Consider the following 123,034-nt stretch of genomic DNA (forward strand, 5'->3'; position numbering starts at 1 on the left):
ATGTCAAAAGGATTATAAAAGTACCGTCCGTCGTTCATAAATAGCGAGAGCTTTCATTTCGCGGACAGAATACACATTAAACAGGTACACATTTGGGAATTTTCACAAAATTGCAAATGGCGGCCAGTAATATCCACTGTTGCTACGGTCAAACTACGGCCTATTTAAAGTCAATCTACACTTTTAACACTTTAAAATACAATAACGGACTGCTTGAATACCTTGAATATGCAGCCTTGTAAACATCTTGACAATAGCAGAACTCGGAAGGATGTCGTAGTCAACGAAATGCAGAGCGATAGGTAGCAAGAGCAATGGCGATTCTGTTAAGAACAGAGGGGACCGTTGGCAACGACAACGGTAACTACATGGAAACGAAGTCAGAACGAGGCGTCATCGAATGTTTCCGGCAATGCCAAGCAGGCGGCTATAGTCGGATCTCATGGTGTCAAACACCTGGCGATTTTTAGGGTTTTAGCCGATGCCTACGGGTTCAAACGTCGGATATGCCATAGTTCACTACCACGCCTTATCTGGTAGATCTTAAAAGCACACTGTCAGTTCTCCAAAGACCTGTTAAGATGAGCACCAGTGGGGAAAGTTGAGGATTCGTTTTCAGTCAGAAAGATACAAGTCTTCCCATTCCCCTTTTTGTTATTTCACATGAGAGTATATCAGAAAGGGAAACTGAAGTCTATGCACGTGTAGTGCCGCATATAGTGGGCAGATATACGTTAAAGTCATTTTCACCCAGTTGAAAATTGATAGACGTTAGGGACCATTTGTTTCCATAGAACTGTGGAAGAAAGACCTTACTCTCTCTAAACAAAGACGGAAACGATTGCAAATAAGGAAGCACATCCTCTTTTGTCGGTCGTTGCCATGGTTTCCGTCGGTGATAAAAAGAAGTGCATGTTGTGTTTGTTTGAACCCCGAATTGAAAGTGGCAAACTGATGAACGTAAATAGTTGCTGGCAAAATCCCTACATCTGACGAGGACACCGTTTGTTGGTTTGTAGCTCGTGGTGTACATTTACAGGCTGTTGGTAGGTGCACTAATTGCTGCGGAAAGATAAGCTGTGCAATTCGACTGATAAACGCTCGCTAATAGTCCGACAAGAGTGGCCTCCCTTCGTTCATCAGCCAGGACCAAGCTGGATAAGAGAGACCAGTCCAGCCATTCCTTTAAATACACTTACAGCTCATCGACCTGCTAAATGACCACTCGACGAAGAGCACAACCGCTCTTCCAGTCTTAGAATATGTGCACATATATAAAGACGATGTGGGGTGGTAGGGTAGCCTTGTGCTGAAAGCGGAAGGGGCGGGTTCCATTCCCCAAATGGGTGAAGCCCATTTCTGGTGTCCCCCGCCGTATACAACTAAAACAATGCTAAAAGTGGCGTAAAATCCCACTCACTCACTATAGACGAGGTGACGGTTAAACAACCACAAAGAGTGAAGGGAGACCACTCTCGATCATTCACCAGTGCACGTCATTTAAAGTAAGTGAAGTCATCGTAAAATATTTAAAGTTCCGACATCCAGTTTGTAGTTACAGCTGCACAAGACTATTGACGTCGTCATTTCCATCACAGAGAGCTTGTTAAAAACTCGATTAGAAGACAGCAACACAACGGGACAGCGCAAACGATCCCTCAATATTTTCATTAGTTTACTCTTACAGAATCTTCAAGTTCTGTCACAATAAAACAGACTTGGTTCAATTGCCTCTCCTGTTGTGTTACTGTCACCTAGTTGTTAGTAGGTCCAAAGAAGGAAGAAAAACAGACTCGTGTGTATACCATTCATCAATATTTATTACATATCCAAAAATAGAATGGTATGTGCTTAAAGAAAATATTCGAATTGGGGCCAAAAGGGAAGAGTTGTCCTCTCATTAGGAGAGAAATAACATAGAAATGTCAGCCAAAGGGTATGCCAAAATATAACTTGATCGAAAGGGTGTGTCCAAAGGAAAGCCCAAAATGGTAGCCAAAAACAGACCAAAGAGGTACAAATGGGATAATAGGGTATTGTACGGATACCCAAACAAGTCGTCCAACCTGAAAACATTTACAGCCAACCAAATACGTATGCAAACCACATCAACATCACATATACAGAAAACAAATACACCATATTCTCCCTCATTCTCTCTCTCACCCTCTCTCTCTCTCTCTCTCTCTCTCTCTCTCCCCAATCAGATGTAACTTTACAAAGTGGGTCACACACCTACATATACACATATACAGTAGTGCCACACACGCACTCACGCACTCACGCACTCACGCACTCACGCGCACACTAGATGAGGAATCTACGAGAATACTCTCCTGAAGAAGGCAGCCACTCTCCTCAGCGCCTTCCTCACGGGATGAATATCCTCCACGAAGCTGTCGTCGTCCTCGTCCTCATAGACCCAGTAGTCACTGTCGTCGTCACTTGGGACAGGATAGTAGTCGACATAGGTGATGGTGACTGGGGCAGGGAGCGTTTCTCCGTGGTCAGGGCGGGCCCAGAACGGGGTGAAAACACTCAGAGGGTCGGGAGAGGGACTCGGGGATGAAGCCAGGGGACGCTACATTGGTGAGTGGGGAGGGTGGGATTAAGGAGTGTCATTGGGCGAGGTTTACAGGAAGTTTTTATGTGAAGAATACCCCCAGATTACCCATTTTATGAGACAGTACCCCAAGACAAACAGACTATGCTGACAGATTGTTAGAAAGAAATGTTAAGGACTAAATGGGAGAGGGGTACCCGGGGATTGATTTTTAGCACACCATAACAGAGAAAATACAAAGAAATGTCTCTACTATGCACAAGACGATTGTGGAAGCATAGAGAAAAGAAGAAAACTATTCCGTCCAAGTTGAAGAAGATGTAGATAAAATGCATACACAGTCGGATTCCTCATCCAGCGACGGCCATAGACTAGCAGCAGGAGTGACATGATACCGGATCATGTCTTCCCGTGCTGAAAATAACCAAAAACAACAAGTTAAAATGCACATTACACTACATGAAGAGTAATTTAGAGACCGTCGAAGATATAGTAGACAAGCGGATTGCCGATAAAATAGACCATGAAGCTAATGGAGTCCCGTTTGGGACAAGTATCGGCCACGAGAATGTGTTACAAGAATAATAATGGGCATTTAATCACTGCTTTGGTATACAATCCATCTACTAGAATAGCCACAAAAGGCCGACTATTTTCATGAAAAGCTGACAAAACAATATGCCCAAACTATGCCTTATAAACAGTCACAATATGTCAAAAGGATTATAAAAGTACCGTCCGTCGTTCATAAATAGCGAGAGCTTTCATTTCGCGGACAGAATACACATTAAACAGGTACACATTTGGGAATTTTCACAAAATTGCAAATGGCGGCCAGTCATCCCCACTGTTGCTACGGTCAAACTACGGCCAATTTAAAGTCAATCTACACTTTTAACACTTTAAAATACAATAACGGACTGCTTGAATACCTTGAATATGCAGCCTTGTAAACATCTTGACAATAGCAGAACTCGGAAGGATGTCGTAGTCAACGAAATGCAGAGCGATAGGTAGCAAGAGCAATGGCGATTCTGTTAAGAACAGAGGGGACCGTTGGCAACGACAACGGTAACTACATGGAAACGAAGTCAGAACGAGGCGTCATCGAATGTTTCTGGCAATGCCAAGCAGGTGGCTATAGTCGGATCTCATGGTGTCAAACACCTGGCGATTTTTAGGGTTTTAGCCGATGCCTACGGGTTCAAACGTCGGATATGCCATAGTTCACTACCACGCCTTATCTGGTAGATCTTAAAAGCACACTGTCAGTTCTCCAAAGCCCTGTTAAGATGAGTACCAGTGAGTAAAGTTGAGGATTCGTTTTCAGTCAGAAAGATACAAGTCTTCCCATTCCCCTTTTTGTTATTTCACATAAGAGTATATCAGAAAGGGAAACTGTAGTCTATGCACGTGTAGTGCCGCATATAGTGGGCAGATATACGTTCAAGTCATTTTCACCCAGTTGAAAATTGATAGACGTTAGGGACCATTTGTTTCCATAGAACTGTGGAAGAAAGACCTTACTCTCTCTAAACAAAGACGGAAACGATTGCAAATAAGGAAGCACATCCTCTTTTGTCAGTCGTTGCCATGGTTGCCGTCGGTGATAAAAAGAAGTGCATGTTGTGTTTGTTTGAACCCCGAATTGAAAGTGGCAAACGGATGAACGTAAATAGTTGCTGGCAAAGTCCCTACATCTGACGTGGACACCGTTTGTTGGTGTGTAGCTCGTGGTGTACATTTACAGGCTGTTGGTAGGTGCACTAATTGCTGCGGAAAGATAACCTATGCAATTCAACTGATAAACGCTCGCTAATAGTCCGACAAGAGTGGCCTCCCTTCGTTCATCAGCCAGGACCAAGCTGGATAAGAGAGACCAGTCCAGCCATTCCTTTAAATACACTTACAGCTCATCGACCTGCTTAATGACCACTCGACGAAGAGCACAACCGCTCTTCCAGTCTTAGAATATGTGCACATATATAAAGACGATGTGGGGTGGTAGGGTAGCCTTGTGCTGAAAGCGGAAGGGGCGGGTTCCATTCCCCAAATGGGTGAAGCCCATTTCTGGTGTCCCCCGCCGTATACAGCTGAAACAATGCTAAAAGCGGCGTAAAATCCCACTCACTCACTATAGACGAGGTGACGGTTAAACAACCACAAAGAGTGAAGGGAGACCACTCTCGATCACTCACCAGTGCACGTCATTTAAAGTAAGTGAAGTCATCGTAAAATATTTAAAGTTCCGACATCCAGTTTGTAGTTACAGCTGCACAAGACTATTGACGTCGTCATTTCCATCACAGAGAGCTTGTTAAGAACTCGATTAGAAGACAGCAACACAACGGGACAGCGCAAACGATCCCTCAATATTTTCATTAGTTTACTCTTACAGAATCTTCAAGTTCTGTCACAATAAAACAGACTTGGTTCAATTGCCTCTCCTGTTGTGTTACTGTCACCTAGTTGTTAGTAGGTCCAAAGAAGGAAGAAAAACAGACTCGTGTGTATACCATTCATCAATATTTATTACATATCCAAAAATAGAATGGTATGTGCTTAAAGAAAATATTCGAATTGGGGCCAAAAGGGAAGAGTTGTCCTCTCATTAGGAGAGAAATAACATAGAAATGTCAGCCAAAGGGTATGCCAAATATAACTTGATCGAAAGGGTGTGTCCAAAGGAAAGACCAAAAATGTAGCCAAAAACAGACCAAAGAGGTACAAATAGGATAATAGGGTATTGTACGGATACCCAAACAAGTCGTCCAAACTGAAAACATTTACAGCCAACCAACTACGTATGCAAACCACATCAACATCACATATACAGAAAACAAATACACCATGTTCTCCCTCATTCTCTCTCTCACCCTCTCTCTCTCTCTCTCTCTCTCTCTCTCTCCCCAATCAGATGTAACTTTACAAAGTGGGTCACACACCTACATATACACATATACAGTAGTGCCACACACGCACTCACGCACTCACGCACTCACGCGCACACTAGATGAGGAATCTACGAGAATACTCTCCTGAAGAAGGCAGCCACTCTCCTCAGCGCCTTCCTCACGGGATGAATATCCTCCACGAAGCTGTCGTCGTCCTCGTCCTCATAGACCCAGTAGTCACTGTCGTCGTCACTTGGGACAGGATAGTAGTCGACATAGGTGATGGTGACTGGGGCAGGGAGCGTTTCTCCGTGGTCAGGGCGGGCCCAGAACGGGGTGAAAACACTCAGAGGGTCGGGAGAGGGACTCGGGGATGAAGCCAGGGGACGCTACATTGGTGAGTGGGGAGGGTGGGATTAAGGAGTGTCATTGGGCGAGGTTTACAGGAAGTTTTTATGTGAAGAATACCCCCAGATTACCCATTTTATGAGACAGTACCCCAAGACAAACAGACTATGCTGACAGATTGTTAGAAAGAAATGTTAAGGACTAAATGGGAGAGGGGTACCCGGGGATTGATTTTTAGCACACCATAACAGAGAAAATACAAAGAAATGTCTCTACTATGCACAAGACGATTGTGGAAGCATAGAGAAAAGAAGAAAACTATTCCGTCCAAGTTGAAGAAGATGTAGATAAAATGCATACACAGTCGGATTCCTCATCCAGCGACGGCCATAGACTAGCAGCAGGAGTGACATGATACCGGATCATGTCTTCCCGTGCTGAAAATAACCAAAAACAACAAGTTAAAATGCACATTACACTACATGAAGAGTAATTTAGAGACCGTCGAAGATATAGTAGACAAGCGGATTGCCGATAAAATAGACCATGAAGCTAATGGAGTCCCGTTTGGGACAAGTATCGCCCACGAGAATGTGTTACAAGAATAATAATGGGCATTTAATCACTGCTTTGGTATACAATCCATCTACTAGAATAGCCACAAAAGGCCGACTATTTTCATGAAAAGCTGACAAAACAATATGCCCAAACTATGCCTTATAAACAGTCACAATATGTCAAAAGGATTATAAAAGTACCGTCCGTCGTTCATAAATAGCGAGAGCTTTCATTTCGCGGACAGAATACACATTAAACAGGTACACATTTGGGAATTTTCACAAAATTGCAAATGGCGGCCAGTCATCCCCACTGTTGCTACGGTCAAACTACGGCCAATTTAAAGTCAATCTACACTTTTAACACTTTAAAATACAATAACGGACTGCTTGAATACCTTGAATATGCAGCCTTGTAAACATCTTGACAATAGCAGAACTCGGAAGGATGTCGTAGTCAACGAAATGCAGAGCGATAGGTAGCAAGAGCAATGGCGATTCTGTTAAGAACAGAGGGGACCGTTGGCAACGACAACGTTAACTACATGGAAACGAAGTCAGAACGAGGCGTCATCGAATGTTTCCGGCAATGCCAAGCAGGCGGCTATAGTCGGATCTCATGGTGTCAAACACCTGGCGATTTTTAGGGTTTTAGCCGATGCCTACGGGTTCAAACGTCGGATATGCCATAGTTCACTACCACGCCTTATCTGGTAGATCTTAAAAGCACACTGTCAGTTCTCCAAAGCCCTGTTAAGATGAGCACCAGTGAGTAAAGTTGAGGATTCGTTTTCAGTCAGAAAGATACAAGTCTTCCCATTCCCCTTTTTGTTATTTCACATAAGAGTATATCAGAGAGGGAAACTAAAGTCTATGCACGTGTAGTGCCGCATATAGTGGGCAGATATACGTTAAAGTCATTTTCACCCAGTTGAAAATTGATAGACGTTAGGGACCATTTGTTTCCATAGAACTGTGGAAGAAAGACCTTACTCTCTCTAAACAAAGACGGAAACGATTGCAAATAAGGAAGCACATCCTCTTTTGTCGGTCGTTGCCATGGTTTCCGTCGGTGATAAAAAGAAGTGCATGTTGTGTTTGTTTGAACCCCGAATTGAAAGTGGCAAACTGATGAACGTAAATAGTTGCTGGCAAAATCCCTACATCTGACGAGGACACCGTTTGTTGGTTTGTAGCTCGTGGTGTACATTTACAGGCTGTTGGTAGGTGCACTAATTGCTGCGGAAAGATAAGCTGTGCAATTCGACTGATAAACGCTCGCTAATAGTCCGACAAGAGTGGCCTCCCTTCGTTCATCAGCCAGGACCAAGCTGGATAAGAGAGACCAGTCCAGCCATTCCTTTAAATACACTTACAGCTCATCGACCTGCTAAATGACCACTCGACGAAGAGCACAACCGCTCTTCCAGTCTTAGAATATGTGCACATATATAAAGACGATGTGGGGTGGTAGGGTAGCCTTGTGCTGAAAGCGGAAGGGGCGGGTTCCATTCCCCAAATGGGTGAAGCCCATTTCTGGTGTCCCCCGCCGTATACAACTAAAACAATGCTAAAAGTGGCGTAAAATCCCACTCACTCACTATAGACGAGGTGACGGTTAAACAACCACAAAGAGTGAAGGGAGACCACTCTCGATCACTCACCAGTGCACGTCATTTAAAGTAAGTGAAGTCATCGTAAAATATTTAGAGTTCCGACATCCAGTTTGTAGTTACAGCTGCACAAGACTATTGACGTCGTCATTTCCATCACAGAGAGCTTGTTAAAAACTCGATTAGAAGACAGCAACACAACGGGACAGCGCAAACGATCCCTCAATATTTTCATTAGTTTACTCTTACAGAATCTTCAAGTTCTGTCACAATAAAACAGACTTGGTTCAATTGCCTCTCCTGTTGTGTTACTGTCACCTAGTTGTTAGTAGGTCCAAAGAAGGAAGAAAAACAGACTCGTGTGTATACCATTCATCAATATTTATTACATATCCAAAAATAGAATGGTATGTGCTTAAAGAAAATATTCGAATTGGGGCCAAAAGGGAAGAGTTGTCCTCTCATTAGGAGAGAAATAACATAGAAATGTCAGCCAAAGGGTATGCCAAAATATAACTTGATCGAAAGGGTGTGTCCAAAGGAAAGCCCAAAATGGTAGCCAAAAACAGACCAAAGAGGTACAAATGGGATAATAGGGTATTGTACGGATACCCAAACAAGTCGTCCAACCTGAAAACATTTACAGCCAACCAAATACGTATGCAAACCACATCAACATCACATATACAGAAAACAAATACACCATATTCTCCCTCATTCTCTCTCTCACCCTCTCTCTCTCTCTCTCTCTCTCTCTCTCTCTCTCTCTCCCCAATCAGATGTAACTTTACAAAGTGGGTCACACACCTACATATACACATATACAGTAGTGCCACACACGCACTCACGCACTCACGCGCACGCTAGATGAGGAATCTACGAGAATACTCTCCTGAAGAAGGCAGCCACTCTCCTCAGCGCCTTCCTCACGGGATGAATATCCTCCACGAAGCTGTCGTCGTCCTCGTCCTCATAGACCCAGTAGTCACTGTCGTCGTCACTTGGGACAGGATAGTAGTCGACATAGGTGATGGTGACTGGGGCAGGGAGCGTTTCTCCGTGGTCAGGGCGGGCCCAGAACGGGGTGAAAACACTCAGAGGGTCGGGAGAGGGACTCGGGGATGAAGCCAGGGGACGCTACATTGGTGAGTGGGGAGGGTGGGATTAAGGAGTGTCATTGGGCGAGGTTTACAGGAAGTTTTTATGTGAAGAATACCAGAAAAAGGTCACAGTCCATAGCCCCAGAGTACCCATTTTATGAGACAGTACCCCAAGACAATCAGACTATGCTGACAGATTGTTAGAAAGAAATGTTAAGGACTAAATGGGAGAGGGGTACCCGGGGATTGATTTTTAGCACACCATAACAGAGAAAATACAAAGAAATGTCTCTACTATGCACAAGACGATTGTGGAAGCATAGAGAAAAGAAGAAAACTATTCCGTCCAAGTTGAAGAAGATGTAGATAAAATGCATACACAGTCGGATTCCTCATCCAGCGACGGCCATAGACTAGCAGCAGGAGTGACATGATACCGGATCATGTCTTCCCGTGCTGAAAATAACCAAAAACAACAAGTTAAAATGCACATTACACTACATGAAGAGTAATTTAGAGACCGTCGAAGATATAGTAGACAAGCGGATTGCCGATAAAATAGACCATGAAGCTAATGGAGTCCCGTTTGGGACAAGTATTGGCCACGAGAATGTGTTACAAGAATAATAATGGGCATTTAATCACTGCTTTGGTATACCATCCATCTATTAGAATAGCCACAAAAGGCCGACTATTTTCATGAAAAGCTGACAAAACAATATGCCCAAACTATGCCTTATAAACAGTCACAATATGTCAAAAGGATTATAAAAGTACCGTCCGTCGTTCATAAATAGCGAGAGCTTTCATTTCGCGGACAGAATACACATTAAACAGGTACACATTTGGGAATTTTCACAAAATTGCAAATGGCGGCCAGTAATATCCACTGTTGCTACGGTCAAACTACGGCCTATTTAAAGTCAATCTACACTTTTAACACTTTAAAATACAATAACGGACTGCTTGAATACCTTGAATATGCAGCCTTGTAAACATCTTGACAATAGCAGAACTCGGAAGGATGTCGTAGTCAACGAAATGCAGAGCGATAGGTAGCAAGAGCAATGGCGATTCTGTTAAGAACAGAGGGGACCGTTGGCAACGACAACGGTAACTACATGGAAACGAAGTCAGAACGAGGCGTCATCGAATGTTTCCGGCAATGCCAAGCAGGCGGCTATAGTCGGATCTCATGGTGTCAAACACCTGGCGATTTTTAGGGTTTTAGCCGATGCCTACGGGTTCAAACGTCGGATATGCCATAGTTCACTACCACGCCTTATCTGGTAGATCTTAAAAGCACACTGTCAGTTCTCCAAAGACCTGTTAAGATGAGCACCAGTGGGGAAAGTTGAGGATTCGTTTTCAGTCAGAAAGATACAAGTCTTCCCATTCCCCTTTTTGTTATTTCACATGAGAGTATATCAGAAAGGGAAACTGAAGTCTATGCACGTGTAGTGCCGCATATAGTGGGCAGATATACGTTAAAGTCATTTTCACCCAGTTGAAAATTGATAGACGTTAGGGACCATTTGTTTCCATAGAACTGTGGAAGAAAGACCTTACTCTCTCTAAACAAAGACGGAAACGATTGCAAATAAGGAAGCACATCCTCTTTTGTCGGTCGTTGCCATGGTTTCCGTCGGTGATAAAAAGAAGTGCATGTTGTGTTTGTTTGAACCCCGAATTGAAAGTGGCAAACTGATGAACGTAAATAGTTGCTGGCAAAATCCCTACATCTGACGAGGACACCGTTTGTTGGTTTGTAGCTCGTGGTGTACATTTACAGGCTGTTGGTAGGTGCACTAATTGCTGCGGAAAGATAAGCTGTGCAATTCGACTGATAAACGCTCGCTAATAGTCCGACAAGAGTGGCCTCCCTTCGTTCATCAGCCAGGACCAAGCTGGATAAGAGAGACCAGTCCAGCCATTCCTTTAAATACACTTACAGCTCATCGACCTGCTAAATGACCACTCGACGAAGAGCACAACCGCTCTTCCAGTCTTAGAATATGTGCACATATATAAAGACGATGTGGGGTGGTAGGGTAGCCTTGTGCTGAAAGCGGAAGGGGCGGGTTCCATTCCCCAAATGGGTGAAGCCCATTTCTGGTGTCCCCCGCCGTATACAACTAAAACAATGCTAAAAGTGGCGTAAAATCCCACTCACTCACTATAGACGAGGTGACGGTTAAACAACCACAAAGAGTGAAGGGAGACCACTCTCGATCATTCACCAGTGCACGTCATTTAAAGTAAGTGAAGTCATCGTAAAATATTTAAAGTTCCGACATCCAGTTTGTAGTTACAGCTGCACAAGACTATTGACGTCGTCATTTCCATCACAGAGAGCTTGTTAAAAACTCGATTAGAAGACAGCAACACAACGGGACAGCGCAAACGATCCCTCAATATTTTCATTAGTTTACTCTTACAGAATCTTCAAGTTCTGTCACAATAAAACAGACTTGGTTCAATTGCCTCTCCTGTTGTGTTACTGTCACCTAGTTGTTAGTAGGTCCAAAGAAGGAAGAAAAACAGACTCGTGTGTATACCATTCATCAATATTTATTACATATCCAAAAATAGAATGGTATGTGCTTAAAGAAAATATTCGAATTGGGGCCAAAAGGGAAGAGTTGTCCTCTCATTAGGAGAGAAATAACATAGAAATGTCAGCCAAAGGGTATGCCAAAATATAACTTGATCGAAAGGGTGTGTCCAAAGGAAAGCCCAAAATGGTAGCCAAAAACAGACCAAAGAGGTACAAATGGGATAATAGGGTATTGTACGGATACCCAAACAAGTCGTCCAACCTGAAAACATTTACAGCCAACCAAATACGTATGCAAACCACATCAACATCACATATACAGAAAACAAATACACCATATTCTCCCTCATTCTCTCTCTCACCCTCTCTCTCTCTCTCTCTCTCTCTCTCTCTCTCCCCAATCAGATGTAACTTTACAAAGTGGGTCACACACCTACATATACACATATACAGTAGTGCCACACACGCACTCACGCACTCACGCACTCACGCACTCACGCGCACGCTAGATGAGGAATCTACGAGAATACTCTCCTGAAGAAGGCAGCCACTCTCCTCAGCGCCTTCCTCACGGGATGAATATCCTCCACGAAGCTGTCGTCGTCCTCGTCCTCATAGACCCAGTAGTCACTGTCGTCGTCACTTGGGACAGGATAGTAGTCGACATAGGTGATGGTGACTGGGGCAGGGAGCGTTTCTCCGTGGTCAGGGCGGGCCCAGAACGGGGTGAAAACACTCAGAGGGTCGGGAGAGGGACTCGGGGATGAAGCCAGGGGACGCTACATTGATGAGTGGGGAGGGTGGGATTAAGGAGTGTCATTGGGCGAGGTTTACAGGAAGTTTTTATGTGAAGAATACGAGAAAAAGGTCACAGTCCATAGCCCCAGAGTACCCATTTTATGAGACAGTACCCCAAGACAATCAGACTATGCTGACAGATTGTTAGAAAGAAATGTTAAGGACTAAATGGGAGAGGGGTACCCGGGGATTGATTTTTAGCACACCATAACAGAGAAAATACAAAGAAATGTCTCTACTATGCACAAGACGATTGTGGAAGCATAGAGAAAAGAAGAAAACTATTCCGTCCAAGTTGAAGAAGATGTAGATAAAATGCATACACAGTCGGATTCCTCATCCAGCGACGGCCATAGACTAGCAGCAGGAGTGACATGATACCGGATCATGTCTTCCCGTGCTGAAAATAACCAAAAACAACAAGTTAAAATGCACATTACACTACATGAAGAGTAATTTAGAGACCGTCGAAGATATAGTAGACAAGCGGATTGCCGATAAAATAGACCATGAAGCTAATGGAGTCCCGTTTGGGACAAGTATTGGCCACGAGAATGTGTTACAAGAATAATAATGGGCATTTAATCACTGCTTTGGTATACCATCCATCTATTAGAATAGCCACAAAAGGCCGACTATTTTCATGAAAAGCTGACAAAACAATATGCCCAAACTATGCCTTATAAACAGTCACAATATGTCAAAAGGATTATAAAAGTACCGTCCGTCGTTCATAAATAGCGAGAGCTTTCATTTCGCGGACAGAATACACATTAAACAGGTACACATTTGGGAATTTTCACAAAATTGCAAATGGCGGCCAGTAATATCCACTGTTGCTACGGTCAAACTACGGCCTATTTAAAGTCAATCTACACTTTTAACACTTTAAAATACAATAACGGACTGCTTGAATACCTTGAATATGCAGCCTTGTAAACATCTTGACAATAGCAGGACTCGGAAGGATGTCGTAGTCAACGAAATGCAGAGCGATAGGTAGCAAGAGCAATGGCGATTCTGTTAAGAACAGAGGGGACCGTTGGCAACGACAACGGTAACTACATGGAAACGAAGTCAGAACGAGGCGTCATCGAATGTTTCCGGCAATGCCAAGCAGGCGGCTATAGTCGGATCTCATGGTGTCAAACACCTGGCGATTTTTAGGGTTTTAGCCGATGCCTACGGGTTCAAACGTCGGATATGCCATAGTTCACTACCACGCCTTATCTGGTAGATCTTAAAAGCACACTGTCAGTTCTCCAAAGACCTGTTAAGATGAGCACCAGTGGGGAAAGTTGAGGATTCGTTTTCAGTCAGAAAGATACAAGTCTTCCCATTCCCCTTTTTGTTATTTCACATGAGAGTATATCAGAAAGGGAAACTGAAGTCTATGCACGTGTAGTGCCGCATATAGTGGGCAGATATACGTTAAAGTCATTTTCACCCAGTTGAAAATTGATAGACGTTAGGGACCATTTGTTTCCATAGAACTGTGGAAGAAAGACCTTACTCTCTCTAAACAAAGACGGAAACGATTGCAAATAAGGAAGCACATCCTCTTTTGTCGGTCGTTGCCATGGTTTCCGTCGGTGATAAAAAGAAGTGCATGTTGTGTTTGTTTGAACCCCGAATTGAAAGTGGCAAACTGATGAACGTAAATAGTTGCTGGCAAAATCCCTACATCTGACGAGGACACCGTTTGTTGGTTTGTAGCTCGTGGTGTACATTTACAGGCTGTTGGTAGGTGCACTAATTGCTGCGGAAAGATAAGCTGTGCAATTCGACTGATAAACGCTCGCTAATAGTCCGACAAGAGTGGCCTCCCTTCGTTCATCAGCCAGGACCAAGCTGGATAAGAGAGACCAGTCCAGCCATTCCTTTAAATACACTTACAGCTCATCGACCTGCTAAATGACCACTCGACGAAGAGCACAACCGCTCTTCCAGTCTTAGAATATGTGCACATATATAAAGACGATGTGGGGTGGTAGGGTAGCCTTGTGCTGAAAGCGGAAGGGGCGGGTTCCATTCCCCAAATGGGTGAAGCCCATTTCTGGTGTCCCCCGCCGTATACAACTAAAACAATGCTAAAAGTGGCGTAAAATCCCACTCACTCACTATAGACGAGGTGACGGTTAAACAACCACAAAGAGTGAAGGGAGACCACTCTTGATCACTCACCAGTGCACGTCATTTAAAGTAAGTGAAGTCATCGTAAAATATTTAAAGTTCCGACATCCAGTTTGTAGTTACAGCTGCACAAGACTATTGACGTCGTCATTTCCATCACAGAGAGCTTGTTAAAAACTCGATTAGAAGACAGCAACACAACGGGACAGCGCAAACGATCCCTCAATATTTTCATTAGTTTACTCTTACAGAATCTTCAAGTTCTGTCACAATAAAACAGACTTGGTTCAATTGCCTCTCCTGTTGTGTTACTGTCACCTAGTTGTTAGTAGGTCCAAAGAAGGAAGAAAAACAGACTCGTGTGTATACCATTCATCAATATTTATTACATATCCAAAAATAGAATGGTATGTGCTTAAAGAAAATATTCGAATTGGGGCCAAAAGGGAAGAGTTGTCCTCTCATTAGGAGAGAAATAACATAGAAATGTCAGCCAAAGGGTATGCCAAAATATAACTTGATCGAAAGGGTGTGTCCAAAGGAAAGCCCAAAATGGTAGCCAAAAACAGACCAAAGAGGTACAAATGGGATAATAGGGTATTGTACGGATACCCAAACAAGTCGTCCAACCTGAAAACATTTACAGCCAACCAAATACGTATGCAAACCACATCAACATCACATATACAGAAAACAAATACACCATATTCTCCCTCATTCTCTCTCTCACCCTCTCTCTCTCTCTCTCTCTCTCTCTCTCTCTCTCCCCAATCAGATGTAACTTTACAAAGTGGGTCACACACCTACATATACACATATACAGTAGTGCCACACACGCACTCACGCACTCACGCACTCACGCGCACGCTAGATGAGGAATCTACGAGAATACTCTCCTGAAGAAGGCAGCCACTCTCCTCAGCGCCTTCCTCACGGGATGAATATCCTCCACGAAGCTGTCGTCGTCCTCGTCCTCATAGACCCAGTAGTCACTGTCGTCGTCACTTGGGACAGGATAGTAGTCGACATAGGTGATGGTGACTGGGGCAGGGAGCGTTTCTCCGTGGTCAGGGCGGGCCCAGAACGGGGTGAAAACACTCAGAGGGTCGGGAGAGGGACTCGGGGATGAAGCCAGGGGACGCTACATTGGTGAGTGGGGAGGGTGGGATTAAGGAGTGTCATTGGGCGAGGTTTACAGGAAGTTTTTATGTGAAGAATACCAGAAAAAGGTCACAGTCCATAGCCCCAGAGTACCCATTTTATGAGACAGTACCCCAAGACAAACAGACTATGCTGACAGATTGTTAGAAAGAAATGTTAAGGACTAAATGGGAGAGGGGTACCCGGGGATTGATTTTTAGCACACCATAACAGAGAAAATACAAAGAAATGTCTCTACTATGCACAAGACGATTGTGGAAGCATAGAGAAAAGAAGAAAACTATTCCGTCCAAGTTGAAGAAGATGTAGATAAAATGCATACACAGTCGGATTCCTCATCCAGCGACGGCCATAGACTAGCAGCAGGAGTGACATGATACCGGATCATGTCTTCCCGTGCTGAAAATAACCAAAAACAACAAGTTAAAATGCACATTACACTACATGAAGAGTAATTTAGAGACCGTCGAAGATATAGTAGACAAGCGGATTGCCGATAAAATAGACCATGAAGCTAATGGAGTCCCGTTTGGGACAAGTATTGGCCACGAGAATGTGTTACAAGAATAATAATGGGCATTTAATCACTGCTTTGGTATACCATCCATCTATTAGAATAGCCACAAAAGGCCGACTATTTTCATGAAAAGCTGACAAAACAATATGCCCAAACTATGCCTTATAAACAGTCACAATATGTCAAAAGGATTATAAAAGTACCGTCCGTCGTTCATAAATAGCGAGAGCTTTCATTTCGCGGACAGAATACACATTAAACAGGTACACATTTGGGAATTTTCACAAAATTGCAAATGGCGGCCAGTGATATCCACTGTTGCTACGGTCAAACTACGGCCTATTTAAAGTCAATCTACACTTTTAACACTTTAAAATACAATAACGGACTGCTTGAATACCTTGAATATGCAGCCTTGTAAACATCTTGACAATAGCAGGACTCGGAAGGATGTCGTAGTCAACGAAATGCAGAGCGATAGGTAGCAAGAGCAATGGCGATTCTGTTAAGAACAGAGGGGACCGTTGGCAACGACAACGGTAACTACATGGAAACGAAGTCAGAACTAGGCGTCATCGAATGTTTCCGGCAATGCCAAGCAGGCGGCTATAGTCGGATCTCATGGTGTCAAACACCTGGCGATTTTTAGGGTTTTAGCCGATGCCTACGGGTTCAAACGTCGGATATGCCATAGTTCACTACCACGCCTTATCTGGTAGATCTTAAAAGCACACTGTCAGTTCTCCAAAGACCTGTTAAGATGAGCACCAGTGGGGAAAGTTGAGGATTCGTTTTCAGTCAGAAAGATACAAGTCTTCCCATTCCCCTTTTTGTTATTTCACATGAGAGTATATCAGAAAGGGAAACTGAAGTCTATGCACGTGTAGTGCCGCATATAGTGGGCAGATATACGTTAAAGTCATTTTCACCCAGTTGAAAATTGATAGACGTTAGGGACCATTTGTTTCCATAGAACTGTGGAAGAAAGACCTTACTCTCTCTAAACAAAGACGGAAACGATTGCAAATAAGGAAGCACATCCTCTTTTGTCGGTCGTTGCCATGGTTGCCGTCGGTGATAAAAAGAAGTGCATGTTGTGTTTGTTTGAACCCCGAATTGAAAGTGGCAAACTGATGAACGTAAATAGTTGCTGGCAAAGTCCCTACATCTGACGTGAGCACCGTTTGCTGGTGTGTAGCTCGTGGTGTACATTTATAGGCTGTTGGTAGGTGCACTAATTGCTGCGGAAAGATAACCTATGCAATTCGACTGTATAAACGCTCGCTCATAGTCCGACAAGAGTGGTCTCCCCTCGTCCATGGACCCAGACCAAGCTGGCAGAGGGAGACCAGTCCAGCCATTCCTTTAAATATACTTACAGCTCATTGACCTGCTTAATGACCACTCGACGAGGAGCACAACCTCTCTTCCAGTCTTAGAATATGTGCACATATATAAAGACGATGTGGGGTGGTAGGGTAGCCTTGTGCTTAAAGCAGAATTGCCGGGTTCCATTCCCCAAATGGGTGAAGCCCATTTCTGGTGTCCCCCGCCGTCCTACAGCTGGAATAATGCTAAAAGCGGCGTAAAATCCGACTCACTCACTAAAACAGAGGTGACGGTTAAACAACCACAAAGAGTGAAGGGAGACTACTCTCGATCACTCACCAGTGCACGTAATTTAAAGTAAGTGAAGTCATCGTAAAATAGCTAGACATCTGACATCACGTTTGTAGTTATAGCTGCAACTTCTAACCCGAATATCCCCTCAGCACCATCATTTGTAATTCGTGCACTTAAATAACAACTTAAGTTGTATAACATTAAAATGGACCTGTTTCTCCTTTTGTGTTACCATCCACAGAAGGAAAGAAATGAAACTCACGTGTGTACCATTCACTAATAAAATTTTCAAATTATAGAATAACATAATAACAGAATGGCATGTTCTCAAAGAGGTTTCTGAATCGAATGGATTATCCCCTGATTACATGAGAAATAAACTATGACACGTCAGCCAAAGCTTATGCCAAAAGATACTTGACTGATGGGATGTGTCCAAATGAAAGTCCATAAATGTAATCAAAACAGACCAGAAAAGGGGAAATGGGATAACAACATTTATCAACAAATGGACGGAGTGAAAGTTGAGCATTTCTGAAAGGTTTTCTTTGCTTGTTTGTTTGTTTGTTTCTTGTTTAAGGCCACTGTCCTTAGGTCAATCCAGTGACCAACAGCATGAGCATCAATCTACACAATTGAGATCCGGTGACATGTGTCAACCAAATCAGTGAGTCTGGACAGCCAATACCATTAGTCACTTCATACGACAAGCATGAATTGCTGAAGATCTGACCTGGGGCTCCTTTTTCAAACCAGCCTCAACTCCCATTCTTTAACCCTGCACTAAGGTTACCTCAGTAAAGGCTGCGTCTTGAAAGGAGTCATAGTCAAGAGCTGATGCAGAAAGTGCACAGGTAACAGACAGAGAACATGACAAAGCACAGGACCATAAAGCTTCATAATTTTTGCTCAGGTCAATAAATATGCACCCAAAGTCAATATGATGTAAAAGGTGGTTTTATTTGCAATGAATGTGCTTGGAATCTTATTTCAAGCATCCATCATATTAAGATTATATATATACAGCAATCTCCATTTCTGAAAAATATCCTCAACAACATAATGACTTCATAATAAAACAGGTTTTCTGAAGTAATTCTCATAACTATGTCCAATCAACAACCACATAACAAAACAATGAAATAAAAAATACTTTTAAAAATCTTGAATTCAAAGCCGACATGATAATCTCTATACAAGGTAAATATGATAAAACATAAATATATTCTGTGGAGGCATTTTTCATAAATATTTACTAAACTATAGTCTTTGGGTCGTAATTAAAGTAAAGCTAAAAATAGCTATCCAAACAAATTACACTGACTAATGACTCACCTGCAAGAGCAGTTGTACGTATGTTATAGTACTGAACAAAAGTATGGAATGAATCCAAAATTTTTATCACAGAAAAATACTCAGATTACAAGCTGGATAACCAGATTAGAAGCTGGGTAACAAAGATGAATTTAATGTGTGATCAGCAGTGTTGAGACATATGATATTTAAATAAATATACCCCTCTCCTAGGTCTGGTTCTCAGGTTCTGTGTCGCTTACACATGGAGCTGTGACAATGTAGCACAGTATTGATAATCATGGTACTGATAAATATATCTACACTTTTTTCGCATCATGATAGGTATTGACCTTAAAATTCTTAATTTTCTGCCATCAAAATGTACTTTTATGAAGAAAGTAGAACTAAAATATCATGATATGCATTGAATCGAATCTGATCATTTCAAGATATTGCAATTTGCATTGTAAAATGTATTTCTGTATCGTCATCCCTCTATTTCTACATAATCAAATTCCACTTGTACAATCATCACAAATACATGTACCACTGAGAAGGCTATAGAAATAATTTATGGAATTAAACATGAAACAGGTGTAACTTATTTAACAGATATGAGTCATATTCAATATTTACGAATGACACAAACATATAAATATAGCAGATCTTAAGTTAAAAACAATATAAAATTATTATCATCAATAACATATGAAAAACTAAATACCACTATCATATACAGAATTTGATCATTAAATGTACTTCCCTCAATAATGACTGTCTGTATAAGAACATCATGTGAGCAGTTCCAATTTTTATTGCTATTAACAAGCACTGTGTTCAACATGGTTTGAGAGTCTTCATATTTATGTCATTATTAAAGTAATAAATTTAAAGAAAAATATAACAGTTCCATATGTACTGAATTTGCAGATATATGTTTTCTTATTGTAAAGTTAAGCAACTGACTGGCCTTCTTGTAAAAGTTATATTGGTAGAAATATCACAGTATCTCATATAAATCACAAACAAATTAAATTAACAAATACTATTAGTTTTATAATACTCAAACTTGACACATGAGACAGATAATAATCATTTCAGTGTCAAAACGACTGTAACATTACCCAAATATGTAGCCTTCTGTTGTGAATAACATTTTGACCCACTTTTCATTGTTGCTGACCAATGGGAAAAAAGGTCATCAAGCTGATTCTTATCAAGATTATTATGAACCCACATAGTGGTCAAACTTGCTTATCATCATTGGCATATTTACTGTGATTAGTACATGTGTATAATAAATATCCTGTTCCAAAAATTCCACTTGACCAAATTCTTGATCAATTGCTTCTTAATCTTGAAATGTGCACTTTAATGTGCCCAAAATATTTCATGCCAGAGTATATTTATTGTGTATGATTACAGGAAGCAGTAATGTGTGGATGAGAGGGGTTTAAGTCATTTTCAGCAACATTTCAGCAATATGACAGCAGGGGACACAAGAAAGCATACAGGAGGAATACAACTGCCTAACAAGCATATAACCATGCACGTTTCAGCAAGTTTTGCTCACAACTGCTCAGTCTCTGAGACACATGTAATTAGTTGTGTATTGTTTAAATGACCACCATACTCAGTCAATTTTCTGAGTTGATTATGCCAAGTATGGTATTTCGACCAAGATGGAGGACTATTAACAATTTCACAAGCTTGCAATAATTCCCCCATGTTAACAACAACATCAGTAACAAGATATATCAGTGTTTATCAGATCATTCATCATGGAAGCACAAGGTAGATAGCTCTTTCTACAAGTATAACAACAATAAATACAATTCAGATGAGCATATATATTTGGACATAACATCATAAATGAGACACAGATCCTCCTGAAACAGACAATTCCTTTTTTCTCCAAGCTTACAGATAAATATAACTTGAAAACTAATATTTATATTTGGTCTGGATTGTATGTGAAAAAATATGGGAATAAATAAATATATATATTTATATAGAATCATATTCTATAATTTGCATAATTTACATATTTGTATGTATTTTGTACATGTATGGCAGTCACTTTAGCCAAAGGCAAAATGTCCCATACTATGGGTATCTGCATCAATAGTTTACCCATTCTTACCAGCTGTATAATTTGTTCCTGTTTAAGGAATAAGATTAACCACTTTTTTACAGATTCCACACAAAAACATTTAATAGTATACCAAAATATGTTACATATTTCATGTGAGCCTTCATCGAAGATATCAACACTGGTTTCTAATATTTCAAGAGAAAAATAAGCAATCAATTTTAAATGGCCCAGTGAAGACTTCCTTAAAAATAAATAACAAATTAAACTGTGGAACACAGATCCTAAAAATTATTTGTACATACCTGTACTGAGCTACAGAGAAGAATGGCCAAAAAAGTGAATACCCTGCACTGACAAATATCATACATCATTTCTTCATTCATAAATTTACACCTATGTACACAAAACCTAAAACAAGACAGATATTAGGTAACGACTGCAGTTTCAGGTTTAAAGGAGACAACAGCACAATTCAATGCCACACTCTCACGGATTGCCTCCCTTGGTTGGGAATCTTGTGATGGATGTGTTTCAACAAGGATAGGCTCAGATCGCTGTGCCATAACAATCTTCCCCATATGCTTACGAGATACTGACTCCTTTTGTTTCAATCCATTTATGTTTGTATTTACTCTGCTTGACGAACTGGAAACTGAGTTTGGTCGACTTTGGGATCTCTTTGATGGAATTGGTTCTTCATTTGTAGGATACCTGCCTTTGACATGATACCATGCTGCTTTGTGATGAACTGCGCGCTTCATATCCCAGGGTATGCTGGGCTTATCCAGCAGGCTGTAGATGGAGCTGTGTGGGCCTGAGATGGAGCGGCAGTTGGAGACGTTGATGGCATGAGGTCCCGGAATGCTGCAGCGAGACCGATGACTCTGGAGGCTGCTGTTGGTGAGGCAGGAGGATGAGGTGCCTGTTGTGTAGATCCCTGATCCATCTCCTCGATTAAAGTTGGCACTGTGTGTCCTATTGGGCATGCTGAGCCGAACATTTCCAGCTTTGCCATACAAAGCAAAAAGCTTCAGAGGAGCACTGACTGGCCGGGAGTCGACTTTAGCTTTCACTGGAACCTTCTTTGGCGATTTCTGAGGCTCGGCAGCCATTTCACTAGCATAGTTGTCAATTTGTGGCTCTGAGATTGTGACTGACGGTCTTTTTGCATCATCCCCATCATCATCCCCTCCCCCTGCAAAACTTAGGTCAACAGTCAGTCTCCTGATTGAAGAGTCTGATGTCAAACTGGAGGCGTTTGTCTCGGACAAAGGCACAGTTTTACCCATATCCAGAGCCTGCTGAAAGCGTCTCTCTATTGAGCCCCTTCTAAGCAGTTTTGGGCGGTCGGAGTCAGTCAGAAGTCTCTCTGAAGCACTCATCACACTAGCAGAACTGCCCATGATGCTGAGGGGACGATTGTGCTTCAGGAGATCTTCTCTGCTGACAGATCTCACAGAGTCACGATCACCATTTCTCAGTCTGTTAATGGTGGTGGAAGGCCGGAACTTCTTCTTCAAAGCTGAAAGATCTTTATCTCTGAAGGAAAGACTGCTGTAAGGGTTGGATGGAGTTCGGGTGTCAGTTGGTTTGGCCGGCCCAAACTCATAGTGCCCTAGTCGAAGCATCACCTCCTGGTTTGTGAGGTACTGCTGAGCTGCCTTTGTGTCGGGGTGGTCTCCTCCTGTGATTAGATACAAATCATCAGATATATTACTCACTGAACTAGGACTGCACAGTATTATCGGTGTATGCTTTCAAAGAGTATGTACTGCAACATTTTTCACGAGTTTGTTCAAAATTGACCCTGTTCGTCCAGTAGAAAATAGGTCATCGTAATGTGACTTATAGCAATACTGATTATCCATACATTTAACTCTTCAAAAAAAAAGAAACTTGACACAGGAACAATTTGAATTTTAGGAAAATATACCGATCCAAGCTGAATCCCAACACGATGGAGAATGGTTGCCAATGACAAAGCTTTCAATAAAAGCAGCACAAACCATGGTCATTCACAGTTTACACTCATGTCTGTGAATAGCTAAAACGCACCCTACATGAAATGCACATGCACCATGAAATTGTGTTTCACCCTGTGCTCAAACTTATCACTGTTGGCTTTAAAAGCCACATCAATGGTACTCCATATGTACTGCTATAAGCCAATATAGATGACAAGAGAATGAAAAGACTGACAGAAGCTCGGCTGTTTCCAAGGATGGGCATCGCAGCATGAAGAGGCAAGGCACTTCAGCTTGTCCAGACAGACCATCTTAAACCTATGGACCCAATACAACAATACTGGAGGTGTTAATGACAGACCCAGGTCAGGTTGATCTAGAGGTACCACCTCCGTCCGGTGACGACATCCTGGTTCAGACCCCTCAGCCACAGCCACATCCTCTATAACAATCTAAATGCCTGGACTGCACTGAATGTCTGACCAGACAGTGCGCAATTGGTTATGGGAAGTCAGAAGTTTTGATAGAAGACCATTTCAACGTCACATGGCTCTCTTCATCAGCATCAATGGCTGATCTTTGGAACACAAGAATCGGCCACATTGCACATGTTTGGCAGGACTTCCTCCAGCAAAACTATGTTTAAGGTGTTAAATTGGCCTACCCAATTTGTCCCCTACTGAAAATACTCTTTATTGACACTTGCACCAGCATAATCCACCACCTCATACATTACAAGAACTGCATGTGGCACTTCAGCAAAAGTATCAAAATAATTACGAGTAAACATTCCTCAAGACTGCAATCGGCATCCCCTTTCTTCTAAATGCCAACCCTGCCAAGCTGTTATCGATGGTCATAGTGATCACACCAGATCACATTTCACTCTGACCAAGTAGCTTGAACAGCCCTCTTTGGCTCCTAACAATAAATAGGAATAAATTTAGCATGGGTCAAAGACCAATTGTGTATTGTCTTCTAATCAGAAAATCCCTACAGCTTAAGGCATGCAGGGCGGTGGGGTAGCCTAGTGGTTAAAGCGTTTGCTTGTCATGCCGAAGACTCGGGTTCGACAGGGTACAATGTGTGAAGTCCATTTTGTGGTGTCCCCTGCCGTGATATTGCTGAAATATTGCTGGAATATTGCTAAAAAGCAGCGTAAAACTCACTCACTCATGCTTAAGGTCTGCAGGATGATCTTCAGGAGAGTTTCTTGGATTCAATGCTACATATTAGGGTGATTTTTTGGGGTGTGTGTGGATTCAAACCAACACTCACAAGTGTACCTGTTGTGCCCAAGTGACAGATCTGCACAAGAAATCTGTGTACTTACATCACTGGGTGTGAACCGTCCAAAAGAAGACTTCATGTAAGTCCCTCCACACACACACACCACCCCTACCCCTACCCCTTACCCCAAATCCAGCTTACCTAATCTTGTTGTGCGAATGTCCAAAGCTTTTCTTAGCAATGTTATGGATTCCATTTTAGCTGAATAACTCGGCTGCTCTCCAATCAGACAACCTGAATAAAGACAATAATGCTCCATACATTCCGACATCATGAGTACAATGGAGAAAAACTATTCAGGACAAAATCATGGGTTTTTCTTATACAACCATGTGACAAAAACATTCTCAACATTTGTATTTTCAAAGATGTCTGTCACATATTTTCATGAAAAAATTGCGATTTGGTGAAATGAACAAAATAATTTATAAAATATTTAAAATAAATACTTTGATATTTTGTTTCTATAATACCAGCTGTCATGTTCCACTAAAAATATACCTCTAAAAAAACAACTTTTACTGAAACAAAAACCTGACCTCCATGCAGTGTGAACTATTTCTGTAGGAATGTGATGAATTGCCCATTAAATCAATGTTTCAGGAAAATTCATTAAAGAAACAGACAACCTTTAAGATTTCTTTATCAAGTATAAAGTTTTAGCATGTATATTTCCTTCTGTCTGCACTTTTCACTGCTTTTGATAATTAGTCGGAAGTTTAACTCAGTGAAAAAAATGCATATAATAGGTTCGAAATATGGTAATATCTGACAAATTCACATATCCAATTCACAACAAATTAATAATTATATAATAAATTCCATAGGAATGTGACAAATTATTCATTAAATCTGTTTCAGGACAATTCTTATCTTATCTTATCTTATTATCTTTATCAATTATTTCCTTCTGTCTGCACTTTTTACTGTGGTTTGATTGTGATGAACTAGTCAGAGGCTTAAGTCAGTGACAACGTAATTTACAACAGATGCCGAATATGGTAGTAACATAAATTCAAATATCCAATTCATAATCTGTTAGTAATTTGATATGGACACATTAGAAGACATGTTTATAAAAGTTGTTTCAAAAACATTCATGTTATGGTTGAATATGTCCCCTGCAACATGCTTGTTGTAATGGGGAACTCAATAAATAGTGTAGACAAGCTTGATCAACTTGGCTCCATTCCTCATTGTGATCTTTGGGCTATGATAGTCATAAGTCTATGTTGAAGTATGGGAGTTAACTGTTGTAGCGCTACGATCACTTGGAGGAATACTGCCCTTGTAGATATGGACTCATCATATCCCAGCTGTTTCATTTCTGGTTCAAACTCAATAAATTACAAGCTTCAGCCTATAACAAACAAACAAACAAACCCAGTTCATAGAGTATCTCTGCTGTGAGGAGATGGTTGGAGGTGAGGCACTGTTCCCGCACCTCTATGGCCCGACTGTACAGGTGCTCTGCTTGTGCCTTGTCACACCTGTTCAGGTAAACAAAGGTGTTACAGGAAAATAATGATCATCTTCCAAATGTATTTGTCAGACAAAACGTTATTGCAATCAGTCAAGGTTCCAACTTCCTAAATTTGAAGTCACCAAAGTGCCTTAAAATATTCAGTTACTAAAAAATGAATGTAATGAAGACTCACTTGAATCTGTTGATTCCAGAAGTAGATATCAATGAGTCAATGCGTGATTTCTCCATAATTTAACCATGTTATGCTTGATAAATGATTTCTCTGTAATGGTCTATACTAAGCATCAGTTTTATATCTTAAAATGCATTCCTGGTTAAGTAAGTGAAGGTAAAAGGTTCAGTTCATAAGCCTGTTTAGTACTGCTCAATGTTTGAAAGGAAATGTATGTGAGAGAATATGGTTTTACTGTGCATAATGCATTATTCCTGCAAAGATACAGTTTGGAACACCACAAATTGGCTCCATGTGGAGAGTAGAACCCAGGTTTTCAGTGTGACAAACAACAGTTTTAACCACTAGGCAACCCTCACCCCCCTGCAACTGAAAACAAATGTAACTGTGTATTGTGCTAAAGTTGGTTGGCTGTCTCAGGACTTACAGTGCATGCCATGTCAAAAGCAGTAGACTTACAGATGTAGGTTAGGCCAGACCAATTTTATTTCTTGTTTTATGGATCCAACTGCAGTATTTTTTCAAGAATAAAAAAAAAAGAAAAAATAATTTTCCCTGATCAAAAAATAAAACCCTAATGTTTTTATTGACTAAGAATGTAAACTCACAAGGAAATACTATTTTTGGCCCATATTCACTCCATAAATTGCCCAAAGTAAAATACTATGAGTATTTAGAAGGAACATTACTTTGACTGGAAATTATATTTGTACTGTTTTTCCCGCCTGCAAATAGGTTTTCAGAGGACAAAAATCCGTAAAACAAAAAATGAAATTGGTCTGGCCTTAAAACAGAATACAAATACATATTGTTTGTTTTCTTAAATGACTTATATTATTAGTAACTGTTGCAGAGCAAAAGAACTCACATACCCTTTGTTATTACTAGTGGAGGAAAGTAGTCTGGCAAGCGCTACCAGCACATCAGCAACCAAGGGATGACGTTTTCCAAACCACTGTTCACGTAGGATGAGACATTGGCGTAGACAAGACTCAGCTCGAAGACAGTCCTGTTGTTTGTGCCTGTCAAGACGGAAACGTCAGAGTCCATACACAATATTGATTAATTCTCAAACATTCACCAACTATAACCAGTAGGTATGGTGTAATGTCAATGAATTTATTGATAAACTGACATCCAATATATTAAACAATATGATCTCTACAGGAGGTAAGTAAGACAGTCTTATCTCACACACAACACTCCAGGAGATATCAATTTACTCATCAATTTAGAATAGGATACTGTCAATATCTTTTAAACACCAAACCAGGTCATATCTTACTTTAAAGGACTGGCCATTTATAGCCTGCCATTTTATAACGCTTGTCATATTTTTGGGTGACTCTCCCTTTATCCTTGTAAACTTGCACATCCTCTTCAATGAGACAAAATGCAAAAGCACCTTATAATTTATATAATTACATTATTTCTTCTTTTTTCTTCTCTTAGAGCCCTACAGATATGCTTTGTTGATCATCCACTGACTTATCCGCTTATATGAATGTTCCTTCGACCCTATAGAGCTATCAGTATTTTTGCACGTGTTTCTCACCTCAGACCTAAACCAACAAGAGAGGGGTGAAAACAAAATACATTAAAATAAGAAAAGACATTTTCACTAATTGTGTCCTTTCTGTGAACTTATTATATAAGTTTTTCAAATTTACATTACATGGTAACATCCTTAAATATATTTATGAAGATTGAATTGCTTTTCTTCTGAAGCAATTTCGTAATATATGTCAATGAAGGAAGATCAAGCTAGCCTAGTTTTTTTTATCAGTGTGTTTATCAGAGTATTTCTTGAATCACATCTGAGCTATAATTATCACAGCAGAAAGAAATCAAATTCAGTTCTTGTCAGAATGCTGAGTACCAAATTTAAAAACACACATTATATACTTTCTTGAACGAATGGTTACAAACGCTTTCAAGCATTACTGGAGTAAGTGCTTCATTTTGGTAAGTATACAACTATCAAATTACCATTTCTTGTCTGTATTTGGTTAAGTCACAGTCAAACATTGGTGTATACTATATTTTGCATGCATTTCAGTAGAAGGCAATGTCAATGAAGAGGAAATATACTTTTCAAAATTAAATTTTATCAAATATCATGCAACAACAAATATTCTACACTTTACCTTAGAAAAATATCAATTTGGGGAAATATTCAGTTCGCTAATTCATATTTGAAAAAAGGCACAATGATATCTCACCTTAGAATTCCCAGATGGAAGAGGACGGTTGCCCTGAGGGTGATATGACCTGGACAGTTCTCAATACTCTCAAGTGATTCCTTCAACAGGTCCTCAGCCTCGCCCAGCTCTCCCTCACTCAGCCTGAGGCTGCCATGGTGCCCCAGCAGACGACCTGTACATAAAAGGACATCAGCTTGTGTTGGCTTGTTGTATAATGCTGCACTCACACCACAAACGATAATAAAACTATATGGTACCGGTTTGTAAAGAATTTGTGACAAGACAAGAACATCCAGTGATCAACATCATAAGCACTGATCTATGCAATCGGTATTCAATAACATGTGTCAACCAAATCAGCGATCCTGACACCCAATCCCGTTAGTCGCCTCTAACAAGCATGGGTTGCTGAAGTTCGTCATAGGTTCATCAGCTTGTGATACCACACCACTTCTCCAGCTCTTCTCAGTTTCATTAAACCACATGGGATGGAATCTGTGTATTTATAAAGGCTAACAAACTTCAGGTCAGATTTTTGTACCAACTCTGTTGATCTTGACATATAGTGACACATCCTCAAGATACAGGTAAACTATGTCTATAAGCAGCAAGCTTAGAACCAATTGAAGGACATTACAAACTGATGAATACAAGGACCTGCATGATGACAACACCAACCAGGTGCGAGTTAAGAAAAAGCTCCATAATCAGATGAAAATATTACCGTTTAACAAACTGACCAAAGTGAAAACATTCATACATCAAACAAGCATTGTGTGTTCAGCAAAGCACTTGCACCACTGAATTGTGAGCCAGTTTACACTCATCAAATGGGTACATATGTATGTGATATAGACTACCAACTGACTCCTTACTCTGGGTTAGAAGTCTAAGGATAACACTTGTGACAACACAGTAATGTCAGAAAACAAAGAAGGGGCAAAACACTTGCCACCAAAAATCAACACCTGCAGAGATCTACACTGTCCACTGGGCCAACCAACAATGGCGCACAATGGCTAAATAACTAGACTGCAATAACAGAACACTGCAAGAATCGATGGAACATTTCAAACCTGAATAATGTGAAACCACTATCATCAGTATAGAGTATTGTACCTTTAGAGGGATGTGTACATTGTGGGATTCGATACCACAGTCTTAGAATGAGGTAACTAACTACCACCACACACATGAACAATCTAACCCACAAAACCATATACAGCTTCAACAAAATGGAAGTCCGACAACTGGTATTCTAGACCATGCACTTTGTGTACCCTGCTGACATGCTTAAAATTCAACATGACTTCCATGGCCAAAGCCCAACTTAATTTGTATGCGCCAATCAGGTGCCTAGCTCTTACATCTGAATTAAAGACTCAGCCCCCTCTCCAACCCCCAAACTCCACCTCAAAAAGTAGCAATAGTTTTAATTTCACATTTTTATTTTAAGGAAATATAATCCCAAATATTACATATTTCGATTTTACCATTGGAATTAATTGTCCATTAAAAACACTGTAAATGCCACACGAATAGGTAACTCACAATATGCAGTTCAACCTCAAGTCATCTTCCTCCAAAGACTATTGATGTTTATACTATACTGTCTATGTGTATGAATCAGTGTACTGGAACAATCTAAATGTAACAAACGTGAGTAATGAACAAGATCGACATACTCAGAGCGTAACTGACACCCATGTTGGAGGTCTTTGAGTCAAACACTTTACTCAATGGCCGACACCGGACAAGTATTTCATGCTCAACAGAATATATTCATATACTTCAGGAAACAATGACATGCTTGACAGAAGGCCATTTGGGATTGTTTTGTATTGAATGTAACACGTTTAGTAACTACTCACAACAATGCTTAGGGTTTGATAGAACTTGCTTTTTTGCTAAACATTTGATCTCTGTTGATAACACCCAAGTGTATGTTCATCGTTTTGGACTCTAACTGCACCAAATTGAACTAGAATTTGGAAGGAAACATGTGAAAGTTATCTATATCAAATGAGTTACCTAATAGAAGATTTAAAGAAACAGAACTAAGATTTTAATTTAAACAAAAGCTACAGTGATTTAATTGTTCTTATAGTGCATTATCTGTTTTGTCAGGAATTAACTAGGATTTAACAGAGGTAGGATAGTTTTAGAAATGATACGTTTCGAGGTCTTTTACTTACACATAATTTCAGAGGCAAAATATGTAATTACAAATCAAATTACAAAACTGTCATAATGTAACAAATACAAGCCATAGAAGAAAACTAAATTGTGCTTTTATTGCTGATAATAGTGATATGGAAGCACACATTTAAATCATTCATCTAACTAATCCCAAATATTACATATTTCGATTTTACCATTGGAATTAATTGTCCAAATCCCAAATATTACTTTTGAATTATTGATATTTATATTTCAAAAGGATTTGCACTCCAACTTTCATGGCTTTTCATTTGTAATTGTGTTTGGATAAATTGAAAAGGATTTAATATCAAACATGTTACAAACTACAGAGGCATTAATATAGGCTGTTGTTATTGCCTATCCTCAAGTACAGATTTTTTATAAAATACAAAATGAAATTATTAAATACTGCAGAAACTATATCTCTGAAAGCAAATGTATCTCATCACTAACATGATATTTTATGAATATTCCCATTACAGACATCAACAGACTACTCACCACAAAGTTAAAACCACAAATTCACCATGAAGGTATCAAAGCCCACAGCAATCCACCTCCTCTGAACCAAACAACTTCACACTGCACAGAACATAGATTTCGTCAGAGCTCTGTGACAAACTTGTCAATGATCCAAAAACTCATTTGTCCTTCAGTCACTGGCAAAGGTGACATGCTTCTCTTGAATGCTGCCAAGTTAATCGCTACAGGTTAAACTTTGTATAACCACATAATCCCATCTGCTGCGTGGCATATCATTACGAATTATAGATAATCTGCTTAATCTTGCACCCCTGACTGTTGGCAGATATTCATGGGTACGAGATTTTAACGTAATGGTGATAGACAGCATATGGAGAGGGTGGCTTATCTCCGGATAGAGTGATCTGTGTCATGACAAAGGGTTTCTAGTGGTGTTAGTATTATTATATTGTTTCATAACAACAGTCAGCAACAAGAATGGCTGTGTGTGGCCTGCATACAGCCCAGGTATAAAATCAGTTGAAGTTAAGCAGCATTGGTCACTGGGATGGATGACTGTGTTTGGCAGCTTGACACCTGAGACCTTCTAGGACTTCTGGACCCGTGAAGGTCCAGGGTAGAATAGGCCTTCAGCAACACATGCTTGCCACAAAAGGAGACTATACTTGTCGTAGGAGGCAACTAACAGGATCGGGTGGTCAGGCTCACTGACTTGGTTGACACATGTCATCAGTTGCCATTTGCACAGATTGATCCTCATGATGTTGATCACTGGATTGTCTGGTCCAGACTCGATTATTTACTGACCACCGCCACATAGCTGGAATATTGTTGAGTGTGACGTAAAACTCACTCACTCACTCACTCTAGGACTTGCTTCACAAAGAAGTATATGTGAAACACATAGTCTCATCTTAGGTAAATAAGTTTGTTCAAAACTGCCTGTTTACCCAGTAGTGAATAGGTACTTGGTGGGAGCAGACTATGAACCTTCCAGCGCATCACAGACAGTTCGATTTAACTAGGGTAATATTCAGACATTAACCAACAAGGTAAAGAGTTATTATGGGAAATATGCTTGAGTTGAAACAATGCTCACAGTGCAGAGCCTTGTCAAGGCACTGAACGTTATTTAAATGAGGGCATGTTTGCTGTAATCAATTGTACAAAGTTGGTAATTTTATTTATTTCCCACAATGTAATTTGTGTGATTATCACAAATAATCACCTGTGAATCCTAGCCTGTATGGGTAATATATTAATGTCTGTGATAATAATTTGTCCTTAATACCACTAAGCATGTTTTGATGGATATAAATGCATTATGCATTATTATTATTATTTATTTTATTAACTAATGAAATTTGTTGCTTTTATTGTAATTCCTACATTCTAATTAGTTGGACCAGCTATGCACCCTACTTTAACCGCTACAGACTGCCGGTAAATCCCAAATACACCCTAAGGTATTCCCTTTCTGCATACCTTGGTGACAATCATACATATTCAGTGTTAGATTTAGGTGAAATTTTGAGTGGGTCCAAATTGATGAAAATAATGTTTCTGGACCCCCTCCAATGTTAAATAGATGGGCAGATGTAAAAGTAGAGGGGGTCCTCACTCAATTTGATGAGTCAAAACACTCCAAAACCCTCTCTTGAGCCAACACTGCATATTCCATATCATCAAAAGCTGCCTTTGATGAGCTGGGCCCAGAGAGAATGGAGAAACATATCCGAAATGCTTTAAGGGCATGAAGGCTCACTCTCTTTTCTTTCACGCATGCAACAAATTTTTGTCTTCGGCTTTCATCTCCACTTCACATTTATCCACTCTCAGGGAACCAGTGTTTGAATTTGGCAGTTAATGACTATGGCTTTCTCCAGATATATCTATTCTGGTTCAGTATGGTCTGTCTTGTTCTTCTCCTTTGTTGTCTGACACATTCTCATGAACTGTTTTTTTGTTCTATTCTCAGCTAATGAACATGCAAATGTTTGAAACAATCTGGATTCATACAGTTTACACATCATTTTCTTTAAAACAGCAGATTATGTTACCTTTCGGTATGCAATTACCGAAACAAATCATTAAAAATGCAAATTCAACCTATCAAGTTAAAAAAAAAAACACAAAGAAAAAAAGCTCACACTCATAATTCATGCACAGTGCTGGTGGAAAAAGTGGTTTCAACAACTATATGCTGCTCACAACACATTCGTAGTGAATAGGTTCACAGAGCTAGTAACAGTATGCCTGAGTGGAGTATGAAGTCGTGAGCAGTATTCTAATCTTGGTTGTGTACACAAACAAGTAAATAAGCTATTCATTACATAAAAAGAGAGAAAAAAAAGTTCACTCACTCACTCACTCACTCACTGTAAAACGAAAAAACATGCTGATATAGATAAGCAGACTCTGTCAATGTCTGGCTTATTGACAACTATATGTCTGCTTGCCTGTCTGCTGATGACAATATGCAATGCACACTAGCAATCATTTGACCACATGCAATTTGACAGAGACAGCTAAGTGTATGACCTTTAATGAACCCTGGTTAGACTGCATTTCCAGCGACTATTGATAGTTTAAAGGGCGATCAAATTGGGAAGTATTTAGGTTGGACTTCGTCCATAGCTTTGCTGCCTATAAGTGGTGGATCAGTTGGTCTGATTGGTAAAGTGGTCAATGATTTTGTTTGTTTGTTGTTAATGCTACCCTCAGAAATATTCTCGCCATAGGGCATCCATCTGTAGATAATCGAATCTGGACCAGACATGAGCTTTGGTCTACACAACTGAAATACAATGACATGAGTCAACCATGTTAGCGATCCAGACCACTCGATCCCACGAGTCGTCTCTTACAACGAGCAAAGGTTGTTGAATACCAGTTCTAACCCAGATTGTCACAGGTGATATGTGCTGTGGATCAACTCAAAGACAACTAATTTACCCTCAACAGCATAGATTGTGGAGGATATCTTCAGTCACTGGTTTGCCTAGTCCAGACACAATGATACACAGGCTGCAGAGACACAGCTGTAATACTGCTGACTGCAGCATAATTCACCATACACTCAGTGTAATGAAGAAACACACCTACCTTTGAGCACCTGTAGAGAAGTGAGGTCAGTGTCCTCATCATTCTTCTCAATAAGGTCGATAACAATCCTGAGTGCTCGTCGGTAAGAACCCTCGCAGTTCCGCATGTCGTCACGTGAGTGATGGATGTTTCCCAGCATCTCATGACACTCCGCCATGACCTTCAGCTCACGGCAGCTCAATGGGTAGTTCTGCATTGGAGAGAAATAAAAGGTCATTCAGAGATTTGTTTACTGTATATTGCTCAAGAAACTATGTAAATTCATATTGCAAAGCTGTGGTAAGAGACAGAAAATGACTGACATTGATGTGTAAAAAGTTCTATATTTATTTGATATATATTTAAGTAAATTTCAAATACATGGAGCACTGATTTCCTTTCCTTCCATTCATTTTCTCTTGTCGTCTTATTTGTACCGTGTCACATCACCATATATACAATAATTGGTTTTAGGTTTAGATCAAGAGGTGTTTATTGGCTCCTTAGGTATTCTGAGCTGAGTTTAAGGTACTGAAACTATTTTCAAAGATCTGAATAGAGGATGACAATAGGCTGCTTGAGATAATATGGGGAAGAATTGTTTTCTTAAAGATATGATGTGTAGACTGTAGGAGAGGCTATTACTGACCCTGATGAAGTACTGCAGGAGGCCTGTGAGGATCTGCTTGGTGGTCTCAGCGTGTCCCAGCTCCAGCAAGAACTGTCCGATGTGCCATGCAAGGGAGGTAACCAGTCCTGCAAAACCAACATTTCTCTTGTGATAAGTGGTAGGAACTAAATCAGCCGCATCTTCAGTCATCGATGATTCTGAAGTTAACCCATCAGTTTTCTTAATGATATCATACCAAGTGTGTAGAGAAACAAACATTACTATGGTTTGGCTTGTGTTGGCCACTTACCTTTATCAGATATGCATATGGTTTCTTCATCTTTTTGTACCTCTGACTGAAAACATATTGCCAGGATTATTAGCAGGCAAAGGATCAACACATACGTAAGATCCTATACCCCGTGTATAATGGGACCCCCCTTCCTGACCCTCTTATTCCAGGTATGAAAAACTCGCATTATATGTGGGTATATACGGTACCTGCAAGCTCAAATAATATTTCTGGTAGAAATGTAAACTCAGTCTTTTCACATTTGGTACCATAAGATTCCTCATGTACTGCCTGATCCAGTAGCATCATATAAGTGTAGGATAAAGCCATGATCACTTCCTGTTAGTCTGAGAATGAGTCCCATGTGCAAAAACAATCATGATATAGCCGGAATGTTGCTAAAAGTGGCATAAAAGTAAACTATCATCAATCTACAACTAACACTTCTCAAACTTTGTTCTAAGACATGATCCTGACCTGTTGGCTGAATCTCTCCTCTGTCTCACTGTACCCCTCCTCTATCACGGACAACTGCTGACATCGGGGGGTCGGGGTGCGAAGGGCGGTGGACCTCCTGGGATCAGGGGTCTCCACACTTCTTGCATCCTCGGAGTCTGAGTCATCGGGTACCTCTGTCATCATCACAGGCTACAAGAGGAAATAATATAGATTTGATAATACGTGGTTCATCCAGAACTTAAGCCAACCCATTTAAGTACATTTTTAGACCAATCCTGATTTCAAAGAGACTTCTGTGGACACTCCTTCTGTATTTTTGATGAGTTGGGAATATAAGGAATTGATACTATTTCTTGATTAATCCTGCACTCAGCAATATTCAAGAAATAAGGCCACAGTTATACTCAAAAGGGAGGGGACCAGACAATCCAGTGACCAACATCATGAGCATCATTCTAAGCAATTTTGATATGATAACATGTCAACCAAGCCAGCAAGCCTGACCACCCAATCCTGTTAATTGCCTCTAAAAACAAGCATGGGTTGCTCAAGACCAGGGCCTCTTTTCACAAAGCACTAAGGTGATTGAAAAGTCACTAAGGTAACTTTAGTGTTATGCTAAAGAATGGGAGTTCATGTTAACCTTAGAAAAGTTGGCTTCATGAAAGGAGTCCTAGATCTACCTGGATCATCATGTCTACAGACGTATGCATTTTGAAAAAGTAAGTGTTAGCCTAGTGTCAAGAGGGCCAGATGTCACTATCACCTGTAAGACCTTGAGACTTGACTCTAGAAGCCCAATCCGCACCAGCAGCTGAGAGTATGTATTGTCCACATCCAGACCAACCCGTGACAGGAACACCCAGTACATCTTCAGGTCATGTCTGTTCCCTGGGAACTTGCCCTTCTCATCCAGCAAATCCAGCAAGTAACTGGAGATCAAACATTTACATGTCACCAAAGAGAAAATCTCAAAAGGCATCATAGAAAAGTGAGTGAGCAATAAAACATCAAAGCAATATTCAAGCCTGAAACTGAAGGTAGAACCAGGAATGAGCTTTTCAGTCAGGCAGTGTTGGCAGAAAGTAAAAAACACATAGCCCAAAGAATCTTGCACGTGCATGCACAGCACGTGTATGACCCAACCAAAAAGATCTCTAAAAAGGTATGGGCTTGAACAGTAAAGATTTTGATATGCAGATGTCATTTCCATCCAGTTCAGAGTATGTTGTCATCACCTTCAAGTCAAATTAGCTGAGAGAGAGTTTATTTGATATGCTTTTCTTTGGGCAAAGCAGGGACCATATACCGATGTATGGTCTCTGGGCAAAGTACGTTTTTCAGTTACTTGTTCCCAGAACACAAATTGCTTAACTCTTTAGGTAGAAAATATCATGTGTGAAATGTAGATTTATTTGGGTGAAACGCAAGCTTTTTGCATTAATGCGAACACAGTCAGGTCACTGAAAACATTGTTAGCACACTGCACACAGTAGTAAAGTACACATACTAGCCACATCTTATGACCAGCAATGGGACCAGACACTGCAATAGTCAAAGCTGTAACCACTGCCCACCCCACCAAGGTGCAAAGTTAACATCCTCTGACTAACATAGGGACCAGACAATCCAGTGATCAATACTGTCAGCAAAAGCCCAATAATCAACAACAGTCCACTCTCAAGGAACCAAGACTCTATCAACCAAATGATAGAGTCGTCCACATAGTCACCTCTTGCTATTCAGCATAATTTGCTAGGGACCAATTCCGACCTGGAATCCAGAGGGGGGTGATAAAGGAATAAGTAACTCTGTTCTTACTCAATGTGTGTGACAAATCCTAATAGTGCTTCATGATCTCCTGCCATCATCAGTTGCCATGGTAGCTCCTGGAGTTTCCTCTGTGAGTGAGGCTGATCGTGGAAGTACTCAGCAAGATGATTGTGTAGTTTCCTCTTCTTCTCCACCCATTCTGTCTCGAGCTCCGACTTCTGACACACATCACTCGATGATGATTTCACAATGCCTAGTTACAACAAAGATGGCATATTCAGATAACTATGTATTTACATACACAACACAAATGTATCCTATTTAAATATTCTTTTAAGTGTCACCTCATTTCCTTAAAAAAAAATATCTGCAATAAAGCCTTCAAATATTAGCATTTCTGGTGTCCCCCAACATGATATTGCTAGAATAGTGCTAAAAGCAGTATAAAACTAAAATGACTCACTTATTCAAATATAGACTGGTTCTAGGCTGTACTTGTATTGCATTCCCTTTATGATCAGCAGTAATATCCCCTCCAAACGAAGTTACAAAAAGTGAACTACCATGGTGGTAACCATCTCCACCTGGCTGGAAGTTTCATACCAATATTCCCAACTTCAATATTTGGCAGAAAAGGATACTTAATCTTATCTCGTTCTTTCTGTGGCATTGTTTTTCAATAACACTGCAATATTCTAAACACTGAAAATAGCAGAGAAGACATTTTTCTGGGTAAGCATGTTTAACTGAGTCAAGGAGTGACTGAATGAGTTTAGTTATATGGAGTTTTTAACAATATTCCTGAAATGGGCATCACACACTGTCAAACAATTTAGGGATATTGAACCTGGTTATTCAGTGTGACGAGTGAACGCTTTATCCCCTTGGCTACCCTTCCACCCCTGAATCCAAAGAAAACAACATTACAACTTACGTAGCACCACATATTCTACAATTTCTTTCAGATGTTGATGTGAGAAGACAATGAGTCCATCTGGTCTGTCGTACACAGATGACCCAAGACAAGACCTGAACTGTAGCCAGTCATAATGTGACACCTCAAGACTGCCCACGTAGCCGATGTTGCGCAGAAGCTGCATGAGCTCAATCTGAGACAAGCCGTTCCGTGACAGTGCCAGGAGACATAGTGCATCACACACCCAGCCAACATATTCTGAAACAGCATCACAGAGATAAACCTACTATATTGTTTAAATCCTTGGTCTTAAAAATACATTTGATACACATCATTTGATACACATTATTTTTATTGGAGGATCATGTTTCTTCAAACACTGCTTTGTGCCATATTCCCCAATATTCAGCCAACATTACAACAGACTACATATAAACAGGTTTGCACCAATCAAACCATGCAAACAGAGATTTAATAATGCAATTGCTTTTCAGGCCAGTCTTTGTTTGTTTTTCCTTTTCATATTGCTTTGAACACATAGCAGCATGAACACTGTGGTCTGAACATATCAGGTCTGGACCAGACAAACCTGTGACTGATATTATAACCATTTTTCCCTTTGAGGTATTCATATTGGATCGTAATAATTTTCTTAGGGTATACAACATTATTTTGTTCTATTGGGTCCTTTTAACTGCATATTCTAGTCATTTTCAAAAATAACTCCGGTCAGTGTTATCACAAACACAAGATGGTAGTCTAGATTACATGTAAATATTTTGTGTAACCCTCTACAAATACCAAAAAGAAACATAACCAGAGCATAGCATAAACTGAGACTATTAGCCATGGTTACTGATTTCTGGTTAGTCCAAGGGAGGCATCTCCGCTGAGTAAATTCCTGCACCTTAAATATCTGGGCCCTCCATGCACTCTTAAAAACAATTAGTTCCTATTGACAAGACTGACATTTCTACATACCAAATTCCTTCTTGTCATCGTCCTCCGTGGAATGTGAATCCAGTTGCCAGCTGTAGTGACTAGTCCACCTCTGCAGACACTTGATCCAGAACTCCCGCACCGAACACACCTCTAGATTGTCCTCAATGAACTCTTCCAGCTTCATGTATACATGAAAACACTGCATCTCGGCAGCAAGAACACTGAGAAATAAGGGGCGACAGGCCAGTTTGATGTCCAGGATCTGCTGCAGACAGGACTTGGAGATGTGGGAGTAGTGCTGCTTCATGCTGTCCTGGAGAAGTTGCATCTTGTGGGAGTCTGACGTGATGGACGGGATGGAGATCAGTTGGACGTCTGACCGTTTGGAAAGATTGCGGAAGGTCAGATCTGATCTAGTGGTGGTGAGGATGATACGACACTTCTGAGGCAGTGTTGAGGGCAACCAGAGGAACTCCTTCACCTGTTACACAGAAAACCATAATCATGTTGTTCTTTGCAGCAAGCATATAGTTGTCATATTGATCATTGTTTCCTTGCATCTTCTCCAGTAAAATATTTCTGTGATTGTTTCTTACACCAATACAATACACAGTTTCCTGGGGGGTAGTTATGAGTACATGTACACCAAACTTCCCCTTTCTCAGACAATCCAAGATGTTACACTAGCCTCAGTGGTTTACACTGTGACAGCCTCGCTACCAACCTCAAGTCTCAAAACTACCCTCAGTGGCTTACAACGTACCACCTCCCAACCCATGCTACATTCTACACTACCTCCTCTGGCTGTGGCTGTGGCTGTGACTGTCACGCTTGCACTACCCACCCAACTCCTACACTACCTCCTGTGGCTGTGGCTGTGGCTGTGACTGTCACGCTTGCACTACCCACCCATGCAACACCCTACACTACCTCCTGTGGCTCTGGCTGTCACACTTGCACTACCAACCCTTGCCACACCCCACACTACCTCATGTGGCTGTCCCACCTACACTAAGAAAACCATTGCCATGCCCTACACTACATCCTGTCTGTCACACCAACATATACCTGCAGGTGAAGCTGTCACACTTTTACTTCACAACCCTTGCCAAACCCAACCCTACCTTCAGTGGTTTACACTGTAAAACAATCGTGCATCAGCACTTCATACATTACCTCCTGTGGGGTGAGACCAAGGGATGTTCCCAGCTCATCTATCCCATCCAACACCAGGACACAAGGACCGAGGGAGGCAGAGGCCAGGAATGCTTCACATGTCTCCAGGAAGCTGGTCGGCTGGTCTTCATTGTCCACGGACTGAGGTGGAGAGCTAGAGTCATCCCATGCATCTGTCAATCAAGATTTACAACATCCAGGTTAGAATTGGTCTTCAGCAAACCATACTTGATACAAGAGGATTGAGTTGCCAGGCTCGCTGACTTGGTTGACACATGTCAGTGTATCCCAGTTGCGTAAATAGCTCAGTTGGTTGATCTCTGGATTGTCTGGTTCAGACTTGTTTCAGAATTTATAGAGAGCTACCATATAGCTGGAAAATTGCTGAGCTAACATAGCCAACATAACAGCACCGCAACTGAACAGCGAACTGTCTCGAACATCATGACTCGAACATTAGACAGACTTACTCTCACACATGAGAGTAGTCTGACAGCGCCCTATTGTTAGCATTGTGCTATATGAACTGGGACGTAAATGTAAGCTTTGACCAAAAAAATTAATGAAACATGCAGTTTTATGGATTACAACTCTTGTTTGTTATGTTGAGCGACATTTCGATGTAGATTCTTACATCATTTTCAAGCCAAATGTGAATATAACCAAATAGTGAGAAGCTTATACATGGTATGTTGTGACAAACAGCGGATATACATTGACAACAGCATGTGATAGAGTAAACAAGTGGTACATAATTGGAGGTGGCCAGTAGGGAACTAAAACAACAATGAGCGCTAGTTTTTTACTCACCAACTTCTAGTAAGCCCATTAAACAAATCTTTGACATCATTCTATTGTCTCAGTGACACATTATTTTTTAGAAATGAACAGGTGGTTGTGTTCTCACCCACTGTCCGATGTGCCCTGTCACAAGCCAATAGTTACAATTTACATTACCATACACAGTTGTTTCAATGATTTATCAAAGCAAGGATGTGTCTATCCTCATAATTATTAACTCCTTAAGAATGATCAGAGTAAGGCATTTTGTTTATCCTCATAATTATCAATTCCTTAAAAATGCTCAGCCTCAGCTCCATCATATTTTAGGAATGGAGAGTCACTGACTCCCTTTCATTTCATGAATGGTTCCACTGTAACATTGTACAAAGTGCTAGGGTGATCATAACTTCGATTACTCCCACCATATCAGTGACTTTCCACAAACATGTCTGCGCTCATTTTCAATATCTCCATGCCTATGACTACTGTATCATGTCCAGCATCCAAGTACCTTGAGAGAGGAAATGTGAGCGTAGTTGCTTGATACAGTGTGTGAGGAAGATGGTGATGTCAGTGCTGTGTGAACTGCAGCCAACAAAATGATGGATGACCTTCATATCAGGGTTCTCTTCGTGAAACACCTTCAGCCATTTTGCTACCAGGGCTGACTTGCCTGACCCTCGCTCCCCCAACAAGATCATTAATGACTTCCTCTTACTGGTCTCCTCCTTCCTGTCATCATGGAAACAAACGTTGCTTGATTATCGTGTACATGTAAATTTGTCTAACAACTATAACATATTGAGACCCAAAAAGGTCTTGGGTAGAATAGGCCTTGAGCAACTCTTGCTTGCCATAAAAGGCTGACTTGGTTGATGCATGTCATCATTTCCCCGTTGCGCAGATCGATGCTCATGCTGTTGATCACTGTATTGTCTGGTTAAGACTCAATTATTTACAGACCACCAGGTACAAAAACATGTAGCCTCTGAAATGAAAACATTTTACAGAAAAGAACATTCATTCATTGACACATTTGCAGAAACAACAATCTAAGAATGAAGATTATATGGATATCAACTTCTTTATATGAGAACACAACGTTTCGGAGTTAATGTTTCCTCCTTCATCAGGTGATTGAGTATGGGGTACAGAGCTATTTTTATATGTACAGGTAAAGCAATAACAAAGTAACAAGTGGAATGACTTAATGAAAGCTGGAAGCCAGTATAAACAAGCGCTGATTGGAAACCGACAGTTATGATAACAATGATAGAAGCCAATGGAAATACATTACAGATGATGGGATATGTTTGCATAACACAGGTAGGGGGTAAGGACGATGTACATGATAGGGGAAAAGGGTGGAAGCCAATGGTGGATGATGTTTACATAGCACATGATTGGGGATAGGGTTGATGTACATGACTGCATGAGGGTTGATGGGCATGTTTACATGGGGGTGGATGATGTACAAACACAAGTAGATAAGGATGTACACGGGTAGATTGGCTATACATGGATTACATAGATTACATAGATACATAGATACATAGGTCGCACACCAACCAGTACATCCACTACAACTCCTGCCACCATCCTCAGATCAAGCAAGCTATCATCGCCACCCTTACCAGACGTGCCAAAGCCCTCTGCCATCCTGATGCCCTAAACAATGAACTGGACCACCTCAGAAAGACATTCACCACACTAAACGGTTACCCTCCCCAGCTCGTCACAGCCACCATCAACAAGACCCTCAAGGACCGAGAACCCCGCCTCAAGCCTTCTCCATCACCCATCAGAGTAACCATACCCTACCTTGGCCCCATCAGTCATCAAATATCACGCCTCATCAAGACCAAAGCCAGCATCGATGTCACCTTCTCCAGTGGCAAGACCATCAAGACCTACCTAAAAGCCAACGGTAAAGGACCCAGCTGTGAACACCCTAACCCGAGAGGATGCATCTACCAGATCCCTTGCAACTGTGGCGACCGATACATTGGAGAAACGCTGAGACCAATCAACACCAGAATGAAGGAACACCAGACCTCTGTCAGCAAACTCGACCAGAAATCGGCCATCTCTGAACACATTCTCAAGAACCCTGGACATTCAATCCGATGGGAGGACACTAGGATACTATCTACCAACAACAACAACTGGCGCCAAAGGAAACTGCAAGAAGCCATCGAGATCCGGAGACAGAAACCAGCAATCAACCGTGACCAAGGATTGTACCTACCAAGTGCCTGGGACTTATTGATAAATTAATCTCAATTATCTGTGTACATTCTATCTATGTAATCTATGTAATCCATGTATAGCCAATCTACCCGTGTACATCCTTATCTACTTGTGTTTGTACATCATCCACCCCCATGTAAACATGCCCATCAACCCTCATGCAGTCATGTACATCAACCCTATCCCCAATCATGTGCTATGTATAGGAGAAAAAACGCCTCCGAAGTTTTGGTAGAGAATGTAAACCTGAGGGGTAGGGAAATCCCGAGGGGCGTAGCCCCGAGGGATTTCCCGACCCCCGAAGGTTTACATTCTCTACCAAAACTGAGGAGAAGTTTTTTCTCTTGCTTATAAACCGTCATTTTAAATATTGCGTTATAAGGAATTAGGACCTCACTATACCGCGAACATTCGGAATGACAGCAATGTCGCAACTCTAATGCACAAGTTAGAAAACGCACGGGATTTTCACGCAGTGCACATGTTTTTTGTGAGTGAGTCAGTTATATACCACGTGGTTACTTGAATCCGCTCATTGCTAACCATGGCAAACCAGAGCGAAGACGAAATGTTTTTAACACAGTCGCAGTTTAAGAAAGATGATGACAATGCTGCTGCTGCTGCTGCTGCTGCTGCTGCTGCTGCTGATGATGATGATGATGATGATGATGATTTTCTGTTCCGTTTCGCGGCACCTTTGACTGAGGAAGATATTGAAAGGAAATTATCTCGATGTGTTCCAAGAACGACAAGGTACAAAAATGATTGGGCGAAAGGAGTATTCAGGCGATGGCAAGAAGAGCGTCGGACGAGGTCAATGGATGCAAACATCGCGCTGTCGTCGTCCGTCTTGACTGAAGACTTGCTGGATATGACTGCTAAAGATATAAATACAGCCCTAAAGTATTTCCTATTCGAGGCGAGGAAAGTGGACGGGACTTGCTACCCAGCTGTTACTGTGTATGGGCTATTCACGGCAATAGCGTCACACTTGAAAGCTAACAAATCTCCTTACAATCTGATGGAAGGCGAAGAGTTCCAGGACAGCAGACAGGCACTGGACGCATGCATGCGTGAGAGGTCCACAGCTGGTCTTGGAGCAGACGTGAGAAAACCTACAGAGGTGATAACTCGAGACGAGGAGAACACTCTGTGGGAGAAGGGGGCTCTTGGAGAAGGCACGCCGCAAAAACTCCTGGACACAGTCCTCTACTTAACTGGTGAGTTGCATTTTGCATTTGATTTCCCTGTCGAAAAGTCGGATATTAGCAATTTTGGCATTTACAATCAAACCTTCACATCGAAAATAAATGTGATTAACTGGAACAAAATGCCCGACTTCACTTTGAGGCAAACCAAACCAAACAAAGTTTGGATGGATATTTTGAATCCCGTGTTAAGACCAAAATAGATAAACATTATATAATTGTGTACGGAATTTTATTTTCCAGGACTTAACTTCGCCTTGAGAGGTGGAAAGGAACATCGGAGTTTAAGACTACACCAACAACCTCAGATTACAGGCCCACATACAGACCAGAACGGCCGCAGGTACCTGCAGTATGTGGAAGACGTCTCTAAGACAAATGCCGGGGGAGTGAAAGACAGGAAACTGCAGAAGAAAAAGGTGCGAGCGTATGAAAATACCAAGAACCCGGAACGATGTTATGTGCGCCTTTTCATGAAGTACAAGTCACTTTGGTATGTATTAGATGTTTTCTGATACATTTCTGATACATGTTATACATTCTTTAGATATACCACTCATTTAATCACATCATGCGGGTGACTTGACCCATACTGCATGTAAATTGTCTTATAATTTTACTCCCTGATGATGATTGCACGCATTGGTTTAGGGGCATATAAATGACAAATGCAAACATTTCATACTTAATTGATTCTATGTCAACACAATTTAACTTTCCAGCCTACCATCTTCAACTCGAGCAAATGCGTTTTACTTCACCCCGATGAAGAAACCTAAGGATGGAAAATGGTACCTAGAGTCGCCCATGGGCCACAACACAATCCAGACAACGGTGAAGAGAATATGTGCTGAAGCCGGAATTGAAGGAAGGAAAACGAACCACTCGCTCAGATGCACTGCTGCTACCCGTCTCTACGAGGCAAACATAAGCGAGCAACAGATTTGTGAACAAACTGGTATGTAACTCAATGAATATCTGCAAAACACGAATGAAACTTGAAGTGACTGGGCCAAATTGCAATTTGGCGATTTTAAATGCTAGAACTTGTGATGTCAACATGTGTTATGGTTAACATGCCAAGATCCGGGTTCGAATCCCAATGATGGCCCCAAGCAAAGCGATTACAATATCATATAAACTGCTTTTCAAACGGTTATGTACAATTTGAAATGACTTATCAAGATGAATTCTTTTATTGTAGGTCACAAAAGCGAGGCAGTGAGGGTTTACAAGAGAACCAGTGATCAACAACAAGCAATGGCGTCAGATGTTCTCTTATGTTCAGCTCCAAAGAAAACTCAGACGTCTGCGACAGTGTCGGTTCCTACTTCAGAGGGAGATTCCGGTACAACACAAACTGTCGCTCACGGAAGTGTTACAATGACGTTCAATTTCAATTAAAACACTGTTGTCAGAGTTTTTGTTTTTCCTTTCCTGTGAATGCAGATTTCGGTGGCTGATCGCTCCAAACCGGTACTTTCGGGACGAGGGTTTACTCCTAGTAAAACCTGGGAATAGGTTTTACTTAAATCTAGTTAAACCTATTCCCAGGTTTTACATTGGGAGTAAAACCTCTTACCGGGTATTGGTGCAAGTAGAAAGGATAATGACCATTAAAGGCAGTGATCAGAATTAGGTTTATAAGTAAACATCATCCACCATTGGCTTCCACCCTTTTCCCCTATCATGTACATCGTCCTTACCCCCTACCTGTGTTATGCAAACAATCCCATCATCTGTAATGTATTACCATTGGCTTCTATCATTGTTATCATAACTGTCGGTTTCCAATCAGCGCTTGTTTATACTGGCTTCCAGCTTTCGTTAAGTCATTCCACTTGTTACTTTGTTATTGCTTTACCTGTACATATAAAAATAGCTCTGTACCCCATACTCAATCACCTGATGAAGGAGTAAGCATTAACTCCGAAACGTTGTGTTCTCATATAAAGAAGTTGATATCCATATAATCTTCATTCTTATGCATTTCACTTCTAAATGCCCTTCAAAGACTTGAAACAACAATCTAGGTTGCAAACTATTATAGACATGCAATATGTGTATCAGGGCGTGTGTGACACAAAAGGCATTGACTCAGTGCTTGCGTAAGGTTACTTTCAGCAATATTCCAGAATTTTTATGGCAGGGGACACCAAAGGTGGGCTTTACAACTTCTACATATGTGGACAATTGAACCCAGATCTACAGCAACAGCCAAACACCTTTACCCACTAGGTAGCCTGCAGCCCTCAAGTTACCACGTATCACACATGAGTCACGGAAACAGCTGAAGAGAAGATGTGAACTGAGAGAAACATCACAGAGTTCACAGTTTATTTAGCTAGCCCTGCATTTGCCAGCATGTGATGTTCTGACGAGCAGCTGACTGAATACAACAGACTCTGGCTTCATGTTAAAATATGCATGATCCACTTCTAGCACCACTGGCAAGGAAGAACACATAAGTAATCTCTGGCTAGGTCTATGTCTGTGGCCAACAGCCTCAGACAATAAACAATCCCAGGTTGCAGTGTGTATGATTGTCTGCCATTCTAAGCAACATTTTTTACCTCGAATAACATGACTTTATAGAACTGGGCATTAGAAATGACATCCATAACAAACTTGGGGCAATGAGGACATGTTAAGCGAATTTTGTTTTAATGCGAGGGAGTTCCTGATTATTTTCTTATCAGTATTGAGGAAATTGGTGTTTCTTTTCCTGTTCTACATTACAAAGACTTTCTCTATCCCACACATTTGTCGTTCAGACTATTACTGGCTGGGAATCTAAGAAGTTGGACTAGTTTTAGCACAACAGAATTGGTGAAAGTGAGTCAACCAGTCAGCTGGGTAAATTGGTCCTTGAAGTGACTGAGGGAGTATGGTTTTACTCTGTTTTCAGCAATTCAGCAATTTCAGCAATATCACAATACTCAGCTTCACACACTGTTCCAACAAGTGGAATTCAATGTGAATCTTTGACATGACAAGAAAAGATTTAAAACACTATGCCCCTAAGCTTTGGCCTTTTGTAAAAATTATCATAGGTTTTAAGGAGCAGGTTTTTACGGACTATCTAAAAAATGAACCCATTAACAGCTGACCCTATCAAACATTCATTTGCTCTACTAATACTCCTGACCTTGACTCCAAACTTAAGCTGTTCAAAATTTAATAATAATTATTCTTGGCAAAGGTACAATATCTGTTCATTACTTGGCACTTAGTCTATCTCACTGTCCCTAAAGTGTATTATTTTCTCTGCTGCCTAGCCCTTTCTTCAATGCTAAAGCCATAAATGAAGCAAGTCTTGATTTCCTCTGGTTTACATTCTCCCATCTCACTGGGGCTCATTTTCCATTGTAGAGGAATTATTTGTTTCAATAACAATTATATATTCAGAGACTAGGCATTTGCCTAAGTGAATGCTGAAAGAACACTGACAGTGTGTCTGACATAACACCCACCTCTTCCTGAGGGCACTGCTGGCAGAATAGGCTCTGTACTTGGAGAAGGTTTCCACCTCTGATTCCATGCTGACCTCATCAAGGGCTGACAGGGCGAACTTGGTCAAATGCTGCATGATGGCATCACTTGTTGATGAGGCAATGAATTTGTGTCGAAGATTCTCAGCAAATGATTCCTGAGACATCCATTCAGTGTACTCCTCTGTATCTGATTAAGATATACAGTTCAACAAAACAAGAATTAGGAGTGATACCCGCAAAATGGGTTTCAACTGTACCATAAAGCATAACATGGCCTTATTCTAATGATTGTAGCAGTGTATAGAGGGTATTATTAGACATAACAGGGTAACAACGGACTGTGATTGACATTTGATATATCTGAGGTAGGTTTCACATCATTTTGCTAAGTATACAAATTATGTTACTGTGTCAGTTTGACATTGAAAAGTAGCATATGAAGCTCATTACAAAACACGTTTAGAAGAAATAAAGGATAATCATCCTCCACAAACTGATGGAATGACAGCAATGTTCACTTACCTATGAAACTCTCAAAATCTTCAAGTGGAGGATACAACATGTCCACCACAGAAGTCCAGTCATTGAACACGAGGCTGCCCAGCTCCTCTGGGGTCTTGAAGTACTGCACTGGCAAACCCTTCTTCACAATCCTCTGCTTCAAGTCAGCGATCTTTAGTCCAGCAAGCTCATTCTCCTCGCGATACATACCAACCGCAGCTTGCTTCTCATTATCACTCAAGTCAGCAAACTTAAAGTCCAAATGTTCCGCCTGCCTGAAGTAGAAACTGCAGTGTTCACTGTCCCCTAGGAACGCTGCCTGGATGATCTCCAGTTCCGTCAGACTGCAGTTCTGATGAGACTCCTCTAGAACCCACTCGTATCCTGCAGACGCTGCCACCATGTAGTTCCGGTCCAGAGGAGGAGAAGATTCGGTGATGCCAGAGAAACATTTTGGAAGTGTTGCCGAACTGTCTGGGCGATATGGGCCATAACATTCTCCTAACAGACAGATAAGGAATGGCATGCATTTGTGGATGTAGTCAAGGAGGAGGCGCAGGAGCTGCCCGTTCTGGATGATACTGTCATCAGGCTTCCAACGAATATCAACAGGACTAAAATAAGCACCTCTTCTTAATGAGAACTCCACAATACGAGGGTAGATTTTCTCAGCTAAGAAGTTGAGTTCTTCCTCGAAGTCAACGGGAGTTGCACAAATGTATGGACAGATGGGTTTCCGGATCTTCAGTTCCTTTCCTGTGTCTGGAACTGTGCTAGGATCCGGACTCTCATCCAAAAAGTCCTCAAACATGGCTGCCAGTCTCCACCCATGCACACTCTCACATCTTGATTTTTCTCACATCTGTAAAAAACAGGAAATTGTAAGTAAGTTTTAACACTGGATGATTGCATTCTCAGTTTGCAGTGAAATGTAGCTGTCATAGGTACTGGTGTGTACATGCAAATGATCCATTTCTGATTCTAAAGTAAAGACTTTCATTTCAAATTACACAATCAACATGACATGGTTGGGCAAATAACTATGTAAATTGTTATAATCCAATATTGATATGATGTTTGATAGGTAAATAGCAAATGGTTATGTAACTAATCAAAACTGGTAAGAATGGACAGCCTTTTCATTACAAGTCCTCATGCTTGAAGGATTTTTACAGATGCCATAAGCACACAGATGTTACATCTTCAGCTCATTACAACTGATTTTTAAGCCAGTTATGAAGCCTGTATTTAATAAAGTCATCACCAGTTCAACATTTGAAGTTCATCTGAAGATAAAAACATTAGAGGTATGTAAAATGTTATGATTTTTATCTAAATCTTGAAACGTAAACAAACAAAATAATATAAAAAAATCTAAAACATTTAACAATATAAGACAGGTATATGGACGGCAACTTCTTTTTTACTGTATAACACAACATAAAAAGGGCAAGAGGTGGCCAAGAAACATTGTGTTGTACAATAAATAAGAAGTTGCCATCCATATATACTAATGTCTTATATATTCACCAACTTCAAAATGGCTCTCAAGAATCTCAACATTTTACAAGTTCAGAAATGTAAACAGTGGCTTGAGGAGTCAGTCTTGTTCATGGTACTGTTCATAGGTCAGACAAAGACGTATGATCGTGAACCTGAGCATACTACCTCAACAAACACTTATTTCAGTCTCCTTCCAGGAACTAAGAACTTGGATGTACACTTGACCTCTTCATAAACCAATCGAGAGGGAGTCATTGTGATGTGTTGTAAGGAAAGTGCAATGTTCGTTAGTACAATCCCAGATAATGCAAGAGAACAACCAGCACAATCCAGTACAATAAAAGCCTCCTTCAAGTGCCTGACAAGTATTTATTGTGTCAACACTAGTGCCATAACACAAGCTCATAAACCACTGTTATCTGTCACAATATATCTGCTGTACAGATGGGTAAACATACCATTAAAAAAAGTAAGGAATATTCTATTTTGTCAATGCATATGAGACAGAATAATATATATCCATAAATAGCAATAACAAGTCATTTCTATATTGCAGCAAGTGACTGCTCATGGCGCTTAATCAGAAACTGATTATTATTACCTAGAAGGTTATAGTCACATGACTTTATCCAACCAGGTACCCATTTTCTGCTGGGTGAACAGAGGTAATTTTAAACAAACCCACTTGCCTAAGGGGAGACCTAATGTATCACATATGCTCAGTCCTAGAGTCAGGAGTTAAGTCGCCATTAACACGATCACCGATCCAAGGATCGTATGTCACCTCAACGTTGCATAACTACAATTGATTTGTGTCCTGTGCACAGGACCACAAACCACCATAGAGAGGAAACATTTCCAAAGGAATGGTATATAGTCACATTTTCCCTTAATTTTTCTTCATCATCTCTTTCCTCCTTGGCTTCATCATTTGCATTCTATGCATCATATATAGTCTGGTTCATAATTATTGAGAATTTTTCTTCTTACTTTGAGCTATCCTAACACCTCAACTGATTCACTGATACTTAAAACTAAGTAATGGTATAAGGGAGGTAGCTCATCTTGGCCTACTGAGTATAGTACAATTAGAGTTACCTCCCCTGAATTTGTAGCAGACGTCATTTTCCTCAGCACTGTCAACAATGTCTGCTGAAGATAAAAGAAGGTTGATTTTTGAGTTGTGTAATCAAGGAATTGATGATGTAAATACATTGGCAGAGAGAACAGGAACTCTTCTTTCTACTGTGTATAGGATTAGGAAGAATTTTAAAGAGGGAAAGGATTTTGGGCACCAGAAAGGAGCAGGGAGACCGAGAAAATTGGAGTTCTCAGATCGTGTCCGGCTGGGAATTTTAGCGTCTAAAAAGCAAAGGGCAAGCATCTCCAACATCAGGTATGAAATGATAGAAAGGGGATCAACAGTTGTATCAAAATCTACAGTTAGAAGAAATTTTATTGATCTTGGATGGGAGAAAAAGACTGGAATTCCTTCTCCTCTCATGAAACAAGAACATAAAGACAGGCGTGTTGAGTGGTGTTTGGCACATGAAAACTTTGACTGGGAAAATGTGATTTTTACTGATGAAAGCTCAATATGGGTATATCGCAATAATGTGAAAATATGGACAAAGTCTGCGTCAGCACCGTTGTATCGACAACCTAAATACAGTCCAAAGTTTCATGTATGGGGAGGGATATCCTTATTAGGAACGACCCCGCTGTGTGTGTTTGAGGGAAATCTGACAAGTCAACGCTACACTAACATATAAGATAATTTTCTCCTTCCAAGTGCACATGTGTTTTATGGAAATGACTGGATTTTGCAGCAAGATAATGATCCTAAACACACCGCAAAACATGCCAAGCAGTGGTTTCAGGAGAAAAATGTGACTGCATTACCATTTCCTGCATATAGTCCTGACTTAAATCCCATTGAGAACATTTGGGGGATGATGAAGGAATGTGTGAATCAAAAGGGGTTGACAAAAAGTGAAGACATGAAAAGAGAAGTGGTCCGATACTGGGACAGCATAACTCACGAGACACTAACCTCTCTGATAGGAAGTATGCCTACCCGCCTTAGATTGTGCCGTGAAGCTCAAGGAGACTTGATAAAATATTAAATTGTTACCTACACAACATGAAAAGGTCAGTTCACTTTCACAATACATTCAATTTTATCTGATTTGTTCTCGTTTAATAATATGAAATGCTTTAGCTATTCTCAATAATTTTGAACTATACTGTATTATAAATACATTATAACCTGTTATTATTTAATGGTATATTTGGCCAATAAACTACAAACTATGAATGAATTGCAGATTAATTAATTACAGCTCTGTACTTACAAACTTAATTCACTTGAGTAGATAATATACAAGCCTAAGTTACTCAAAGGTCCTACTCTACATTACCTGTGGACAACATTTTTTAGAAAATGTGAAAACTTCCTGACCTGAAGTGGAGAAATCAGATCAGATTGCCTATTGTTGGAATATCTGTAATATTTGCTGATAATTTACAAACAGTATAAAAGATACAAAGGACCCTTTAGGTCAGATGTCATCGCCTGGGAGTGTTTCCTGATCAGATGTCATCGCCTGGGAGTGTTTCCTGATCAGATGTCATTACCTGGGAGTGTTTCCTGATCAGATGTCATCGCCTGGGAGTGTTTCCTGATCAGATGAAAAATGGGAACTGAGTGGTCAGACTCTATTACCTGACAAACTGTGTTATCATCATAAGGTGATCAGTACCATTGTGCTAATATCACTGATAACTCATCAATTACACAGGCAATTGCTTGTCATAGCATTAAAATCTTAATAACAAGTAGCCCTTGACCATCCTCTGATTAAAAAAAGATATATAATGGCATAGATTTTGTGTGTGAAGTGTCCAGATTTTGATAGGAAACATTGAATCAAATCATCTTTTCTCCTTAACCTCATATTTTGGAGGCAGGGTAAATTCCAAATCAGAAATTATTTGCTTCTGTAGACTACTAAGGCAAATTTACTTACAAAAGCATCAGTTTTAATCTCAGGGGCTTAATCCTTTAAACTCAAACAGTCATTAGGCACACCTCAGTAAGAAAGGCAGACCTAAAAATGGTAATTTCAGATATCCTAATCCTAATCCTGACTGATTTCTGCTTACAACACTGATCTTGATAAATATGGAGACCTTTGCGATGACAATCCAGTCTAGTGCTGTACTTTAAATATTTATGATAATTTCTTTAAAAATACCCTTGTGGGCAAACCAGGTTCTGGGTGAAAGTCAACTAAGATAGGAGTCATATATTATTGATTGTGTGTTTTGAAGAAAGAAAAAAATCATAAAACTGGCATCAACATTGTCAGGCTAGGACGTAAAATTTTTCAATCTGGTTACCATGGTAACATACTTCATAACATTTAAGAAATGCATTTGTTCAATTTTCCTATTATTTCCACAGACTTTATCTTTAAACAGGAATATGTAGTTATAAATAGTTAAAAGCAAATTGTGTTTACTGTCCTCTATGTATATTGACAAGCGAGTGAGTTTGGTTTTATGCAGCTTTTAGAAATGTTGCAGCAACATCATGGCAAGAACGCCAGAAATGGGCTTTACACGATGTACCCATGTGGGGAATTAAACCAGGGCCTTCTACGTGTTGAGTGACACATTAATCACCTGGGCCTAGATTTTCGAAGCTCTCTTAGCGCTAAGATGGTCGTTAACATACATTAACATTAAGTTATGACTATCTTAGAGCTAAGAGAGCTTAAAAAATCTAGGCCCTGACTACACAGCCATCTTGCCTATTGTTGGAATATCTGTAATATTTGCTAATAATTTAACAGTGAGATATTTTACGCTATTTCTATCAATATTCAAGTAATATCACAGCTGTTGAGACCAGCATTTAAACTTTTATGGACAACTTCATGTTCTTGTAAATTGTCAGTTGTGACATCATGTATGGAAAGTAAACTTAATGACATGGATTTAAGCAAAATAGTGTCTACATGAAAAATGTGACCACAGAGATTCAAGTTTTGGTAGAGTAGGCATTAATTTTTCATATTTCATTTAAGTATCATATTTCCACAACAAACAAACAAATAAATTCAGAAGATATACCTATTAAACAATAAACCAACAACTAAACGTTTTTACAGACCAACAATAATGAACAAACATTTTCTCAAGATATTTTACGAAGTGAACTTCTTTAATCTTTTCAACACAATGTTTTGAGGTCATTCCAGATCCTTTCATCATGTGAACTGACAGTTGATACCTGATGAAGGCATCTGCGATGACCCCAAACATTGTGTGGAAAAGATTAAAGAAGTTTAATTCATAAAATATCTTAGCCATCTGTAACAACTTCTAAATGATGAAAGGCATCAAACACTTTATCTCATTTAACTAATGTTTGAATAAATGTTTTTTCTGCCCATGAAGACGCTGGTAGGAACTGGTCTTTAGTAACCCATGCTTGTTGTAAGAGGTGACAAACAGGATCGGTTGATCAGGTTCGCGGACTTGGTTGACACATGCCATTGTATCTCATTGCTGCTCATATTGATCACTGATGATCACTAGGTTGTCTGGTCCAGAGTGCAGATTATTTACAGACTGTCATTATATAGCTAGAGTATTGTTGAGAGTGACATCAAACAAGAAAACAAACAAACAAACAAAACTAATATTTACTGAGCAATGTTATACCAACACTACACAAATTTTCATTTTTGTTTTATAACAAATTACAGATTGCTCTAGAAGTTGGGAGCACTTTAATGCTTTATACATTGAATGCAGTAATATTGACATTCAGCTACGAGCGATAAGTTTTGTGGAGTAATTCAGCAAGAAGTCACTAATATGCAAGGTGAGTTTATGGATTAAAGCAAGGCAAATGTTATTGCAAAGATGAAATTCAGACCACATTCAGCTGGTCATTTAAAACATGGCTGCATAATTATATGACAACAGATCTGAAACCTGAGACACTGGAGACTGAGTGTTTGATAAGATGAAAAAATTATTTATAATAATCAAGGCAGATTACATTCATCTGAAACATCAATGCCATGTACTCTAAATAATCCCCTGATCAACACCATGAGCATCGATCTACTCTCTTCACACAAGGCTTCTGCATCAAAGATAGGACAGCAGGGAAAATATTGTCAGTCAGTTTTTCAACCTAAACATGGCCTGTAATAAGGAGATAATAGTCTCACCTTTGGACTAGAGAAGTTGTGTCCATGCTTCAGTCTGTGGCAAACATTCTACACTGGATGTTTAAATCAGAATTCATCTATGTCAGTGATTTGATATCCACTTTCACATAAAATTACAAGGAGGAAGCACATTTATTATAATTACTGAAAAAACACACTACATTTTTCTCATAATGAATAAAAGATAAAAGCCTAAAATATCTTGCAGACACTAACAGTCACCCAGTCCTATCGCCCATGGTGACAAGTCAGTCCAAAAGCTGCAATTGCACACATCCCCTAGGTGTAGACTTACATGATTTGTTCCAGGTAGATCGTGTGACCACAATAGCTGCCCATCCAGCAATACAATGCACATGCTTCCTCTACTTTGAACTGCAGCATAACACCCTGATCCCTCACACGGATTTGACTAGGATACTGTCTCTAATAGGGCATAACTGTCATGCAAGTTAAGCTTCTTATTTTCCACTGATCCTTTGTATGATAAAACAGCTTGCATGCTTTTGGAAACAAGAGTCATCAGAAGATGACATATCCCCCCGGCTCCTACATGTTTGAAAGGACAAATCATCTGACAGTTACTCATTGTTTTCCTAGACTAAGTCTGAATTGTTTCCATGGAAACCCTGAAACTTATGTATGGCATATATCTGTATTCAGCAAAGTCACAATTTCAAGTTCTGTTGAAAGATATGAATGGTTTTCACCTTGTGTTCTGGGAAACGAAGCCCATCCCTCCGTTTCCATGGAAACCAAGAAAATGGTAAATCACAAAAACCTGTACATAGCAAAAGGCACCACTTCAGCTTCTGACTGATATATCTACCAAGTTTTGCAGAAAAATATTGAACGGTTTTGGAGTTATGCCCCCGGAAACGAAACACACCTCTCACTTTTGAGACTATGTCCAAGACATTTCCATGGAAACCGAGAAAATAATAAATCACAAAAACCTGTACATAGCAAAAGGCACCACTTCAGGTTCTGACTGATATATCTACCAAGTTTTGCAGAAAAATATTGAACGGTTTTTGAGTTGTGCTCCGGAAACGAAGTCCACCCACTAACACCAAAATGTTCCATGGAAAAACAAACAAAATATAAATGCCAAAAATCTGTAAATAGCAAAAGGCACAACCATAGGCTGAGATTACTATATCTATCAAGTTTGGTCTAAAAATATTGTACGGTTTCTGAGTTATGTTCCAGAAACAAAATGATTACGGACAGATGGACAGTGGACAGGACACACGGATGGACAATGGACGGAGGGACGGACGGACAGACGAGGCGTCGACTATTTCCCAAAAAGGGAGATCGTGTTTACTCAAATGGGAAGAAAAACAAACCAAATTCATTAAAGATGACCTGTTCAGATGTGACCAGCTAAAGTCTCTGGTTCTGAAATTCAAGGTCTGAAATTCGGGTTTCCAAATGGCCAAAAAAGTGAAATTCTTGAAAAATATGTTCATTTAGCAATACAGGTAGTAATCCACATTATAAAGACATCAAGCCATTTCAAGCCATAACAAGTAAATCCTGGGAATCCTGGCTACACGGCACAACTATTTTCATCCACTTTCCTGATAGTTGATGCTCAAGCTATCAACCACTGGATAACATTTGCAGTCCACCAAGACACACACTGAACAAAATGTGCCATAAGACTGCATTCACACATGTATGGTTTCATAATGTCCTTAATATGGAAATTGATTGCCATCAAAATTGTCCCACAACTTGTCAGAGCAAGTTCTGATATAAATATGTACCACTAAAAAATCATTGAAATAAATGCCACACATCTCCTGCACAATTACTGCTCAATCGATCACTCACTGACCCTAATCTTCTCTGACAAAAGAAATCAGATATCAGCGAGTAAACCAGTAAGCCATACAACTGTCTAATCCCAAACAGCATAAAACAATCAGAGAGCCTACTTCAAATGCCATTGTTACAGAAGACAGACACATTATACCATGACGGATGGTATCCAGAAACCATCTACTGCTAGTGTTGGTCACAGTGGAGGGTTCAATAACTGACCAGTTGATCTGACATCAAGGGACACTGCAGCTACCTAAAGCCCTCTGTTTGTACACAGGTCATAGATCTGATTGGGAGACAGTGCAACGGACAGGGGCTGTAAACATGAGTATTATCTATGTTTATCAACCATCAAATCTATGGCCTAAAGGTTGTCAGTGCTATCAAGCTCTCGTTGTCATGACAACCATACTCTTGCTGAGGCTTCTTTGAAGATTTTAATGTTTGTCCAATTTATGATATTTTTTAAAACCTTAATCTTACACCACAAAATTAAATCACATTAATCTTCCTTGAAATGAACCATGTTTATCTACTGTTAGTTGTTGCCTTGCAAAAAAAATAGTTATTTACTTGAATCATATGGTAACATCAAAATTTATCAAAACAGATTGATTAAAAATGCATGCTCATAATTCTTGCTGTCTATCAGAGAAAACTGCTTAGTATGAAAAGTCAGAAAACATACCCTTTGCTATTATTGAGATCTGGTTTGTACTGCACTGTATGTGGCAGCTGATATCAGAGAGGGGTTTCATATCACGCAGAGGTTTGTTTCATAAAAAAATTCATAAGCCTAAGATCTTGTAACTTTCCTTGTTGAATTTGTACCTCTTATACTGTAACATAGGAGGTACAAATGCTATGAGAAAAGTTACAAGAACTTTGGCTTATAAGAGTTTTGTGAAACAGGTTCCAGGAATTCTGTGCATATGACCCAATGCATTTTCATCTGCAATACTCTAATCAGTGAGTCCACTTCAGAGAAACATATTTTTATCTGTCACTGTCAGAGAATATTATGTAAAACAAATTGCAAATGGCTGACAAAATATATCTTTAAGTTTAACTTTTATAAAAAGGAATGGTTATACTATAAGTAAATCATGCATGATTTTTATTTTGCAGTTTTTTATATTGTTATATACCTTCATTATAACTGAAAATATCATCTAGCCATTCCGTATGACAATCAGTAAATGTCTTAAAAATAAACAATCTGAACTCAAGGAGCCTCTTTTCCTCCATGTTCAATTTTGAATGATGTGGCTGATAGCGAAAAAAGGCCTGTGAAGATTCATGTTAGAAGTGAACTTCTGTAAAACATGCATTTCACAAGAGACAACTAACAGATTCAGGTGGTCAGGCTGTGTGACTTGGTTCACATGTCATCATAATCCCAATAGTGCAGATCGATGGTCATACAGTTGATCATTGGATTCTCTGGTCTAGGCGCAACTGTTCATGGATATTGCTGAGTGTGGTGAAAAACTAAACTCACTAAGAACACCAATAAAGGCAAGGTTCATGGATGACAACTTCTTTATAATATTCTGTCATGATGTAATACTTTGGTATGGATCCTTATACTATTGCAGATCAAGACATGTGTGAAGTCACTGTACCGAAGTGTCACATAATGAAAGAATAAGGAAAGTCACCTACAAAGTATTTTAACCTATACATGTATTATTACTCACCAAATTTTAAAATACAATTTAAACAAATCACTTTGGCTGATAGCCTTAGGTAATTTTGTGTTTTTCAGATCTGAAATTATGATTACACAATGCAATTTAGAAAGTGTTCAACTGTACAATATGATACACTTGGGATTATGCTTTCACAGTAAAGTATAGACTCTAGTGCTCTTTGTTTGGTTGAGCCCCTCCGGGATTCAAACCCACACCCTCAGAGTGAGGCACCAAAGCGCCAGCACACAAAGTTAGCTGCCTAACCTGATCAGCTACGACAACTTCTAGCATACTGTACCATGATCTGTCAGAGATTAATAATGACCGTTTCCGGACAAATGTAACTTTTGTTGAACTGCAGAATTACCAATTCGATAAAGGTTGTCAGTTGCTACTTTGTGAATGCAGTGGCCATATGCTTCTGGACTAAGTGAGCTCACTGAGGAATATTCCAGCCATATGGCAGCAGTCTGCTGAACAACAGTCTGGACCAGGCAATCCAGTGATCAACAGCATGCGCATTGCTCTGCACAATTGGGAACCAATGACATGCAAACCAAGTCAGCAAGCCTGACCACCCAATCGCCTCTTACAACATGCAGAGTTGCCTTTTTTTGGCTACTCTAATCTGGATCATCACAGGCTCTTCTCAACTGAAGTTCGATGCCATGTCCACATGACCAAGAGATTATCTCGTAGTTCCATCAGTGATATTTTTGTTTCACATGTTGGCAAAATAAGCACAAGAAACAAATGTCTCCAGGTGTTCTAAATGTTACTGCCAGGAGACAGTTGCTTTTTGTGCCGGTTTGACTTCATACCCTGCTACACCAACATAAAACAATACATGTCAGGTCTGAGCATATAGAAAACAGATAAACATCATCTAACAGAGAAACTACACTATACATAAATCTCTGTAATCAGACATCAGATGGTAAGACATGTTACCTGTGTCCTGAAGTCTGCACCAAGCTGTTTGAAGCGTTTAAGCCAGGCTGGGAATAGGAGCAGGTGAAACTGACTGATCTCTATATCAGTTCGCCATGTCCAGACAGCACTGACAATCAATAGTCACTTCCACTCCACTGTCTACAATACACCCAGTTACCCCAAGCATTTCAATAAAAACTCATGTCTCAGATAAATGACATCTTCAGATAATTAATAAACTAATTTAATTTTCTTTGCTACAATGGCGACTTTTTAGACTGGATGTGACATGTGAATCGAACGATACTGCAGAGGCACCCACGATGTTGATAAGATGAACAGGCGTTAGTAAGATGTGTACTGTTTATAAAACATCAATCATATTTTTTGCATGGGAAATATCAACCAAGTCTTCATTAATCAGTATTTGCCAAGCCTTTGGCAAGGTTGACATTTTCCACATTTAGAATCGAAACATGGTTGATTAATTCTGTTTATCAGTTTCCCATCAATGTTTCCCTTTTAAATGTATCAGAATTGACATCAGGAACATATTGAAATCTTACATATATATATATAGAGAGAGAGAGAGATTATAGTGATATATTAGTCATTATACAATTTTCGCTGCAATATGAACCAAAATAAATGTCTTGTTAACTCCTCTTTTGGATATGCATTCACTGAAGACAAAGTTTCAGTGATTATAAATATATTTAAAAATTATATGAACAGAGATTGCAGAAGAACTGATAGTAACAATTCTGCATGTCTTGATTACATATCTGGTATGAGCTCACTGATATGTAACATTCAGCAAAACATGTCCAGTTCTGTTGATCTAATTTGCACACTAATGTCGGGGCCAGCCTATTACTGTGATGATATCTTACTGACTATGACATCATGATCTTATATCGACAAGCCGGACTTGTATTTTGATCTCAATTTTCTGTACATTTCAGCCATACTACATGAACTTAAAGAAGCAGATTTACTTAATATTGTATTTCTTATGTCTTCTTTAAAATTGTATTTTTAAGGATTCGAAACAGTGGCTAAAACTGAAGATCACACAGATATGAAATGTTTAGGTTTCGTATTACCCAGTAAAGAGCACCATCACAGAGCTATGAGTTTCAAAGTTTTACAGCTATCGGGGAACACTATCATGTATTAAAATTGTCAAAAGGAATCATGGTAGGGAAGCCGTAAACTATCACTGCCTCTAGAGGCAGGTTACTAAAAAGCAACAAACATGAAAAAAATTAGCATTTAGGAAAATTACATACCGATACTCAATGCTTTTTCTTTTTGTCTTTTAAACAGAGGTCATAAAGAAGATATGCAAAGAGCATCATTCAAAACATGACAACCATAATACATTAGTGCCTCTGGCCTTTGCACCAACCTCATGAAGAGGTTACTAGCATTGTTCTGCTGGAACTTGAAATGAATGAATATTATGAATTAAATTATATAATTATAAAATAAATCATTAGTTTTTCCAAAGCAGTGATTAAAATTAAAGTAAATGTTAATGACACTGATAATCGTCTCTGTTATATCACCTAAAATGTTAGCCATGCTGTGGTCTTTCAACATGAACTCTTCATTTTAAACACTGCCACGTTTTGTAAAATATTGATAAATAAACTCCTTTTATATTAGCATGCCTAGCATCTAATCTTTACAAAATTGATCATTGTTAAACATCCCCTACTAAACATCCCCTACATCCCCTCGATAAATCGCACAAAGTACCTTGAATCTCACCATCCAGAAAACAAAGTCCTCTTTAAGCACATTTCCATAGACTCAAAACTCTTCCACACATAACATCCAGCAGAAAGCCTGAATATTCAGGCCTCATCTCAATCTCTAAGACATGTATTGTGGTTCTCCCAGTGGCTTTCACATGTACATATGACACCAATAAGCTTATCACAGAGCTGTTACCTTTCCAACGCACAAGAGTATTGTCGCACCTGAAGTGCCTTAAGCGAATCTCTTAACAAAGTCCTCCTTTCTGATCATGTCTGATCCAAATACTAAACCAGCAGAGAAAAAACAACCTGGAACAGTTCTCTCTGAGTGACAGTGAGTGGTTTCTAAGGAGGGAGTTTGGAGTTAGTATACTGTGGTGACTAAACAAGTCGGTCTTGCCAATGGAGCTGACACAGTTGGGCAATGCTTCATAGCGTGTGTTCCCATTGACACAGTGTGATTGTCCACCAAGCATTTACAGGCTGCTTTTCTATTATGAACCAAGGCTTGATTGTATTTCTGTTTGTACATGGTTAATGTAATAAAATAAATCATTGTACAAGTGGAACATCTATCAACAGTTTAGGAGTTGACAGCAGGTTCGGGTAAATAAAAAGTATTCTTTTTTGCTGCAATGTAATTGTGATAATTAGGAAAGGTAAAGTGGGTGAGTGAGTGAATGAGTGAGTGAGTCGTAATCAGGTCATGGAATAATTAGGCGATAAATATCATGTGTTAGCCAATTTCTGGGTGTTATTGAGTATTTGAAGTATGGGAACTCATTTGGAACCACCGGAGGTTTCAAATGAAATATTCCTGCATTTCAAATACTCTATAACACTTGGAAATTGACCAACACATGATGTTTATTGACACTGTTAAGACGAAAAGTAAACCAAAAGCCCCACTGTCAGCACTCATGTACATCAAGTTTGGGTATGTGTCATCAGCTCACCTTTTCAGCTGGTTCCCATGGTAGCATCTGAAACTGACTTATTTGTGACATCATTCCAACTTTACGTCACAATACGATTTGAATGACATCATCACTGCTGACGACACAACAATATAATTGTGTGCAATATTTGCATGTGCCAATACGCAGTGAATAGTCTTGCAGTTTCCAGGAATAGAATACCATTCGATCATGTTTTTCAACCAATCAGACTACAGAACATGGTGACTTTTGGTTCACAATCCATGTTTTTACAATGCAATAGCACATTATTTGCCCAATCAGCCAGCAACTGGTCATCTTAAATTACTAGTTTCAACATTTAGCAGGGTGTGGGTTTCTAAGAACCCTACACGTTAACATGCACACCTCTTGGTTTCTGAGCTTAACTTCTATCACTTTTCATGGTATTGCCCATCCAGATCTGGTGTCAAGTGGCATTGATAGTTGTCTGCTGATCTTACTTGTCCAAACTGAATTTTAGTAGACACAGACAGCAGACTAGTGACTAAAACAAACTACAACATGTGTGATTTCATATGGTAATGCATTAGTAAGAAACAAACTGCATAAATTCTAAATCAATGATTCTCAAGCTCACTTGTACATTTCATACTTTTGACAAAAAACTGACAATGACATGCAGAAGGTTATATCTATAACTTTAAAAGAAGGCACCCCAAACAAATATGGCAGCTCATAAATAACAGATGTCACTTAGTTATCCAATAAACATCAGCTTTGTGTATCAGCCATCACAAAGATAAACATTATCGCCATGTTACTGCTGACATTTTGCCCATAACACTCAACCATTCAAGCCAACACAATTCCCAATACGCCCCCGACAATGATCCGCGTCTACCTGCCCAAATCACGAGACTTGACATATGAAAGTTGATCACAGTCCCCTGTCCAAATCTCTCAACAATAGACCACCTTCTAACTGCCTATCACATGACTGGCTCAGCTTTCAATGAAATGTTCAATGTCTTCATAAAAAATCATGTTATACTAAGCAGAGATCGATAGAGACTCGCACTAATCTATCCTTGCATGTTTCGCACCCTTGAATAATGTGAAGTGAATTGAATGAAATCTCATTATACGTTTGTAGTTACAGATAGACATACTTTTCCCACGAGGTCAACCGGCCAATGTGACTGGGGTCCATTGGAGAGAAAATCTCAAGGATTTGGATAACATTGTAAAAAATGTGTCAGTATATTACCATAGTTACAGACAATGCCAAGACTGGCATCATGTTACCATGACTACAAACAATGCTGAGAGTAAATACATAAAGCCATGAAAAAAACAGGAAAGAGAGGAATGAACAAATTGACTATTTACTAAGAAAAACAGAAAATTAAATTCAGGAAATTAACAGAAAAATAAAAAAAACAAAAGCAAATATCAGTTAATATAAAATACTTTGAAACTATTTTACCCTTACATGGATATTATGTTTACCTAAAAAAGCAGCATCACAACACATATCTTTATAAATGCCAGTATATGTATGTTAGTGTGTTATTTTATAAAAATTTTACATTGATAAAAATGTGCAAAATACGTATTCACACAAATTTCTAACATGCAATGACATTCCATTGACATCATGTCTTAATCAAGGAATGACTTATCATAAACTAATTCCCTTCTACTTTGATACTTAATGCCACAGCTTTGTAGAATGGGAAACACTTTAATGCTTATAGACCATGAGTCTTAGCTGTATCTCTTCATGTCCGCAATTGGTTGAAGTAATGACACACTAGCACACACTAGAGAAAATTATTCAATCTGTTACACATCTGTTATACGGTCGCATGATTCACTAAGAGGCTACATAGCACAGCTGGTCCAAGACATGGGAGCTGAAGATTGACTTAATACCTCGTGACATTAAAACAACATGTGGCCTTGCCACGATGTATCAGCTGTGACAAACAGTCTACATCATAGGACTGGTTTCTTGGGCTTGATTTCAAGAGATAACGGCCACATAGTTTACTCTTAGTAGATACCTGGCAGTATATATATACATATGGAAAGTAGCAAGGATGCAGGGACTGAGAAAGGCAGGGGCCATGAGCCATTTTGCACATTAGAATGACAAATGGCTCATTAAAATTTTGAAGTTTACTATTGTTACATGGGCAGTGACCCATTTTAAAATCAGAAAATGGCTAGGAATCCTAAAAATGGCCCATTGTCAAAGTTCTCCTGCCCTATCCCTGAGGATGTTGCTGTACACATGATATAAAAATACTTCCTTCATGGTGTAACATGTATTAAAATAAAACAGATAATATTTCAATGGTTGTTTCTAATATTTCTTAGAGAGAATCATGACATTGTCCAAATCATTTGTATCTGGCAAAACAAATGAAGTACTATAAGAGACCTCTGGCACTGACAGCAAACATAGAAAGCAATTTTACCCTTCTCATTGCTTGTAGATCCTACATCTACATCAATAAGCCAGGCCAATCCAAAACCTGAATAATCAGATAGTAAAGACACCAAATCCCCCATACGTGTTAAACCCATAAACTACAAAACAAAATCTATAAAACTACAAGCAAAATCAAGGGTAACTAAAATATCCCTCACAGAGTCGCACGCCTGGACTACCGACCTATTATCTTCTTTCAATATCCAGCTACTAATCTCTACCATATATCACCTTCCATCTAACTTTCTAATGCCGACCAGCACAGGCATGAAGTCCACCTGGATTAATAATACTGCATTGTTCCGTGATTTAGAGCCTTGCTCAGGGGAAATTACTTTATTGTGAGTGGTTAACAACTTTGCAGCCCAAATTCAAACCCGACTGATCTACTTCTTTGTGTAACAATCTAGTGTTATTTGGATATATTCGTGTCAAATGACTACAATCTATATTCATGTTTTACAACCTTTTGTTTGAGCGATAAGTAGTGTAAACCATATCGTATCTTGCAATAAGTTATTTGTAAATTGGGCTACAAATGAGTTATGCTGGGTTGTTCTAGATATGTAACTGCATAAATACTGTTAATTATTTCTGTTTTACCTTAGACAATGCTTAAAATGCTACAGTGTATACAATATATTCCATAAACTATTTGCAGTTGTCTGATTCTTTACAGGTTACCTTGATAACTACTACAACATCAGTGACTTAATTCTGTACTGAAATGGGGAACAATTTGAGTCTAGAAGAACAATAGGCCCAAAACACATGTAGTGAGTTAGGATGTCATGATTCACCGATGCACTGGTGTATTGTCAGCAAGCTTTGCACGATACGTTGGGCACTATTCATGTCAGGGCTCAATTTAAGAGATGCTAACCTACTTGCACCAGGGGCAACCTAAGATGAAAACCGTGTTGCACAGTCCAGCTGCAGTGTATATTTCCATGATGCAGTACCCATGAAACCATTGCAACACAAAGACAGATCCCTGTTTACAAGAGCTGTCATAGCCGAAATGAGTCTATAAATATATGCAATGTTTCGGTGCCTCAGCTATTCAAACAAGAGAAGAAAAATTATCTGACTTGCTTATTCTTATGATGTTAGACATATTTCTCCAAAATTGACTTGCACATGGTGCATGTTTGACTAAGAACTAGGTTGCACTTTGTAATAATGAGTTGCACCAATGCAAGTAACAAGCACTAAATTGAGATCTGCATGTAATAATTCAATTCATTTTTTTTCATATATCGATTACAATTTAGAGTCTTAACACATTTGTTTCTTGTATTTCTTACACAAGACAGCAAATGTGACTTGCTGAGAGTGAGTGAAGCATACTTCAGGCCCCTCTAAGTAATTACAGCAAATTAAGGAATTACAGCAAATTTGAAGGAATTGCATCTCAAACATAAACAAATGCAGCCCACTCGCAAAAGAATTGCAGTAGTTATCGGTAGTTTAGCAGTAATAACATAAACACAACGCCCCTATCGGAAACAATGTCGTTAATACTTGAAACTAGACCATTTTCAGAGATTTCTCGGCTCAGTTCCATGATTTGTCGGTCGTGTCCAGAAACTCACACAACAAAACATGGCGTCACTGGAAAGAGCACCCGTCTCATTACTGTTTTCATTTTTATAATTATCCATCTTTGACCACCTGTGTTGAACGGGTTTAGGTATGAGGTGTTGTCGAAGCTATAAATTATTTTTTTAGGAAAAGATCGTCGCTGCAAAAGAGCATGATAAATCATGCTTCCAATGTTCAGACGCAAACAACCTCTGGGGGCATGACTTATGACGCTCTTGGGCTGCGTTTGTTTACATTTGAGATGCAATTCATTCAAATTTGCCGTATTTTTCCTCCAGTTCCTTAGGGGGGCCTGATACTTGGCTGATGGGTAGTTGTCCTTTCTCTAATAATCACTACATATAACAGAAACGACTTGGATTAGTTGTTAACAGGTATTCAATCAACTAATATTGGTTTCAACATTACACAACTTACCATCAAGATAACGACTGCCCAAAATGTCGAAAATGCTAAATCGCAATTTTGTATCATGATCTCAATACTGAGATACACCTCGTATGGTGAGGCATCCGTATCGTGACGTCCCTAGACTGGGTATATTTTCATCAAACCTCTGTTGCTGACTTAAGCAAGTATGTTTGGGTTCTCCTTTCCAAAAATATGAAAATTTCACAAGAACAAGCATACGATATTAAGTTATCAGTGTAAGTATCTCTGCCATAAGGATTACAAATGAAAACATGTTTTCACTGAAATCAAAATGATGTTAGAGATGCATTTTATAAAAACACCATTTCTAATATATAATTATAATTGTCTATACAATCAGTTCAAAGCACTACAATTTGTTGAAAAATGTACTAAGAGACAATTTAAGGGTTATACAATCAGATGCATTATCTACAGAGCACATGATTCATATTTTATTTACCTCCAACCTAAAAATATTGACATTGAACCAGTACTGATTGTTGTTTATAATCTTTGAAAACTGAATTCTCCATTTGAAATATAAAATATTTCAGCATAAATTCTAGCATATATATAGCACTTTAATAATGTAGTATGCGGTTCATACAAGAAAACAGTCTCAGGCAATTTAACATTCATCATGGATACTACCAATAATCAGTAAAAGTAGAAACAAAATGTGCACCAAATAGTACTTTTCTATTCAACTCTACTACGTTAGAGTCAAAATATGTTTTACCTAGGACTGAAGTCTTGCTTCAAATTAATATGTTAAACTAGCCACAATGTTCAGCTTTTCAGTATGAAAAAAGAGAAATTTACCCACTTACGAAATTAATTCAACATGAGAGCAGCCTGTAAGATGTGTTCAGTTTTAAAATACCAGCAAGCATGTTTTGCCACCAGGCAACCGGTACACCTCAATAAAAGTGTGCTAAAATAATCAATAGACACAGACATGGCTACCCAACTCATCCTAGATCAAAAGGTATTAGGTGTCGCTCTTATGAAAGTAAAGTATATGTAAACATCATTTCCTGAAATACTGAAGACCAGTCGTGGCACAGTAGACATTTGACACTAGCCTAATTAGTGCTTGTATGGGGTTGCTGCTTGCCTACTTCACTAAGGGGTTCGGAAAAGGGGAGATAACTCTTGTATCCATGGCACTAAAAGGTTGATTAAAGATCCATACATACAGCCTGTTCTTGCGTGACAAAACATTAGTTCAATGTGGAAACTTTGCTAGTTTTCACTAAACTCCAAGGTATTATTCAGTTCAGTCAACTATTTGTGAGTGAGTAAGTCAGTCAGTCAGTCAATCACGGTCAGTCAGTCAATTTACTCTTCAGTGAAAGTGCAGGTTTAGCTGACAGTTTAACCATTTGCCAGCTAAACCTTTCGGGTAACAAGAGAATGTGGGCCAGTTAAAATGGTGGCTGATGGTGCCACCTTCCATCTACCTCATCTGTGCACAATTTAACTCTAATACCACATGGTCAGACATGGTGACTAGCTAATCATCAATTTGTTGCCATGCTTATGATGTGAAATACTTGTAAACCAAACATGATAAAAAAAAATGATATCATCATCAAAGGCAACCTGTCACCAAAGGCAAGGCAATGCTCTTTTCAGGATGCTACCAGTGATGGAATTTAGAAATATTTTGGGTTTACTTACAATCAGTCTGAACATATAACATTTGCTAATTTAACAAGAGATCCTTCAGGCTGATACTCAAAGATAATATACTGATATAAACAAATAAATTTCAAGCATTCCTTTATCATTTCAAAGCTGGTGATGAAAACTGGAAAATATTAATTGAATTTTCCTGTTCCTCTATTTGTTTCTCACAGTATAGCTAAATAACTTTACAGTATGAATACAAATGTTTCCCCATCATAACCCCTCTAAGTAAACTTAGTCTTCGTATTTTTCGTTACACTCCTATACTGAGTCTAACAAACCCAAGTAGGAGGTCACATCAGGTAACCGTTGACACTGACCAGTCAGAACAGGCTGAGCTTACCAAATCGCAAAAGTGCACATTCGCACATACCTTTTGAACTTTTACCCTGAAAATATCTGTACCTGTACAATTCCGAATGCTATTTTCCGAACGATCACTTCCAGGTTATGCACATGGAGCATGCTACAACACTGTGTAAACAGTAGCTGAAAATAGCATTTTTGTCAATATTCAAGGATGTCAGCTTATGGAAATATAACTAATGGTAACCATGTCATCTGAAAGCCCTAAACGTACATACTGCAGGTCAGATATCTGTGGTTTGAGCGGATTTTCGTTAGTTGTGGGATCAGTGTTAGTGACTGGGGGAAGTTGCCAAAGTCCAAACAGTAGCTGTTGTCTGATTGGTTAACTCTGTTCAACCATCTTACATTTGATTGGACGGTCATAGCTCACTCAAAGTATACCTGATGCAACCTCCCACTAGGGTTTGTTAGACTCAGAAGAGTGTCATGAATAATACTGAGACTTAAAGTTTACTTAGACTTCCGTTATGACCGAAGATTGATACATAAGGAAAGTCTTTTTGTCAGTTTGTTGCAATATTCCAGCTATATGACAATGGTCTGTAAGTGGGTCCAAGTCTTGACCATACAACCTGATGATTAGCATAACGAGCATCTACCTGCACAAATGTGATATACTGATATGTTTCAACAAAGTCAGCCATATACTGATATACTGATATGTTTCAACAATGGCCATCTATTCCAGTGTTAGAAACTCTCAAAATTTTCCACTAGACCACAGAACCATTGACTGGACAATACTTAGTTGTCCTGTCTGTACTTCACGGGACCAAAATAAGATTTGTATATTACCTAACTATCAATGCTATTACATTCATTTGAAGTTTAAAAACAAACCCCCAAAATTGGAGTTCAGATGATTCACTAACTATCCCCCAGCAATGGGGAAAAAGTGGTTTCAACAGCTATACTGTGCTACGCTGCACTCATATGCATGCGCTGTGAATACGTTCGCGGAGCTTGAAACAGTATGCATCCCCAGAGTATGAGGTCATCATAAAAAAATGTTGATTGTGATAAGCAGACTCTCTCATAGAGAAAACTCAATGTCTGGTTTATTCACACTTATATGTCGGCCTGCCTGTCTGCTAAATGACAATATTCAATGCACAAGTGCAATTATTGACCACATCCAGTTTGAAATGAGCATGTATCGGGCTTATACACCATAAACAAGGCACCAGCTAAGCATATCAGCAAATGAACCAGTGGCCAATGAAATGACTTCGTTACACTTGGGTGCACACCAACCGGCTCTGATCAGGTTCAATATTGCAGCTGCTTTGTTTCGAGGGATCTAAACCCAAGTACAAACTATTGCACTTTTGATTTGCGATTATATGCTTATAATTCTGTTTATTTGTTTTTTTTCTTAATCAGCAATGAATTTTATATATCATGAATAGATAACTGTGTTTTAATTTTGTTTGATTTTTTTGGTTGCATGTGACCTTTAAGCCTAGCACTATGATTACTATTTAAGGACATAACATGGCCTACAGCACAGTTTGATCAGTCATTGCTGCAATTTCTCTTGGCAGTGCAACGTCTCTTCCCAACCAGTATACTGGAATAATTTATCATAATTCACAGGTATGAGTTTTAGTGTGTCATATTTAACAGCTTATTTCTATAGTTGTGTACTATTTGGAACCAATGTTGGAATTTATACCAAAGCCTGGTTCCAATTTCACTATTTAGGTCAGTAAAGCACATGAAAAACATTGATATGAGTGTACACTTCAATACACTGGGGTTAAATCAGACTAACTCTTAGTCTCTGAATATAATGATAGTTACAAATAATCCCATTAAACTGAAAAAGAGCAGCCAGTCAAATGGGAAATTCAGAAAATTTGTACTTGCTTCTGACTAGTGGCCACAAAATTTCTGAGTCCCATGCTGGGAATGAAGGACCTTGTGATCCGAAGTCGGACGCCTTGTCCACATGACCAAAGAGGTTAACCCAGTCAGCAAGCTGACAAGGTAAGGATGTTATCTTTGGGATGACTCCAGGCCCTGCTACATACTCTCCCATCAACAGAAGGCACGTCCCGGGCCACACAGTTGGGTACTGAGGCTTATTTTGTTCAAATTTGATTTGAAAGTGCTCAGCCCCACGTTGGGCACCAATGTAGCGGCCATAAAATTTCCAAGTCCCATGTTTGGATTCAAATGACGGACCTTCTGATCCGAAGTCAGACGCCTTGTCCACATGACCAAAGAAGTTAACCCCGTCAGCAAGCTGACAAGGTAAGGATGTCATCTTTGGGATGACTCCACGCCCTGCTACACGTCCTTAAGTGGGCCAGCAGTTGGGTAGCCTAGTCGTTAAAGCGTTCACTCATGACACGAAAGATGTAGGTTTGATTCCCCACATGGTCACAATGTGTGAAGGCCATTTGGTGTCCCCTACGTGATATTGCTGGAATATTGCTAAAAGCGGTGTAAAACTAACTTCACTCTCACTCATTCACGGCTGTAGCATTGCAGGAAGGGCCGGTCAGTAGGGACAATAATGTGGTTCTGGGACTGTGAGAGTGAGAGTGTTAAATCAACATGTCGATTATTTAATAATAAATGAAAATATTAAATCTAACGCATGTGCTTCAATACATACATTGCAAGAGACTGGTCATAAATAGTAAGCTATTCAAAGTGGTTCCTATGCCCAATGAGTTTGAATCAGTTATGTTGCCCACAGTACTATGTCACTATGTAAAGTGACTCTCGTGTCAACAAAACTTTACAAGGCCCAGTCTAAATCTGAGGCCTAATGCTCAAAAGAAATTTGATAAAGTATGACATAAAAATATTGTCAGGTCATCATAGATATCAAATACCTGTATCTTTCATAAATATTCCGTATTCATATCAGGCGCCATTGAGGATTCTCCAACCTGTTGATATTCCTGATCGATCATTCATATCACCATGCACACTGTGTACACTAACTAGCAGACGCCCCGGAAATGATTGTGAAGCGGGGTCACAACAGGAATTGTGGGATAGTAATCTTCGGTAATCTTCGGCACGAGACCGGCTTCTCCGTAGAGTAACGGTACGTGCTTAAAACAAGGTCGAGATCTATATATAGGATACCAGTTCCAGCACTACATATAACATTTACAAAACCCTCTGTCGACATATGTGCAAAATTGTAATAAGCACCAATTTTTAAACCGACGGGTTCTTAAAGGAGACAATTAAAAATTATGCTGATGATGTATTTGCAAGTTCAATGGTGTTTGAACATTGAAACATACATAAAATCAAGGCAACGTCTTCTGAAGGTGACACGTCAGCTGATAAAAGCCGATAGCTTGAGATCATTCTAAGCCGATATGTCACAGCTGAAAGCACTCTTTTGATCAGCATGATAACAGAATAAGAATGGGGTCAGAAAAATATCGTATAATTCGGATCAAAATGGGTTTTTAATGATAACGTTCATTACATACTGAAGAATTTTGTTATCTCATCAGCCGTGATTAAACCTGATTTTCTATTTTAGAAATGCAATTCATTTTTGTTGTTGAGCGTTTCTGTCTAGTTGATTTCATGTATTTGGTTACCTTGACGACAAAATAGTCATGCTATGTAGCTAAGTAGATCTAGGTAGAAAAACAGCGAGAATTTCCCTTCAGCACACTGCAACACACGAAGCTGTAGAGAAAAATAAGGGGTTCACCATGAATGAATGAACGAACGAACAAACGAACGAATCAGACTATGGTAACGCGCACCACGAAAGAACGTAGTGTAGATCTTAGGCCAGTCTGAATATATATAATTTTGATAGTAACAAAAACATTTTAACTGAAAAGGATCGCCAGGGAGACCAGAGAACCTGAGGAAATATAGACTTGCTTCATTTAAGGCTTTCGATTAAGGCTTGATTGTCCAGTTCTGTTACTTCAGACCTTTGCCAGAACTTATTCCATTTTCAAGTGCGCAATATATTGATGTACAGATTACCGTCACGTAAATTTAGATGGACCAAAACTAAATCAGACTGAACATATTCACCACATTCATGAGAAAACTGTCTCATAAGACAAGATTATTAAATGGTATAAAACTTGAATTCTTTACTTTGTTTACGTCAAACAACTACATGATACTATCGAACGGTTTAGGTTATTCTCGTGATTAAAATACACTGCGAAATGTGTCTGTTAAAATGATTACGCTTTGATTACACGATGCCATTTAGAAAGTGGTCAAATGCAACATATGTCATATTTGGGATTTCACTTTCTCAGCAAAGTACAAATTCTAGTACTTTTTTGGGTTGAGTCCCATCCGGGATTCGAACCCGCACCCTCTGAGTCAGGCACCTAATCGCCAGCACACAAAGTCAGCGGTCTAGCCGGCTCAGCCACCGCGACTTCAGTATGAACTGTAACCCTCTTCCCATGGCGTATGACTACAAATACATATGTGTTGCTCTATCTGGTAATGGATTGAGGGATTTGTGTGGCATGTTAACATGTTCTGAGCTATATATAATATTAAAGAAATCAATAAACATCTCTGTCAATTCTTCTACATCTGTCACAATGACTGTGTTCCGTAGTAAATTATTCAAGAAAATATTTGACTGGTGGCTTTTATTGATTTTGTCAAGTCCTACAAATGTCACGGATACTGGAGGGGTGGATAAAGGAATATTCGCAAACGCTGATAATACGTACGTGCAACACTTTTTTCAAACTGTAAATACTGAAAATAACTGGGAAAAGGCAAACGTAAACGCTTACAAAACCAGGGATAATCTACTACAATCTGTATATAGTCTCCCTGACTAAGCAAACGCTTGTCCAGTTTATGTTTGGAACGGAACACCTACCCATGTATAATAGGGCTTAAATAACAAATACGAATCTTATGTCTTGGCAGTTAGGAATCAATGTTACATGATAGTGAAAAATAGACCTGTTCTGATCATGAGGCCAGCAACTGTTCCAGCGAATAAAACAAATAAGACCAGGAGTTTGCTGCCTGTATGAAATGTTTTCATGACTTATTGACCGAGTTTTGATTTTTGATATTTTGTTCAGTTTCGTTTTAAGGTTCGGTTTACATACCAACGAACCCAAGCATGCACGCATGTGCCACAACACACGCATGCGAACACGCTCATAGTATCCCATACAAAATGCTCTCGCTGATTATTTTGGTTGACAAGCTAAGTATCTCAGTTTCGTAGATCGATGCTCAAGCTGTTGAATGCTGGGTTGTGTGGTCCAGACGGTACATTTTGTGGAGACCGCCACCACATAGCAGGAAACTTGTTGACTGCAGCCCCACAACCAACACCAACAATGAAACAAACAACAAGACAAAATAACACGTGAAAAAATATGCATTAAATTATAAATACATGTATGGCCATAATGGCATTTTAAAATTACAATCCCAATCATATTCTAGCAACATGTGTTAGAAATAATAAATGTTTTAAGTGTCAGAGCCTTATCTACGCGGCGCATCCGTTGTCATGGTGTTTGATTATATTCAGAAAGACACTGGTAATTCATCCTCCAGTATCATGGCTGTTATCGGTATCGGCAAAACGAACTTTGGCAAATACACTTCGGCAAATGCAAATATTAGCAGATATAAATACAGATAGTCATATCTGAATGAACAAAACCCCTCTGAGTGGTAAGGGCAGGACGAATCCGATTCATAATACCATCAAACGAGTACAGGATATTAATTTTCAATCGAAGATGTGTTGTCGTAGCCATGCTGTTATTAGGTGCCTTACACGTAGTATTTTGCAATCAACCAATCAAGTTGGGCCAAGTCGTGCCGAAGACTCGTACTTGGTTCAATTTGATTGGTCAATTTTCTATATGTGGTCATATTTCATTGGTTGATCACACAGCGGAAGGGAATTCCCTAAAAGTTGCTCTGCCGAGTGAGGCAAGGACACACCGTCGTCTACACGTAGAACATCGAAACAGAACCTCTCCTAGTCCTACCAGGAGACGAAGGAGTGGGTTTCCTTGGATAAAAATGAAAAAGCTCTTCGTATTAGGAATTATAGGCCTTCTTTTCGTTGCTGGTAAGTTAATTTCACTGCGAAAGACACGTGTTTTCGTTGAACTGGTCCGGCATGCGTGTACGAAAACGCGTATCGAATGACATTTCTTGCATTAGGTCCGGTACCATAGGTAGCGTGCTGATTTGGCAGCAGAATCTTTGACTACTTGCAGATCGTTTCGTGGGATGATGCCCAAAATAACTTATGTACAGGCACAGGCGAGACAATAATGTGCATGTCAGTCAACTCAAAGAAGTAATGCTGAAGACATGTGTCACTAACAAAGGGGCGGGGTTAATGTGGTTCCACGTTGATCCTTCGAGCCTAAGACAAACAACATTGGGAACAAATGTTTAGATTAGGCTAGATTAACATTTTACACACTGTTAAAAGAATTTTGAAACGGAAAAAAATTGTTTGAATGTTTTGAATTCACCGATAATGAAGGTGTTGGTTCATTGTTCATGTACAAACCTGTTATAAGAGTATATGAACTTGACACACTATCAACCTTAAAATCCAAGTATGTTCACTTCTTTGAATGTCATTTAGAAGTGAAAATACATAAGAATGAAGATTTTTATGGATATCAACTTCTTTATGAGAGAACACAACATTTCGGAGTTAATGCTTACTCCTTCATTCAAGTATGTTCACTGTTCATTCAATTTTCAGTGAAATAGTTTAACAGAATTTTGAATTTGTCAATCAGCGTTCTTTTAAACTGATCTCTGAAAATGCATTGTTTAGGTGATTACCGTAGGTCTTTGTGATCACTGTATACATGAGACTTTGAAAGAGGGTGGTCAGAATTACTTAAAATAGTAGAACCATGTTCTACTGGAAGTCCTACTGGAAGTAGATTTCAAAAATTAAAGTATGTTTAAAAACTTAACTCTCACATACAACATATTGCTTCATTGTCAACAGTTACATTTGATCAAATATTTCAAAGACCACCCTTTCTGCAAATAATGGTTAATTTAAAGGTTACCTAAAATCAGATTAGCATTTAAATCAATCTTAAGAAGTAGATAAATCTGATTTGTTAGTGTCTTTTTCTAATTTCATGTGTTATGTTACTCAGTAATCAGTTTCTACCAGCATGATATCTGATAGTGCCATTGTGTAGTCTGCACCCAACACAATATGACAAAGGGTTAATTGCTGGACTTGGTGCCTTCTCTTCAGAGCACTCAGCTCAAACTGAGTGTAGACTATCCAGCTGGGTGATGTAAGCCAGGCTGAATAATGATGCTACAACACTTGGCTGATCGCCATGGTGACTATGCATCATTTCTGCTCTGTTGTTCAGCAAATGTAACAAACTTTATGATCAGTGAAAAAGGTTGTCAGCAGTTTGGATCTTTTTTTTTTGTGATTTGTCAGCCATTTTGGAGATAATTATACATGTGACCTGAAGATAGATTACAAGTGAACTAGATTTTTCATATTTGCAGATAAGGTGTAAAGTATGTTTGTAGTTTTTATTTGTTGTTTTGCATGTCTGCTGACCAAATATACAGATTAATAAGTGTTTTTTCCTCTAGTTGATGGTTGTTGTTTTTTTTATTTTGTATTATTTTTTTCATGATAAATAACAATGTTAAGCCATAGTAGTGTGAAAAACTTGTCAATGGTGTATTGTTGAACTTAATGTGGTTGTAGTCTGATATTTAGTCCCTGATCTGTAGTTTGTGTCAGATCACATCAGTGTAAGGGACTCTGCAGATTTCCTATTTCATGAACCTGTGAAGATCTGGGGCAGAATTATCTTGAGCAACCTGTGCTTGTCATAAGCAGTGACGAACGGGATCAGGTGGTCAGGCTTATGACTTGGTTGACACCTGTCATTGTATCCCAAATGCATAGATTGATGCTCATGCTGTTGGTCACTGGATTGTCTGGTGTAACTGTTATTTACAGCTTGCCACCACATGGCTGGAATATTGCCCAGTGCAGCATGAAATAAGCAACTACCCAATCTTAGTTCATGTCATACACTCGAAAACTAATATGGTAGCATTGTCCAGGTGACTTATTTTGTGCAAATGTCCTAATACTCCTATTTTAAACTCCTTAGTTTCCATGGACAGGAAGTTTGTTTTGATTAACAATATATCCATGTTTTCAATGTCAACACAGCAGGAAAGACAGAAGCAAATGATGTTGATAATAGGAATATAGGTGTTGGATCGCTTCAATCTGAAGTAATAACAAAACAAATGATGAACAACGACTTGATTCACCTTATGAAGTCCTGAAACACTGTATATTCATGAAAACAAGACCTTGTCATGCAACACGTTACATTCATGGGAGGATATGTTATGTGAAAAAGACATGGAGAACCACTAATAACTGTATCTTGATATGACTCCATGGAAACATGACACTTGCTGTCATGAGGTATACAATTAATTATGTGTTCTTCAGAACTTCCCTAATTGTGCCTGATTTGTGTTCCAGCTGTATCAGCAGCAGACGATGCAGAGGGGGAGGAGAAGGTTAGTGACGACTTGGGCAAGTCTAGAGAAGGGTCCAGGACTGACGATGAAGCCGTTCAAAGGTGATTGTCACAATTGTACAGGGATAGGGAAAGACGGGCCATTTTGCACATAAGAATAAAAAATGGCCCATTTAAATTTTGAAGTTTACTGTTGATAGAAGGGGAGTATCCCTTTCTAAATTCCGAAAATGGCTAATAATCCTGAAAGTGGCCCATTGTCAAAGTTCTTTATCCCAATCCTTGATTGTATGTTTCTACCTTACATTTATCAAACTTTCACAACCTGTAGATTCAACACTTGTACAAGCCCCAAAGATTCTGGGGCAGAAAACACCACAATAACTGTGATGGTAGATTTGCAAGTGTACTCATGAGATGTTTCAGTCACTATTTTGCCTGAAGCACACAGCTGATTGATCATGTTGGCAGGATTTTGGAATGTTGTCATATAGTTGGAATGTTGCAGTATTAAGTGGAATGTTCTTAGAATGTTATTATCACATTGTTCTTTATCATTTTGTTGCTGCATTAAGAGCAATATCAGTCATCATTGTTAGTCTTTAATCAAACATGAACAAGTGTTTGATACCATGAACACAGATTCTTGTCATCAGTGAATATGTACTCGGTGATCAACCTTGTCAGATATTGTGGCCCACCAATACACTTTGGTCAGCACTGACAACTTGCCTTCAGTGAAAGCAGGTTGATGGGGTAGCCTGATTGTTAAAGTGATCGCTCGTCATGTTGAAAACCGGGTTCGATTCCCCACATGGTGCATTGTGTAATGCCTTTTGAGGTGTATCCTGCTGTGATGTTGCTGAAATGTTGCTTAAAACAGAGTAGAATTAAACTCGCTTCTTTACAGCTACAGTGCACTGTGGTCAGTTGACAACTCACCATATAGCTAGACTGTGCCAGTGTGGTGTTAACCAAGGGGAACCAATTCATATTTTTCTAAAGTGGAATTCCCACAGAACAAACTAACAGGTTGGTGTACAGTGACTTGCCAATCTAAACACAAGGAAATGATTAAGGCTTGTCTGGTCTTGTTCATCTACTGTCCAAACCTGTCTTGCTGATTACTGGGACCAGTGGTTTCAAAACACATGGATTAGTGCATGGTTATTTTACGTTTCTGAACCTGATCTTTCACTTCAATTCATGACAGGAACCTGACATATTACATATTCCGGAAATTTTGCTGTCTTAGTGGAGGCAGGGCTTTAAATTTGTTTGTTACCATGGAAATAGTCTTTTCCAACTATCCAGGTTTTAAGTTGGGAGATTCGGGGAATGTTATTTGTGGTGAACATTATTCCATTGGTCAGGCTCGCTGACTTGGTTGACACATGTCATCAGTTCTCAGTTGTGCAGTTTGATGCTCATGCTGTTGATCACTGGATTGTCTGGTCCAAACTCATTTACAGACTGCCACCAAATAGCTGGAATATTGCTGAGTGCGACATAAAACTAAACACACTCATTGAAATAATGCTAATTGCAATTATGAAACCGAAAAACCGAAAAGAAATAAGAAAACAATAAGGAGAAATAAATAAAGTAATGAAAGGAATAAAAATTAACAAACTAAATAAATTAACAATGATGTTGAAATATGATACGTGCATCCAGTATGATCATGATCAAGGTTAGTGAGTCCTTCTGCTAGAAATAATGTTTTCATTTTTTGGTGTTGTAATTTCCAGCAGAGCAGTTAAGTTTCATCCAACAGCTTTGGTTGATGTTCTTGGCAGTGCACCATTAACATGTGTTTGTAATCAACTCTGGCGATTGGCTACTTTGATGTTCCGTGGCTACTAGCTACATATGCTTGCCTAGGCTGTCAGGGTATTAGCAACATGGAAGCTCACCTGTAATTAACCTCTTGTGTCTGGAGCCTGTCAGAACATCCGATCTTCGCTTTGATAATGATATTTACATTTGTCATGTTTTTTAACCGTAGAAGCGGGAAATATGCATTGGTTTGTTTGAAAGCAAGCATATTGGAATACATATACAAAATAATGAATTGCAAGTTATTAAGAGATGGTGAAATGATTGGATTTGAAAGATTGTTTTCATTTTTGTATCATTGTTATCGTTGCGCAGATTATAAGATTTAGTGAATCTAACTTACTGTTCGCAGCTCCTGATCATTGACTTGATTGATGCATGGTTGTGTGTCAAATCTAGATTGATGCTCACATAGGAAATCATCTGATTGTCTGTTGTGATTACTTACTATGAGTTCAACATCAAAAAACACTGTCTATATTGCCATGGGTAGGATAATAAATTGACCCAGTTAGACTAAAAGCTTGTTTTTGATTACTAGGTACCACAAAAAACCATAATGTCTGTAGCATAGCATGACAGTATTTCAGCTTGCTACTTCTTGAAATACCACTGTAGTCATTGCCAATATTGTATGTTCCTGACATTTGACAGATTTCCCCCAAATAGTGGCGACTTTGGTCCAAGCAGACTGTGAAGGCAGGCATGCCAGATATCGTTATAGATGTTATTTTTAAGTTTACGAGTGTTGCTGGTGTCGATGTGCATACAATGCACGAGGCTTTGGCAACTGCGTAGAGTGGGATGTGTGAATTTCTTGCTGCATAGTCAGCATTTAACATGTTTAGCACATGTAATATTGATCTTTGTAGAGAGTCTTGGCCGGCTGTTATTTGCTGATGGAGCTTGTAAGAACAGGATTTGAAAGCTTTCAATAAATTATCCTATATCATGCTTATGGTTTAAGTAGATTTGCGAAATAGGTCATGTCCTGCAGATAGATGTATAGTCGTTTTCACATGGCTCTGAAAATATTTACAATTTCTGTCGTAGGTGCTTGTTGAGAGAGAGCAAGATCAGTGCTCTATTCAGTCATACAGAGATGGTTTTTAGTTTTCGTTTTGACTTATGGAGTATGGTTATTTTAGAATGTTAAGAGAACATGAAACAGTTAATCTTCATCATGCTATAGGCAAGTTTTCAGTCATGAAACGGTCTTTAAGAAAATGTCTCAATTATGTGAACAACCCTTGAATTCTGGTAACCCAATTTTTTAAGCAGTGTGAATAAAATATGTATTCAGATATCATTGTTTTTTCTTGGCACTACAGACATCTGTCATTCTGATAGACGAAGTTGAAATGTCTGCCAACTTGATTGAATAAACAATTACACACTGAATTGATAAATGTGTTATTAGTGTGTACTTTACTTTGTAGATTTTATATATCCTGTTTGAGTAGTATATACAATAACCCAAAGAGGGTTAAGGATGCTTTCTGTGTTTTCTTTGTCACAGATCAAAATGTCCAAATCAAGTAATTGAACAAATGGACAGTCCTAGAACCTAGTTATTATTCTCTTGTGAAACATTGCCATGAAACTAAGATGTTTGATGCACTGTTTCTGTATCCCTGCACCTGTGTCTTGTAGTTCAGTGATCTATTAAGGTGGAAGATTAAATGACTACCCCCTTCCAACCTTGACTGTGCATCCTAGGGTGTCCACCCATCTGGAGTCAAGCCCAGAATGGTTACCTAGAGATGCAACAACCCTTAAACCAGTTACAATTATCAAACATTGCTCCCAGACTTGTAGTCATGAGAAAGTGGCTAATATGTTTGACCATCCTTGATGAGAAAGCAGTTAAGGATAATGGCTGCTTGATGTCTACCACCTGATGTGGTGGGATTGCCAATGGCTGCTTCCAGTGGAAGGGAAAATGGTTCTCTTTTGGCTTCTGGCAGTGAGATCCTGAGGTTTTCTGGTTTATGTTTGTGTCAAAGGTCCAAGTTCATGCCCATTATAAAGGTTCCAAGTTTTTTTCCAAGTGTCTTTGTGATATGATGAGAATATTTACAAATAAAACTCATCCACGAATAAACAGGGTTTATTTATGTCTGAAATATGTCTGTGTATCTTTATCTTATCAACATACTCGTGGCTACTTTATAACATTTGTTTTTTCATTTTTTATTTATTGATTCTTCTACATAATTTATGATTTATGATTATATACCAGTCATATCCATAAGCGTGTTTATTGATTACTCAAACATCTGTTGTCCAACAATACAGTGTCTATCCAGAGATCAGAAGACCTGTTGTTTGATGACCATGCATGATATGAGCATGTGTTAAAAAGTGGTACTTGTTGTTGATGGACATTCAAGGGATAAAACAAATACTGCTAGGGTCAGTCAACACTGTTAGTCATGTTCTTGTTTTCATTATGTGGGCTAGAACTATAAAACCAGCAAATGTCTGGCTTGATACTACTACAGATACCATGAACAGCGCACTGTTCTATGACACCACACACACACACACACGTGCGCCACGCCATGCCATGCCATGTTGAAATCCATCAGACCTTACATTGCATGCTGGAAGTCTTGGGGTCATTGACCCTGAAAACAAATAACAGTGACGCTCCTGTCTGAAAAGCGGAATTTCTCTATAGCACGTTTTGCACAAGTAATGGCTGACTCAAGTTCCCTCAATTTTCAGGCATTATGTGTAGCAGATTCGAAATTTAATCAAAATTAAGCTGAAATAATGGTTTAAAGTTATTGGGAAAAATGGCAAAGCAGTCAGGGCATCCATATAATGTGCCCCAATGTTGAAAGTGAGTGAGTTTAGGGATGTAAAAGGGATGGGATGTAGGATAGGCTTGTGGATGGTGGGGGTGAGATGGTTTTTTTGGTGGTTTGGTGTTTGCACCAGATGCAAAACAATGGCAGCAAATGTCAAGCACCCCAAGACTGTCTCACTGTTCAACGGTGTCGTATGAACTTTTGCCATAGTAGACAACCAAGGTTCCATATTAAATCCATGCTTAAACATGTGAGCTCAGTATTTAATAACACCTGGTCTATATTGCACATTTCTGCTGCTACCACAGTAGAAGTTGAACCAGCTGGGTAGCACCCCAATAGCGAGTGTATACACTGCGTATCACTGTGCGGCATGCAACACGATATCTGCCCAAGTTTGGCCACTCACACAGTGAGTGCCGGCTGTACACTGTTCTGTTCTTCCAACACTGCTAGTGCTTTGACTAGAGGTTCCCTCTGCCAAAAATACACTGCTACCTGGCTTGTGTAAATTACCACAGTAGAATGCTGGCCCGAGCAAGAACGCTGAGCATTGTTCTTGTGTGTTAAGGTCACATGTGCCGAGGAGAAATAAGACAACAGTCTCTTTATTGTGTTTGTCATTTTGGAACGGCACCACAAGACGAACAAATTAACCTGGTGTTTAGGTTGGAGGTTTTTTTTTGTTGTGCAAGTTTTGAGATGCTTGGTTTCACGCGATGCTGAAATGTTTGAATTATGCATAGAATGTGTGGACAAAAAATATCTATAATGCCACAATGGAATGAAGTAGAATTTGTTGTACGAAAAGAGTTGCTGTTCATGTGTAAACGTAATATCACATCATAAAGCACAGTGCACTATTTCACTATTAGTCTTTAGTCTGAAGCCTGTGTCCAGTAAAATTCTGTTTGGTGAAGTAACATCTCCAGAGAATAGCCTATCTGCTTAGACCAGGACTTGTCTTGGATCACTCACTAGAGACTAGAGAAAATACATGGTTGCTTAACTGATTTTGCCTCTTGAGAATTTACTGGTGCAGGCTTTCTTTCATGTAGGGTGAATTTCAGTTACCTGAAATGTCAAGGCCATAGATACAACTGATAACTTTTTCAGTGTCGGAAACTCATTTTCCTTACCGTTTGGTTCGAGGATAAAGATATGGTTTGACAAGTAAGTGAAATGAAAGGCAATTTTCATCACTTGCACATGTGGTTTCTAATCTTTCAAACATGTTGTACTTCCATAAGTTTTTATGTGTACTGTACCTCACTAAACAGTTGTCTTTGCAGATATGAAAAAAAGCAATGGTCAGTGTCATGAGAGTTAAATGTCAGAATTCCAATAACATAATTCTGTTGTGTCGAATATAGTACCATTATTGCCACTGAAAATGTTTGTGTAGACTACAATATTATTTATGATACTGATAATGGTCTTGTGTAATGCCCGTTAAAGTTGTGTGGAACATGGTGCCATTCCCAACATTGGTAATAGTTGTGTGGAAAATAGTACCAGTTCCAGTGGTGATAATGGTTATATGGCATGCAGTATTTCTCATGTTACCTGGACTGTGTCACAGCATGGCAAATACATTGGTGCTGAGATCGCAGAGTTGGAACATTTGCAGAATCTCATCTGTTATGTATTCCACATGAAGACAACAAACACACAGGTCTTAGAACAGTGAGAGAATACAGGAACACTTAGGCCTGTTATCCATGACTAATGATATTATAAGTTCAACTACTGATTATTAGTATTATGTAGTGGGATGGTGAGGTAGCCAAGTAGTTAAACTTAAAGCTTTCACTCATCAGGCCAAAGACCGGGGGTTGATTCCGAACATGGTTTTAATGTGTGAAGCCCATTTCTGGTGTTTCCCACCATGATATTCCTGGAATTTTGTAAAAGGCGTAAAATTAAATCCCTGACCTGGTTGTCACTCCATTGTATCCAAAATGTGTATCCAAATGCTCATGATGTTTATCACTGGATTGTCTGGTCCAGACTCGATTATTTAGAAATCGCTGCCTAACTGGTGGATATTAGCTGGGTGTACTGTTGAGCAACAAGCAAAATTGTTCCACACCATCTGTCTCTTTGATATGGTTAGTCAGTGCCCATCAAGCCGAAGATTGTTTTATTCGTCGTGGGGATATGATTTTTTGGTTACTTGCTGTCATCCTGCGTGCATTCTTCTGATAAAAATGTGAAACTCTACTGACTACAAAAGAGTATTGAAGTGGAAATATATGTAAATCATTTGGTATCCATGGTGAACAACTGGTTGCTGTGGTTGCCATTGAGTATTTACTTGACATGAGGGATTTATACTCAGTGGTTTATACGAGTTGTGCAAGTTAATTTGCAGTGAATTGATTTATAGAACATTTTTCACCAGGATGATGTTACATAGATCAATTTTCCTGGATAGGTTTACATATCTATCTAGAATATGGTGTATATGAATTTGTTAAAATGTTATTAGGTTACTGTGGGATTTGAAAGGAACAACTTATACATGGAATATCACTTAGCCCTTGTCTTGTTAATATGAGCATGCTTTTCAAATCATTAGATATACGAGCTATTTGCAGAAATGGAGAAATTTAAATTTGTTTTTGACATCTTCAGTATTAGGATAGTGAGATTTTGGGTTTTTTTAATTTAAAATAAACGCAAGCCAAGAGGAAGTTTTTTGACATCCAGGGATGGATACTGCTTTTTGAGAAAGTGGGGGTGCACACTTAATTTTCACCCATTTTTGATGTTCATTTACTAAGCTATCAGGACAAAGGGTACGGTGCATACCTCTGGATCAGCCTATTGCTATTTTCAGTATAAATGTGTGAAATAATTGTCAGTTAATACAATTCCTATCTAAAATGACAGCCTTCAATATGTAATCTTGTGTGTTTCATCTATGTTCTGATTTCTGAGAACAATAAAGTAGTTGTCTACAACTGACATTTCTAGCAGTCAGATCCATGGAACAGTTTTAATCTAGCAGTTGATGACTGGTATTCATATAAGATGTAGATGTTTTATATGATCCACCACAAAGACCTGCAAGATTAAAAGTTTTCGCCACTCAGTCACTTGGAGAATCCCACCAACCTGAGCCAAGATATGCCTAATAATGTTACTTACAAAGCTTTATCTTATCAAACTCAGAGTTAAAATGATTTTCCCAGCTGAACCCTTAAAGTATCGACTGCTTCCATCTCAGAATAGCTACGACTCAGCCAGATGCTTGCATTGCTGGTTTTACCACTGTACGTAATTCCCAACAATACAAGACTGTCTCTTGGTGCTAGGGTCATTCAGCAGAAATACCTGTGTTTGTTGGTTTGCCGACAAAATAAACCATCTGGCTGTTGTATGGCCATTTTTCATGGCTCTGGATATCATTCTTATGTTCACCAAAGGCATAGGGCCTTGGGGTAACTCTTGGCAACAAGATGGATAGCCATGGCAGTCCAACTCAAAAATAACCACTGCGGAAGAGTAAATAACTGCAAATGTTAAGAGGATGTTTATTGCCTGCCTGAAAAGTTTATTTGCAGTAGCAATGGAGAGTTTTGATATACACCAGTGTTAGTACTGAGGAAGGTTGAGTGTGATCTTGTACACCAGTGCTACTGATGGTTAGAATCAGTGTTGGTTACTAAATGATTGATGTGTCTGTGGAGCTATAGGGTACACTGAAACAATTGTTGAAGTTGTCAGACAGGAAAAACTGACACTGCAACTGTCTTGTTTATCAAACTATGGACAGTTTTTCCTTCCATAATTTGTAACCACAGACTATCATAAAAACAATATTTGTTCTTAATGAAGTCTGATTTAAGTTGAAAAGTCCATATGCAGAGTTTCCCCCCCTGATGAGTGATGATGCAAGGATGTGCATGTTAGTCAGGCGATGACTGTTATCCTAGACTGCTATTATCCTTGACCGGTTTGTAACTGGATCACCAAAATGGCAATGTCTATGAGTTGTCACATGTGGCTGTCCTCATAAATTAAGTTGTCCCTTCATAGTATACCTTTCAAAGTGGAAATAAATACCATGACTCTGGTGATATCTCTTCCATGAATGACATTTTATGCTGTTTATTTGTGTGATCTGAAAATTCCTTGGCATCTTGAATACATGATGTTCTACCTTAGGCTTCCAGCATGCAACATGCGATCTAATGGGGCTTAACAAGGCATAATTTGTGCATCTGTTAGTATTAACCCTTGGCAACCTGTGGTATAACAATGGAATTGTTGCTCATGGTATCACTCTCTGGTTATTTTTATTCTTCCTTCATTAAATGTGAACAGGAATGTAGATTTAAAACCCAACACATCCATATATGTCAACCTTGTGAGTAGCTGATGTTGAACTTGTTTACAAACTGACCGGCAATGATAACATATGTTTGTTTCTTTCAGGGAGGAGGAAGCCATTAAGATAGACGGACTAAATGTTGCTCAAATGAAAGAGCTGCGAGAGCAGTCAGAGAAGTTTGCATTCCAAGCGGAGGTGGATCGTATGATGAAACTCATCATCAACTCACTCTACAAAAACAAAGAAGTAAGTTGTTTTTTTGGTACTTAGGATCATGGTTTTCTCTTTGACACAAATTTGGGGACTGGTGTTACGAAACGTGTTTCTCATTGTGCTGTTTAAGATCATTTTTCTTATTGCATCTCTGAGGTATTCGTGTTATTCCTCATATGGGCCACTGTAAACTTGGGGATTGGATGCCCACAATGACACTGAGGTGTTGGAAACCCTTGTCATTGGTTTTGATTCTGATTGGATAAAACCTTGAAACGTGTTAAACTGTTATGGTCAGCTTGTCAGATGATGTGCAATGGGGTAGCCAAGTGGTTAAAGCATTCGCTCATTACCCCATAAACCCAGGTTGAATTCCCCAAACATGGGTACAATGTGTCAAGCCTATTTCTGAAATTCTGGAGTTTCCCCGCCATGATATTGCTAGAATATTGCTAAGAATGGCGTAAAACCTCACCAACATAATATTACCAAGATGATGTAAAAATAGAACTCACTGTCTCTTTCATCCCACATTGCTTTAGCTGTTGTTTCATCATAAGCCTGACTCTGTGAAATACTATGACATTGTTGAAAGCAGAAGGCAATCAGGCATGAATTTTGAGGCGATAAAATACTACTTGCTTTGGTTGTAAAAGCTTGACACTGTAAGAAAAATAGTCTTGTAAAATACATTTCAGTAATCACCTGTCAGCTCTTTTGGAAGATTCCTGACTGTCCATGCTCACTGAACACATATCTGTCCAAACAATCACACAAACTGACGTCTGCTTGCATTAATTACCACCATTTGCTGCTAATTAAGCATGAAAGAAGCTCACCAGCGTAGAAATTCTCTCTGCCAGATCTACCTCAACACATTTTCCAGGAAATGATTTTCTTGACAACTAGATTTACTGCCCAACATTACTCAACTTATGACCAATAACTCACTTCGATGATTCTGAAAAAAAACAATAATTGTTGGATACAAAAGCATCTTGCCTCCAGGTAAAGTTTCAATCTTTACCCAGTATTTGTCGTGGAGGCCAGCTCTTTGATAGCCTCAGTCAAGAGAATTGCGGGTTCCAGATACTTCATCCTGACTTCTGACACAGGTTTGGTAATGCGGCTGCACACATTCCGTTTGTGGAATTTCTAGTTACTGAATGCTACTGTTTTGACTACCTATAATTTACTTTAATTCTTCGGATGCGATCAAGTATAAACAGACATCTAAAGCCTGGTGTTCATGCCTGTTTCTCTACCTACTATGTTCTGTTTTGGAATGCGAGACATTTTGTAAGAAAGTTGTATTATTAGCTGGAGTCAAGGCAAGTATATGCAAGCATTACATTCGATGCTTTAGCAGGATTTTTTCACAAATGTAGCAGCATATTGCAGCAAAACCATGGTAACTGCCGTGTTAGGTGTCATGCATTATCTGTTGGTTAAGATACTGAACATATATATTTATAATTGGGATCATAAATATTTTCTGTGATACTTTTTTTGTTGTTGTAAAGACAATGGATACAATGTTGTAAAAAATATCCATTCATATTTTCATGATGCTTCAGTTTTTGTTCATTGCTTATTTCTCAAGGATGAGAATTTACCATGGAATTCCACGTATTGAATCTCACTGGGATCATTCGTGTGAATCATTTAGAACTGCACCCCCTAAGATCCCCGCCTCATTTTCCTCTTTTTTTTTCACTCATCCCTGATTTCTACTAAACTGCTGACTCAGCAAATGGTTTTGGATTCCCCTCATTATATATAACATAATATAGGTTTTACTTCTGCTAAATGCACTTGCCTCAACCATTTTTATCAGTGTCTTATGAAACAGTTTGTGTGGGAAAGTAAGTTTCATGTTTTTCATGTACACATTCTTCAGGAACGTTGATAAACAGACAGAACACCTGTCAGATTTATGTATGGTGATGCATACATGTTTGGAACGTGCTTCACACTCTGATAAACACTGTAGTCACATAAACTTGATAAACACTTTGCACTTAATCAGTGCTGTCTTTTTTATTTATTGTATCAGGTGCATTATTAAATGTATTTAAAGGTAAGCCTAGGTATTTAAAATTTTGCTCTAAAATCGACAGTTTGTAAGCATTCTTCTGTGATTGTTACTCATACTTTGCAGTTGCCATGGTAACAGTTATAATTGTATTTTTATGAGGTGGTTCTAGTTAGTTTGAGATACAGAAGATTTGTGGATGAATCCTATCTTCAGTATTCTTACATGCAATCTAAATGTGTTTGCTTTAAAGTTATTAATTATATCTTCAAAATGGTAAATTGTAGATATAAAGAAATCTTAGATATTTGGAAGTCATTACATTCTAATCTAAGCACAGTTAACTACACAAACAGCAATATTTATTAGTTTTTCAAGGTTTATAAGTGTATTGTTACAATGTTTCATCTTTGACACTGTGTCTGTGTTTTCAGATTTTCTTGAGAGAGTTGATCTCCAACGCATCTGATGCCCTGGACAAGATACGGTTCCTGTCTCTCACAGACACCAGCGCACTATCAGCCACAGATGAATTGTCAATAAAGATAAAAGTAAGTACTAAAGACGCCTCATGTTGAGTATAGACAACATTCTAAGAGTGGAGACAGGGCAGTGGGGTGCTCTAGTGGTTAAAGCATTCTTTCATCACGCTGAAGACCCATTTCTCATGTCTCCTGCTATGATACTGCTGAAATATTGTTAAAAGCAGCATGAAAGTGGGGAAACATTTTCACTCCACTAGCCTGGCCAGTGATTTATTTCCGGCAGATTTGTTTATTGACAGCTATGGTATATCAATTAATCAAAAAATTCTTAATTACAAATCTACAACATTAGATGAATGGTATACATTGTTATGTGTTTTTCGGAAGAAATCTTCCACGTGAGATAAGATGCTTGGCAAGTTATCACTCTAGTCCTGAATAAACTATAGTTTTAAAACATCTCATTAAAACCAAATTAGTTTGAAGCATCTGGCAACAGGATATCAATATCTGATCTACGGCCAACCTGGCAAGTCAAGAAACTTGACACGTCTGCCTTCAGTCGATGGTCTAAGCAGAACTGCAGATGCACGTTCATGCTTTTAGTAAACTTCTTTTATTCTGAAACACACTACCTCCTCACATTTTTCTTGTAGTATGTATCTCATAATCAGGGAAACTTGCTTCTTCAGCTGGAAATATTCATTTTAAGATGCTATTTGATGCCCAGAGTTGCAAGGCATGTGTTTGAGAGATAGGATAGCCTGGTTGCCAGCCATCGTGCTAAGTATTGCTATAGACAGTGGAGGGTGCATGTTATGAGAGTGGGATGTAAACATGCAATCTGCTGAATCTTCATGTGGATCTGTGCCAGACCAGGACTGTCGCCATGTTGATTTGTGCTTGGCAGGTTTCTGTATACTAGTGTGTTTAAGAGGACTCGTTTCTGGAGCACTGTTAAGAATGACACGAGTAATAGAAAAGCTGCTATTAGATATGCAGCCTCTAGACCAGTGTTATTAAAGGATAGAAGTCATGGTCTTTGTCATAAGGGTTTGGAGATGCATAGCATGCCTGCAGTAAACTTGGACACCCTCACTCCTGCAAAGGGAACCTTTTGAAGGTGGCAGATCCTTTGTTTCATGTGTGAGTGATTCTGAGGTTGAACACTAAGGTGTTTCGTGTGTGACCCGATGGGGTGGATTGTTGGTTTTACTATAAACTGCTTCTTTGCCACCCCAGGGTCAGTTATTGACAGGCTGCCATGACACGTCGTGTCATGGTTTTTAATCTTGCATCAAACAAGTTCACTCAGCCTTGTCAGAGTCTGTGTTTCACTCACTTACCCATTTGGTGCCATGTGTCTTCGCCATGGTTGCCAGCTGAGGAGGCCATGCAGACTAAAGCCAAAGGTTGTCGTCTGTTTCCATCATGGCAGTCCTGACACATCACGATTGGATTCGCTATGTCCCATCCCAGAATACCCATGCCTGTACTTATTGTAGGTGTAATGCACGGTATGCTTGCACAGCTAATTGTGTGTAGTGATCATGTTGCTTATCTAGGATTCTTTTTGAAATGTATATTAGCGAGGCTAAGCTAACATTGCTCTCTCTGTTTGAAATAGATATATGATAACATGGTAGATCCGTATAATCAGGAATGTAACAATAAGGTGCAATTCAATTTGTACCCTGAAACAGTGTTTTTAAGTTCATATCTCCCTTTTAGCAGGTGAATCACAGCACTGAATCATTTCTTCTTAAGTATCAGAAGCATGTTAGCTAGGGGATTCAGTACAGATTATGCTATTTATGTCTAGTCAGAAAATACTGGAGAATCTGCATCAACTGATTCTTTAACAGTTCCTGTTACTCACATATTTACATCTGTACACCTGATACATATATACTTGTATTACCATACAGGAATTATAAATCGATATATTGTGAGTCCTGCCATGATACAGTGGTGGTTAGGCAGATTCTGTAGTATTTCCAGTTTGACTATAAATAGCAGAATCTTCATTACCCTGAGCTGGTGTTTCTCTCTACAATAACCATCTTTGCTGTCAGAGATTACGAAAACAATGATTTGTGGATGTGATTTACTTACAGAAAAGGAGATTATGATTTATCAAATATGCAGTATAGACATATCACACCCATACTATTGGCATGCTGCTTCATTGTATTGTTACACCTATCTGGGAAGGTGAATGTTTCGCAAAGTGAAATCTGGGTATGATACAGGACCTTCGTAGACTACCGTGCAAAGGGCCTATTTGTTAATCAGTGTAGAATCTGGAATGATTTCTTTCAGGGCAGACTTATCAGTATAGCAGACAAATGTCACCTTGACTTACCGTTGAGTCTGTTGATTGATGCAAGAACTGACTCATGATATGGTTAATGAAATGTTATTGGTGCCTGTTATCATGTCATGATTTAATGCAGACAAGGTTACTCTTGTCACAGAAATGGCCAAAGCATGACTCAAGTCATTTTGGCATGATTAGAATCCAGGTTTAGATTTCCTATTAGTTAACCTATCTTGCTTTCCATAACCAACACAAATGTTTAGATGAAGCAACATTTTGGTCTTGTTACCGGAGCACTTAATACATTCTGCATTTGAGGGAAAGCACCTGCGCCATTTGCTGAGGGTTTGTTCTAAGGTCTTGGGTGTACTCTTACCTGTGCTGAGTGATGCTTTGCTATTGGTATAGGCTGCCTTCCAGGTGTTGCTCAGAGTTGTCTGACCTTTTCACGGTCATTCTGTTTCTTGGGGGAAGCCACTTGTTCCATCGGGGCTCAATTTGTCTTTATTCTGGTTCAGATATATTCCAGTGTGTTATTGCAGCTGTGTCAGGTTGAAGTACATGTGTAATCTTTTTAATTTTATGGTTTAGATGTGGATAAATGTTTCTTCAAAATGATAGCTACACCAAAATGTCGGCATGTTGATACACACACTGTTGGAATTAAATCCTGCCAGTTCTTACAGGGTAGAGATTCGGGGCATATCTAAGTGGTAAAATCATGTGGTTGTTGATATTAGAAACCTAAGTTAGGCTGGATTACTCATGTTGGCTGCAGAAACAAGATACCATTCTCAGCAAGGCAACATTGTCACTGAAGCAAATAGTGTATGAACTGGTCAGTAAATCATTTTGGGTATTGTGGCCCCCTTCTTTCATACTTGAATTATAATTTGTTTTCGTTTGTGACATGGGGTATGATTGGCATCCTCATTTTTCAGAATCTTGGATCAGCTAACTGTACATGTAGATACAGAAAAAATACCCAGAAAAGTTTGCCAGAAAAATTATGAATAGAGACTATCTGCCATCAAAAAGTAATGTCTGACATGAAGAGTACTGAATCTGAGGTAGCAACTACATTCTTGATTCCATCCATTACATTGTGAATACTATTACTAAAGCAGTGCCAAGTATGTATGTCTATATTATAAAAATAATCTCCAAAAAGTGCCTCTATCATTTAGAAAATGATTTTATTAAAATATTTTCAAATTAATTAATTCTGAAATGTTTGTATTGTAAGTATTTGGAACTGAATATCTAAGGTTAGGAAAGCAGTATTTTGACAACAGAAGTGACCATGTTATAGGTTACAGTACCAACTGTCTGGCCAGGTAGTAAACTAACCGAAGATAGCATCAGCTGCTCCCTCCTTGCCTTGTAATGTATCACTATGCAGCAGAGAGGAACCCAGTTTGAAAAATGCTATTTCCCTCACAGCTAGCTATAATTAACTTTGTACATATGGCACACTCTGCTGGCTATGCATGGAACGACCAGAAAATACTTAAACAGTGTTGGAATATACATTATATAGCTGAAGAGATTTTCTGCTCAAACTGACACCACATTGTCCATAATCCTCACCCAGATGTCTTTTATGGCTGATTGTTTATCGTGTTTATTGCTGATTCTTGTAATAAAGCGTTCTATGTAAATATTTCCTGCCAAGAGTGGAGGTGGGTACGTATTTTACTAGAGATAAACGGTATGTTGTTTGATATTATGCCCAGAAAAAAAGATAAGCAAGTCTGTCTGTGGAATGGCCATGATGCTCCTGGTTTGGAACTGTTTGAGTAGTTTGTCCATTGATTGAGCCATGCCATATGGTACATGCAGAATGGCGATATGGACATTATTTCCTTCTTGCTGTGGCCATGACAGACTGATTCTGTACTAGTGATGAAAGTGAGGCTTTATCACACCGAGGGAGTTCTCTTTACAGATAACAAATTTATTTTTGTGTGTTTGAAGTTGATCCTATTTAATTTAATCGTTTCTTGTCTTTTTTTTACATAAGCCTGTTTATTATCATTGCCATATTCGTGTGTGTGTGTGTGTGTGTGTGTGTGAATGTCCTCAGTGTCCCTTACTAAAGAGGATTGGTTGAATATTAGTCATGTGACCTGGCTGATTGTTGCTTGTATTATCAAAACCTTGTTTGCCTGGCAGTTGCTTTCCTAGTCAACATTCAGTCATTTATTACATCCTTGATGTACCTGAGCTGATAAGTTTTCTTGTTCTGTATGGGTAGTAGCATAGTCTAGAAGTTCAAGCATCCGCTCATCATGCTGGACGCAGGTTCAATTACCCACATGAGTGCAAAGTGTGAAGCCCATTGCCATTGTTTCCTGCTGTGATTTTGCTAGATTATTGCTAAAAGCAGCCTAAAACCATACAGGCACACTCTTGTCTTGGGCATGTTGCAACTGATGACAGACATGGGGATTAGGTGGCCAGTTTACTACCAGCATGAACAGTAACACTTTTTCAGAATCAACACTCATTCATTCTCCTTACATATATTTCAAATGATTTGTGCCAGATATACGTTTGCTTCAATTGTTTCTTCATGCACATCACTAACAAGTCACTAGCTGTACCAAGAAGTCAGTTTGACTGAAAAACAGTAAACAGTAGTCTGAAGCATTTTAATTCAGTATTCACTGTAAGCAGTTGTGTCCCTTAGTGCAGAAGGATCTGCTTAAGTTTGGTCAAAATGCAAGATTCACTTTCATGAATTTTGGTTTGTCAGTTCCATTACCATGCTCATGAATTGTTCCAAAGTGGCAATGTTTAGAACCTGAATCACAGATTAATGATTAACCTGTAACTCCACTGGACCTGACTTCTAAAGTTGCCTCCTAGTCTGGAATAAGAATTACCTGGATGATTCCATCCTTATCAGCAATACTGGCAGCCTTAACCTGTCACTCTTAAACATTCCTTAATAGCTTCTTACTAGTCAACATGAAGATCATGAATGATCTGATCACAATGTGTACGACCAGCTGGATATGACTGGGGCCAAACATCCAAAGATGCACATGGTGCAGTGAATCGTGAAATCAGGGCAGACTTCAGGTGCCAGATTAGTTACACATGCTGCAATTAATTCACACATGCTTCATGGTTTCTGACTACCATCCATGTTCCTCTTGCCGTAGGTCAATGCGGTTTATGACACCAGGATGAGATTGCATTGGAACTGAGCTGCCCTTTTGTTTGGTTTGGAAACCATAATTGGATATTGGGTGGTTACACCTGTTTAATTGGGGTCCAAGATGGGATTGCAGTGGAGTTCTAACTGCCATTGGCTTAGCTTACGAAGTGTTTCTGTGTTGAAGGATTGTATGTGCTTTTCTATGAAAATGATTCCTTATTAAAGACTTTTGTACTGGGAAACAATAGAGAAACTGGACTCAAGTACCACAAAAACTCTGTGTTATTCAAAATCAGTTTCAATAGATTTTCAAGGCACTCAGTGTGTACAAGAAAAATTCAAGTGATTAATGTGACACCAAAGTCCCAAGTTTGATTTCCCACATTGGTTCAGTGTGTGCAGCCTTGTGTTACCTCATACATGATGTTGGAATATTGCTGAGACCTTTGATTTTTATCTTGTAAATCTGTAATATTGTGAAGTTTTTTATCTTTTTTATTTCTTTTGGGGGCGAGGAGTGGGAAAGAAGAGGCAAGGGGATAACGGGTTTGGGTAGTAAGCCTGACAGTTGGTTAATGCATGTCATCATATCCCAATAGTGATTTCAGTCACTTGACAGCCTTGTCCAAACCTACAGGGCCAGATGAAAGAAACAAATCATCCTTTGGATGTATCAGACTACAAGATTTTGATTCTGAGACTAATGGCAGGTGTTTCTTCTTGTAGGCTGACAAGGACAACCATGTTCTCCACATAACAGACACAGGTATTGGAATGACTAAAGATGATCTGGTGAAGAATCTCGGAACTATTGCCAAATCAGGAACAAGTGACTTTTTAGCCAAACTGGGAGAGGCGTCAGCATCGGAGAGCAGTGATCTGATTGGACAGTTTGGTGTTGGATTCTACTCATCTTTCCTGGGTAGGCATATTTATTATACCGTACTTTAGTGTCTGGAGCAGTACATGGAATTGCAATCACAAGTACTTGCAGATTCAAGATTTTGTAAACATGTTTATCTTACTCTTGCATTTCTACAACATCACAACTTCAAGAAGACAGTCATTCATCCTTGCATTCACTTACATCCATTATTAGTGCTGCAGCCACCAGCCTGCGTAATTGTGGGATTCCTGCTAATCATAATTACCTTAACTCTTTATAAATGCATGGGTTTATTAAATTATTAATGTTAAAATACAAATAATTTCATTGAAAGCTATGCCAAATATTTGGAAATCAAAATATTGAAACTGCTGGAGCAAGGGTTCCCAAGGGTACATTGCTAGTACATCTATTTGCATACGAAACTGTAATATGAATTGCTATAAAAAGCTGATATTTGACTTGTGTGTCGTTGAATCACAGAAGAACTGAATAAACAATGTGAGTTGAACAGTTTTATTAATAGTATTTTGTGCTGTAAGCATTTAAAGAAAACCATGATGGACTCAGTTTTGTCACTTTTGGTAATTGGTCCACATTATCTAAAGGCAAGGGCAACTTCCAAGGACTCCTGGCTGCATCACTGTGAGACCAACCTCCATATTGCTACATCTTCCTTTGATATGCTACAAGCATTTAAACAATGTTTATATTGTCATATCACAGTAAGCGATTGTGTAAATTGTGTTAGAGAGACTTGCACACATGTGATATGTTGTTGCTGACCTTCACCTTTGTTCCCCATTTATTGTTGACCTTGACCTTTGTTCTGCAGTTGCGGACCGTGTGGTGGTGACGTCCAAGAACAACGATGATGATCAGTACATCTGGGAGTCTGATGCCCAGCAATTCAGCATTGCCAAGGATCCTCGGGGAAATACCCTCGGCAGAGGAACCACAGTTAGGTAAGACAATCTGTCGTGTAAGGAAAATGTTTGCTAAACCTGGATACCTGTCCACATGCTGTGGTTTCCAACATCACATTAAATTTAATTTTTGCATATATCTTCAATTTTTCTTATTTTATTGTTTTTTTCTTTTCTTTTTTCATTTTTTTTTGTTTTTTTAAGCTGCTGTTTTCCCCATTCCATCAGCACCAGCAGTCCCCAGTCAGACATGCTTGACCTAGTTCACTGAGCAGGGAACCTCAAAAGCATGAGTAATTACTCATGCTATCCATCACTAGTTTGTCTTGAGTTTGGTCACCACATCTCATTGAATTCTCATGGTAGCTCCTAAATTGGCCGATCTTGTTAAATACCTATAACCTGTCACATTAAACAGAAACACTAATAACCAAACTACTTCTTGACACATCTTATCACCGTACTCCATTCTCTCCTTTCTGTTTGTCATCATATCTGTATTCAGCTGCCGCGGTGGTTTCATTTAGGTAGTTCTATCCTTGGATTATGCTGGAATGTTAAGTTAAGGTGCTTTTTGTTATTCTGCCCTGCCATTGTCATTCAGGAGATAAGTACAGGAACGGTCACCTTATTCAGTATGTGTGCTTGGCATCAGTAGACTGTCTCTGAGAGTGGTATCCATGTTAAACTGCACTGTGGTATCTCAGTGAGCTAGCACTATGAAAAGGGATGGTGTCAGAGCCTAATGGTTAAGGAGTCCACTCATCATGCTGAAAACCCAAGTTCGATTCCAATCATGGGTACAGTGTGTGAAACCTATCACTGGTATCCCCTGCCGTGATATTGCTGGACTATTGTTAAAAGCAGCATAAAAACATCACTCAATCACTTGAAACAAACCAACCTGTGAAGATCTTGGGTAGAATAGGCCTTCAGCAACCCATGCTTGCCATAAAAGGCAGGATCGGGTGGTCAGACTTGGTTGACACATGTTATTACACAGATCGATGCTCCTGCTGTTGATCACTGGATTGTCTGGTCCAGACTTGATTATTTACAGACTAAGCTGTATAGCTGGAATGCTGCTGAGTGTGACGTAAAACTCAACTCACTTGAAACAGACATATGTCCTCATTAATACAAGAGGCCATATGTGCATCACTATGTAAGTGTATAATATTGAACAAGACATTCAACTTTGTTTCACCTCACTGCCACGTTGTGTTCACCTGTGTGAGATTGCTCCCTGTACAGAGTTGCTCATCAGACACCTGTGTTTAGTAGGGAGTAGAGGCTGCTGTATATAGAGAGGCTTGCTGTACCTGACATTTCAGTCTCTACTGGGGGGGAACTGCTTTTTGATCTCATCTGATTCAGCTCAAAGCTCACCTGTACATGAAATGTCAGTATGGAAAGAACTGTTCCATGATGTGATTTGCAAAGACTTTAGGATGATTGTTTTGTTCAGTTTGAGCCAATTGACATGTGAACTAGGGCGTCATTTATATTGTATTATGTCATCACTGTGACTCTAGCACCTAAGTATGACATTTTGTCCCAGTTGTATCATATCCTCAGTATAGAACTGGATCGTGTCATCCACTCAGTATAACACGTGGTAGGATCACCCACTTTATATAGAACAGGGTCGTATCATCCCCTCAGTAGAACACTGGGTTGTATCATCCCCTCAGTAGAACACTGGGTTGTATCATCCCCTCAGTATAACAATGTGCCATATCATCACCTCAGTATAACACTGTTGTATCATACCCTTTGTATAGCATTCTCATGTCATCCCCTCTTTTGTAGAACTGTTGTATCATCCCTTCAATATAGCACTATTGTATCATCCTTTCAGTATGGCACTGTTGTACCATCCCCACAGTGTAGTGCAATGTCACACTGTATATATGGCCCTAGTCTATAGTCTCCATTGTGTTTCAGTCTTCACCTGAAGGAAGAGGCCCACGACTTCCTGGAAGAGTACACTCTGAAGGAGATCGTCAAGAAGTACAGCCAGTTCATCACCTTCAACATCTATCTCTGGACCAGCAAGGTGGGTTTTCCTCACTGTAGCATTAGAGGCACTTGATTAATTGTCCAGTCTCTCTGAAATCTCTGATGACAAATACTTTTAAAAAAATTGAGGATAATCTTGCTCTCTCCAAAAGGGTTAGTGTGTACAAGAATGTTTTTGTGTTTCAGACTGAGGAGGTTGATGAGCCAGTAGAGGAGGAGGAAGAGAAGAAGGAAGAAGCTGATGCTGAGAAGAAAGAAGATGAGGATGAGGACGGCAAGGTGGAGGAGGAGAAGGATGAAGATAAGCCCAAGACCAAGAAAGTCAGCAAGACCGTTTGGGACTGGGAACTCATGAACAGCGTCAAGCCCATCTGGACCAGGAAGTGAGTGGTTCACTGATTCACTGATTAATGAGACAGTAGGAAGGCCAAATGGTTAAAGATTTTTCTGAAATATTGCATCAAACTAAACTCACTCACTCTCAGTGTTCTATTTGTGAGAAAATATATATAGAACGCTTGAAGGCATTCAATGTTTCATATTTCCTGTTTTCAACATTTGGGGGCGATGGTGTAGCTTAGTGGTTAAAGCATTCGCTCATTACTGAACACACATGTTTAATTCCCAACATTGGTACAAGATGTGAAGCCCATTTTTGGTGTCCACTATCCAGATATTTGCTGAAACATTGCGGAAAGTAACTGACTCACTTATTCAATATTTGTGAGCACATACATTCAAATACTACCCATCTATCACCAGAAAGTATCTACTTAACCATGGTTTCTGTCTCTCCTGCAGAACTGCTGACATCGAGGACAGTGAATACAACGAGTTCTACAAGTCCATCAGCAAGGACTCCGATGACCCCATGGCCAGGACCCACTTCACAGCAGAAGGAGAAGTGACCTTCAAATCAATTCTGTATGTCCCCAAGTCCTCACCATCAGACATGTTCCAGAACTACGGCAAGAGGGTGGAAGCCATTAAGGTAGGCACATGCACCTGAAACTTGATTACAGGTGGTTTTCCGTCGCACATGGCAGCGCAGATGACAGTAAAAAGCATGTAATTTCCACGAAATCACAAGATCACATTGGAATTACATGGGAATATTGAACCTGTTGCATCTTATTTCTGTCTTAAACCGAGTAAAAAGGACATGGTGTTGCAAAAGCAGAGGCATTGTCACTAACGTTCTTCTTGAAAATAATTTGTGATTGTAGTATCGTACTCATTTTGGAAACTCTTTTGAAGAATGTTTTCGGATTCGAAGGTTGCTTCTGACTAAGTGCCACTTATGTGTTGCGGAATCTCAATTTACATTAATGTACTTGTCCACAAAAGTATCATGGCATGCTTTCTGAGAGTCTTGTCTCCTTGTGCATGATTTTAAGCATGGAGCAATCATGGTTTCAGATGTATGTGAGGCGTGTGTTCATCACAGATGACTTCGAAGACATGATGCCCAAGTACCTCTCATTCATTCGCGGAGTGGTGAGTAGTGTTGGCACTTCAGTACACATAAATCAGACTGTCACATTGTGCATATTTTAGTGATTGGTGAACTTGGCTTTATATAACAGTCAATACAACATGGCACAAGGCAACAATTTAAACAAGATTTTAGCTGACTTTTGTGGGAAAGTTTAGGTGATATCTGCCTCTTGAGTTGATCTACACAAATGCATGATGCGTCTGTAAATTAAATTGAGTGTGATAATCAAGACTTAACTGGTATTGTCTGTTAACTATTCAATACAACTTTGAACCCAAGTCTGAACTTATCTTTGAGCCTGAACAAGACATTCACAAGGTGGAACCTGTTACCATGGTTTTATGTCTGTATCCAGGTTGACTCTGATGACTTGCCCCTGAACGTGTCCCGAGAGACCCTGCAGCAACACAAGCTCCTAAAGGTCATCAAGAAGAAGCTGGTCAGGAAGACCCTGGACATGCTGAAGAAGATGACCAAGGATGACTACGATGCTTTCTGGAAGGAGTACAGCACCAAGTGAGTCTCCGTACTTACACAGGGTCATGATTGAAACATAAGTCCAAGTCTCCAGTACATGTAATTCTGAGAATTGGTTGGGGAAACTATGAAATGTTGATCTAATGGACTCAAGTTTGCATTGTCTTCTTGCATACACAGGGTTGACAGGCATAATCATGATTTAAATACAAGTCCAAGTAACCAGTTCTAGTGATTGTTCAGTCAGGTTCTGTGACTTGGTAGGGGAAACTAATAAATGTCAGTCTCAAGGACTCCCATTTTGTGTTCATTAAGAATACTTCATTTGTGTGTGTGAACTGTTATTCATAGCCATGGAGGATTTGTGTTGAAATAGTGAGGAATTGAAATAAGTGAGACTTACTTTGTGCTGAAATTTGTACATCTTTTTGGGTAGATAATATCTTGAACAACTTCTTTTAATATATACCTGACAAAACTGGTTAGGGTTATGTGTAAATTTTGAAATTATGAATAATGATCTATTTATCGACACACTGATGAAATAACAATCATAAAAATACCACTATTCCTGCCTTATTTTGTCGAGTTTAATATCAGCTATGTTTCAGTGTAGCTTTTAACACCATTATCAAGTATATGATATATTTATCACTTGCTTTATAATGGTGTTAGAAGCTACACCGAAACGTTGCTTTTATTATATTAAAGAAATATATCCTTAGAACCCTCCTTGTACATCACACAAACTTCTAACTAAATGCCACTCAGAGAAGAAAATATCTTAGTAACATTTTCAACAGTGATGCATACATGTGCTTCAATTGAGTTGTTCATCTTCAGAGTGATTGAATGAAACTGAACCTTTTTGTAACTTAATGAACCAAAACCTGACAAATGTGAAATAAGTGTAAATTAGTGTTGACACATGTTGCAGATTATCCATATGTGCCGTAAGTTGCCTTTAACGTACTGTATTCCTAATGATCCTCTTTGCATCTCTAGCATCAAACTGGGTGTGATCGAAGATACCTCCAACCGTACCCGCCTTGCCAAGTTGCTGAGATTCGCCTCTTCCAACTCTGACACCGAGATGACGTCACTTGCATCATACATAGAACGGATGAAGGAGAAGCAGGACGCTATCTACTTCGTTGCTGGAACCAGCAGGGAGGAGGTCAGTCCATATTGATGTCAAACCTGTATTTTAGATTTGGTCCACTCAAATATCTGGACTCCATTCCTGAAAGCGATCATAGTGCTATGACACTCACAAGTCTGTGTTCAAGTATGGGAGGGCTACGATCACTTTCAGAATGGGGCCCTGGTCACCTGTGAAGATCCAGATTAGAAATGGTCTTCAGCAGTCCATGCTTGACTAAATTGTGGTGTCAGGCCCGATGACTTGGTTTCTGCAGGTCATCATATCCATTTGTGTATATCAGTGCTTATGATCTCTTGATTGTCAGTGTACCGAGAGAGTCTGATATGGTATTGACAGAATAAATCACTGAATTGTTTGGTCAACACTTAAATATTTGCTGACTACTGTCATGAAGCTTGAATACCAGTGAATGTCCTTTAAGCAGCAATAAACATTAATTGATTGTTGATGTACCCTGTGAATGTAAAAAATAAAATGAATAAAAAATGAAACAATTATGAACTGATTTTAGGTAACCAAGTCACCCTTTGTAGAGCGTCTGCTTAAGCGTGGTTTCGAGGTTCTGTACCTTACAGAACCTGTAGATGAGTACTGCATCCAGTCTCTGCCTGAATTCGAGGGCAAGAAGTTCCAGAACGTGGCTAAAGATGGACTCAAGCTGGATGACTCGGAGAAGGCTAAAGAGAGGAAGGAAGAAATGGAGAAGGAATTCGAACCCCTGCTCACCTGGATGAAGGACGATGCTCTCAAGGATAAGGTGAGATATACAGAAGCAAGCTTGATAAGTGAGAAATATTGCATGTCGTATGAAATTCATGTCGAAAGGGCAGCAGTGACGTAGCTTTCTGGTTAAAGTGGTTGCTTGTCACACAAAGGCACGAGTTCAAGTCCCCCACATGGTTACAGAGCATAATACCCATTTCTGATATGACCTGCTGTCATATTGTTGAAAACATTGTAAAACCCAACATAACTACTTTTAATTGGTGGCTCAGCTGTCTGGTGCTCTGTTTTGTTCCTCTTTAGATAAAGGTGTAACTGTGCTAGTCTGTGTTGAATACATCATGTCTGACTGCTTGTTTTCAGATTGAGAAGGCCACAGTGTCCGAGCGTCTGACCACATCCCCCTGTGCTCTGATCGCCAGTCAGTTCGGCTGGTCTGGCAACATGGAGAGGATTATGAGAGCCCAAGCCTATGCCAAAGCCAAGGACCCAACTCAAGAGTAAGTACAAAACAAGACCTTGCAAGTCAGTGCTTGTAAAACCAATGAAGTGGCCTTTGGTAACCCATACTTGTCATAAGAAAAGCTTATGGTTCGATGAGTTTGATGCAAGTGTCCATATTGCATTAATGGATTCTCATGATGTCAGTCACTGGATTTACATGCCCAAGCTTCATTATATTCTAACTGTTATCTGAAATGTTGCTGATTGTTATGTATAAGATCAAAAAATGATTGTAAAGGTCACAATAAATTGGGATTCCTTTGTTCAATGACTGACCTCAGAAGATGACCTTCCTCTGTGATCAAAGGCCCTTTCCATGAAGTGATCGTAGGTCTTAGGTGATCGTAACTCTCACGCTTAACATAGACTTAAGACAGTTGTAGCGGTTAGGTGATTATAACTCTCATGCATTAACATGGTCTGAAGACAATCATAATGTTACAATCACTTTGTGAAACGGGCCCCTAGGGTCCTCTGGTTAAGGGGATCTGTCTTAAACATGTCTTATTCTGTGTGATGTAACTGTTCACACATAAAATGTAACAAGTTTCTTTTTGTTGCAGTTTCTATTCCAAGCAGAAGAAGACCCTGGAAGTCAACCCCCGCCATCCATTGATCAAGGAGCTCAAACGCAGAGTTGAAGTGAGTCATACTACATAACAGGTGGCTTTGTGCCAGAGTTGAATGTGCAGGGTGCACACTGTAGTATTTAAGTTAATCCCTTATATGGTTGTTGCTGCTGTATAGCTTGAATATTGCTGAGTGTGGTGTAAAACTAACCTCACTCATTTCCATTTATGGTGTATTGTTGGAATATTACTAAAAGTGGCATAAAACTGAAGTCACTCAGAATGTTTCCTAGAGCTCTTGTGACACTGTCTGATGCATGCTTCAGTAGTTTCAGATTTTAATCATTTAGCCAATAAACTCTTATGGTTTCAATACTTTTTCCACTGTTCATTGAGAAAGATTCGGAAAGATTTCAATGTGATATCTTTATCTCCGCAGAGTAACAAGGAGGATCAGACGGCAAAGGACCTTGCTTTTGTGATGTTTGAAACGGCAACTGTCCGATCTGGATATTCTGTTCAGGATTCTGCTGGGTTTGCTGAACGTGTGGAGCGTATGCTGCGACTCAGTCTGGACATTCCTCTTGATGCAGCTGTGAGTTGATGATGATTTTGGTCATGGTCTCGGTTTTAGCTCGGATTGACCTGGTTTCAGATTTGACCCATGAAGGTCTGGTTTAGAGTATTGGTCTTCGGTAGACCATGCTTGTCGTAAGTGGCGACTAACGGGATCGGGTGGTCAGACTCTGACGTGGTTGACACATGTCATCGGTTCCCAGTTATGCAGATCAGAATGGTCAAGACTCAGTTATTTACAGACTGTTGTGACGTAGCTGGAATGTTTCTGAGTGACGCGTAAAACTAAACTCACTCTCTCACCCAGAAAAATCTGGTTTCAGATTTGCATGTGACTGAGTATGCAATGAAGAAATCGCAATGTGGTCAACCACAAGTTTGTGTTTCGATTTCATCATCATTAACAGGTCATTAACACTGTAAAAATCAGAAACAACACATTGTTTTACGGACATTGAAGAACTTTTCAGGGTTAGGTACGACCACAGGACATATTGAGAGGCAACTAATTTTATACTTGATTCAAATGTATGGTTTCTAATCCTGCTTTCTCTTTCTGTCTTCATGATTGTCGTTAGAGGCGACTAACGGGATCAGGTGGTCAGGCTTGCTGACTTGGTTGACACGTCATCGGTTCCCAGCTGTTCAGTGCTGTGATCACTGGATTGTCTGGTCCAGACTCACTAGCACATAGCTGGAATATTGCTGAGTGCGACATTAATCTAAACTCCCTCACTCACTCACTTTCTGTCTGTTCTCGTCCATACATAATGTGTAAGGTTTTTAGAATATATTTAGCGGTCTTAAATCAAGTAAACCACAAAACTGAAAACAGGGTGCCTTTATCCTCCATATCCATTCTGACCTGGAATACTATTAAAAGTGTTTTTGACCCCAAAAATCCTGATATGATATCAAAGACTGTCTGCATCAAAGGTTCTAAAGGGTGAATCTTTTAAAGGGTGAAAAATTATGAATAGATGTTAATTTTGTTTTCTTACGCAAATCTTCTACGATGTCCTGTGACCATAACTTTGTTGATCCTCTCCAGATTGAAGAGGAGCCCGAGGAAGAAGCCGAAGCTGCTGAAGAAGAGGAGGAAGTGAACGCTGATGCTGATGAGGATAAAACAGAAGAGAAAACCGAAGAAAAGGTAGGTTCCGCCCGGCATGACATCCTGTTACCTCACATGATGGTTACCATGGAAACACAGCATTTGACTCGTTTGTACAAAGGGAATGGGTAGAGATATAGACACATGTACTCACATGTTTTTCCTTGATTTGTCAAACAGTACACTGAAAAATGTTTTTAAACATGTTTCAAGATAGAATTTTGTACAATTAACTGTTTACCTAGAAGAAAATATTGAGTCATTGATTTCATAATCTTGCAATATATTGTATCATTTGGAAAATGTTTGGCAGAATTGTGAGATGATATCTAATCGTATGAGTTACCATTAAGGATTTTGTCATAACTGGAAAACAAAAACTTGAATGTGTAGGATACTTTTTCTTGAAATTTTGGGTATATTTTCTTAAAGTACCTGAAACTGTTTGCATGAATGGTAACTAACCTTTTTTCTGTGCTGTGAGTATTTTATCCCAGCGTCCTTGCTTCTGCCTGTGTGTCCATCAATTGCACTGCCATGACTATAGGTCTATATCCTAGTTTGGTCATGACGACATTACCAATCAGACTTAATGGCAGTTCGTGTGTGTTGTCGGATCCTTGTCCAAATACAAATTTGAGATTGAAATTTACCAGCACTTCTTAGATGTGAAGAAACGTTTGGTTTGTTTTTCTAGCTGCATCGAATTTTGATAATTTGCATGATCGCATGGTAAATGTTACAACTAACTTTCAAAGAATTTCCTTCCGAAATTACTAAAAATTGATTTGATGTATTCTTAACGTCAGTTTTTTTTTTCCCACTTAAACCGACAACTCATGGACGCGTTGGCACATTCGGCACCGAAACAAGGACCGGGACAAGATAAGACGGAAACCGATTTCTAACTCCCATCTTATGTTTTTTTTGTCCCACAGACTGATGATTCACACGATGAGCTTTGATCAGTGGAGTTCATAGACATTTTACACAATCATTTATCATCCATCTTCATTTTCTCATCTGTGTCAACATGGCTGCCAGGGACAGACGGCCTTTATCTTGGGTGTATCAGTGTGGACTAAATCGAATTGCTTTGGAGAACTCTCATCCCTTGTTTACCACAACAATAGATATTTGGGATGCTGATCATCGTGGATACAAAATTTGGTGTTTCATGTTTGCGTATGACTGACAACAATCCTGTATATGACGTGTGTTTGTGGGGAGAAAAAGAATATATTTAAGATTTATGCCATACTTATTCATTGTAGTTGTTGCGTTGTCGATCAGGAATTATGGCAGACTGCTTGTTATGCCTTGTACAAAAAGCTCATTTAAAAACTACCCATCTTAATGTATTTTGTTGTAAGATAATAAAGTTTCTTTATTAAATGTATGTTGATTTGTTTTCTTTAATCCTTCAGCAAAAGATGGAGGTTGTTTAAATAATGGTTTTATTTCCTATCAGTGTGCTTGCTTGTTGATCTTTCACCAAATGCAAGACCTATTCTTGAAACATTTTGTTTTTAGGAACTTAATAATCTTTTCACTTAAGACTGTTAGCTCTAAGGGCCTTGGTATACCGTATTCACTGTGATAATTGCCCAAGGTAGTTAAATAATAGACAAAGGGAGAAATTTCTTAATAGCACAGGTTAACTTTTGTTTTCCAATCTGTTGTAGGGAACCGAATTTTATCAGACATTCATGAAACTGAAATGGTTTTGATCGTAGTACCAGTGTATGAAGTTAGGCCCCCATCTGACCACCTGAGACAAGCTATATTTCTGATAGATGGTCTAAGTTTTCAGCTAGCCAGCACAATGGTCTGGTAAAAATTTAAATATTCCATTCATCTGGGTAAATTCACCAAATCTGGTCTGGCTAAATCCTAAATTTTGAAGTTACCAGGTCTGGTGTTTCCAGGGGTTTTTGGGGGAGGGGGCTTATTTCATACATGAATGGTAGGTACCAAGCAGTTAAGTATTATTTCTTCACTGTTGGGTTTACTAAAAGACCTGAAATGGTTTGTCAGTTGTTAACCATTATTGTACTTTAGTCTGCTAATTGTGGTGGGGTGCTGAATACAAGAAGTACAGTCATTCCATTTATGTGCACTATGTGTCCAGCTCCTGTGTCTTCATCTTGTCAAAATATGGCTTAGATATTGTTGATGTAACATTAGATTTTGACTAGCTGAAGATGTTGTCAGAAATAATTTTTTGGAAATATTGAATCCTCCAAAACAATTTCGCTCACTCAACACAAACACAGAAATGTAGGCAAAGCAGTCCTTGTTACATCTTTGTACTTGTATGAGACAACCAAACGGGATGTTTAGTCAGGCTTTGTGACATGGTTCAGTGGCTGGGTCATGTGGATGTCTTGAGGTATCCTTCCGGTCAGGTCACATGACAATGCACAAGTTAACCTCAGGTCAATCAAACAGCTATTTTGCTAAATTTCAGTTTGTGTGAATTCATTACACAGCCAGACTGAAACATGAGGAAGATGAACACTGCTACACATTATATTATATTCCAGGGTTATATGAGTCCTAGAGCATACTTACCATGTTTGCTGCAGACACCATAGGAACTTCAAAGCTATAAATAGAGCTACTGATTAAAAACAAACTTCAGTTAATTTTGTAAGGGATTGAGTGGTCATGAACCATCTATGAAAAATACAGATTTCAGTAACACTCAGTGCAAATTTAACTTAACATTTTTACATAAAAGATACTAAGCAGTAAGAGCAAATTGTCATTATTATTCTTGCAATTAACTTGACAGATACAACAATTTGTGTGGAAAAATGTACAGCTATTTGCTGTTTATATCAGCATGTGTATAGTATACCTTGCTTGTAATGAACAATACTTGGTGGCCCCTTTAAGATTTGTTTTAACAGTAGTTCAGTGTATATAGTCCTAAACTGCTTCTCCCTGAGGAAGTGAGTTTAGTTTTGCACCACACTCAGCAATAACTCAGCTTGTATAGCAGCAGTGTGTAAATAACTGAGTCTGCACCAGACAATCCAGCGAACAAATGCATGATCATCGATCTTTGCAAATGGGAACCAATGACATGTCAACCAAGTCAGTGAGTCTGACCATATGATACCATTGGTTGCCTCTTACAACAATCATGGTTTACTGAAGGCCATTTCTAACCCGGACCTTCACAGGTAAAAGGGACAAAAGGGTAGGCAAGTGGTTAAGGCATTTGCTTGTCACGCCAAAAACCTGGGTTGAATTAGTATGTGGGTATAATGTATGAAGCCCATTTCTGGTGTTCCCTGCTGTGATATTACTGGAATATTGCTAAAACTACTCACACTCTCTGCAGTACGTCAGTTAAAAAATACTGAGTGAATTATGACATTTCAGCCTTAGATGTGAAGGTATTATTTAGAAATTGCTTATTTATTGGTCTAAAGGTTAGTAGGAAGGTGCTTATTTGGCAAAAGGGCATTTAATACTGTGCAGGTTAAACAAGTTGACTGTATTTCTAGGTTTCAGAAACAAATACCACTGGGAGAAAGTGAAAGCTGAATATGGAAAAGTAGTCAAGGAAAAGCACAACCACCTCTCCCTGCATTCCATGTAAAAAGCCATTTTTGCAAAGTATATATGATCTTTTATTCCTCCATGGTGAAGAGTACAGAAAGTTGTTTTACAACTTGCATTTCTGTGTTGGGCTAATTTGTGTCTCAAATGACCCAGATTTGGGCTGGCTATCTGTACAGATGATACACAATGATAATCATGAACTAAATATCAGAATAATAGAAGCAAAAATGCCAAATATGAAATCAACATATTTCCCATCACTGACGAGTGATGTAATTATGCATAGGGAATGAGATCAAAATTTTTATCATATTTCATATCAAACAAAAAACTGGGGCATTTTTTGGAAGGGAAACAGTATTGACAGTCTTCCAACAAAGTCATCAAGATCTTTTGGTTAGAAACATGTCTTCTTCAATATTAGTTTTGGAGGTCTCATGTTTCCAAGGGTTCCATAGTGTATCTGAAGTCAATAAAAGCAGGTGAGAAAAAGTAGTGTAACGGGCTACAACCAGGTCAAAATAATTTCTTGAATACGATACATCTCTGCAGAGGCATCAGAGGAGACTTCAATAGAATGTTGAATATGGTGAACTTTGACCCCTAGTCTTGATCAAGGATGTACGGTCTTTGAGCCAATCAGATTTGAGCAGGAAATGTTTGTCCAAAAAACTCGAAAACCTTGTTTTTAGGATTTAGATACCATGGTGCTGAGGAACATGGAGATCAGCGTTAGAGTTGATTTTCAGTAACTCATGCTTGTCATAGGAGTTAGTGTTTCCTCCAGACCACAAAAAAGGCAGGGCGCCATAGGAAAAGGGCAGAGTGCAGCGCCATTCTAAAACTCTGTGGAGGAAACACTAAGAAGCAGCTAACGGGACTTGCTGACACTTTTACTTGCTGACTTATTTGACTCATCATCTTATCATAATTGCATATATTGATGCTCTGGTGTTGATCATTAGATTGTCTGGTCAGTTATTTACAGACTGCTGTCTTTCATGTAACTGGAATATTGCTGATACGGTATTACATAACAAAATAAACCATAGTTCTGGGAAATGTTAAGATTTATGCATGCATACAATACTTGCTCAGTTTGTACCATTTGCATACAGAGTAGAATATGGTGTCAACATTGAACATTTTCAAGAAACATCAGACATGCTTGACTGAATGGTTTGCCACTAAGTCTCAACGCTGATTGTCTGATTAATAGACTCCACCATCTTGCTAGCAAGGTGTCCTTAGATTAGAAGCAGAGAAGTACTGTGTTGTACAGGAGGAAAATATTTGTTTCAAAGTTTTGTATTGAGATCAATTTATGCACACACACTCTGAAGACACATTTACATTTATCTCTTAAATTGCTTTGATGACTGCCCCCCTCTTGAAATATACTAAACACCAAGAGCTCTACTTGCAGTTATGTAAACCTCTACCCCCAACCACAATGGCTGTAAATACTGACATCAAGTATATAACAAAAATGGATGATGAGGACTGTCTTTGGTTTAAAGCTTTTTAAGAGCAGTGAGACAAGGCATGTTCTGGGTGTTTTGAAATAGGTGATCAGGTACCTCAGACATATAATATACAGCAATTTGATCTGCAGAGTTGCCTCCCTTTGGCTTGCTCAATTTTGTTGCAGTCCAACATTTGCCCTGTTTGTCAGCACCATACCAGATCGTGTTGGTTTCAACTCAAAGATCTGGATCTAAGATTGTCATCAAATTGGTCTTATTGAAACACTGACCTGACATACTGTCAAATGGCTGGAAAACGTCAACGCACCGGTCTGATAAAACTAAGGAAACTGTCTGTGCTTTTGAAGGTGAACCCTACATAAAATACTGCAGATTCCAGTGTCACAATTACATTACTATGCTGAAGGAAAACATATTTTAGACCAAGAATATTTGGGGGATATCTCTGGTATACCTAAAAAATTCATAAATAACATCCAAACTCTTCTGATAAAACGTTTTTGACCGGCATACATCTCTCCGCATGACCAGAATGTAACATGGTGCAGGCTATCATTTGGATGTTTGTCAGCTGGATATAATAATAATTATAATTCACTTATATAGTTCTTAGTATCCATCTGACTAGTTGCTCACTGGACGCTGTAATCAGAATCTGATTATTATTACCCTGGATAACCCTGGATAACCCAAGCTGCCACTTAGGCACTAAAAGGTTATAGTCACAGTAGTCACATGACTTTATCTCACCGGGTACCCATTTTCTGCTGGGTGGACTGAGGCAATTTTGAACAAACTCACTTCCCTAAGGTGAGACCACATGTGTCATGTGCTTCTCTGTGGGGCAAGACTGAAGTCCTAGAAACTCTCAGGAGTCAAGCTGCCAAATACAGTCACCCATCCCAGGAATGCCTGAGATCGACAGTGCTTAACTTCAACTGATTTGTGACCCGAGCTCTATGCACAGGACCATTCAGTGGTTGCCACTTGTATACCTGATCTTGTGGGTTTGAGCTGGTCATGATCTGAATCCAACATCGGCATCAGATCGGTCTTCTTAAAAGCATGATTGGAACACTTCAACACATCAAATGGATTAACTAAAGAAATTGAATGTGCTTTTCAAGATGAAACCTACTGGAAGAACAACAGATTCCAATGTCATGCTTATGTAAAAAAAATTGAAATCCTGAATAATTGGGGAGATATGTTTTGATAGTGAAGACTTACCACAAAAATTCAGAAATAACTCCCAAGCTGTTTCTGATCCAATGTTTTCAATCAGCATACATCCTCATGATCAGGACGTAGCACGGCACAGGCTGTCATAGGGAGAATATGGCAAGACATTCCAAGATGTTTGTCGACTGGTTGCCCCCTGTGTGTGGACTAAAACAGCATGTGAGTGTATTTTACCAGCATGAGCATTTTACTATACTGAAGTCACAATTGGTAACCCTTTAATTGTTATTTATCTTCTCCCCAAAACAGGCAATGTGAGTTCGTTATACTTACAGAAGCTTACAGAGCACAATTTTTGTTTTAACCTGATATTGTTATTCATGTTCACCACACAGTAGGTAATGTCAGTTCATTATCTTTAAGGAAGCTTAAAGTGCACAATATATTTTTGTTTTCACATGATATTGCTATCCATCTTCACCCTACAGTAGGTAGTGTTAGTTCACTGTCCTTAAAGAAGCTTAAAGCTCACAATATTTCTTACATATTTTTTGTAATGATTGATACCTGAAATTAATCAGTAGATTGGCGTTTAGGAATCTTGAATTTGATCCAAAATGACAGCTATTTGGATGAGTGATTAGTTTGTGTGGCATTCTAGAAGTTGGTGGTGTAGAGATGACATAACTTTATGCATGATCAGCTTCTTCATTTTCACGAAAGCAACATTTCAGTATAGGTTCTTGTACCATATGCTTGAAAATGGCAGAAGTTATCCCGAAATGTTAATAATGTGTAAATGAAGAAGTTGATCATTCATAAGGTTTTGTCATCTCTTCTTGGATGGGGCATGTTAAGGATCCATTGTAATGTTCAGAATCTCCATAATTCATTACAAACCCTTATTGTTAAGATGGATAGAATTATCATTAAAATCCCCTCATGTTGTTATAAATTAGTGGGACATTGTAACTCGATAAGGTTAAGCATTATTATCTTACCTGTTGTTAGGTGATGTCATAAGGAGATGAGCTCTTGATTTTCATAATCAAGACTTCAGTTCAACATATGTACCTGTGCCATTATGTACATTCTTACTTGTGCCAATCTGTTCAATTGTACCATAAATTACAACATGCATTGCACTAACAAAAACATCAACTGGAACTCTAATGTTGTGGAGTAATGAAAAATATGGCGGATGGTAGTATGGGCAAAGGTCAAGGTCGAATGTGACGCTCAGTAGTGACTTCATCTGTTTTGTTCTAAGACGTTTCCATATTTGTAAAAAGTGGGCCAGTGATCTCCGTCATTTGTGGTTAGCAGTAAATGCTTCAAACCTCATTGGTTTTTTTTAAGTAAAAAGTCTATCCATTTGAGCTGGTAATGGTAACATTATGGGGGGGGGGGGGGGCGGGCATTATCATTTGCAGAAGCTCTAGGTCTTTTCCACCTTTTCAAGGTTAATGAAAGATCTCGGGATTCAGTAAATGATTTTATTCTAAAAAAAAAGTATTACCCTTAATGACACAACAGAATTAAATCAAATGTGCAAAATCAACACTTGCATGTTTTTGAGTTGTAACTTCTGTGAACATGCAGGTGATAATGAAATGAGTTGAAACTGATTCAAGAGGTTCCCAATGAACATTTTTCTAATGTCTTAACAAGAGCAAGTTACAACCTTATTGTTGAATAATGTCTTTCTGATGCAAGTCTTTTGATTATATCCCTATCTAATATTTGTTTTCAGGAAACATGCACCTTCTGCAGCAGAAAGCTGATGTTCCTCTTCAAGAAGGAAGATGCCATGAAGGACTCTGATGGTGATGGCATCCCTGATCACCTTGACAAGGATGATGATAATGACGGCATCCCTGATCACCTTGATGGAGATGATGATGGAAATGGTATCCCTGATGACAAGCAGGTTGATTCAGATGGTGATGGTGTCCCTGACTACCTTGATGAGGATGATGACAATGACGGCATCCCTGATCACCTTGATGACCAGAAAAATGTAGACACTGATGGTGACGGTATCCCTGACTATCTTGATGATGATGATGATAATGATGGAATTCCTGACCATCTTGACAATGATGATAATGGTGATGGTATACCTGATGACAAGGAGAAGGATAGCGATGGAGATGGCGTCCCAGATTATCTCGATGATGATGATGACAATGATGGCATCCCTGACCATCTTGATAATGATGATGATGGTGATGGAATTCCTGATGACCAAGAAATTGACACTGACGGTGATGGCATCCCAGATTATTTGGATGATGATGATGATAATGATGGAATTCCTGACCACCTAGATGATGACGATGATGGTGATGGTATCCCTGACAACCAGGAGAAGGATAGTGATGGAGATGGCATCCCAGATTATCTAGATGATGACGATGACAATGATGGCATCCCTGATCATCTTGATAATGATGATGATGGTGATGGTATCCCTGATGAGGAGGAAATTGATACTGATGGTGACGGCATTCCAGATCATTTGGATGATGATGATGATGGTGACGGGATTCCAGATCACTTAGACAATGATGATGATGGTGATGGTATCCCAGATCACAAAGAGTTAGACACAGATGGTGATGGCATCCCAGATTATCTTGATGACGATGATGACAATGACGGAATCCCAGATCATTTAGATGATGACGATGATGGTGATGGCATCCCAGACAGCCAGGAGGTTGACACAGATGGTGATGGAATTCCTGACTACCTTGATGACGATGATGACAATGATGGAATTCCCGATTATTTGGATGATGACGATGATGGTGATGGTATTCCTGATTCTCAAGAACTTGACACAGATGGTGATGGTATTCCAGACTATCTTGATGATGATGACGACAATGATGGCATCCCTGATTACCTTGATGATGACGATGATGGTGATGGTATCCCAGACAGCCAGGAAGTGGACACTGATGGTGATGGAATTCCTGATTACCTTGATGACGATGATGACAATGATGGAATTCCGGATCATCTTGATGATGATGATGATGGAGATGGGATTCCTGATAGTCAAGAGCTTGACACAGATGGGGATGGAATTCCTGACTATCTTGATGATGACGACGACAATGATGGTATCCCAGATCATTTGGATGATGACGATGATGGTGATGGCATTCCTGATAGTCTCGAGAGGGATACGGATGGTGACGGCATTCCAGATTATCTTGATGATGATGATGATAATGATGGCATCCCTGATTACCTTGATGATGATGATGATGGCGATGGAATTCCTGACAGCGAAGAATTAGATACTGATGGAGATGGCATCCCAGATGACATTGATGATGATGATGACAATGATGGTATCCCAGATTATTTGGATGATGATGATGATGGTGATGGAATACCTGATTCTCAGGAACTTGACACAGATGGAGATGGCATCCCAGATTATCTTGATGATGATGATGACAATGATGGCATCCCTGACCATCTTGATAATGATGATGACGGTGATGGTATCCCTGATGACCAAGAAACTGACACGGATGGTGATGGCATTCCTGATCACTTGGATCTGGATGATGATGGAGATGGGATTCCAGACCATTTGGATAAAGATGATGATGGTGATGGCATACCTGATGACAAGGATCAGGACACTGATGGTGATGGCATCCCAGACTACTTGGATGATGATGATGACAATGATGGCATCCCTGATCATTTGGACAATGATGATGATGGTGATGGCATCCCAGACAACCAGGAACTTGATTCAGATGGTGATGGAATCCCAGATCATTTGGATGATGATGATGACAATGACGGTATACCTGATGAGCTTGATGATGATGATGATGGTGATGGAATTCCCGACTGGCAAGAAGTTGATACTGATGGTGATGGCGTTCCAGACTACCTAGATGATGATGACGATGGTGATGGCATTCCAGATAGTGAGGATGATGATGACGATGGTGATGGCATCCCTGATGACCAAGAAGGTGATTCAGATGGAGATGGTATTCCAGACTATTTGGATGATGATGATGACAATGATGGCATCCCAGACAGTGAGGAGGGTGACACAGATGGTGATGGAATTCCAGACTATCTTGATGATGACGATGACGGTGATGGAATCCCTGACTGGCAGGAAAAAGACACAGATGGTGATGGTATCCCAGATTATCTTGATGATGATGATGATGGAAATGGTATACCAGACTATCAGGAAGTAGACTCAGACAATGATGGAATTCCAGACTATTTGGATGATGACGATGACAATGATGGAATTCCTGATCATTTGGATGAAGATGATGATGGGGATGGTATTCCAGACTATCAAGAGGTCGACACAGATGGTGATGGTATTCCAGATTATCTTGATGATGATGATGACAATGATGGCATTCCAGATGATGAAGATGATGATGATGACGGTGATGGAATTCCTGATCATTTAGCTGTTGACACTGATGGAGATGGCATTCCTGATCATCTGGATGATGATGATGACAATGATGGCATCCCAGACCACCTAGACAATGATGACAATGGCAATGGAATTCCTGATGACCAAGAGTTAGACACAGATGGTGATGGTATCCCCGACTATCTGGATGATGACGATGACAATGATGGTATTCCTGATCATCTTGATGATGATGATGATGGTGATGGCATCCCTGATTCTCAAGAACTTGATACAGATGGTGACGGTATCCCCGACTATCTTGATGATGATGATGACAATGATGGCATCCCTGATGCTCTTGATGAAGATTCAGATGGTGATGGAATTCCTGACTACCAAGAAATTGATACTGATGGTGATGGTATCCCAGACTATCTAGATGATGACGATGATAATGATGGTATCCCAGATCATCTTGACGACGATGATGATGGTGATGGTATCAAAGATGAAGATCAAATTGATACAGATGGAGATGGAATACCAGATCATCTGGATGATGATGATGATGGTGATGGAATCCCAGACCATTTGGACAAGGATGATGATGGCGATGGAATCCCTGATGACCAGGAGAGGGACACAGATGGTGATGGTATACCAGACTACCTAGACGATGACGATGATAATGATGGAATTCCTGATGATGAAGATGAGGATCAAGATGGGGATGGAATTCCTGATGAGCTTGAGCAAGACACAGATGGAGATGGAATTGTAGATTTTTTCGATGATGATGATGACAATGATGGAATTCCAGATGTTAGTGATACGGATGCCAATGGCAATGGAATTCCTGACTTTATGGAGAAAGACAGTGATGGAGATGGTATACCAGATTATATTGACGATGATGATGACAATGATGGCATCCCAGATGTTTTGGATAATGATGATGATGGTGATGGCATACCTGATGACAAAGAAGATTTTGATGGGGATGGGATACCTGATTACATGGATCTTGATGCTGATGGTGATGGCATCCCTGACAAACTCCCGGATCAGGATGGTGATGGCATTCCAGACCATCTTGATGATGATGATGACAATGATGGCATTCCAGATGACAAAGAAGATGCTGATGGTGATGGGATTCCTGACTACTTGGATGAGGATGCTGATGGTGATGGCATACCAGACAGAGAGGTTGACACTGATGGAGATGGTATTCCTGACTACTTGGATGATGATGATGACAATGATGGAATTCCTGATAGACTTGATGATGATGATGATGGTGATGGCATCCCTGACAGTGAAGAGAAGGGACAATGTGAGAAGGACGGATGTAAACTTGACCCAAAGAAAAGGTTGAAGAGGAAGAAGAAAGGAGGAAGTCATTCTGAGAGCAGCCTCTTCTCCCAGATGGCAAGTTCCTTGATGGGCATGTTTGAAGTAGAGGATGACAAGGATGGTGCTAAAGAGGAACCTGCTATGAAATATGCTCCAATCAAGCAGAAGGCCCATGAAGAGAAGTATGACATTGTTGAACTACTGTCTGAAAGATTCTTTGGAGTAGAATCAAAAGTTAATGATGATGATAGCAATAATGACAAAGATAAGAAACCTGGAAAGGATGTTGAGGTAGATGAAGATGTTAAAGAAAAACTGGCAAAAAAGAAGGCCCAAATGCAACTGCTTCAGAATGCCAGAATGAAGCAACTGGCTGCAGAAAAGAAGCTTCCTCAGGTTGTCCGAGCTAAGCAGCAAGCTCAGCAAGTGGAGAGACTCAAGCAACAAGCAGTGAGAGAAGCATCAATTAGGAAAATGAAAGCTGCCAAGGCTCAAGAGCAAGGCAAGGGGAAACAGCAAGTTCAAGGTAAAGGCAAGAAGGCGGGTGTTGGAACTCCAGAAATTAAACCTGAAATAAAGAAGCAGTCACAAGCACCAGTCAAACCAGTTCAAGGTCAACCAGGGCAAAAGAAACCAGATGTTAAAATTCAGGACAAACAAGCTAAACAACAGCCAAAGCAAACACAAAAACAACAGCCAGCACAACCACCTAAACAACAGGCAAAAGAACCCCCCAAACAACAACCAAAGCAACAACCAAAACAACAGCCAGCACAACCACCAAAACAACAGCCAAAGCAACAGCCAAAACAACAACCTACCCAACCACCAAAACAACAGCCTAAACAAGCAGTCCCACAGGGAAAACCAGCTAAAGGACAAGCAAAATCTCAAGATCAGATCAAGCCTCAAGGTCAGGCTAAACCCCAAGTTCAAGCCAAACCTCAGACCCAAGCCAAACCCCAAAGTCAAGCCAAGCCTCAGGGTCAAGCCAAGCCTCAGGGTCAAGCCAAGCCTCAAGGTCAAGCCAAGCATCAGCCTCAGCCGCAACAAGCTGCCACAAAAGCAAAGCGTCCACATGCATAATTTGGATGGAACAGTGTACAGCTATGAATGTGCTGAGAGTCTGGAGTTGTTCTACAAACACATTCCCTCCTTCCAGTTAAACTCCCTTGCTACATTCTTGTCCAAGATAAGAACAGCTAGTGATCATAGGTCCTTTCATTGATCTCAGTTGATCCCATGAATGGTGATCTTGTGATGCCTCCTCTAAGTAGCACTGATGGGCTGAAAGAATTTCAGATTGATCTGAGTCCATATATGAGTATATGCTCTCTGGAGAAACAAAGAAGGTGCAGACTTTTCATCTGAAGAAACTTGTAGTGGAAGAATTGCAGTCTTCCAAAATTTCACTCAGTCCCTAGAGGCTCAGGGGTGACAATCTTACATGGCTCATCAGAGATGAGAAAATTGAAATCCAGAGTCATGAGAAGATATTTTCGTGTTAAGATCCACCTTGGTTCTAACGTTTAAGCTGTTATGCTGAAAGAGTGTTCAGTAGTTGTCATCCCTGAACATATATGTGCTCCATCCATGTACCATTCATATGGCTTTATCGTATATTGAAGTATATTAATATTAGCAATAGTTGCATACAAGACTAAGCCAACAAGTAATGGAAGGATCGAGATTTACATCACCTTAAACCTTGCCATAATCCTTGCTAGGAACCCTAATGACACAACATTAATCCTTTAAGGATGTCAGCTGGTAAGATTTTTATGATTACTGTGCTCACTGTCATGAGTGCACTACTCATTACCCTAACTCAATCAATCACCAATATGACTGATATCATTAATAGATTGTTGCAAATATGTCAATAAGCAACTTTTTATCAATTTACAAGTAATGGTAAACGTAACATGAAAATTGTTATTTTTTTATTTCTGGTCATATCCATATTTGGTTAAATTGTTTGAAAAAGTTCTGTTTAAATTTCATGTTTTTCTATTGTGGGAAACTGGCGTCACAGTGATTTCCCCATCAACGTTTATAAAGAAGTGTGAACTTGGCACAGATGTCAGCTGGTACATCCAACACAGTAAGAAGCAGATTATAGCCCTGTGTCATTTTCCTTTGTACTGACTGTATTTTATGAAAATGAAACATATATCGTGAAACCTGTCTTAGAGCAAGTTAAATAATCTTGAAACAGATCAGCGGACATCCTTAAAAGAAATCATTTTTTTTGACCGGTTTATTCTGCAACCAATATATATCATATATCCTGGCTGAAATATGTAATATATATCCTTGCCAGTTAATGTGGTATATCCTGGCATATATCTGTGATATTGCTAAAAAACATCTCAAGGCTTAATTACTTTGTATTTCAATGTATAATGTCCATTGGATATTCATATATTTTGTATACACTATATCTGTAGTGCCTTTGGAAATAGCATTTCTGGAATATTTGCAATGGTGCTGTATACAGCTAACATATACATGATATCTATTTAACATCTGTGATATATCTATGCAACATGTCTCAAGAGCAATGTTAAACTTGTGTTATTATGCAATTGTACAGTAATAACTCATGGAAAATAACGAAAAACTGTAAAGCGTTATTAAAAAGCTGCCAACCCTTTTTGGCATACTAGACTTGAGTGTCTATCATGGACTCAGCAATGCAATACTATTATTTTTGGCATGCAATTTCAACATTTTGAAAAAAATGGTATAAATAAGAAATATGCATAAGACCAGAACAATTTTATTTCCTGATCTATGGAAAACTAAAGGCTGGAGAGAAAAAAAATCAATAATCAAATAAAAAATTAACTTGAATTTTTTCAAAACCATTTTTCTTCAATTTCACTGCAGTGCTCGAAGCATTGATTTGTCACACACATATTGTTAGATAATTCAGTTTAAAGTCTTTGGAAACACATACCTGTGTTTTAGTGTCCAACAAACTGTCTTGTGTAGTTGAAGTCTCACTCTTGGCAATAAGATTTTATTTTTCAAGTGGGGAAAATTAATTTCTATTTGTTTTGTCATTCATGAAAAAATATGACTGGCAGATCCATAAAACAAGAAATATAATTTGTCTGGCCTAATAAGTATATTTCTGAATATGTTTTCAGTAAAATGATTGTCTGTTTGTACATACTTTTTATACATATTTATTTATAGTGTCATAGTTTACATAGAGATTTATGTTACTAAATATTCTGTGTTTTAGGAGAGAGCAATGATATTCAGTTTAAAACATTATATGGTTTTCAGGATTCAGAGGATGGGCTTGGCATCCCCTATCATTAATGGTGGTCTCCACATGCACTTCACCTGCTAACGTTAGCTCTGACTAGCTCCATGAGAACTACAGGAAAGGGAATTTCCTCCATAAAATATGATTATTTTGAATGAAACCAGAAAAATACTGTTTCACAGACACATTCACAAAATTTTAAATGTTTCTGGAGTAGAATATGAAATAGCAATATTTCGTCATCCATCAAACTTTGTGTGCTGGATAATTGTTTAACATTGAAATCAAAATAATTGGGCATTAAACAGAGCTTACGACAATGAAAAATTTCTTTCAAATCTATTGATGATTCAGTCTCTTCAGCTTAAACATTTAAAGATGACATGCCCTTTGTGCAATTAAACAGAGACACAGCATTGACAGCCGAGTTTAGATCTGACTGTTTAGATTTTATCCACGATAAACCTACAGGTATAATACTGACTAATTTTCATGTTTTGCTGCCATGAGCCATGGGATGAGACAGGCAGTAACAGAAAATTTTGACTGAAGACATGTCAAACTATATTTGTTTGATGTTTCAAACAAATATAGTTTGACATTTGATAATGTTTGATCTGATTACACAGAAACCTTGTCTTTGTCTCATTCATGATCCTCATCACACCTTGACCAGGAAATCCATGTAGTATTACCTCCCTTTAAATACTACTTGCTACACAACAATTGTTCTAGTCATCATTATTCTAATTCTCCTTTTAAATACTACCTGCTTTGCAACACATTATAATCGTTGTTATTCTTATTATCTCTTTTGATACTATTTGCTTTGCAACATGTTATAATCATAACTTTTCTAATTCTCCCTTTAAATACTACAAACTTTGCAGCTCATTATAATCATCATCATTCTAATTATCCCCTTAGATACTTGCTATGCAACACAGAATTGTCATTATTCTAATTCTCACTTTTAATACTTCTGTGCAACACATAATAATTGTCTTCCTTATAAGTCTGTTTAAAAACTGCTTCTTGTTCAACTCATTATAATCATCATTATTCCAAGTCTTCCTTTTAAATACGGCATGCTTTGCAACACATTATAATCATCATTGTTCTAGGTCATGGAAATTTAACGCACAATAAGTTGTAATGTTTCCATCGTAAGCTAATATAAACAGAAAGGTTGATGGTTTAAGTCTAACATTTTGATTTGAGCAGTTCATTTCACCTGGTCTCATCCTTCATCAACATTTTATTTTGTGTTTTCTGTGTAGACGATTATCCTTGCAGCAGTCTTATAGTATCTGTAGCTTGGAATATTCACACATCTGTTTGACTATATAATTATGATAAAAATGGCATGCATGTGTTATAAATGGTTTACATTTTGCTTGCAAAATGATTTATGAAAGTGGAAAATACGAAGTGTGTGTATAGTATTGTTTTCAGATTTTTTGTTGTTAACAACTTTTGATCATATCATTGAAGTGACAATATATTTATTTCATCTACATACAAATAACTGGAAAGATTTAGCAGGTTTGAGCTGGGACATTTCCAAAGCTACCATCTCTAAGACATATTATTATCTGTATTTCATAATTAGGGCTTCAGATGAACAATTAGGGAATCAAACCCAGATATTTAGCATAGCAATCAAACACCGCAGCCACAAGGCTACCCTCTTGTCCCATTACAACAAATGAAATGTAATATATTGTCACTTAATCGCTATGACAGAACAAAAGTAAATGAGTATTACACCACCGACTCATTATTGAGCCAGATTAATCCAGGACAGCCAAACATTCCTGAGGGCCTGGGAGACGATCTCAGGTTATTTACTGATTTAGAGTAACATCGGCATCCGATCTTGACTTAAGTCTGCCTTAGATTGTTGTATAAGTTCATGTCTTCCCTTGTGCAGTAATTACCTGTTATTTAGTTCATACACGTCCAGTTAATGTTTTAATGCTCGTTGAGCAAATGTGGCTATATTTCTGAAGTTCAAGGCAGAAGCAGATGGTTTATGGTTGAATATTCTATTTTGGTAAAATGTCATCTGCACATTTCCTATGGAAAATAAAATTTCAAATCTGAAAAGTTTCTAATTTGGAATTTATGCCATGAAATCAATGCTGAAAACACAATTGGGAATATCAACAGTGCTGGTATTAAGATATTTTCATATGTTGTTATTGTCTTACCGTTTCCATGGAATAAAGAAACAAGTAAACAAAAAAAGTAAAAGTGAGAGAAAACATTGTGTAATAAAATCTATGAGAGATATTTGCTGTTTAGAGGTGAAAGGAGGTTCACTGGACCTTGTGCTTCCAGAAATAGCAGACATATTTTGACCAATCAGCATAGAGGAGATTGTGTTTTAGCCAATGGAAATGCTGTATATATATATGCTAGCAGTTAAGTTATATGTTCAGAGCTAGAGTTATGGAGTGGGTTCAGTTTGCACCTTGTTGTATAGGTGGTTTCTACAGGCTAGAGAT

General features: G+C 39.2%; 2 protein-coding genes across 2 annotated transcripts; one reads left to right on the plus strand and one right to left on the minus strand.

The window, feature by feature from the left end:
- Positions 1 to 18,807: 18,807 nt before the first annotated feature.
- LOC137296259 (tetratricopeptide repeat protein 41-like) lies at positions 18,808 to 71,942 on the minus strand. The gene is made up of 18 exons (XM_067828009.1): positions 71,866 to 71,942; positions 48,566 to 49,406; positions 48,023 to 48,230; positions 41,603 to 41,823; positions 40,309 to 40,481; positions 39,172 to 39,613; positions 38,209 to 38,448; positions 37,323 to 37,527; positions 36,268 to 36,433; positions 35,520 to 35,690; positions 35,061 to 35,106; positions 34,790 to 34,896; positions 34,162 to 34,351; positions 28,390 to 28,543; positions 27,040 to 27,189; positions 25,893 to 25,999; positions 24,651 to 24,743; positions 18,808 to 22,939 (listed from the first exon to the last, which is right to left on the minus strand). The coding sequence occupies exons 2-18, from the start codon at positions 49,353 to 49,355 to the stop codon at positions 21,681 to 21,683; spliced, it is 4,722 nt and encodes a 1,573-aa protein (XP_067684110.1). The 5' UTR covers positions 49,356 to 49,406; positions 71,866 to 71,942; the 3' UTR covers positions 18,808 to 21,680.
- Positions 71,943 to 74,903: 2,961 nt separating this feature from the next.
- On the plus strand, positions 74,904 to 118,345 carry LOC137296597 (uncharacterized). The gene is made up of 20 exons (XM_067828410.1): positions 74,904 to 75,098; positions 77,547 to 77,646; positions 86,643 to 86,784; positions 89,221 to 89,337; positions 95,484 to 95,679; positions 96,479 to 96,608; positions 98,517 to 98,628; positions 98,778 to 98,974; positions 99,393 to 99,582; positions 100,011 to 100,088; positions 100,445 to 100,605; positions 101,572 to 101,743; positions 102,243 to 102,488; positions 102,818 to 102,954; positions 103,522 to 103,600; positions 103,967 to 104,122; positions 105,155 to 105,256; positions 106,156 to 106,175; positions 107,349 to 107,394; positions 113,216 to 118,345. The coding sequence occupies exons 1-20, from the start codon at positions 75,050 to 75,052 to the stop codon at positions 118,328 to 118,330; spliced, it is 7,545 nt and encodes a 2,514-aa protein (XP_067684511.1). The 5' UTR covers positions 74,904 to 75,049; the 3' UTR covers positions 118,331 to 118,345.
- The last annotated feature ends 4,689 nt before the right edge of the window (positions 118,346 to 123,034 follow it).

This window comes from Haliotis asinina, chromosome 9 (genome assembly GCF_037392515.1).
Source record: "Haliotis asinina isolate JCU_RB_2024 chromosome 9, JCU_Hal_asi_v2, whole genome shotgun sequence".
Taxonomy (NCBI): domain Eukaryota; kingdom Metazoa; phylum Mollusca; class Gastropoda; order Lepetellida; family Haliotidae; genus Haliotis; species Haliotis asinina.

Bases quoted from the DNA above. Each gene is read 5' to 3' on its own strand.
- LOC137296259 (XM_067828009.1), bottom strand. From the start codon at position 49,355: ATGTTTGAGGACTTTTTGGATGAGAGTCCGGATCCTAGCACAGTTCCA. The intron at 38,449-39,171 runs GTATGTAGAAAT...ATGCTGTTTCAG, and splicing joins CGATGACAAGAAGGAATTTG to AATATGTTGGCTGGGTGTGT. The intron at 26,000-27,039 runs GTATGTGAGTTC...TTACCTGAACAG, and splicing joins TCCACTAGTAATAACAAAGG to GTGTGACAAGGCACAAGCAG.
- LOC137296597 (XM_067828410.1), top strand. From the start codon at position 75,050: ATGAAAAAGCTCTTCGTATTAGGAATTATAGGCCTTCTTTTCGTTGCT. The intron at 98,975-99,392 runs GTGAGTGGTTCA...TCTCTCCTGCAG, and splicing joins AAGCCCATCTGGACCAGGAA to AACTGCTGACATCGAGGACA. The intron at 103,601-103,966 runs GTGAGTCATACT...TTATCTCCGCAG, and splicing joins AGCTCAAACGCAGAGTTGAA to AGTAACAAGGAGGATCAGAC.